The sequence below is a fragment of the Macaca mulatta genome, chromosome 8 (genome assembly GCF_049350105.2).
Source record: "Macaca mulatta isolate MMU2019108-1 chromosome 8, T2T-MMU8v2.0, whole genome shotgun sequence".
Classification (NCBI taxonomy): Eukaryota; Metazoa; Chordata; class Mammalia; order Primates; family Cercopithecidae; genus Macaca; species Macaca mulatta.
Genome location: NC_133413.1, coordinates 92038430 through 92182608, shown reverse-complemented (window position 1 = coordinate 92182608; position 144179 = coordinate 92038430). Strand labels below are relative to the sequence as shown.

Here is a 144179-nt window from a genome sequence, read left to right as displayed (position 1 = left end):
AAGAGAGATCCACCATAAAACCCATTCCTGCACCGAGTAATTTTTCCTGCTTGTTCCAGCACTGGAAGTTGATCCTGTATTTTTACCTGGTGATTTCCTGGGTAGAGCTACAACCTGAACAAACATTTATTCTAGCCAGAAAACACTTCAAATGGCAAGATGACTCTTTCAATATTTACTAATCTGCTATTAGCTTAAGCCAGTACACCCCTAATGACTTTCAAACATAGAAAGAAAAGTTAATAAATCTGAATGATAGCTATCATACTCTTAAGTCACTAGGTTACTGGCAAATAATGGTATAGAGCATATAATGATTGAGGAAATAACTACTATAAAATACATAACAAAACATTACCATGGAAATGAACCCATTTATACTGGCCTGAGAGTCTACTCACAGCCAGCTTCTCAGCAAGTGAAAGGGAAGCTCAATTCTGTCCCGCTCCACTCTCCAGCCTGAGAGCATGAATGGCCTTTAAGGGGAATACGTTCCTTCATGGGTGAAGGCACTTTGGCTTCTTCCTGTTTTCTCTAGTGGTAAAACTCTGGAGAATTGGCAAAGGAGATTATGCTTAAAGATTTTTCTCTTTTTCTTTTCTTTTTTTTTTTTTTTTTGAGACAGAGTTTCACTCTTGTTGCCCAGGCTGGAGTGCAATGGCGCGATCTTGGCTCACTGCAACCTCTGCCTCCCGGGTTCAAACGATTCTCCTCCCTCATCTTCCCGAGTAGCTGGGATTACAGGCATGCACCCCTACGCCCAGCTAATTTTGTTATTTTTAGTAGAGAAGGAGTTTCTCCATGTTGGTCAGGCTGGTCTCCAACTCCTGACCTCAGGTGATCCGCCCACGAAGTGCTGGGATTATAGGCATGAGCCATTGGGCCTGGCCAAAGATTTTTAAATCTTCTAAAGAACCAGATTTTGCTCATTTTAGACTCATTTTCTTTGCCTACCGACATACAGCTCTGAAATAATTCAATTGAGCCATCCAGTAAGGGGTTGCTTCCTGTTTTCTGGACACTAATGCAGGCAGTAGAGACATTGGTGAGAAGGGTTTTGGTGTCAGTTAATCCAGAGTTCAACTCTCTGCTCATTTATTTCATTATCCTTAAGTCATTTAACCAGGTATTTCTGGAGAACCCAGTGGCAGGCTTCAGGTCCCAGTGTTATGGTGATGAACAAGTAGACACCGTCCCTGCCCTCATAAAGCATACATTTTAGCTGCAGGGGAAAATTTTAAAAATACTATAATAAAAATCAAAACAAGGCCACAAGGCTCAGATTTTCTGTGTGATCTTTGGCAAGTGTCTTAGCCCCTCAGTTTTCTTCCTCTTCTTCCTCCTCCTCTTCCTCCTCCTCCTTCTCCTCCTCCTCCTCTTCTTTTTTTATTTTCTGAGACAGAGTTTTGCTCCTGTGGCCCAGGCTGGAGTGCAATGACACAATCTCAGCTCACTGCAACCTCTGCCTCCTGAGTTCAAGTGATTCTCCCACCTCAGCCTCCCTAGTAGCCAGGATTACAGGCACCCACCACCATGCCCAGCAAATTTTTGTATTTTTAGTAGAGACAGGGTTTCACCATGTTAGCCAGGCTGGTCTCGAACTCCTGACCTCAGATGATCCACCTATCTCAGCCTCCCCAAATGCAGGGATTACAGGCGTGAGCCGCGGTGTCCAGCCTAAGCTCCTCAGTTTTCAAACAGGGTTCTTGGGCATTCAGTTCAATAATAATTGTAAATAACTAAGTATGTGGTCTGGTATGTAGGAACCACACAATGATCATTATCTGATATTGTTTTAAATTTTACGATTACAGGATTTTGAATTGTTTTGTTCACTCACTGCTACATCCCAAGTGCGTAGAGCTATGCCTGACACATGGCAGGCATCCAATAAATATGTGTTGGCTGACTGACTTTAAAGATGAAGAGAACCATGATGGCACAAAAAGACAACAATGGAGATGAAATTAAACCACAAGGAAAATCCATACACTCCTTGATGGAGCCTTTGTAAATTTAACATAACAAAGTGTTTCTTCTTCTTCTTCTTCTTCTTCTTCTTCTTCTTCTTCTTCTTCTTCTTCTTCTTCTTCTTCTTCTTCTTCTTCTCCTCCTCCTCCTCCTCCTCCTCCTCCTCCTCCTCTTTCTCCTTCTCCTTCTCCTTCTTCCTCTTCCTCTTCCTCTTCCTCTTCCTCTCCTTCTCCTTCTTCTTCTTTGAGATTGTGGTCTCACTCTGTAGCCCAGGCTGGAGTGTAGTGAGTGATAGGATCATGGCTCACTGCAGCCTCAACCTTCTGGGCTCAAGCAATCCTCTTGTCTCAGCCTCCCAAGTAGCTGGGACTACTGGCATGTGCCACTACACCTGGCTAATTTTTTAATTTTTGATATAGGTGGGGTCTTGCTATGTTGCGCAGGCTGGTCTGGAACTCCTAACCTCAAGCGATTCTCCTGCCTCAGACTTTCAAAGTACTGAGATTACAGGCATCAGCCACCATGCCTTGCCTCAAAGTGTTACATTTTTTGGGAAACCAAGCTAGAAAACAGAATTAGTGTTCAGAAATTTCACTAGCCCTAAGACGCAAATACTTTCTTCTCCATCTTCATCCACTAGAGGGCATATATTACTTAACAAGTCAGCCTTTCCCAAGCACGGCTGAAGCTGCTTTAAAATGATGATTAATGAAACAACATGCAGACCTAATGACCTATCCTGTACATTTTGATTTAGGCAGATGATTAAATGGTCTCAGATAAAAAGGAAATAGTATCGAAAAGAAATGATCAAAATGTGATTCTTATAGTTCCTCAAACTTTGTAATAGAAGAATAAGCATTAAAGAAATTACATCAATTTCTTTTTCCAACATGTGTCAAAGTCATTTTGTTTATATCCTAACTCAAGATAATTCAGTTAAAATGTACTTAAGAACAAAATCATGAATAATATTAACATATTTGAGGACATTACACCAGTAACGTGCCAGCAAGAGTAGTTTTTCATTTGAAAGAAGCTTAGCAGGTGCCAAAGAATAATCAAAAATTAATTGCATCAAAATGACATTTGTTTTAAGGGGATCGTTATGTGATGATTTTACTTGGATCATATTTGTCAATCTAAACATTTGTGATGTGGCTGAATAAAAAACTCAGAAATAAAAAGTCCAAAATACCTATTTTTAGTTTGAAACTTGTTTCCAGAGATTATTTTTTTCCTCTATTTTGGTAGTGGATCTTTAATCATTTAAACCATAAGATACCTCCTCTTTTTTTTTTTTTTTTTGAGACGGAGTCTCGCTTTGTCGCCCAGGCTGGAGCGCAGTGGCCGGATCTCAGCTCACTGCAACCTCTGCCTCCTGCGTTCAAGTGATTCTCCTGCCTCAGCCTCCCGAGTAGCTGGGACTACAGGCGCCCACCACCTCGCCCAGCTAGTTTTTTTGTATTTTTTGGTAGAGACGGGGTTTCACTGTGTTAGCCAGGGTGGTCTCGATCTCCTGACCTCGTGATCCGCCCGTCTCGGCCTCCCAAAGTGCTGGGATTACAGGCTTGAGCCACGGCGCCCGGCCAAGATACCTACTCTTTAGTCAGGCAGTTGTTTTATTCACTTCTGTGGGAGGAGAAAACAGTAAAATTAAAGGTGTGAATCGACTGAGATAACATTTGTTTCTTTCAAATTTCTTTGGGGAACACTTTAGACTGAAAGGATTCTTCTCCTCTACTAAATATTTTACATCCTTAAAACTGAAATTGTGACTGGTCACCAAAACAGACACTTGAATTGAGTAAGTGTGTCAGAATCTATATTGAATATTAAATAATAATTTTGTCTCAGGCAAATGCTCATTTATATTCTGTGTAAACCGCTGTGACTTGCTATATATTTCCTGTTATTTCCCAAGAACCTGCAAACTACTTGAAATGAGGACTTCAGCCTACTTTTCTATAAGCATGGAATGATTACCATAGGGCTAGAATATAATTCATGCTCAATAATTACTTGTTGAATTATGTTTTTAATACTGTAAGCCAATATTTCCCTAAATATGTTCTGTTGAGAATTAGGCTGTCTAGACAGAAGCTCGTAAAACATTACCTCCATGGTCAAATAAATTTGAGGAACTACCTGGTGTATTCTTTTTTTTTTTTTTTTTTTTTCATTCAACAAACATTTATTTAGCTTTGACAGTGTTGGGTGCTAGATTGGTCTTTGCACAAACAAGAGAGTATGGCAGAGAAACAAAGAAAGGCCATCTGGAAAAGTGACATCTGCTGCTAGTGTAATATTGTGAAAATAACTCATATATTATTATAATAAATTTTTTCTGGATTTATATTTCTCATTTTGAAATGTTTAAATTTTTAAATTTTTAATTTTTATGGGTATATAGTTCATATATACATGTACAGGGTACAGGAAATGTTTTGATGCAGGCATACAATGCATAATAATCACATCAGGGTAAGTGGGACATTTATTACCTCACTTATCATTTCTTTGTGTTAAGAACATTCCAGTGATACACTTTTAGTTATTTGAAAATGTACTATAAATTATTGTTGACTGAAGTAACCCTATTGTGATATCAAATATTAGATCTTATTTACTCTATCAAACTATATTTTTGTACCATCCCCACTCCCCCTGCCTCCCCTCTACCCTTCCCAGCCATCATTCTGCTCTCTATCTCCATGAGTTCAATTATTTTAATTATTAGTGACCGCAAATGAGTAAGAATATGTGAAATTTGTCTTTCTGTGACTGGCTTATTTCACTTAACATAATGTCCTCTAGTTCCATCCATGTCCTCTAGTTCTTACAAATGACAGGATCTTATTCTTTTGTATGGCTGAATCATACTCCATTGTGTATTTGTACTGCATTTTCTTTATCCATTTGTCTGTTGATGTACACATAATTTGCTTCCAAACTTCAATAAATCTAAGAGAGAAGATATTGCTTCAATATGCTGATTTCCTTTCTTTTGGGTATATGCCTAGCAGTCAGATTGCTGGATCATTTGGTAGCTCTATTTTAGTGTTTTGGGGAAGCTCCATACCATTCGCCATAGTGGCTGTATTAATAATTTACATTCCCACCAACACTGTACAGGGTTGCCTTCTCTCCACATCCTTGCCAGCATTTGTTATTGGCTGTCTTTTGGATAAAAGTATACAACTGGGTTAAGATGGTATCCTATTGTAGTTTTGATTTGCATTTGTTTGATAATCAATGATATTGAGCACCTTTTATATACCCGGTTGCCATTTGTATATCTTCTTTTGAAAAATGTCTTTTCAGATCTTTTGGCCATTTAAAAAATAGGATTATTAGATTTTTTTTTTCCTCTTGAGTTGTTTGAACTTCTTATATATTCAGGTTATTAATCCCTTGTCAGGTGAATAGTTTGCAAATATTTTCGCCCATTCTGTGTGCTGTCTCTTCACTTTGTTGATTGCTTCCTTTGCTGGGCAGAAGCTTTCTAACTTGATGTGATCCCATTTGTCAATTTTTGCTTTAGTTGCCTGTGCTTATAGGGTATTACTCAAGAAATCATTGCCCAAACCAATTTCCTAGAGAGTCCTTCCAGTGTTTTCTGTTATCAGTTTCATAGCTTGAGGTCTCAGATTTACATCTTTAATCCACTTTGATTTGATTTTGTTTTTCTTTTTTTAGGCAGAGTCTTGTTCTGTTGCCCAGGCTGGAGGGCATTGGTGTGATCTGGACTCACTGCAGCCTGTGCTTCCTGGGTTCAAGTGATTCTCCTGCCTAAGCCACCCCATCACTGGGATTACAGTGGCACACAAACACACCTGGTTAATTTTTTGTATTTTTAGTTGAGATGGGGTTTCACCATGTTGGCCAGGCTAGTTTCAAACTCCTGGCCTCATGTGATCCGTCCACTTCAGCATCCTGAAGTGTCGGAATTACAGGCATAAGCCACCGTGCCTGGCCTGATTTGATTTTTGTGTGTGGAAAGAGATAGGGATCTAGTTTCATTCTTCTGAATATGGATATAGTTTTCTAGGCACCGTTTATTGACGAGACTGTTCTTTCCCTAATATATATTTTTGGCACCTTTCTCGAAAATGAGTTCTATGTAGATATATGGATTTATTTCTTGGCTCCTTTGTGTTCCATTGCTCTATGTGTGTGTTTTTATGCCAGTACCATGCTGTTTTGGTTACTATAGCTCTGTAAGTAATTTGCAGGTAAAGTGATTCCCTAGTTTTGTTATTTTTGCAAAGGATTGCTTTGGCTATTCTGGGTCTTTTGTGGTTCCGTACTAATTTTAGAGGATTTTTTCCTATTTCTGTGAAGAATGTTTTTGATATTTTGATAGGGATTGCACTGAATTTGTAGATTGTTCTGTGTAGCCTGGACGTTTTAATAATATCGTTTCTTCCAATTCATGAACATGGAATATTTTTCCATTTTTTGTATCCTCTTCAATTTCTTTCATTGATAGTTTTCATGGAGAGATTGTCCTCATCTTTGATTATATTTGTCCTCATCTTTGATAATATTTATTCCTAGGTATTTTATTTTATTTGTAGCTATTATACATGGAATCACTTTCTTGATTTCCTTTTCAGATTGTTTGCTATTGTCATATAGGAATGCTACTGATTATTGTATATTGATTTTGTATCCTCAAACTTTACTGAATTTGCCTATCAGTTCGAGTAGTTTTTTGGTGGAGTCTTTAGGTTTTTCCAAATATAAGTTCATATCATCTGCAAATAAAGATAATTTCACATCTTTCTTTCCAATTTGGATACCCTTTATTTATTTCTCTTATCTGATTGGTCTAGCTAGGACTTCCAGTGCTATATTGAATAATAGTGGTGAAAGTGGGCATCCTTGTTTCAGATCTCCTCATTCAGACTGATACTAGCTGTGGGTCTGTTGTATATGACTTTTCTTGTGTTGAGGTATGTTCCTTGTGTACCCAGTTTTTGAGGGTTTTTATCATGAACTAGCTTTTCTACTTTAGGATACATTGTTAGGTTGTTTATTGGAAGTTTTTTCACTTTTTTGATGTAGGTGCCTATTGTTGAGTTTTATCAAATGCCTTTCAGCATCAATTAAAATGATCATATGATTTTTGTCCTTCATTGTGTTGATACGATTTATCACATTGAATGATGTGTGTATACTGAACCATCCTTGCATCCTTATGATAAATCCTACTTGGTCGTGATGAATAATCCTTTTAATGTGTTGTTGAATTCAGTTTGCTAGTATTTTGTTGAGGATTTTTGCATCAATATTAATCAGAGATATTGACCTATTGTTTTCTTTTTCTGATGTGTCTTTGTCTGGTTTTGATATAATGGTTAATATTGGCCATTTTTGGAGTAGTTTGAGTAGGATTGGTATTAGTTCTTCTTTAAAGGTTTGGTAACATTTAGCAGTGAAGCCATCAGGTCCTGGGGCTTTTCTTTGATGGGAGACTTTTTATTATGACTTCAATCTCATTACTTGTCATAGGTCTTATTCAGGTTTTGGATTTCTTCATGGTTTAATCTTGGTAGGTTATATGCATCTAGGAATTTATCAATTTCTTCCAGGTTTTCCAATTTATTGGCATATATTTGCTTGTAGTAGTCTCTAACAATCCTTTGAATTTCTGCAGTATCTGTTGTAATGTCCCCTTTTACATCTGGGATTTTATTTATTTGGGTTTTCTCTCTTTTTATTCTTAGTGTGGCTGAAGATTTGTTGATTTTGTTGCCAAAAAGCAACTTTTAGATTAATTAATCTTTTGTATTGCTTTCTTCATTTTAATTTCATTTATTTCTGCTCTGATCTTTATTATTTCTTTTCTTCTACTAATTTTGGGTTTGGTTTACACTTGCTTTTCTAGTTTTTAAGATGGGTTAGGTTGTGGTTTTTTTTTTTTTTTAAGTTCTTCTACTTTCTGATGTAGGCACTTATAGTTCTAAACTTTCCTCTTTTAGTGCTTTTACTGTATCCCACAAGGTTTGGTATGTTGTGCTTTCATTAACATTTGTGTCAGGAAATTTTTAAATTTCCTTCTTAATCTCTTTGTTGACCCACTGGTCATCCGGGAGCATATTGTTTCATTTCTGTGTGTTTCTATAGTTTCCAAAATTCTTCTTGTTATTGATTTCTAGTTTTATTCCATTGTGGTCAGAGCAGATACTTGACATAATTTCAATTAAAAAAAATTTTAAGCTTCTTTTGTTAGCTAACATATGATCTAACCTTGAGAATGATCCATGTGCTGAGGGGAAGAATGTGTATTCTGCAGCTGTTTAATGAAACGTCCTGTAAATATCTATTAGTTCTATTGGTTCTATAGTACAGATTAAGTCCAATGTTTCTTTGCTGATTTTCTCTCAGGAAGATATGTCCAGTGCTGCTAGTGGGGTGTTGAAATCTCCAGCTATTATTGTTGGAGTCTATCCCTATAAATCTAGTTATATATATATATAAATATATACCCTCGGTGTGTGGTGCATATATGTTTAGAATTGTTATATCCTCTTGCTAAACTGATCCCTTTATCATTATATAATGACCTTCCTTATCTCTCTGTTTTTTTTTTTTTTTTTTAGAAATCTATTTTTTCTAAGTATGGGTACTCCCGTTCCTTTTTTGGTTTCCATTTGGATGGAATATTTTTTTCCATCTTTTCATTTTCAGTGTATTTATGTCTTTATAGGTGAAGTGTGCTTCTTACGTGCAATAGACTACTGAGGCTTTTTTTTTTTTTTTTTTTTGAGATGGAATTTTGCTCTTGTTGCCTAGACTGGAGTGCAATGGTGTGCTCTCAGCTCACTGCAACCTCTGCCTCCCGTGTTCAAGCTATTCTCCTGCCTCAGCCTCCCGAGTAGCTGGGATTATAGGCATGTGCCACCATGCCTGGCAAATTTTGTATTTTTAGTAGAGACAGGATTTCTCCATGTTGGTTAGGCTGGTCTCAAACTCCCGACCTCAGCTGATCTGCCTGACTTGGCCTCCCAAAGTGCTGGGATTATAGGCATGAGCCACCGCACCTGGTCAAGGCCTCTTTTTTAAATCCATTTAGCCAGTCTCTGTGTTTTGGTTGGAGAATTTAGTCCATTTATATTCCATGTTATTATTGATAGGTAAGGATTTAATACTGTCAGTTTCTTATTTATTTTCTGGTTGTTTTGTGGTCTTCTCTTGATTACTTCCTTCTTTTCTGTCTTCCTTTTTATGAAAGTGATTTTCTTTGGTGGATATTTTAATTTGTTGCTTTTTATTTTTCGTGTAACTGTTGTAGTTTTTTGTTTTAATTTAAATACCATGAGACTTGCAAATAACATCTTTTTTTTTTTTGAGATGGAGTTTCTCTCTTGTTGCCCTAGTTGGAGTGCAGTGGTGCGATCTTAGATAACTGCAACCTCTGTCTCCCAGGTTCAAGCAATTCTCCTGCCTCAGCCTCCCGAGTAGCTGGGATTACAGGCACCCACCATCAGACCTGGCTAATTTTTTGTATTTTTAGTAGAGACAGGGTTTCACTATGTTGGCCAGGCTGGTCTTGAACTCCTGACCTCAGGTGATCCACCCCCCTCGCCCTCCCAACCGGGATTACAGACGTGAGCCACTGCACCTGGCCTCAAATGACATCTTATAACCCATTATCTTAAGCTGATGACAACATAACTCCAATTGCAAAAACAATCAAACTAACAAGCAAAGAGAAAACTAATAAAAACTCTATACTTTATCTCCCCACTTTTTTTTAATTTTCCATTTCTATTATACTGTATATGTCTTGAGAAGTTTCTGTACTTACTATTTTTGATAGGTTCATGTCTTAGTCTTCCTGCTCATCATATGAGTAGTTTGTACACAATAATTAGTGTTATGATATCCTGTAGTTGTCTGTGTATTTACTATTACCATTGAGTTAGGTACCTTCAATGATTTATTTCTCGTTAATATCCTTCTCTTTCATATTGAAGAGCTCTCTTTAGCATTTCTTGTAGGACAGGTCTGGTATTGGTGAAATCCCTAGCCTTCTCTTGTCTGATAAAGTCTTTATTTCTTTTTTAGGTTTGAATGATACTTTTGTTGGATATAATTTTCTAGGACAAAAGTTTTTTTCCTTCAGCACTTTACACATGTCATGGTTCTCTCTCCTGGACTGTAAGTTTTTCACTGAGAAGTCTATTACCAGATGTATTGGAGCTGCATTGTATGTTATTTGTCTCTTTCCTCTTACCACTTTTTGGATCCTTTTGTTATCGTTCACCATTGGGAATCTGATTATTAAATGCCTTCAGGTAGTCTTACTTAGGTTAAATCTGCTTGGTGTTCTAAAACTTTATTGTACTTGAATATTGATACTGCTCTCTAGGTTTAAAAAGTTCTCTGTTATTATCTCTTTGAGTAAACTTTCTACCCTGATCTCTCTACCTCCTCTTTAAGCCTAATAACTCTTAGTTTTGCACTTTTGAGGGCATTTTCTAGATCTTGCAGGTATGCTTCTTTCTTTTTTATTCTTTTTTCTGTCTCTTCTGCCTGCATATTTTCAAATAGCCAGTCTTCAAGCTCACTAATTCTTCCTTCTGCTTGATCCATTTTGCTGTTGAGAGACTATAATGCATTCTTCAATTTGTCATTTGATTTTTCAGCTCCAGAATTTCTACTTGATTTTTAAAAAATTATTTGAATCTCTGTTAAATTTATCTGATAGGATTTTGAATTCCTTCTCTGTGTTATCTTGAATTTCACTGAGCTTCCTCAAAACAGCTATTTTGAATTCTTTGTCTGAAAGGTCAGAGGACATATTTGTGTCACTCTGGGATTGGTCATGGTGACTTTTTTGTTTCATTTGGTAAAGTCATGCTTTCCTGGATGGTCTTGATGCTTGTGGATGTTTGTCAATGTCTGAGCATTGGAGAGTTAGGTATTTATTCGTATCTTCAGAGTCTGAGTTTGTTTATACTCATCCTTCTCAAGAAAGTTTTCCAAGTATTCAAAGAGAATTGTGCTTTGATTTAAGTCTTTCGTCACTGTCACCAATCTGCATGAGGGGTCACCCCAAATCCCGTAATACTGTGACTCTTGTAGACTCATCAAAGTACCACCTTGGTGGCCTTCAGTAAGATCAGGTAGAATTTCCTGGATTATACCAGGCAGAGTCTCTTGTTCTCTTCCCTTGATTTCCTCCAAACAAATGGAGTCTCTCTTTCTATGCTCTAAAATTTGGAGAGTGGTGATTCATGCACTCCCATTGGCCAGCACCACTGGGACTGTGCTGGGTCACAACTGAAGCTAGCACAGTACTGGGTCTTGCCAGAAGCCCATGGTGACTACTGCCCAGCTATGGCTGATGTTTATTCAAGGCCCAAGAAGGGCTTTTTAGTCAGCAGATGGTGAATCCTGCCAGTCCTGTGTCTTCCTCGTATGGGCAACAGGTTCCCTTCTGACCCAGGATGGCTCTAGAAATGTCATCTGAGAGCCAGGGCCTGAAAGAGGGGATTCAAGATTCTGATTGGTGCTTAATTTTACTGTGGCTGAGCTGGTATCCAAGTTGCCAAAGTTCTCTTTACTTTCCCATCTCTTCTCCTCAAGCAGAAAGAGTCTCTCCTCGCTCTGTGAGCTGTGCTGCCTGAGGTTGGGGGATAGGTGGCACAAGCACTCCTTTAGACACCCTAGCTGGTATCTCACTGGGTCACCTGCACCCCAAGTCTACTGGCTCCAAGCCCAACACAGCACCAAGACCTCCCAGGAATTGCAGTCCTTGTGGCCTAGACTGCCTTTCAGGTTTATTTAGGACCTGGAGCACTTTAGCCTGCAGTGATGGGACTTGTTGGAACTCAGGTTCTGACCATTTGGGGTGAACTATTCCCCGCTGGCTGGGGCTGGTCTAAATCCTCCCTGTTTGGATGCTGGTTGAATTCTTCCCCATGTTGCTTTTCACTATGTGCAGCATTGACTTGAAATGCAAAACCCCACGGTCATTTCACTCTCCCTTCCCCAAGCACACAGATTTTCTCTCCATGCCACGCAGGGCTACCGGGGAAGGGAGAGGGGTGACATTGGCAATTCAAGACTGCCTTTCTTATCCTCCTCAGTGCCTTTTTCTTTGATATGATGTTAAAATCAGGTACTGGGATTGCTCACCTGATTTTTGCTTCTTTTGAAGGTACTTACTAGTGTGGATATTTGCTCAATTTTATGTTCCTGTTGGGGGGACAATTTGGAGGCTTCTCTTTGGCCATCTTGCTCCATCCTCCTCCCCCGTTACAAATTTCCAGTTTTGGCACTCATATTATGAGGCTGTGAAAAGTTCTGTGGTTAAAAATCCACTTTGATTAACCTGATATTTTCAAATTAATGTGATCATAGAATCATATTTTAATATGACACAACTTCCCGTGGGCCTACTGGGAAATCTACTAAAAATAAATAATTAGAGGATTCCATCTTCTAATCCTGGCATTTGGTGCAACATCCAGAACTATAATTCTGACTTGACTGAAATTAAATAGTTGATGAGAATACTTGGACTAAGAATTAAAACATAAAATATTGTAGCCATACCTGTTTCCTATTCTAGCTCAGAGAATGTAGCTGTAGTCAATTGTATCTCTGAAAGATTTCTAAAAAATATCACCTGCCACCCCCAAAATGGAAACATTGTAATAATCTATGTTCATTGTATGTCAAGTGTGGATAAACTGAATCCCTGGGGTGCTCCATGCCACAGGTGGACTTCTTTTATTTTTTAGGGGGGCAGGGTGGTATAAATTGTAATTTTTTGTTTTTTGAGACAGAGTCTTGCTCTGTTGCCTAGACTGGAGTGCAGTGGTGCAATCTCGGCTCACTGCAACCTCCACCTCCCAGGTTCAAGCGATTCTCCTGCCTTAGCCTCCTGAGTAGCTGGGATTACAGGCATGCACCACCATGCCCACCTAAGTTTTTTTGTATTTTTAGTAGAGATGGGATTTCACCATGTTGGTCAGGCTGGTCTTGAACGCCTGACCTTGTGATCTGCCCGCCTCAGCCTCCCAAATATACAACTTGGAAAGGATTTGAGGCAAATTGTGCCATAAGCAGATTGTCTTTAAGTGGCTAAACAAAGTTTTAAAAGCAAGTAAAGAAATGGTTCTGGTACAGTACCAGCAGTACAAAAAAAGGGTGTACAAGTACCTGGATAATACACCCACTTTGCAATAGTGCAGCTTTTAAGTACATATTGTTGACTACCCATAGTTCACACAGCGTTACAACTCCACACTTCAACAACAACATGCTGACAGTTCCTAAAGAAGACTACTTTAAAAAAAGGCATAACTCAGATGTTCCCTCATTTGACCAACTCCATGTAAGTTTAGATGTGCAGAAGGGTTTAGATATATCCAGAGTAAGCCACATGTAACGTGTTACTTGATCAATTTTCTAAAAGAAGGTTTCAGGACAATGACAGTAAGATAAGGGAAGAAAACATGGAGGAATGAAGTCCTAATTACTATACATGCATTTTTTTTTACAGTAGGGAGAAACCTTTTACAGATAAGTTACAATCAAGGAAAAGGCAAATAAACAATTCTGTACAAGAAATTTAACACATTTGTACAAGGTCTTCACTTTGCTTTCATCATTTGTACAAACTCTTTATAGTTTACTTGACCATTGCCATCAATATCTGCTTCCCTGATCATTTCATCAACTTCTTCATCTGTTAACTTCTCTCCAAGGTTTGTCATCACATGAGAAAGTTCTGCAGCACTAATATAGCCATTGCCAACCTTATCAAACACATGGAATGCTTCTCTGATTTCTTCTTCACTGTCTGTGTCTTTCATTTTTCTTGCCATCTTTGTCAGAAATTCAGGGAAGTCAATTGTGCCATTACCATCAGCATCTACTTCATTAATCACGTCCTGTAACTCTGCTTCTGTGGGATTCTGTACAAGGGACCTCACTACAGCTCCCAATTCCTTTGTTGTTATAGTTCCATCACTGTCTTTGTCAAGTAGTGAAAAAGCTTCTTTGAATTCTGCAGTCTGCTCTTCAGTCAGTTGGTCAGCCATGCTACAAGTGCTACCGGTTTCGGAGACTCAACCACACGGACACTCGGCTCGCTCATTCCACTGGGACTAATTCTCCACAGGTGGACTTCTAAAGATACATGCAAAACTCTACTTCTAGGAATATATCCTATAGATATATTCACATGTAAAAAATGATATGTGCACTTTTATTATAGTGCTTATTTGTAGTAAAGAATGAAAACAAAGGATCATCAGTAGAAAGCCAATTTTTAAAGTATGATATATCCTCTGGTTGTTATTAGAGATGTTCAAATATTTTCAGCATTTCCTGGTTCCATTTTGGTTATAGGTGGCCATGTGACCTCTTTGTCCAATGTTGTAAACAAAAATGACATCTGCCACTTTTAGACTAAATTATTTCATTTCAGTGATTCTTTCTACAGTTCTCTTTCCTACTGCCAAAGTGACCAGATAGAGCCAGATACATTTGTCTGGGTTCCCTAGTAGTGTAGACATGAAATAGAACTTCTGGTCAACTCATGATAAACATGTAGCAGGAGCTAGAAATAAAACTTTGTGGGTTGGGCACAGTGGCTCACGTCTGTAATCCCCACACTTTGGGAGGCCAAGGCGGGCGGATCATGAGGTCAGGAGATAGAGACCATCCTGGCTAACACAGTGAAACCCCGTCTCTACTAAAATATAAAAAATTAGCGGGGCGTGGTGGTGGGCGCCTGTAGTCCCAGCTACTCGGGAGGCTGAGGCAGGAGAATGGCGTGAACCCGGGAGGCGGAGCTTGCAGTGAGCTGAGATCGTGCCACTTCTCTCCAGCCTGGGCGACAGAGCGAGACTCCGTCTCAAAAAAAACAAAACAAAAAAACAACTTTGTGGTTTTAAGCCACTGAGATTTGAGGATTGTTTGTGACTAGAACATATCCTAGGCTATGCTAACATTTAGTTGAATATGAAGCAAGTTTTTTAAAAAAAGTAAACTGTTTATTATGGAGGGATGTCCAATATATATTTTCAAATACCTATTTTTAAGTGGAAAAGTAAAGGTCCAGAACAGTATATATAGTATAAAATATTTGTGTGTGGGGGTGTGTGTGTGTGCTGTGTCTGTTATATATAACATAGAACATCTCTGGAAATATACCCAAGACCCTGGAAATTTTGTCTGTAAGGAAAAGTACTTGATGGAAAACAAACATTGGAGAAGACCTTTTATTGTATACTTACCTGCATTTTTAATTGTGCGAAAATATGTATTAAAAATTATATTTAGGGAAATATATGTAAAGATTTTATATGAATCCTTCATTAGAAAAACCAAGTTTTACGGCCCCCTCTAAATGCCAGTTTGGCAAAGGTGACATTGAAGTGGGATTTTTTTGTGCCTCTGATTTGAAATTTTATCACTATTGTTATATTACTCAGGTCAAATCATAAGTAAAGACTAGGAATTAAAAGGAAAGAAAGGCATTAGCTATCTTTTTGGAAAGAAAGTCTGCAAGTACTAATTGATTCAAAATTGCTATTTAAATGTAAATACATGTGTTCTCTGTCCATTATAAAGATGTTATAAAGTTGTTCAAGTTATTCTCTTATATTCCCAAATCTCTATTGTATCTTTAGCCATTCCATTTCATTTTTAACAATTTTCATTTGTACTTTTCTTTATTTCCCTTTAAACAGTATAGTTAGAGGTTTATCTTTATTTTTTGTTTGTCTTTTCAAAGAAACATATATCACTTTTATTCGCCTATTGTTTCATTGTTTCTGTTTCATTAATTTCTACCTTTTTTTTTCTTTTTTCTTTTTCTTTTCTTTTCTTTTTTTTTTTTTTTTTTGAGATGGAGTCTTACTCTGTCATCCAGGCTGGACTACAGTGGCGCAATCTCGGCTCACTGCAACCTCTACCTCCCGAGTTCAAGCGATTCTCCCACCTCGGTCTCCTGAGCAGCTGGGATTACACACACTTGCTATCATGATCAGCTAATTTTTCTATTTTTTGTAGAGACAGGGTTTCACCGTGTGGGCCGGGCTGGTCTTGAACTCCTGACCTCAGGTGATCCACCCGCCTTGGCCTCCCGAAGTGTTGGGATTACAGGCATGAACTACTGTGCCTGGTCAATTTCTGCCCTTGTATTATCTCCTTCTCTCTGCTTTTAAAAAAGATTTTCTCTGATGTTCTTTTTCCAATTCCTCACAAAGGATGGGAACTTACTGTTTTTAATTTACTTATTTGGATGTGATTTTTTATGATCTTTATTTTGACACAATTTAAAACACAGGCAAGTTCCAAACATAGTATATATAACTTTTCCATAGACTTTACCCAAATGCACCAATTATTTACTTTTGCCCTGTTTGCTTTATCATTTGCAGTCCCCCTCTGTCCACATATATGCACATATTTATGTGTGTGTGCTTGCTTGTGTGTGTGTGTACTTAACTAATTTTTGGTCAGCTTGATCTATCAGTTTTTGAGACAGATGTGTTAAAATTTCACACTATTGTGTGGTTTTATTCATTTTTTTCTTATAATTCTAATGGTTTTGCAGAGTAGTATATTATCAGGTGCATAGAATTTCTGTATTGTTACATGCTTTTTATGAATGTTGCCTTAAATCCTATTTTGAATTATAATAATATCATTTCACTAGGTTTTTTGGTGACTATTTCACTATTATGTCTTGTTTTTATCCCTTTATATTCAACTTTTCTATGTTGTTTTGTTTTAGGATGTCACTTATAAGCAGCATACAGCTAGACTTTGTTTTTTAAATCCAGTTTTGTACTCTCTTTTATAGATGTGCTAAACCCTTTATTTGACCAAGAAAATATCATATGTTATAAACTTTACCATAAATCTGGTGACAGATGAAGAAGGAGAAACAAATGTGACTATTCAACTCTGGGATACTGAAGGTAGGCAAGAAAGACTCATTGAAGAAATCAAGAATGGGAAAGTCAAAGTGCTCAAACAAAAGGACAGTCTTCTCCAGGCATCAATGCCTATTGATAGGAATATCCTAATGCTTATATTACCACTAATACTATTGAACAAATCTATATTTAGTTGTAAGATTGAATTACAGGTGTTTCAAACAGCATGGAAGAGAGCTTTGCCAGTAATTCTTGGGAAAGTTAACACAGTTTTTTGTTGTTGTTGTTTGTTTGTTTAACGCCATTTTGTGGATTTCTTTTGTCTCAGATTGTGGCATTGCCTGAGGCACAAGCTTTTGGATTTGTAATGAACTGCACGTGCCCAGGAGGTGTGGGGGCTATCTCTTTGCTCTACTTCTACATGGAACTTTCATGCTGGCCATTTTGATGACTTACACACTAACATTATTGCCCCTGATCACGATGCCTGTCAATTTTATATATACAGTAATATATTAGGGTTGTCAGGTACATTTCATATCCCTGTTTCTAAAATTGTGTCAACACTCCTTTTCATACTTTATCAGTATCAGTTGAAATAGTCATCAAGCGTAGAATACCTGAAAGAGCAAACTTCTTAGAATAATTAGACCTCTGAGTTTTCTTTTAATGTTCATAGGGATTTATTTGACTTTCAGAGTTCGATTAATGTTTCTAAAAACAGATAACCTAGAAGTGCTTTTGTTGAGTCTCTTAGTTCCTGCTTCACATTTCTCATTTGGGCACATTTTTGCTAAAGTTTGTATGCTGTGTCTTCTTGACTGTTGCTATTGACAGTTGGTTGTTAAATAGTTTCTTAGCCCTTGCCATTATTCAGCTGTCTTTTCCAAGTCCAAGGCAAACTTAGCCTCTGTGGCTCCTTTTACAGGAGCCATGTGTTCTGGATGTGAAATGTTACTGTTCCTTTTGGTCTTACAAGGCTAAGAAAAGCTGTACCCTTATCTTAGAAGATAAGAGAAAAAGAAATTGCCAAGCCTAACAATTAAAGCATTGCTGAATTCCTACTCATGCACTGTGGGAGAGTCAAAGAATAACTAAAATGATGTCCATTCATAATCCACTTATGATCTAATAAAAACGTTGACATGGGGTGAGGAAGAATACATGTGTGTATATACTCAACACCATAAATGTTAAGCATCCAATGAGTGCTTCCAACAGTAGAATGCTACACAGGGGATCAGAGGAAGGAGGTAACTTTTCAGTTCTGTTGGTTTGAGAATGTTTTATGGAGTACAATGTGAATATGATATTATTTTGGTAGCAAAATGTAAGATCTTATTAGCTATCCTGGACACTCCACCCCTGACCAGCTGCCATGGTGTATATATAATTATATTAGGTGAGAGTCCACTTAAATCATTAACTATTAACTGAGAATATCTTGGCATGTAGAAACAAAAACTTGTTTTAATGAAGAGAGAGGTCATTTAAAAGAAGTCAACTCCAAAGACTAAGTGCAGTTGGCAAGATGCCTGTGATTTCCGGGGAGGGAAATTGCCCACTCATTTCTGTGGTGGACTCTCTTTATTATGCAAATACAGGGCAAGTAAGCACTGTCATCCTTGCCTTTGGGAAAGGATAACAGACCTTCTTGTGGCTTCACAAAGGCCACCCTTCCCTAGAACTCTCTTGTGTACACTCAGCTGTCTGGGGAGGTGTCAGGGGCATTGGATCTCACCTGCCTTTCATTCTGAGGTTCAGCGTAATTACAACCTCTCTCATAGATGGGAGTCAGCTGACAAGAAAGGATACCAAAGGCCTCCAAGAGAGAACTTCCCTTAGGGAAGGTCGGAAGAGTGAGGAGCTGGACAGCATGCCAGGAAGCAGAGTTTGTGCTGCTGGTCCCTGCCCCCGATGACACCTGGGCATAGCAGATGTTCTTAGGGTTAGGAACAGTGGCTGCAGATTGGACCAGAGTTTTAAACATTGCCCCTTTGGGAACTCAGGTGTAACGCATCCTGTACTGAGGTCTCTGCAGCTTTCTGAACTACTTTCACAACATTGGACCAAAGATCCCTTGGATTTGTGAGACCAGTTTGCAGCTTTGCCACAATTGAATCTGAACACTGAGACTTCCCTGTGTACCGGCAGATTTTGCATTTCACTTTCTTTCTTTTTTTTTGTTTTTGTTTTTGAGACGGAGTCTCGCTCTGTCGCCCAGGCTGGAGTGCAGTGGCTGGATCTCGGCTCACTGGAAGCTCCGCCTCCCGGGTTCACGCCATTCTCCTGCCTCAGCCTCCCGAGTAGCTGGGACTACAGGTGCTGCCACCACACCTGGCTAATTTTTTGTATTTTTAGTAGAGACGGGGTTTCACCATGTTAGCCAGGATGGTCTCGATCTCCTGACCTCGTGATCCGCCGGTCTCGGCCTCCCAAAATGCTAGGATTGCAGGCTTGAGCCACCGCGCCCGGCCTCATTTCACTTTCAGCAGGCATTTGGAAGCAGAATGGCCTCTTTGGACTGAAAAAAATCTAGGTTACTTTAGAACAATTGTGAGGCAGATGCTAAGGTCTCTAGAAAAAAAACTAGGCTTCTTGCTCACCTGACACAGGTAGCTTGAGATGTTATCATTCGAAGGAATAAGATAGGTAATATTTAATCTCTCTTGCTTCAAATTGGTTATACTGATTATAGCAGCTTTGCCAAATCAGTGGGACCACATTCATTTAAAAAGGTTAAAAGATGATGGATGACATTTCTGCAAAAGCCTGGAAAATTTTATTTAGTTATGAATTAACACTTGTCATCATGCAGTTGGCAAGATTTTTAAGATGATTGACAATGAAGAACGAAATAGCTAGTTTCTGAAGGCTTGTCTTTAAAAAATAAAAAAAATCATTTAATAGGCAAATAGAGATATCCAAACCAGATACCTAAGGCATCATTCTTTAGACAATTAAGACAAGTTTCTTGCTCTTTGTGGGGTGTGGGAATTGGGTCCACAGTTCACATCATTCATCTCTGGGAAGTGTTTCATTGGCAACATGATTGTGACAACATCTTGTTCTTTGATTAAATGCAGAAAAACAATCACTTCCTAAGTAAGGAGCCAAATAGCTCACTTTTCTGGTCCTGCTGTGGCTGGGACATATTATATCTGTGCAACAGTTTTTGCGTGATGATGATGTATGTACCATGATGCTGCCCCTTCAAGAAGAGGAAACATTTTAAGGACCATAAACTAGTCCTTGTACCTCATATAATGCTACCTCCTTGTGCCGTACATTTGCTGCATGCAGACTTTTGTAGGACCAAAGGGAAAATTTCCCCTTTGTTCTCTGAATGTTTGCTGAAAATCAACTGACAAAAGAAAGATTAATTGGAGAGAAGGATACAAATTTATTTGATCATAGTTTTAAGTGACATGGGAGCCTTCAGAATGAAGACCCAAGATACAGGGGAACAGTCCATTTTTATGTTTAGGTTCAAGCAAAATATACCCAGCTGCGCAGAAACAGGATTGGACCAAAACTATATAATGTAATGCTAATAGACTGAGTGGGGAAACCCAGCAAAGCCTGTCTGTCCAGATTTTGTTTGGCCTCTCCCTGGTGCATTCCTTCCTTCTGTGCATTGGGCAAGACCCTCTCTGGAATGAGGGTCTTGAGACCTACAATCAGAAGAAGTGGGTTGGATAATTTCTTTATGGTCTGTTTTTACACAAAAAGTTGTGGGGATTAGAATAATATTTTTGAGTTTCTAGGACCTGCCTTGGGGAAGAAGAATTCCAGTTTCTAAGGCAAGCCTTGAGGGAGAATGTGGGGCCAGAGACAGGAAAGCAAGAGTGGTCAAATCACTTTTTTTCTGTGAGGCTGCTTCTGAGGCCTTCATTTTGGGGTGTCGTTTTCTGAGCCCCAACACTTTGGAGTCAGTGTGTTTCACTGCTCTGCTTTTGCTGTGTGACCGGTGACCTGTGGAGGAAAAATCATTTACCTTCTCTGAGCCTCAGTTTCTTCATCTGTGTGATGAAGGTAATTATACATACCTCAGGCAATATTTAACAAAAATAATGCATATAAAAACACAATTGCTGAAAGCATAGTAAGTCCTCGATAGGTGGTATCTAAATACATCATTGAGGAAAAGGGCAGTTAGTTCTGGCAACTGATTTTTTTTTTTTTTTTTTAAGTACTATAAGTTTACCACGTATTGCTTTGGCAAATAAAAGCTGCTCAACCGAAGTTATATCTCCAATTTGTGTTTTGTCAAAATGTTATTATGGAAAAATGAGAGAAAGGGTAAAGAAAGAGAAATGGGAAAAGGTGTGTGAATGGAAGAGTAAAGAAGAAAAGAGAAAAAGAAAGAGGAATTGAATTTTAAAAAGATTTAGAGAAGAAAGGACAAGCAGAAGAAAAGAAGTTAGAAGAACCAGAACTGAGAAAGAAAAGGCCGGATCTGAGTCTCCTGAGCTGGTGAAGACCTGGGCCAGGCCTGGCAGAGCCTCGCAGGGCGCAGCTCGGGGCGGGGCCCAGCAAAGCAACCATGCCCCCTCATTGATGGGCTTACGAAGCGGGGACCTTTTGGTCCCGGGCAGCCCCTCTGCCTCCCAAAGCACTGAGGCACCCAGCTAGCAGGACGCCCTTCGACTCGAAGTGAGACCCCTGTTTTCCCCGCCCCACTCGCCACCCTCTCCGGGTTCGGCTGGTGCTTCCCCCTGCAGGGCCCGGGACGAGCGCGGTCTGCGGTGCGCAGTCAGCCCCTGGGGCGGAGGCTGCATTTGGGTGACCCCTGCCTGCCACGTTATCTGGAACTGCCCTGGGGTGACCAGAAACAGTCCTGACGTTGGGGTAGCGGTTCGCAGACACCGCACTTAACCCGTATGGCAGCTTCTGTGGAATCATTGCCTGTTTTCATTTTCCCTACTCTGAAAAGTTGAGAGAAACTTGGTGCATCCCAGGCTCAGGTAGTCACCGTAAGTGGTGGGGCAGCGCCCGGATGACTGGCAGCGCCAGTCGCGCTGCTAAGGACAGGTGGCCCACAGATGGCAGAGAGATCACTTACAGGTAGTCACCGTCAGAGATGGGGCAGCGCCAGTCGCACTGCTGGGGACAGGTGGCGAGAGGAAGATGTCCTGGCTCCCATGCTGGGAAGGGTGTGACCAGGACAGAAACAGCAAGAAACAGTTCAGGTGTCTATGGATTTGGGAATATGAAAGTGAGTAAATACGGCCCCTTTACATCAAGAAATGTACTTGTGATATGATATATATGTGTATATCAGAATAAATGTATTACATATATGTATACACATATACATATATGTTTTCACCAACCATTACTGGCTCATAACTCCCATAAGCCCTTGTTACAGTCTTTTGTTATAATGTGGGGCACTGCAGCCCCCAGAAAAATGAATTTCTTTCTTTGACCTTCTTCTGCCCTCCTTTCATCTGCTGCTTTTTCTCCCCAAGGTAGGGATCTTCCCCTACCTTTCTGTCTTGTAGCTGGCTATAAATAAATTCTCTGGCCTATCTTGTCTGATTGTAAGTCATAAGACTCCCATTTCGGACAGGGCCCTGCTCCATACCCAGGAGGAAGGAATGCTGCAAAGGGGAACCGAGAAGAATCTGAACAGACAGGTCTCAGTGGGTTTCTCCAGTCTATTACTGTTAGATCATGCTGATTTTGTGGGATGATATTCCTACACAATTATCTATCAATCATGCTTATCCAATGAAGTCCAGACTCAGGCCCTCAGTTGCTGTCTACTCAAGTAACTTACATGTTTATATCTGTAGGTCAAACCTCTCTTCTGAGCTCAGGATCCGTCTATTCAGCTGCATAATTGACATCTTTTGATTTCATGAAGGCCTCATATCTCTGCTACTTGAACTCTTAATTTTCCAACCTCTTTCCCACATCCCAAACTTGACTCTTTTTTTGTTACTCCCTGTTCAGTAGATGTGACTGTGATGCATTCACTTGCCAGACTGGAAAATTTGGGCATCCTTGAACTCTGCCTCACCCTCATACTCCATAACCAGTCTGTTACTGAGTCTCCCCAGTTTTATGTTCCCAAACAGATATCTCTTGACTCCCTTAGCTTCTCCACCAACAAAACTTCCCTCCTGAGGTTTCAGCCAATTACCAGCCAATTATCCTCCACACTACTGCATGCTGAATGTAAATAGTTTAACTGTCTACCCATACCCACTTTCTGCCTGTCTGTTCAATAGCCACAGTGAAGTGATTCCTCAAGTGTCTCCCATCAAATTCTTATCCCTGAGGTCCTATAAGGGATGAACCCTACTACCTCCCCAGCTTTATCCCTCCTGATTCTCTTGACCTCTGAGCTGTCACACTTAGGTCCTTCAGTTAGTCTTCATGTACTAGGCATCCTGCAGTTGAGTGAGTTCATGCGTGTTCACTTGTTCTTCTCACCTTAGTTTAATCTTGTCTTCAGGGAAACCTGATCTGATGCCTAAGTCCAGGTGAAAGCTCCCGTTAGATGCTTCTCATTGCACTTGTCCTCCTTAGCCTTTATTATTACCGTTGTGATTTTGCATGTGGTCTGTGCATTTTTGATTAGTATCTGAGTCCCCTCCTAGAGAGTAAGTGTGAATGGGACCTGGTTTTCCTCCCCATGGTGCAGTGTACAGCATATAATAGGTATTCAGCAAACATCTATTGAAGGGTGAAGGACATAGTGACTTCTGGGTGGAGAATCCCTAGAAGAGCGGGTAGCTTTTGAAATGGGCCCTGAAGGATTGGTCGGAGTGACATTAGTGCTGTTAGAAGGTGGAGGTGTGAGTGGCGTGAGTCATTTCTGGCAGGAAAGTGGGTGCAGCTTGAAAACGTCTAGTTCTGTCAAGACTAGTGGAGCAGAATGGGTGTCAGAATGAAAAAAAAGTTTGGTAACAATTTTTTTTTTTTTTTGAGATGGATTCTCGATCTGTCACCAACAATTCTTGAAGATCTCTAAGGAGTTACTCATATAACTCAGAGAGTGGCCTCCTTTTTAATATTTTTTTAATTCCTTTATCAGGAAGAAAAAGCAACAGGCAGAAACTCACTGTATCGGTCCTTTCCCCTCCTTTCCTCTCCTGTCTCTTTTCCTATAAATAATGTGAGTCCCAAGATAGGGATTTCTGAGTATCTTCAAGATGCAGCTCTGTGTTAGCTATTCTCAATTGCAAAGGAGACAAAACTAGGGTTGCTTTATATTGAGGCCACATTTTTGGAATCTGACAGCTTAAAAAGCTTCACTGTGCTAGATACAGTCTTCAGAGTATGGTCAAGCCATCGACAAGTTATTCTAGTCTTCGGAAGTCAGTGGAGAGTTGGACACTTCAGAACACAAATATGTGTTGTTGTTTTTTCTCCTCTCTAATCTCAGAGAAATACATTTCATTTTTTTCTTTTTTATTATTCTTTTGGTCCCGGAATTTTCTTTCCTCAGAATGTCATAATAGAAAGAACAATGGAATTTAAAATCAGTTCAAATTCTTACTGTGTTCTTTCTCTCTATTATCTTGCGTACAGAAGTTCTCATCTCTAACCCTTAAATTCTTGATCTTTATAACCTTATTAAAAAATACGTCTCCTATGTAGAGCACCTGCCTGCCTGGCATTTAGTTAGTACATGTGCCTTTTGCTCCTTCCTTTGAAAGCTTCTTTTATTTCAGTATTCCTAGTGTTCTTTCTTTTATCTTCACTTTATCCTTCACTCAGACATTTACTTATCTATTAAAATGTTTCTTGTGTCCTTTTTCTCTATTTCCTAAACTAGTGTTTTGTTGATTTTTTTTTTTTTTTTTTTTTTTTGCCTAAACTCCCTTTATTTCACCCAGTTATGCAAATTGCGAGGCCAGGGACATGACCACAAACAGTTAAGGTTTAATTCACATGAATAAGCTTTCTTTCTCATGAAAATACTGTGTGTCACTTCTCACTTGGTCTAACACCCACCCTATCTAGCACAGATACACTCAACATGCAATATTAAGTACAATTTTTATTTGATTTTTCTCCAGAGAATAGTCCGTCTTCAGTCTTTAAGGACTCAGCTCCTTACATGGGCTTTGGTGGGGGCCGTGGGGCAGCACCCGCAGGTCTAAATCGGGGTGGGGGTGTTCGATCCTTGAGGGCTTCACGAGATCAATTCCTGACTACTTTGCTGTGAATTGCACAACTCACACAGTAACGTAGCTTCACATATGGTTCGGGAAGCACATAGGCTTTGAAGACGCTCACTTCAGAAATGTCTCTGACTGCTGTGGCCTCCACTATGTCCTGAATGATAAATTTCTTAATGGCCTTGTCCTTGGGCATGCATCGGGCACAGTTTGTGCCGGGAATAGGCCGCACGTGGCTGCAGCCCTTTTTTGGTACAACCGTTGTTCCCTCTTTTCTTTGTCATCTTGGAGGAACGCACCGGAGATTGTGTTTTGTTTTTTAACGTGTTATGGTATGAACACATTTGGAGACAATTTAATAGAAATTTTTTAAAACATTTCTGCATTAGTAGTGAAGTAATCCAGGTAGAAAGTGTTCTTTAATTGGTCTAGGAGTAAATCTTGGAAAAAAAATTGAACTCTGGAATAGGGCAGGGGGTAAATACGAAATGAAAGTCTGTTGCTAATTAAGATTTTTTTTGTGTGAAGAAAACTATTCTATAATTAAGACTTTTAGAGAATTCTAACTACTTTGTGCTGACATGTGTTAAATATTTTCGGAAGATGGCTGATCCTTGGCAGGAAGGCATAGATTAGGCAGTAACCCCAGCAAGACAAGCTGAAGAGGTATGAATTAAAACTTTGTCAGCCATAATGTGACGGGTGTGAAGCGTGTGGTTGCCTTATTAAATAAAACATGTACTTTGTTCAGTCTGCATTTGTTTTCCTTTTACTAAACACTTTACAGTGAGTACTTCAATTTTATTTTATTTTATTTTATTTATTTTATTTTTTTTTGAGACGGAGTCTCGCTCTGTCGCCCAGGCTGGAGTGCAGTGGCCGGATCTCAGCTCACTGCAAGCTCCGCCTCCCGGGTTCACGCCATTCTCCTGCCTCAGCCTCCCGAGTAGCCGGGATTACAGGCGCCCGCCAACTCACCCGGCTAGTTTTTTGTATTTTTAGTAGAGACGGGGTTTCACCGTATTAACCAGGATGGTCTCGATCTCCTGACCTCGTGATCCACCCTTCTCGGCCTCCCAAAGTGCTGGGATTACAGGCTTGAGCCACCGCGCCCGGCGTACTTCAATTTTATATCATTAAACGTCTTGTGATGACAGTTGTGCAGCTAAAATAGGATGTTAGATTATATAATTCCATACCTAAAAGGTCATAATTATTGAAGCCTTATATTATAAACATTTTTATGAGAAATTCTTAAGAATATCTTTTTTTTTTTTTTTTTTTTTGAGATGGAGTTTCACTCTTGTTGCCTAGGCTGGAGTGCAGTGGCATGACCTCGGCTCACTGCAACCTCCGTCTCCCAGGTTCAAGCGATTCTCCTGCCTCAGCCTCCCGAGTAGCTGGGATTACAGGCACATGCCACAACACCTGGCTAATTTTGTATTTTTAGTAGAGATGGGGTTTCTCCATGCTGGTCAGGCTGGCCTTAAACTCCGGACCTCAGGTGATCTGCCTGCCTTGGCCTCCCAAAGTGCTGGGATTACAGGCGTGAGCCACCGCGCCCAGCCAAGAATATCTTTAAGGAATGTTATTTAAAGTCAGATTGAATGTTTTAAATCATTTTTGTGTTTTATCTTTTTGTTTGATTTAAAATTACTTACGCTTTTTTATTTGCCTGCCAAAAACCCTTTTTACGTGGTTCGTGATACTCTTAAAAATGAAGTGAATATTATCCTGAAAAGTTCTCCAGTTGATTTGGTAACTGCTACTGACCAAAAAGTTGAAAAAATGCTTATCTCTTCCATAAAGGAAAAGTATCCATCTCACAGGTATTTCTTATTTCCATTTCAAATGACAAAATGAAATCTAAGTTGGAGTCACTTATACTAGGCAAGCATTTTGATTTTAGACACAGAAATTGACTTCAGTTAGCTTAAGCTGAAAAGGGATTTATGTTGTGGGTGTGGGCTCCTTGGGCCAGAACCATGGGAGGGAGGAGGAGTATCTAAGGGGACACAGGAGCTATGGCTGAGGCAGCCACTGGTACCCTCACTCCTGACTCTGATGGTTTGAATACTTTCTAACTAACCTTTTATCTTTACCTCATTAGTTTAAGATTACAAATTCTGGGCAGGGATATGCGGTTTCTGAGCTTAGGTGCTTTGCATATGCTCAAGCTGACAGGGAGTAGGAAAGAGGAATATTTGGATTCCTTCATAGTAAAAGGAATGAATGGTTGGGTGCTGGGAAGCTAACATGACAAACGTCTGCTGTTGGCATGATTTAAAAGTTCAATTTCATTCTCTGTATCGTAAACTTCTTTATATGGTAAAGTGGCAGTAGCTCTAGAGAGTCTGAGAGAAAATCCTGAAATTTGGGCTCTTTTACAGGCACAGAAATTTAACAGAAACATTATCATGCTAAACTGTTAGCACTGTGATTCTGGACTTCTTCCTAGTCATGTCATCGGCCATTCCTGGTGTTTTTAGCCATTGAGAAGAAAAAATGTTTTAAGCCGTGGCTAAGTATATTTCTTCTGAATAAAAAGATTTATAGCTAAGAGAAAAAGAGATAAATGGAGATGATGATAGTAGTTATTAAGACAGTTCAGTTTTAAATGAAAGAAAATAACTAGAAAAGAAAATAGGAAAGAAGAAAACCAGTGAACTCTAGTATCATTTATGGGATTTCCATAAGATTTAGTTAGAAACAAGTTACCAAGTGTAGGCTCTGCCTCTTGATGGGAGTATTAGAGAGTGTCTGGACCCATTTTTTAAATCATGGCATTTCCTTAATGATTTCTCATCTCCAAAATATGCTCGTCTGGTGTGTGTGTGCGCGCGCAGGAACATGCATGTGCCATTACTTATTCTGGTATTACATTTTATAATTTTTCTTTTTTTTTTTTTTTGAGACAGAGTCTTGCTCTGTCACCCAAGCTGGAGTGTAATGGTGCAATCTCGGTTCACTGCAACCTCCACCTCACGGATTCAACCAATTTTCCTGACTCAGCCTCCTGAGTAGCTGGGACTACAGGTGCATGCTACCACGCCCAGCTAATTTTTGTATTTTCAGTAGAGAGGGGTTTTACCATATTGGTCAGGCTGGTCTTGAACTCCTGACCTCAGGCGATCCACCTGCCTTCGCCTTCTAAAGTGCATGGGCTCAGGCGTGAGCCACCATGCCCAGCCACATTTAAAAATTTTGAATTCTGTAATTTTTCTCATGACTTTGCTCTCAGTAAAATAAAATAAAGCTTCCCCCCCACTGTTATCAGTCTTTATAGGGACAAAGAAGCAACAATAGAAAAGTAGGGTGCAGACTTTTATATTTTATACAAGACTGTGCAGCTAAGGAAATATCATGGTTTGGACATTGTTAATAGGAGTGTATCCTTCTTGCTTTTAGTTTCATTGGTGAGGAATCTGTGGCAGCCGGGGAAAAAGTGTCTTAACTGACAACCCCACATGGATCATTGACCCTATTGATGGAACGACTAACTTTGTACACAGATATGTTTAAAAAAGTTTAATATAATTGCTCTTTGTATATTACCTGGATAGCCCTTTAGAGTACTCTGTGCAGGAACATATACATTTTAGAGAATCGCATACTTTGTTTATGCATCTTTATTCTAAGAAAGGGTACCTAAAGTGAATAGAGCAAATTGTATTATGCAGACTTCTCATTGGATATGGAGGTGAAGAAATATTAATGGTGTGATCTTTTTATGTGGAGTAGCATGCCCTGGTCACCATTCTTTTCTCACTCTTGGAGCCATATAAAAATTGAAGCAAACAACCTTGCTTTTTGAGATCGACAAAGAAACTAATGAGATCACTATTGGAGTGCTGTCAATATAGAATGAGTTCAGTCCAGAAGAGAAAACAGGGTTAAAAATTGGAGGGGTGTTATGTTCAACAGGCTTAGGCTTGAATTCTGGTGTTTTTTAATTGACTTTGTGACTTTGGGCAAGTTAATCTTTTTGAGCCTCAGTTTTTAAAAAGACCATATTAATGTCACCTAATAGAATTGTTTAATGATGGGACTGTATGAGTGGTCCATTTATCTTAGAACTTAGTATAATGCCTGGCACAGAATTTAAGTATATTATATCACCAGAAGAAAGCCCGATGGAATTGCGCATGTGAGTTAAAATGAGTAGCCAACTATGGTGGGATTCCACATAGATGTTACTTTTTTCTTTCCTTTTAATTTTTTTTTTTTTTTTTTTTTTTTTTGAGACGGAGTCTCACGCTGTTGCCCAGGCTGGAGTGCAGTGGCGCGATCCCTTTTTATTTTTTTAAGACAGGGTCACACTCTGTCACCCAGGCTGGAGTGCAGTGGCAAGATCATGGCTCACTGCAGCCTCGAATTCCTGGACTCAAATTATGCTCCCATCTCAGCCTCCTAAGCAGCTGGGACTACGGGTGCAAGCCACCACACCAAGTTAGTTTATTTATTTATTTATTTATTTTTGTAGAGATGCGGTCTCACTATGTTGCCCAGGCTGGTCTCAAACTCCTGGCCTCAAAAGCAATCCTCCCACCTTGGCCTCCCAAAGTGCTGGGATTATAGGCTTGGGCCACCACCCCTGGCCCATCAGTGTTACTTCTGAAGTTGCCATGTAGTTGTACATGTCTGTACTATGTACAGAATTGTTAAAATCTATAAAGTTTTATAGACTTTATATACATGATGGTGTTGTATCTTTTAAATGTGGAAAGATGCTTATGGTGTAATGTAAGAGTAGAAGATTGTATGATACAGTGTGTATAGTTTGATCCTATTTTTGTTAAAATAAAAACTCATATATTTAGAGGTTTTTATTTGTAGTAGTTATGCTGACCCTATTTTGCCTTGATCTTGACTCTCTTGTGGGTCAGAAATTTCAAAGTATTTGTTTAAACTGTCATGCAACCGTAAAAATAATGGTGAATAGTCTACTTTTCACATGTGAAGTTACAGGTTTGGTGTTGGTATAGAGACAAGTAACAGCAGTTCTATACAAGGCAGTACCTGTGTCTACCAGGCTGCAGGAAAAATGATGAAAATAGACTATTTTCTTTTTAAAAATTCACTTTAATTTTCTTAAAATTTACTTTTATTTTTTGAAAAGGTATTTTCACATAGTCATTAGATTATGGCATTTGATATTCAAAAGACAGGAAATGGCATACAGTAGAAGGTACCCTTGCCACTTCTCTCCCCAGTTTCTCAGGACCCATCTCTCAGGTGACCATTGCTATCCGTTTCTTATGAATCCTTTCAGAGATGTTTCATGCCTGTTGTGTGAATACATGTATTTATATATGTCCCCTTCCCTCCTATTTACTCAACGAGCTGTACACAATACACACTGTTCTGCATCTTAGATATTGTGGGGAGGAGGGATAAGACTGTTTATAGAAAAAAATTGTGAGTACTTATATTATGAAAAGATTAATTTTAGTAACTATATTAACAATAAGTTTTATCTTGGTAAATTTGTGTTTTGTCTTTTTTTAAGATTTCCTTTTGTAGCTGTTTCAATTGGCTTTGTTGTAAATAAGAAGGTATGTTGTTTTAAATGTACAGTTGATTAAATGCCTTGCTTTCATTTTCTGGGAAAGAGTAAATGTATCTTCATAATAAATTCAGATGTCTCTTTTTCAAGTCATATAACTGCATTATTTTGAATATAAGCTACAGGACTGTTAAAATGTTCATGATACATTTCCATTGAAGAAAATGTAATGTTTTCTGAGAATCAGGGGTTGTAAGCAGAAAATACACACAAGTAAACGAAAGTTCAGTATTTAGCCACCATTATATGTGTGAGAGAGTGAAATGGGATAGGAGTTTGTGTGTGATCTAAAATGCTACATGGAAAAATTGGGATTTAAGCTTGGGATGCTTTAATAGGTATCAGTGAAAAGAGCCCTTTAAAGACCGAGAATTAGCAAGGGCCAATGCATGGTGTGAAAATAGCAAGTGTATTGTGGGATCGACACATTATTGAATACTTGTGTCAAAAGTCCAGTAGGGAAAAATCCATAGCTATTGCATTTTCTTGCTGTTTGGCTGTTTGGTTAAGTAGTGAATATGTTTGCTACTATCTTACATCCCTGTTGTTAGGGAATTTTTGATATGTTTGATCAACCTGTACACAAAAACTTTAAAGAAATTTCTGAAAATAAAACACAAATTAGTACAAATGGAAGCTTAGCCCTAGGGTTGTATTAATCCTGAGAACGTCCAAAAGGAGATAAGTGAGCATTCAGTTTATAATCAGCCCCGGGCTGTGCGCTGGCCCTGCCACTGAACTCACAGCCCAGCACAAAGCTGGATGTGTGAACAGGTAAAGATGATATGTGGTGGAACTGTGAAAAAAAATACTGTGGGAACACAGGATGTCACTGATTCTGCCAAAAGTGGGTTGGGAAAATCTTTATAACAGAAGAGGTCTTAGAAGTTGGTCATGTGAGTTGATCCTTAGAAAATTAGGGCTTTGCCAGATGGGGGGAAGAAAAGAAAAGAAAAAAGGAAAGCATTTTAATACAAAAAACAGCTTGGAGAAGTCGAAGACCATGATATGTGTGGGGAACGGTGAGATGTTCATGGAGAGGGAAGTGCTGGAAGTGGCCAGGCAGAGGTTAGTTTGGCCTTACTGTAAGGCACAGTGGCCAGTCTATGCGACAAAATTTAGTTTTTTGTTTCTAGGTAGTTGGGAAACAGAAGAGGTTTTGGAGTGGAAAGTGACAAATAATTCTAGCAATGTAGAGATTATACTGGGGTTTGGGTGACTCTGAACTAAGTAGAGGCAGTGAGAATAGCCAAGGAAATGCCAAAATTGGGAAGTGTTTTTAAGATTCAATTTGAAGGAGGAGATTTATGGGGAAGCAATGGGAGGTGACCAGGTAATGAATGATTTTGACCTCTTTGATAGAGATTCTGTAAGACTAGGTTCCAAAGTGTATATATTTTTATTTTTATTATTATTATTATTATTATTATTATTATTATTATTATTATTATTTTGAGACGGAGTCTCACTGTCACCCAGGCTGGAGTGCAGTGGCACGGTCTTGGCTCACTGCAAGCTCCGCCTCCTGGGTTCACGCCATTCTCCTGCCTCAGCCTCCCGAGTAGCTGGGACTACAGGTGCTGCCACCACACCTGGCTAATTTTTTGTATTTTTAGTAGAGACGGGGTTTCACCATGTTAGCCAGGATGGTCTCGATCTCCTGACCTCGTGATCCACCCGCCTCGGCCTCCCAAAGTGCTGGGATTACAGATGTGAGCCACTGTGCCCGGCTGTATATGTTTTTATCTATGATTATGGGGTTGACGGGAGCAAAATTATTAAGAAGTTGAATTTGTGGACTGGAAAGGCCAATCTGTATGAATATGGAGAGCTACAAGGGAAATGGAAGCAATAGAAGAAGGAAGAAAAGCCTGAGGTACCTAACTTTTAAGGCTGAGGCAGAGAAGGAGGTTCTAAGATAGTGACTCTGAGATGGATTGGTGAGTAAGGTAGAACTGAAAGAGTAATTCTGGAAACATGGAGGTACTGAATTAAGTATTAAATAAGGGTTGATGGTGGCCAGCAGTCTCCAATTCTTCAGACAATACATTTGGCCAGGAAAGTTCATTGATATTCTCTGCGGGACTTTCAGAAGAATAAGTGATCAGGGCAGAAGCCAAATTGTAATGTATTAAGAGGAGCATAGGAGATGCAAAGTGTAGACTACTCATTGGCAGTAAACGGAAAAGGAGGGAATAACATTTTGAAGCTTTTGTAAGGGAGGGAAAAACTTGGTGAGAAGGTATGAAAAGAAAAATCCAAGAGAAGAGATATCAGTTGATGGAGCAGTTTTTCAGAGAATATAGGAGAGGGTAGAAAATAGAAAAGCTCTGTCTTCTGGAGCAGGAGGGAGAAAGGTAAGGTGAGTGCTATTAAGTCTGCACATAGATAAGATGAGAATAAGAAGGATTCCAGATCTTATTACCTTTTTCTCTGATTAGGCTGGAAAGCATCCTACAGTATAGCCATTTCAATCTGTTATTAGTAATATGTGATATTTTCTTATTAGTGTCTTAGAACAATTAATTGATTTAATGGTGAAAAATACTCAGGTTTGGTAAAGGAAACTTGTTTTTCTTCTGCAGATAGAATTTGGAGTTGTGTGGAGTTGTGTGGAAGACAAGATGTACACTACCAGGAAAGGAAAAGGTATGTTTTGTAATGGTCAAAAACTACAGGTTTTACAACAAGAAGGTGGGTTTATTCTCCAAGTTTTAGTGCAATTGATACTGTGTACTCATATTTTATTCTTTTAATGTTTATCTATGGAATTCCCCAGTTGTTAAGTGTTTCATAAACTGTGTTTATTTTCTCTTTGTTCTGTGATTTCAACTTCAGTTTTGAATGTGGAGTGGAAATAGGGAAAGCAAATGTAATTGAGCAAACACTTCAGGCTCAGCACTAGATTTGGTGATGGAGCTAGGAAGATGATTAAGACTGGCTTCCTACCCTCGTTTGAGTTCATGGTTTATGTGTTAGCCATTGTAGCTAAAATTCCTTATGGAATTCCTCTGATCTGATGCAAATGTGACAGATTACTAGAAAGTAATTTTGGGGAAAAAAAGTCAATTAAAGCTGGAATCACTTAAAATGATACACATACATTTTATATGAACTGGATGATTGGCATTTGAAGTCTTCTTCCTCTGTGACAGCTGTCGACCTAAAAGGAGAAAACTCAGGCAAAATTAATATAGAGAGTTTATTCAGGCCAAAGTTGAGGTCTGCAGCCCAGGACGCACTTCCAGATTGTCTTGGAGAGTGCTCCGGAGAACTAAAGAGAGGCTCAAGTTTTTAAAGAAAAAAGGATGAATCAGAAGAGGTAATTTCTAATGTTTTTCAGGAATTCTCTTTGGTTTACCAGTATCACATTAATTACTGATTGACTATACATTGTTGCACTATAGCACATATGGCATTTTATGGTTACTTGGCATCAGTTAGTCTACAGCCTGCATAGCAAGTGGCTTCAAGAGGCAATTATTTAGCTCAGTGGGGAGTGAGACTGACTGCTGGTGTACTTTAAATGCCTCTCTTGGCCTGATAATTTAAAGGGGCTGACATTCCACAGATAAAAAGTGGTTTTTTTCCTTCTTTCTGACAACCGATTGAAGTTTTGAGTTACCTTTCTTCCGTAAACTCCATCCAACATTTTTCACAAATTGCACTTTGAGATTCTTTTAAGTGCAGCAAGAACTTAAAGATACTTGCAAAGGAATTTGAGTTCAGAATCTTCCTAGACTTTAATTTTTCTCCTCAATCACTTAATTTGAGAGCAGATTTTTAGGTCATTTTCTTTTTATTGAATTCTAAGGCCCCAAAGATTGGATGAGGCAACCTAGTTTTTGAGATGTTAACGTGAAAAAATATGCATCTTAGAACTGAAGGAGGTGGGGCCGGAGGTCCTGGGGCAGATTCTCCTTGGCACTCCTGCATGGAGGAAGCTGCACAAGGATGCCACCAGGAATTCTCGCATCTCCTACTGGGATGGCCTGCGCAGGACGGGGTGGTCTCTGTGCGGGTGTGCGGGTGTGAGCCATGGTACCCAGGGCCAGATCAGAAGGGAAGCTGGGAGGCTGGCCTGAAGACTGGGGTGAGGTCGCCACTCCTTCCTTTCAGGCTGGAGCTACTCTGCTAGGGTTTAAAACTTGAAATGGGACTAAAGGGTAGTATTTATGAGAAAAAGAGAGTAAATCATATCTCACCTCCTCCAGCATTTTTTTTTTTCCATAAGAGACCAAATTAAACTTATGCACTCTCCTCGCTGTTATTGACCTTCAGTTAGGCAGAGTGAGAGCAGAGCGAGACCAGGTCGGAGATGGCGAAGCAACCCATTCCTTTAATGACATTCACACTGATGTCCTATTTTCAAACTATTTGAAAATTGCATCGTTCTGCCTCCAGTACTGGCAGTTTCTCTGTTCTGTGATCAATCTGATTCACAGGAACATTTTGTTAAATGAGCCAAGGGTGTGGAAAATATGACTTTTGTATTGGTCTGGGATTAGCTATGAGCTCCAGCATTTTCACTGGAGGAAGTTTCACTTGGGGTGGGAAAAAAAGGCTTTCTACGACTTGCCAGAAAAGGTTCTATGAGAGCAGGTCAAGGTGGCCACGCATATCCTAAAGAATGGTTGTGGTAGGCCAGACTGCTGTCAACGGAAGCTGGCGAGGTGGCCGACTTAGCGGCATATGGGTTTGCACTGGCCACACTGGTGACTCCACTAGGAGCTCTCAGCGTCCTAGTAAGTGCCATTCTTTCTTCATTCTTTCTAAATGAAAGATTTAATCCTTATGGGAAATTTGGATGTTTGCTAAGTGTTTGAGGATCTACAGTTACGATCACTCATCCTCCAAAAGAAGAGGATATTGAAACTAAATAAAATACCTCACAAGGTAGGTGATCCAGGTTTTGTGGTCTTTGCAACTCTTGTGGTCATTATGGCCATGATAAGAATCTTCCTGGTGGGTCCCTACCATGGACAACGATCTTGTGTATGTAACAATCTGCTCTGTAATTGGCACATTTTCAGTCTCCTGGGTTAAGAGCCTAGGCAGTGCTATCAGAGAGCTGTTTGCTGGAAAGCCTGCACTGCCACATCCCCTGGCCTGTATTCTGCTGCTAAGCCTCATTGTCTGTGTGAACACATAGATTAATTACCTAAATTGGGCCCTGGATATGTTTAACACTTCCATCATGACTCCAATATATTACATATTCTTTACAACATCAGTTTTTAAACTTGTTCAGCTGTTGTTTTTAAGGAGTGGCAAGATATGCCCATTGATGATGTCATTGGTACTTTTGAGTGACTTTACAATAATCATGGAGATATTCTTGTTGCATGCTTTTAAAGGTGTCAGTTTTAGTCTAGCAAGTCTGCCTGTGTCTCTTCAAAAAGACAAAAAAAAAAAAGCAATGAATGGCAATCTCTCTAATATGTAAGAAGTTCTTAATAATAATGAAGAAAGCAAAAGTTTAACCTGTGGAATCAAACAACACACCAATGATAATATCTCCTGAAGAAATGGAATTCTGATGGCTTTTTAACAAAGATGTAATTAAAAAGTTAATCTATAATTCTGTTATAAAGTGAATTTGAATATCAGAATATGTCTGAAAAAGCACTGTTCTCAAATAATGATCTTTAAAGACATCTTCTTAAAGGTTTCACTAATTTGAAGAAATTATTTTTCTGATTTATTTATTTATTTATTTATTTATTTATTTATTTATTTTGGAGACAGAGTCTTGCTCTGTAGCCCAGGCTGGAGTGCAGTGGAATGATCTGGGCTCACTGCAATCTCCGCCTCCAGAGTTCAAGCGATTCTCCTGCTCAGCCGCCTGAGTAGCTGGGACTATAGGCTCATGCCACCATGCCCGGCTAATTTTTTGTATATTTAGTAGAGATGGGGTTTCACTATGTCAGCCAGGATGGTCTCGATCTCCTGACCTTGTGATCTGCCCACCCTGACCTCCCAAAGTGTTGGGTTCACAGGCATAAGCCGCCACTCCCGGACCTACTTCTCTGATATTTAAATGATGGTAGCTCACTAAAATGAACTCAGTGCATGACTAATTTCTATTCACATTGTATTATTGTAGATATATTTTACATTTTGAATCCTTCTCCAAAATCTAAAACTCCTTAAAATGACAGTTTTAAGTCTATAAAAAGTTTTATTTTTTTCATTGGTGATGAAAGTCTGAAATGTACATTTATTTGTCATCCTCACTTCACTAATTCCTAACCATATAGACTTTTTTATTTTAATAAAGAACAAAATTATCCCAAAATTATCCTGTGATTTACCTTATCTATTATAACAAAATACATATATTTTATATAAAAATTGTAATAAAATGTAATACATATATTTTATATAAAATTATAATTATATAAATATATAAAATAGGTAAAGTAAATCAGAGGATAATTAATCTATATAAAATAGGTAAGGTAAATCATAGGATAATAGAAATATATATGAACCAAAGAAATGTGGTAGCTTTCACAGAAACAACTCTTTTCCTTTTCATAATTATTCTTCACTTTACAAAGTATTAAATTATTTAACTATTAAAAGTAGTACAACAAAAAGAATAAAATGCCTAGGAATATAGCTGTCAAGGGAAGTGAAGCAAGGAGAACTACAAACCACTGCTTAAGGAAATCAGAGAGGATGCAAACAAATGGAAGAACATCCCATGCTCCTGGAGAGGAAGAATCAATATCATTAAAATGGCCATTCTGCCCAAAGTAATTTATAGATTCAGTGCTATTCCCATTAAACTACCAGTAACATTCTTCACATATTTAGAAGAAAGTATTTTAAAATTCACATGAAATAAAAAAAGAACTCATATAGCCAAGAAAATCCTAAGCAAAAAGAACAAAGCTAGAGGCATCATGCTATCAGACTTCAAACTATACTACAACGCTACAGTAACTGAAACAGTATGGTACTGGTACAAAAACAGACACATAGACCAATAGAACAGAATAGAGAACTCATAAATAAGACTGCACATCTACAACCATTGATCTTCAACAAATCTGTCAAAAACAAGCAATGGGGAAAGAATTCCCTATTTAATAAAAGGTGCTGGGAGAACTGGCTAGCCATATGCAGAAAATTGAAACTGGACACCTTACACCTGATACAAAAATTAACTCCAGATGGGTTGAACCCAAAACTATAAAAAACCTAGAAGAAAATCTAGGCAATACTACTCAGGACATAGGCACGGGCATGACAAAATCACCAAAAGCAATTGCAACAAAAGCAAAAATTGACAAATGGAATCTAATTAAACTAAAGAGCTGCTGCACAGCAAAAGAAACTATCATCAGAGAGAACAGGCAACCTACAGAGTGGGAGAAACATTTTGCAATCTATCCATTGACAAAGGTCTAATATTCAGCATCTACAAGGAACTTAAATTTACAAGAAAAAACACAACCCCGTGAAAAAGTGGGCAAAGGACATGAATAGACACTTCTCAAAAGAAGACATTCATGATGCCAAAAAACATGTGAAAGCAATCTCAACATCACTAATCATTAAAGAATGCAAATCAAAACCACAACGAGATACCATCTTACACCAGTCAGAATGGCAATTATTAAAAAGTCACATTAACAGATGCTGGCAAGGTTGTGGAGAAATAGGAACACTTTTACATTGTTTGTGGGAATGTAAATTAGTTCAACCATTGTGGAAGACAGTGTGGCGATTCCTCAAAGATCTAGAACCAGAAATACCATTTGACCCAGCAATCCCATTGCTGGATATAGACACAAAGGAATATAAATTATTCCGTTACAAAGATACATGCACACGTATGTTCACTGCAACACTATTCACAATAGCAAAGACATGGAATCAACCCAAATGGCCATCAGTGATAGACTGGATAAAGAAAATGTGGTACATATACACTATGGAATACTATGCAACAATAAAAAGGAATAAGATCATGCCCTTTGCAGGGACATGGTTGGAGTTGGAAGCCATTATCCTCAGCAAACTAATGCAGGAACAGAAAACCAAACATTTCATGTTTTCACTTACACGTGGGAGCTGAACAATGAGAATGCATGGACACAGGGAGGGAGATACACACTGGGGCCTGTCCAGGGATGGGGGCTGAGTTGGGGGTGGGAGAGCACCAAGAAAAGTAGCTAATGCATGCTGGGCTTAATATCTAGGTGATGGGTTGATAGGTGCAGCAAACTACCATGGCACACGTTTACCTATGTAAAAAACCTTCACATCCTGCACATGTACTCTGGAACTTAATTTTAAAAAGTAGTACAACAATTACAAAAATGCTCAGGACAAACACACCTGGTGAACATACATCTTGTTGGATGGGAGGTGGTGAAGTGTGGGATGTCAAGTGTGTCCTGAGTTTCAGTCAGGATGTTTCAGAGGAAAATGTAAAGCCTTGGATAATTTGCCAGCTTTGTAAATGGAAGTCGAAGAGCTACCATGTAATTTCAACTTCTGTTTTCTTTCAAATCTGTATATAAATTCCCTATTGAATTTAGTTTTTAACTTCTACTTTTTTGTGCTTAAGATATTTGCTCATTTCTCACTACACATATCATGCCTGCAGGCAAATTGGTTATATTCTGTACCTTTTGGGGAATGGTCTAAGGAGCTGGATTCTTTTTGATGCTTATAAAAAGCTGACTTGGAAATAATAACTTTATCAGTTTTAATATGTAAAAGCTTAGAATTAACTTGATAAAACTAGGAAGAGAGATAAAAATGTTATATTTTCTTCTGAATAAAAGTGTCATTTTTTAAGAATTCCAATTATTAAAATCTAGTGATTATTTAAAATATTTCCTTTTTAGATATTACCAAATCACTCTTGGTGACCGAGCTGGGCTATTGCAGAACATCAGAAATTGTAAGAACTATTATTTCCAATATGGAAAAGCTTTTTTGCATTCCTATCCATGGGTAAGCTCTTTTCATTTTCCACCTAAAGTTCTAGATCATTTAACATCTTAAAATAATATATTTTCCTTTAGAAATTAAGCATTTGTTTATAGGAATGGGATTGGTACCATAATTCTAATGCTCTCCCTCCCCTTACCCCCCAGTCTCCGACAGGCCCCAGTGTGTGATATTCCCCTCCCTGTGTCCATGTGTTCTCACTGTTCACAATGTTGGTTTTTTGGAGAGACTTCAGAACAAAAAGACACCCATTTTTATTAGCAGTGTCTGATGTTCTGCAGTAGGTTTGTGTGGATGTGTTCTACTTTTTTCTATTTTGATTCATTTTGTTATTGGGGCTCCTTGGTTCAGAGCTCTGTATTTTGTCAGTTCTGCCCTTCTGTGCAGTTTCCTTTGTAATATCTGTTGAGTGGTTGTGGTAGGCAGGGTTGGCTTGTCTTGCTTATCATTGATTTCTGCAGGATCCTTAATTTTTCACTCTTAGTTCCAACTTTTCCTTGACTTCTTGGTCTCCAAGAGGTACTACCTCTTCTGTCTTATCTGATTCTCCTCTAGAATCACAGTTTCCCCGCAGTAGCTGGACTGTGAATTACCAAGTGCTGATCTGTGCTCAGTGTTTTTGTATTTATTGTCTCACTTACACTCTTTTCTGAGGGTGGTTTTTTCTGTGTTCCCTGTGGGTCCTTGGCTCCTCCCTGCTGTCCCTTACAAAGTCTTTTCTGCCTCTTCTCCTCCACTCTGTGTGTCCACAGGCTAGGAATGCTCCATTAGAATTAATTTGTTTGTTTGCTCTTTCTTCTGCTTACAGGTAGTTTGAGATTTGTATTTTCCGATTCCTAGAAATGCTGAAGGAATAGGTCTTATGGGTTTTATTTGTCCTCCTTGTTGATTTTATTTCATTTTATTTTTCAGATGGGTAATGGGGAGTTTCAAAATTAGCAGGCCACTATTCCTCTCTAAACCTCAGAGTCCTTCTGTAATCATTTTCATAAATGAAGAAATTAAAAGCAAACATCTATCCGTCTGTTTACATTTTCAAGAAAAGCTAAAGTTTTGAGGTCTTTAACTTTAATATAGTTATGCTATATTAAATATAATTGCTGCCCTTTATTATAGTTGTTTGCATTAAAAATAATAAATTTTGCTGTTATTCAACAAAATCTGTAAGTTTTGAATAACATATTTTACTGCCTACTGTTTCTACCTTTTTTCCTTTTGAAAATATCATCACTGAGTTATAAGAGTCTTAGACCTGATCAAAGATCATCTAATAATCCAGCCTTATTTTATAGGTGAGTCAACTGAGGTTCAGAGAGGTGATGTGGTTGCCTTAGATCAAAGAGCTGAGTGGAAATATGACTAGAATCCTGGCTCCCAGATCATTTCTCTTTCTCCAATATTGTACTTCTCTTAGGAGTCGGGACCTTAAAAATATAGTTTGGCCATGTACAAACTAATTTGTTACTATACATTTTTGTTCTACACAGTAATGAGTAAAGTAAAAGAGAGAGATCTTCTGTCAAGTAGCTACAGAACCACACAGAATGATGCCCTTGAGGGAAGGGCAATAAACTTGCTGCTACACTGTGCTGTCCTGAAGCAAGGACTGTAACCACGGGCTATAAAATGGTTATGTTAGTCATAAAAGAGCTGCAAGAGATTTACAACTTTAACCTTTAATTTTGCTGTTGGATAAAGTAAAAACTAATTTTTACTTCAGGATTTTTTCAGAAGTATAACCAGGGAAATATTACCAAGGAGAAGTTCTGATATTGATTTAAGATTTTTTGCATTCAGCTGCTTCTTTAGTTTAGCAACATGACTTCAGAGTTACTTACACAAAACAATGAAACTAAAGGGAGTCATAATCTGAATGAATGCTTTAAACAAGCAGAAACAGTCTAATAGGTTCCTAACTAGGGACAAATATTTTTGAGACAACAATTACTGTGGCTCAATTTCCTTTAATTTTTCAAAATTTAATTAGATGAAATGTACCTGGTATATATTTTCTGGCATCATCGTTTGAGAATAATTTTATCATAAACATAGGTACTTTTATTATGGATCTTTTATATGCCAGTCACTCTTTTGGTGCTTTACAAATATTGTTTGAAGTTATTGTAACAGTGATCTAAGGTAAATTGGTATCCCTATTTGATGACAAGAAAGCTAAAACTCAAAGAAGAAACTTGGTCCAAATTAGTTTTTTGGTTTTTGTGATGGAGTTTCACTCTTGTTGCTCAGGCTGAAGTGCAGTGGCTTGATCTCGGCTCACTGCAACCTCCACCTCCTGGGTTCAAGCAATTCTCTGGCCTCAGCCTCCCAAGTAGCTGGGATTACAGGCATGTGCCACCACACTGGGCTAATTTTGTATTTTTAGTAGAGACAAAGTTTCACCATGTTGGCCAGGCTGGTCTCAAACTCCTGACCTCAGGTGATCAACCCTCCTTGGCCTCCCAAAGTGCTGGGATTGCAGATATAAGCCACTATGCCTGGCCCAGATTAGGGCATGGTTTTTAGGCAGCTGAGCATGGAACAAACTCAACTCTTTGTGACCCCAAACAGTGTTTTTTATGATATACCCCGTTAGTTGTATAGGAGGATCAGACTAAGATAGGATTCAGAAGGCACAGTGTAGAATCTATACCATAGCCTTAATTACCTGGTAGTATAAGTAATCTCTTTGGTAATATTTGCTCACAAAAAGTATACTCTAGCTTACTACAAGACTCCTTGCTTGAGATCCCATGGTGTTCATTAGAAGCGATGGAAGCACCACTAGATGCTATCACTGTTGTTCTGCTAACCTAGGATTCTCTCTGAATAGAATACTAAGGGATTACTTATAAAAGATCTTGGTCTTTGCTTTCTATAATATGAGATATCAACTATCACATATCTCATATGAAAAGGGGAGAAACACATCTTTCTTTATAACTGAAATAATGCCACGAAAGCTAATTTGATTTCATTCATTTGGGAAACAAACATCTTGGAAATTTATTGTACCCACTAGTTCTTTCTTCAATTTGATGTGCAGCAAAAACATAGGCAGAAAAACATTCCAAATCAAAGACTTTATGTCATTCTAATCCTTTTTTAAAAAAATCACTTTGAGATGAAGGATGTACTTAGGTGCAATATTTTTTATAGATACAAAATAAATACCACATTTGTAATCAATTTATCATTACTTTTAAAAAAAAATAAACTTGGAAAGATCTTGGTAAATAGAACCCACTGCTTTATTTCCAGAGCTTTAAACAGTCACAAAAGGAGTTTGACTAAAAACCATTTGCAATTAACATGCAGACATAATGAACTTTTTCTTCTAAAAACACATTTCAGTGTGTATTTCTTTAATAAAAAGGAACATTGTCTCATACAGCCACAGTACAATTATAAAAGTCAGGAAATTAACATTGATACATAAACTATAAAGACTTCATTCAAATTTTGAAAAAAATTTTAACCCAAGGTCCAATCCAGATTCATACATTGCATTTAGTTCTCATTTCGCATCAGTTTCCTTTAATTTAGAACTTGCTTGGTCCTTATTTTTTATGACCTTGACATTTTTCAAAAGTATAGGCCAATTATTTTGTAGTCTAGCTCCTGATTTGAATTTGTCTAGTTTCTTTATGATTGTATTTGGATTATGCTTTTCTGGCAGGAATGTTACAGCAGTAATGTATTGTCCTTCTCAGTGAGTGCATCATCTCAGGAGGCACATGGTATCTTTCTGTCCTATTATGGGTGATATTAACTTTGATTACTTGGTAATGGTAGACCATTGTAAAAATGCTATTTTTTTCTCACTGTACTCATTATATATCTTGTGGAGAGATACTTTGATACTGAAAATACCAAATTTTACCCATTAATTTTAAAATTTATTGATGATTCTTTACTGAATAAGTTATTACTATAATTGCTATCAAGTAGTATCTTACTTATTCTTACTTATATCTTACATATTCATCTTACCTTGCTGTATTTTCAAGGAAGAGGTGCTGTGAGAGGAAAAACCTGTAGTAATCGTTCAAAAGAGGCCTAGGTTTATGCAGAACCCAGGTGGGTTGCAATCCCTGTAGGTCTAGATATGATGCACATCCAGTAGGGAATGATCAATATCATGATACTTTATGCTCCCTAGAGATTATTGTGCATTGTGTGTGTGTGTGTGTGTGTGTGTGTATCTGTGTAAAATAAGCTGTAGTTACCTTGGGTTTAGAAAAATATGAATATGAATATATTTGCATGCTGTTATAGTAGAATTATAGCATTATTTTTAGGGCTTTTTTCTGCAAAAGTATTGTTTTCATGTTTATTTTATTAAGTTATTGCTTTGTGAGTATTCATTTTGGGATTTATATAGTACATCACGATAACTGGATTTTATGTATTTTTATTTTAAAATTAAATACCATCTTTTTTTACATGTATTCTCTAGATTGGTTCAACTTATCTCAATCAACATTCAAACTGAAGTTAGGAGGAATACCTTATTTGAAAGGTTATATTTTCAATCTACCATTTTTGAATACTATTTTTTAGGATCCGGAGTGTTGGAACAGCAGCTACTAATGTGCATTGTGGCAAGTGGAGGAGCAGAAGCATTTTATGAAATGGGAATTCACTGCTGGGATATTGCAGGAGCTGCCATTATTGTTACTGAAGTTGGTGGTGTGCTAATGGATGTTACTGGTAAAATTATGAGATAATGGATCATTTTTCTCTTTACATCTCTTGGACTTTCCTCTGTATGTGGGGTTAAAAAACAGTTTGATACATATGATAACTTGGCTTTTAAGACAAACAGGCTATATAATTTTGTGCAAAATCAAAATAAACATTAGGAGATAGAGGCAAGGATGAGAACTAATGGCAATGTGGGACTGATAGTGATGAATGGCTAAGTCTTTTCAAATGTGAGTAATAGGAACTCCTGAAAGGCTGTAGAGAAAGCCTAGACAGTCACTGAGTCTGAGGCTTGTGTTCAGAGTTCTTTGAATGCTGACCACTGTGATAGTTGATGGTGGACTTCAGTCCTCCACCATCACCTTCTTTGTTGGGACTAGAGAAGTTAAATATTTGCTTTGAGCTGATGGTGAAATTTTTGAAGTGAAGAGTGAACCTGGGTTCAAAGAATTCACCAGTGATCTGAGAGAAGGGCAACAAAGAAATAAGGCAATGGGAAGGACAGTGGTATGAAAATTAATTGGAGTCACATTTTCTGTCCATAGATTCTTAAACAGTAAAGAGGTAATAAGAGTGCATACACACACGCACACACACAAAGAAACAGAGAATAGATGACATTTTTTCAGACTATCATGACTTGAGACTCCCTCTCTCCCCCGTCAACTTTGCCAGTAAATACCAAACAAGTGGTATTTTAAAAAACATATACTTAGAAACTCAGCTATGCATTGCCAAAGCTTAAACATTGTAGTTATGTGACAGTATAGTAGATTTTTAAAAGAAAACTGAAAGTATTGAAATGTCATGATTGACCATAGTGCACAATGCTGTACTTGCTTGATGTAAATTATTTTTGTAACAGATATAACTATTTACCATACTTGATTTGTTTTAGGTAGACCGTTCAATTTAACGTCATGAAGAATAATTGCTGCAAAACGTACAGCCATTATCAGAAGGGAAAGCCAAAGAAATTCAGGTAGTACCTTTTCAACGAGATGATGAAGATTAATTACAGCAGCCTCATAGTCAATCACAGTTGCTTTTCCCCAGATTTGCTGACTCACTGATGGATATGGGTTTCAGATGTATGATATGCTTGGTTTCAATTGTCTTTGTCCAGATGAAAAATTTTGAACTTGTTTCATATTTTACTATGGCTAGGTTTGCAAGAATAGACATAATGTTTACTTCATTGTTTAAAAAATGGCATGTGAGAGCTTTAGGAAAAATACACAAAAAGTACAATTGATGAAATAAGTATAACATCAACTGAAATAGTTAGCAATTTTGCATTTCTGAGTATCAATGGTCTGAAATTTTGTCTTGCTATATACATGTATGCCTAGACACTTGCTTAGAAAGTTACCTATTTGGAAAAAAAATTGTTTGGTTTCAAAAGCCATATTTAAATTTGTAAGGATATATTGAGTACTTCCTAGACCAAGGTTTTTTTCTTTAAAGAGAACTTTTTTTGTTTCATTCAGTGTTCATATAACACCTAGCACTATGCCTGTCAGTTGGCAACCAAAATTAAACATTGTAAGAATTAATATTTTGAAGTCATTGATTCCTAGTTATTATACAGAGTGGATACATAATGAGCTCACCATTCTGTACTTTTGCTGTATTTTTTCATGATGTGAATTTTGAAGTAAAAACGGTAGTTATCTTTTGTATATTTCACATTACCATACTGCCAGATACAGTTGATTGTTGTGGGCATTTCTGCAATAAATATATTTTCCAAAGCACTTAGTTAAGGTATGTATTTTAATTTCTTTAAAGTCCCTGAATAAGAGAGAAGAAACTGTTCCTAAAAAGCACTCTCATCAGATATCTAATATATTTTGATGCAGTGTAACATTTTACTAATTTCAATAGTCACATTTCAAAGATGTTGGTGCTGATTTGGTTGTGTTGGCAAATTATGTGTTATTGTTAATATTCAACTATTTGGTTTCCTCCCAAATCCTTATATAATTTCATCATTACTGGATTCCATTCAGCCTTTAAGTAAGAGAATAGATGACATTTTTCAGACCAGTATGACTTGCAATTCCCTCTCTCACACCAACCTGGCCAGTAAATACCAATAAATATCTCTTTTCTTTTTTTCTTTTCTTTTCTTTTTTTTTTTTTTTTTTGAGACAGTCTCACTCTGTTGCCCAGGCTGGAGTGTGGTGGCACGATCTCAGCTCACCACAACCTCCGCCTCCTGGGTTCAAGTGATTCTCCTGCCTCAGCCTCCCTAGCTAATTGTTGTAGTTTTAGTAGAGGTGAGGTTTTACTATGTTGGCCAGGTTGGTCTCAAACTCCTGACCTCGTGATCCACCTGCCTTGGTCTCCCAAAGTGCTGGGATTACATGTGTGAGCCACCACGCCCAGGCACCAATAAATATCTTATTCATCCTTGGCCGAACAAACAAAAAAAGAAAATTGTACTGGTTCATAGATATTTTTAAAAGATTAATTTATTGTTTAGCCCTTGGCACGTGAAAAGGCTACTAAGTTTTATTGTAGATTTCTAAATGCCTTGTATTTGATACAATGAAAAGTGCTGCTATAAAGTGTTCAAAGTAGGCATTGCTTTATTATGTGTACATCTAAATATATATGATACTAGGATTTGAGTACTGTAATTAATTTATTAATACTATTGATCACATGCAGTTAAAACATCTGATATTTTATTATTCTAGGGTTGTTTTTGCAATTTATTTTAATATAAGAAGAGTATTATAAATAACATTTTAAATATTTCAATAAAATTGTAATGAAAATATAATTGATATTTACATTATTAATGTTTACAGTTTAATCTACTTTTAAGGGTTTTATGTTAAGTTACAACACAAACTTTGCCATTATAATTGAATATAGATTCTTATTTTTTTGCCTACAGTTTTTTGAATTTTAAAAAAGCTAAAAATGTTTATTTTAAAATAGGTCACTTTTACATATTTTTATTCTAAATGCAATTGGATATTCTGTAGCTAAAGTTTCTTTAGATAATGAAAAAGGATGATTGAGAAATGAATTATCAAATATTATTTGAAATTATTTGAGTAACAAGACTTCTTTGACTTAACATGTATATGCTATAGTCAGATATATTATCTTTTTGTATGTGTATACACACAGAGATACATGCAGAAATATTTGTAGTTGAATGCCCTTCCTCTGCTTTTTAAACAAAAAATTTTGGGGGATGCAGGGAAAGCATTTTGCCTAGGGAAATCTGGAGCTTTAATGCAAGGCAAGGAAACAAAGTAGAAGGGTGTATTGCTTGAAATAAAAGTGATCAATAGTCTATGGGATTGTCCACTTAGAAAATCCAAAAGAATCTACAAACAAATCATTAGTATTCGTGTCTTTGGTGATGTCACCGGGGAGACACTCAGTGTATGGAAATCAACCTCATTTGTTTTTTGTTTTTTTTTTTTTTTTTTTTTTTTTTTTTTTTTTTGAGACGGAGTCTTGCTCTGTCGCCCAGGCTGGAGTGCAGTGGCGCAATCTCGGCTCACTGCAAGCTCCGCCTCCCGGGTTCACGCCATTCTCCTGCCTCAGCCTCCCGAGTAGCTGGGACTACGGGCGCCCGCCACTGCGCCCGGCTAATTTTTTTTCTATTTTTAGTAGAGACGGGGTTTCACCATGGTCTCGATCTCCTGACCTTGTGATCCGCCGCCTCGGCCTCCCAAAGTGCTGGGATTACAGGCGTAAGCCACCGCGCCCGGCCAACCTCATTTGTTTAAGCTAGCAACCCATAAGATAGCATTTAATGAAGATACTATTTACGCTGGTATTTTTAAGAAGCCATCAGATAACTAAAAATTATTCTAAGGACAGATGTGCAAAAACTCCATGAGTGGCCAGGCGCGGTGGCTCACGCCTGTAATCCCAGCACTTTGGGAGGCTGAGGCAGGTGGATCACCAGAGGTCAGGAGTTCAAGGCCAGCCTGGGAAACATGATGAAACCCCGTCTCTACTAAAAACACAAAAATTAGCCAAGCACGGTGTTGCACACCTGTAGTCCTGGCTGCTCAGGAGGCTGAGGCAGGAGAATCACTTGAACCCGGGAGGCAGTGGTTGCAGTGAGCTGAGGTCACGCCACTGCACTCCAGCCTGGGTGACAGAGTGAGACTCCATCTCAAACAAAACAAAACAAAACAAATAAAAAACAACTCCATGAGGAAAAATTACAAAACATTACTGAGAAACATTTGAAAATATCATAATAAATGGAGTAATATACATGCTTATGGTTTGGAACACTCAGTATTGCTCAGATGGCAATCCTTGCCAAATTATCTATAGATTTAAAAGAATCGCAATCCAAATCCCAATAATGTTTGGGAATATCAAGACTTTTAAAAGAGCTCTATGATTAAAACAGTGATATTAGCACAAGACTAGACAAATAAACCAATGGAACAGAATGTCCAGAAATAAACCCAAACTTATAGAACTACCTAGTTTATGATAATGATGTCATTGCAATGCAGTAAGGAAAGGGGTGTTTTCAATTAAGAGTGTGGAATCATTTGGATATCAGTAATGAAGAGGAAAAAAAGAATATTTATCCCCTCATACCATATGCAAAAATCAATTCCAGATAGATCCTAATCCTAAAAATGAAAGCTAAGAGAAAAGATAGCATATCTTCCTGACCTTGGTAGGCAAAGACTTAATGAACAGGACACACAAAAACGCACTAACTCTAAAGGAAGGTTGATAAATTGGGCTACATTATTATGTCTATCATCAAAATACACGATTAAGAGAGTCAGCAGGGCAGCCCATAGAGTCTGCAATACATCTATCTGACCAATTATACTGAGGATATAAATAACTCCTATGTAACAATAAAATAAGCAAAAAATTTAAATACATATTCCACAAAATAATATATTCAAACACTAAGTGAATGTAAAAGTGCTCAGTATTGTTAGTCATCAAAGAAATGCAAATTAAATCAATAATTTTACTCCACTACATATACCAGAATCATTAAAGTAAACCATGAATCTAACAACGATAAAAGCCAGATCAACCCCCAACAATACCAAGGATTGGTAAGCATGTGAAACACCTTGCCTTCTCATATGCTATTGTCAGGGGTGTACATTGGTGTAACTACTTTGGGAAATTCTGGTGGTGTCTACTAAAGCCAATTTTCAGCTTGCCCTAGGACACAGCAACTCCATTCCTCTGCACCTATCCACAATAAATGCACAAAAAAAGGCTTGGACAAGTATGTTCATAGCAGCATCCTGTTATAATAGCCCTGGACAGTAAACAATGCAAAACTCTACCAACAGAATGGATTTTTTTTAAAAAGTGTGGTCTAATCACATGAAGAATGTTCTATAGCAATGAAAAGAACAGACTCCAGTTACACACAATAATGTGGATAATTGCAACCTGGCTGAAGCTCTGACTTCCAATGGTTCTGCACATTTTGATATCACCAATGATATCCTAATAATTTACAGAAGCCAAATTGTTTCTGCTTTGAACTTAACCTCTCTTCAGTTCTTCCCCCTTGCTTGTTCTGTTTTTTTAAAAATCCCATTTTGAAATGTTCTTTGTTCCTTTCTTGTTTCCCTTGCTGACTTTTCTTCTCTGGTGATAACACAGCTCTGTAGACTGCTCTCCTTGGTGGTCTACCTTCTGACTGTCAAGTCACTCTGAGGAAACCCATGCATGCCCCATGATTTCAACCATCACTTCCTTTCTACTGACTCCCCAGTCTTGACCTACAGCCCATATTTCTCATCTGAATTCTCCCCCTGCATCTCCTGCCCATACTTGATCTGCTCAATATATTTCTAACTATTTTTGGCTCACGCTTTTCTGCTACTCTACTGCAGCATTCTCCTCTGTGCTTTCAAATTAGCACCTAATATATTTGCGTTTTCTCTTTCCCTAGTCTTCATATCCAATTTGTCATAAGTCATGTTTGAATTCTCCAACCAAACTGGAACACTAACTCTTCACTGGCCTCCTCTGAGCCTTTTCAGACGACAGTCATTCTGCCCAGAACAGTCTACGCTAATAATAGATTACTTTTTTATGATTGTGAAGTTAACTATAAATTACAGTGATTTTCTTTTCTCTGGGAGTTGTCCCCAACAAACAGGACTGTGCCCACTGTCACCACATCTGTAGATGGTGTGGCTCCATTCCCTGTTTAATCCAGGAAAGGATATCTGACCCAAAAGGACTTTAAATTTGCTAGGGCATTTGATATTTTGACCCCAAAGACAGAGATGAGGAAAAATTGGGAATAATTCAATGTGTTATAAAGCACTTTAGGTAAGCACTGGAAAAGAAGTAGCAAGCTTCCCAGATGGAGCTGGGTATCAGTATTCAATCTCACCAGGCTACCTGTTTAAGAGGAATGGAAATAGGCCATAGGTAATATGTTCTTATTTCCAGTATGTCCTATATAATACCTTCATATCCCTTAGGTACTTTATTTAAGTAATTCATGAAATATTTTCCTTGATAAAATGTTATTAATAATATTAGCATTTGCTGAGCACAATGTACCAGGCATTACGCTAAACACTTGATACTCATGATCATACTTAAACCTCATAATAACCCCAGCAAACATTATTATCCTCCTTGTACTGAGGCACATAGATGTTAATTAGCCCAATTTCCCTGCTCAGGGTGACATAGCTAAGCAATGACACTTCCGCAGAGACACGGCGGGGGCGCAGTCTTAACCCCCTGCCTGGTGGTCCCTCTGCTGGCTGTACGTTAGAACCACCTGGGGAGCTTATAGATAAGCCGTTGCTGGCGTCCCACCTGAGTGTCTAACCAGGTCTGGAGGGTCACCTGGCTATCTGTATTTTTTAAGTTTCCCAGGTGATACCAAGCAGCCAGAATTGAGAACCATTTTGTTTCCTAGATGTAACTCTTTTTTGTCTTTCAGACAGGGTCTTGTCCTGTCTTCCAGGCTGGAATGCAGCAACCCAAGCATGGCTCACTGCAGCTTGACCTCCCAGGCTCAAGCAATCCTCCCACTTCAGCTTCCTGCCGAGCTGGGACTACAGGTGTGAGCCACCACAACTGGCTTTTTTGTTTTTGTTTACTTTTTATAGAGATGTAGTCTCTGTGTTGCCCAGGCTGGTCTCAAACTCCTGCGCCCAAGCAATCCTCCTGCCTTAGCCTCCCAAAGTGCTGGGATTACAGGCAAGGACCACCGTGTTTGGCTTGATTTCTTAAAAGTAGCCAATTCACATGCCCGCCTACTCATCCACCTCCAGGAACCTTAGAGGGTCTTAGGACACAACTTGATACCTTAAAATGAAAATGTTGCTTTGCCACCTGATAAGCCTCTTTGGATACTATTGTACCTGCCTTTTTTAATTCCCACAAATTAACACTAGATGACAAACTACACGTAAGGAATCATCTTATATTAGGTATTTCCATTTCTGAAACATTATTTTTTCTTCAAATAACCTCTTTAGCCAATATTTGAGTTTAGTAAAATAGTATTAAAACCAAGGGAATCCTTTGTAAATTGAATGACTCTGGGTCATGGGCTTACTCACATTCCCTTCAGCAGAGCCATAGGTGGCCTGTACTCACTATGGCCTGGATTTCAGTTGCCTTCCCGGTTCAGCTCTTAAAAGATGTTCATTGGCCAGGCGCGGTGGCTCAAGCCTGTAATCCCAGCACTTTGGGAGGCCGAGACGGGCGGATCACGAGGTCAGGAGATCGAGACCATCCTGGCTAACACGGTGAAACCCCGTCTCTACTAAAAAATACAAAAAACTAGCCGGGCGAGGTGGCGGGCGCCTGTAGTCCCAGCTACTCGGGAGGCTGAGGCAGGAGAATGGCGTAAACCCGGGAGGCGGAGCTTGCAGTGAGCTGAAATCCGGCCACTGCACTCCAGCCTGGGCGGCAGAGCGAGACTCCGTCTCAAAAAAAAAAAAAAAAAGATGTTCATTAATCACAAACATATAGAAAATAAAATACTTTTCTTTTGTTATCACATCTGAGACTACTTTCCCACCAATATATTTCAATATCCCTGTTAAATAATTGACTCACTAATAAAAACATTTGGGAGCTTGTATCTCCAGGGGTACAAGGCAGGGGGTGCTTAGACAGTACTATATGTCCACTTTCCTTTTCTTTTTTCTTAGAGATTGTGTTTGCTTGCATGACGGAGTAATGGAGGTGGGGTTTGTGAGGAACAATATAAGAGAAGTATAAGGTTACTATTTATGTTATGTTGAGGAACAATGTAATAACATTATCATTGATTTAGTCTCGTAACTGGCAACATACCTTCATATCCCTGACGTCAAAGTGATAGCAGCTTGTCTGGCCCCTTCAGAGTTGGCAGACTCAGGGCAGTGAGGACTGTGTGCACGGTGCTTGGGTTTTCCCAACACAGTGTTCTCCATTCTGAATTTCTTTTACTACTTTAGAGTTTCAAGTGTTAACCCCTTAACATCATTCATCTGACTTTACACATGATGGAAGGTGAGGTGTGAGGGCTGTAGATATTCGAAAAGTCTTTGTAAATGCAAATCAGTGATCACCAGCTTAATGGCTCCTCCGTTTTGGGATGAAGTCTAAATTCCTTAATAAGGATTACAAGGTCATTAGGCTTGATCCCCCTCTCCTCATCTCAGGGTTTTCACCTCCAGCTTCATGCACTGACATAAAGTTCAGACTGGATTTCTTTCAGCTGCAGCAGCATTCGTTCTTCTGTTGTGAACCTTCACAACAAGCTGAGAATTTTTTTTTTTTTTCGTTTTTGAGGGGTAAGAGTTAACACAATCCTCCCTTGGTGTCTTTGAGGGTTAGTTCCAGGACCTCTAGCGGATATCTAAATTCGCAGATGCTCAAATGACCAATATAAAATGGTGTAGTATTTGCATATAGTCCATAGGTATCCTCCTTTATAGTTTAAATCATCTCTAGATTATTTATAATACCTGTATTAGTCCGTTCTCACACTGCTATGAAGAAATACCCAAGACTGGGTAATTTATAAAGGAAAGAGGTTTAATTGACTCACAGCTCTGCATTGCTGGGGAGGCCTCAGGAAACTGATAATCATGGCGGAAGGCAAGGGAGGCTGACTAATTTAATGGGGAAATATCCTTTAGTGCTCCATCAGTCAGCAAAGTGTCTGTCAAACGGCTTCTAAATTCTGAGATAAGTATTAAGCAAAGGGACCCACCTAAAGACAAGGTCCTTCAGTTCAACCAAGCTTCGGAGCACCTGTTTTCTGAAGGTGTGGGCAAGGGCACTGCAGGGGTCTGGAGATGGGAAGGCTGAGTGCTCCCCCTTTGGATAATTATAGTTAGTAAGAGGAGCATTTAGCGAGTAGCTGGTAGTTAATATACATGATTTAATTTAATTTGAAAAAGTTGAGCGTTATTCCCTTCTCACAAATGAGAAAAAAATAAGTCTAGAATGGATAAGGAAACTGCCCCTGACTATGCAGATGGGTGTTAGAATTAGGATTCAAAGCACCTGCTTTTTCTTGTGTAAACCAAAAGGTATCTGAGATATGTCCCAATCAATTTAGAAGTTTATTTTGCCAAGGTTAGGGACAGGCACCTGGGTGACAGGTCTGTGACTTTCTCCAAAGATGATTTTCAGAGCTTCAATATTTAAAGGGGGAAGGGTAGATAGTGGGGAATAGGGAAAAAGAATTTAAAGGTGTGAGTAGATAAGAGGCAAATGGTTGCATTCTTTTGAATCTTTGATCAGCCATTCACATGTGAGAGGTGGGCAGAAGAATAGTCACTTTTTTTTTTTTTTTTTTTTTTTTGAGACGGAGTCTCGCTCTGCCACCCAGGCTGGAGTGCAGTGGCACAATCTTGGCTCCCTGCAAGCTCCGCCTCCCAGGTTCACAACATTCTCCTGCCTCAGCCTCCTGAGTAGCTAGGATTACAGGGACATGCCACCACCATTGGCTAATTTTGTTTTGTATTTTTAGCAGAGGTGGGGATTTACCATGTTAGCCAGGATGGTCTCGATCTCCTGACCTCGTGATCTGCGCCCCCTTGGCCTCCCAAAGTGCTGGGATTACAGGCGTGAGCCACTGCGCCGCGCCAGAATAGTTACTTTTGCATTCATCTGGCTTGGTGAATCTGCATTTTTACATAAGATAAAATAAACATAGGGCAAAGGAAGCAATCAGATATGCATTTGTCTCAGGTGAGCTGAGGGATGACTTTGAGTTCTATCCTTTCTCCAGTACCTATCAATTTACATTATGAGTGTGAAATTCAACAGAACTGTTTTAGGGTAAAGATCTTGGGGACCACAAGGAATCTCCTAGTGAGAAAATTGTGAGAGGTATGTAGCTTTTAAAAATCCTTGTAGCTATCTTATTTAGGAATTAAATGGGAGGCAGCTTTACCTGTTATGCAGTTCCCAGCTTGACTTTTCCCTTTGGCTTAGCGATTTGGTGGTCCTGAGACTTATTTTGTTTTCACACCTGATTGCTGTACCACATCCAGCATGGGGGTGTGGGGGGTATAGGGGGAATAAGACACATAAATTAATGTGTCTTATTAACAAATATGACACATTTTAAATTAATAGAAACTATACTAATAACTCTAATACCAAGAACAAAAATAAGGAAAGTTTGATGAAATGAGACCACAAGGTGTGATAAAGATTTGGAGGGAAAACTCCCAGGAGGAATTGGAGATACTTTGTGGGAACGCTGGCTTTTGAACTGGAAGGCCTTAAAGAATGGATGAAATCCAGACAGACAGAGATGTGACTGGCATATCATGAAGAAGAAATAGTGTAAGAAAACCCTGGGAGTCAGGGAAGGACTGGTTAGTTTAGGGAAGGGCGAGAACTCCGGTTTAGGGAGCACGCACTTAGGTTTAAGAACATATCGGGAGACACCCTGTTGTGCAGGGTCCTAGATGCCAGGCTGGGCTGCTCAAGGCTGTTGAACAGCAGAGAGATTAATGGCAACTTGCACACAGGATTCAGAGATTGATGAATGGCAGCATGCAGACAGAAGTGTATTTGGAAATAATAGAAGCCAGTTAAAAGGCTTTTATTATAGTCCAAGAAATAATGAATGAAGGCAGTTTGACTGTGGGCAGCAGGAACTCACAGGAAGGGGACCGATCCAAAATCCTTGGTAAAGATATCATCTATGCGATTTTGGCAATTATTAGGGAGATGGTGATGCAGGAGCAGATTTGGGGTGAGTTCTTTTTGGCACATGTTGAGCTTCAAGTAAAGTAGGAAATTAAGGTAGAGATATCCAGAGGGCAGCTGGAATCACCAACTGAGTGTGGGAAGGAGAATTAGGAAGACTGAGAGTTGTCTGCTGAGAGGTGATAGCTAACACTGTAGGACAAGAGGTGTTTGCACTAAAGCAGAAAGATGAAATCAGAGACAAAAGATCCTCAGAGAATCTACTTAGTGTGGATCTAGCCTCTTGAAGAAAGGTTTATCAAGGAAGTTGTTACATATAAAATAAAAATAGTGACTCTAAGAGCATTTTAACCCACCAGAAACTGATATCTTGACCTCTCTAATTAAGATGTCGGTTGTCAGTTATCACCATAATTTGACTGTGGAGAAAACAATCAGGGTGAAATGAAGAAAGAACTGCAGAGCATCAACTGGCAAGCTTATCTTTCAAAACTCCGTGTACAGAAAAAGCTTAACAAGGAGGAAGGAACCACTTCTGTGAATTTCATGAGGTTTGGATGACAGGCTGGGCCTCTTGATTTGCAATATTCAGGATCACCCTGTTTCTGTTTTGGTTTTGTTTTGTTTTGTTTTTTAAAACTGTTGTTCTAAAATAACCCCTTTTTCATTTACTCTTTTTGGTTTGTTTTACTATGCCTTGTGTAATGTGAGCACACAATGATAATTCCCCTTTAAAATTCAAACTTAAAGAGTAGGTTAAGAGACATCCACCATACAACTTTTCCTGCACCTAGTAATTTTTCCTGCTTGTTCTAGCACTGGAAGTTGATCCTGCCTTTTTACCTAGTGATTGCCCAGGCAGTGTTACAACCTGAACAAATATTTATTGTAGCCAGAAACCACTTCAAATGGTAAGATAACTCTTTCAATATTTACTATTCTGCAATTGGCCAGAACGCTAATGACTTTTAAACACACAAAGAAAGGTTAACAGAGTTGAATGATAGCTATCACACTCTTAAGTTACTTGGCTAGTGGCAAGTAATGGTATAGAGTATATAATGACTGATGAAATAACTACTATAAAATAACAAAACAGTTCCATGCAAACGAGCTCCTTTATACTGGCATTAGATTCTACTCACAGCAGGTTTTTCTGCACATGCAAGGGCAGCTCACTTCTGTCCAGCTCACATAGCAACTTCCTTGATAAATCTCTCTCCAACAGGATGGATCCACACTAAGAAGATCCTCTAAGGAGAATTGTTTCTAAATCATCGTATCCTCCTGCCTTTCTGCAGTCACCTCTTCTACAATGTCAACTATCACCTCTCAGCAGACTACTCTCAATCTTCCTAATTCTTCCTTCCCAAACTCAGGTGGCTCTTCCAGCTGCCCTCTGGGCGTCTCTACCTGGACTTCCTACACTTGCTTAAAGTTCATCATGTCCCCAGAAGAACTCATTCCCACATCTTCTGCATCACCATCTCTTTAATCATTGCCAAATTCCTATGGATGATATCTCTAGCGGGTTTTGAATCTGTTCCTCTCTGGTAAGTTCCTGCTGCCCACAGCAGACTAGGCCCTTTTAGGGGAATACGTTCCTCCAAAAGTTGAAGGCACCTTTGACTTCTCTCTTATTCTTCTAGTGGTATCACACCAGGAGAGCTGGCAAATGAGAACCTGTTTAACCCTTTCCCATTCTCCCCCCTAGTACTTGCCAGTGGCGCTGGCAGCTGCAGCGTTTACTCCGAGATAACTTCCACCAAGTATCTCACGTTTATTATTATTTTTACATCTCTCTAGTATAGCGACTTTGGAAACAAAATCCATCATTCTCTTCATAGCATTCTGTTTTTAGAGGTGGTATTTCCATTTACAAAATACAGCAATTCTCATTCACTGAGAATGTCACCCTAAAAAACGTGGTATTCCTACCATTGTTCTCGAACAGTTGTTGGCCAAAGATTCATTTGATGAATATGATTTTTCCAAAATAGACAATTCCAATGATTCAGACAGTTCTCATGTTAGTTCTGTTTAGAAAGAATTCGAAGAACAATTTTTACATTTTATTTTCATGTTGAAAGTCAGTGAGATTTTCTTCAGCCTCAAAGAGCAAGTTTATGTAAAATTAAATGAGCACTGGCAGCGAGCTGCACTTATTTTTTTTCTAAAGAGGAAAAGGGCTAAAGATTTAAAAATCTTCCACGGAATCAGATCTCATTCACATTAGACTCATTTTACTCAACTACTCTTTAAGAGAATGGAGCCGACATACAGCTCTGAAATAATTCAGCTGAGCCGTCCAGGAAGGGGTTGCTTTCTATTTTCTGGACACTCATGCAGGCAGTAGAGACATCGGTGAGAAGGGCTTTGCTGTCAAATAGTCCAGAGTTTGACTCTCTGCCTATTTATTTCATTATCCTTAAGTCATTTAACCAGGTGTTTCTGGAGAACGCAGTGGCAGGTGTCAGGTGCTAGGGTTATAATGATGTTAGTTGGAGAAGACAGACAATTAAAAAAAGTAAAACACAATTAAAATCAAGACAGGGCCACTCAGAATTACTGGGTTGTCTGTAACTGACCAGATGGTCAGAGACGTTCCTGAGGTGTTCTGGTCCGTCAGTTTCTGTGTGATCTCGGGCAAGTTTCTTAGCTTCTCAGTCTTCAAACATGGTTGTTGGGAAGACTCAATTTAATAATAATTGCAAACCACTAAGTACGTGGTCTGGCATGTAGAAAGCACATGATGATAATAATCTGATATTGTTTTAAGTTTCCCGAAGACAGGATTTCAAATTGTTTTGTTCACTCACTGCTGTATCTCCAGTGCACAGAGCCGGGCCTGACACATCGCAGGCATCCAACATTTATTGGCTGAATGACTTCAAGGATGAAGAGAACCATGATGGAAATAAAATACAACAATGCAGATGAAATTAAACTACAAAGACGTTCATACACTGCTTGCTGGAGACTTGATAAATTGAACTTAACAAAGTCTAGCTTTTGGGGAATCCAAAACAAAAACCAAAAAAAACTCAGTCTGCTCCTCCCATCTTTATCCACTAGAGGGAGTCTATTACTTAACATAAGTCAGTTTTCTCCAAGCGCAGATGAAGCTGCTTTAAAATGAGTTAATGGAACAATGATTAGATCTAATGACCTGTCCTGCATATTTTATTTTAAGTAGATGGTTAAAACAAATAGTCTCAGGCTGGGTGTGTTGGCTCACGTTCGTAATCCCAGCACTTTGGGAGGCCGAGGTGGGCGGATCACCTGAGGTCAGGCGTTCGAGCCCAGTCTGGCAAATAAGGTGAAACCTCCTCTCTACTAAAAATACAAAAATTAGCCGGTTATGGTGGCGGGCGCCTATAGTCCCAGCTACTTGGGAGGCTGAGGCAGGAGAATCGTTTGAACCCAGGAGGCTGAGATTGCAGTGGGATGAGATCGTACCACTGCACTGCAGCCTGGGCAACAGAACAAGACTTCATCTCAAAATAAAATAAATAAATAAATAAATAAATAATCTCAGGACAAATAAAGTAGTAATCAAAAGAAATTATCAAAATGTAATTCCTACAGTTATTCAAACTTTGTAAAGGCCGGGCGCGGTGGCTCAAGCCTGTAATCCCAGCACTTTGGGAGGCTGAGACGGGCGGATCACGAGGTCAGGAGATCGAGACCATCCTGGCTAACACAGTGAAACCCCGTCTCTACTAAAAAATACAAAAAAATAGCCGGGCGAGGTGGCGGGCGCCTGTAGTCCCAGCTACTCGGGAGGCTGAGGCAGGAGAATGGCGCAAACCCGGGAGGCGGAGCTTGCAGTGAGCTGAGATCCAGCCACTGCACTCCAGCCTGGGCGACAGAGCCAGACTCCGTATCAAAAAAAAAAAAAAAAAAAAAAAAACTTTGTAAAAGAAGAATAAACATTAAATAAATCATTTGTATTTTATTAGCAGAAGCAAAATAGGTAAAGCTGAATATTTTTTTAAAAAAATCTTTGGGTATTCAAATTATGATGCTTTAAAAATGTTATCACTTGATTGCTTTAGGAATGAAAGTTAGCCAATATTCCTTTTTTGCATGTTTTCTTGAAGGTTCAATTCAAACAATTTGAGAATCATAGTATTTTGCATTTCATTACAACTCCTTTCTGTCTCTTATTCTTGGATGTAGTTTGTAAAGTATAAATGGTCCCTGGAAAACCAATGCTGACCATATGTTGAAATGGTGAGACAGGAAGCATAAATAGAACAGTAATCCTCTAACACAGCCTGGAAATCCTCTAACCTCAGGGGACCCATTGGTAAGTGCTGCCTCTGCATAACGGGCAGGTGGAAGTCCCATGGTCCTTCCTCAGGTTCACCTGAATTCTCTTCTTGGAATTCTCAGGTAGGACACTCTGTTGCTTAAATGGAGATTATGTTATCACAATTAGAACAGTTTTAGAAATGTCTTTCGAACTTATTATGTATGTGTAAATAATAGAACGTTGTCTGGAATTTTTCGTGTTGGAATTTCAGTGTCTCAAAGCTATGAACAAAAGTCATTATACAGTTCAAATTTTAAATTCAAGAAAGCATCTATGTTTAAGACCAACTATTTCCCGAAAGGCTAACTAGAAAGAGACCACTCAGAGCCAGCTGTCTTCTGTGGGTGCTTGATGTCTGCCTGCAGAGAGGGGAAAAGCAGCCTGTTTTAGAAGGTGCAGTTTGCAGGCAGAGAGAGATGCTTTGCTCCCAGAAACCCAAAGAACTGGAGGTGCCAAAACAATCTTCATAAGGCGTGGTGCTGTCTAAAAAACAGGAAAATAGATACTTCTTTTTTAAATGTCTGCTTAAGCAGGGGCTTGTCAACCTTTCTTACTCTCCTTAAACAGGGGGAAAGTGAATTGGGTGACCTGCTATCTCAGACACTGCCAGGTTAGGAGTGGGGTCAGAGGAAGGTCAGGGCTCTTTGTGGTTTCTGGGGGTGAAGGTGATGGATTCCCTGTGTTTTTGCCAGCTAGAGAGATTGTTGCAGACAGGAGAAGGGTAATTTGTTTTATTTTTTGTAGAGACTAGGTCTCACTATGTTGCCCAGGTTGGTCTCAAACTCCTAGGCTCAAGCAATCCTGAATCCTTGGCCTCCCAAAGTGCTGGGATTGTAGGCATGAATGACTCTGCCAAGGCTTGTTTTGTTTTAAAGGATTCATTTCTGTTCATTTTTTTAAATTAACTCAAAAATTTAATTTGAAGATTTCCCCCATCACTCCAGCATTGGCAAGATCCAACTATCCAGTCCCAGTCTTTTTCCTTCAGGAAAGGGGTAGGATTTGCTCTTTACAGAGCTTTCCTTTTCCCCTCTTCTAGTTGCTGGTTCCTTCAGCATCTTGAAAGGCATAAATATATCCCACTTATGCAACCTAGTGAGGTCGCAGTCACCTCGTCTGTAGTTGCTGATCTGGAGTGCTGTGCTTAGGGATGGGCTGTGGCTCCAACATGCCCTGTTGAAGTGGGTTCAAGCCTTTAAAGCTCTCCTGATTCACTTCTAAGTTTGGACATATCCACTGCCAGCCCCCAGTTGGGATCTTCATATGACTTTCCTCTAATGTCTGCACCTCTTTGCTTCTCTTCCCGTTGTGTTCCCAGCAAACCTGTATCTCCTAATCCTTTCTCCTTAAAGAGTCTGTTGTTGTTCTGAGTGGGGAAACATTTAAGGCCTTTCTTATAAGATTTAAAATAATACTAGAATGCCTACTTTTGCCAGTTTTATTCAACATAATACTGAAGTCCTGGCCAGACAAATTAGGCAAGAGAAAGTAATAAAGGGGCATCCAAACTATAAAGGAAAAAGTCAAATTAGCCTTATTCACAGACAGCATGATCTTATACTTAGAAGGACATAAAGACTTCGCAAAAAACGGTTATAACTAATAAATTCGGTAAAGTTGCCGTATACAAAATTAACACACAAAAATCAGTAGCATTTATATGTACCAACAGTGAACAATATGAAAAAGAAATCAAGTAAGCAATCCCACTTGTAATAGCTACAATTTACAAAGAATATAAAATACTAGAAGTCCTAACCAGAGCAATCAGTCAAGAGAAAGAAATAACAGACATCCAAATAGGAAGGGAGGAAGTCAAACTTTCTTTTCATAGACAATATGATTCTATATCTAGAAAACCCCACAGTCTCTGCCCAAAGGCTCTGTGATGGTTAATATTAAATGTCAATTTGATTGGATTGAAGGATGCAAAGTATTGTTCCTGGGTGTGTCTGTGAGAGTGTTACCAAAAGAGATTAACATTTGAGTCAGTGGACTGGGAGAGGCAGACACACTCTCAAACTGGGTGGGGATCATCTAATTAGCTGCCAGTGTGGCTACGATAAAAGCAGGCAGAGGAACGTGGAAAAACTAGACTGGCTTAGTCTTCCAGTCTACATCTTTCTCTCATGTTGGATGCTTCCTGACCTCGAACATCACACTCCAAGTTCTTCAGCTCTTGGACTCTTGGACCTTTGACCACTGACTGAAGGTTGCACTGTCAGCTTCCCTACTTTTGAAGTTTTGGGACTTGGACTGGCTTCCTTGCTCCTCAGCTAAGAGATGGCCTATTGTGGGACTTCACCTTGTGATTGCGTGAGTCAACACACTTTAATAAACTCCCCTTTATTTATATATGCATCTATCCTATTAGTTCTGTCCCTCTAGAGAACCCTGACTAATACAGGTTCCTAGATCTGATAAAGCCAAATCAAGTTATTGGCTCTCAGTTTGGACATTATTCGTGTACAGAAATGCTACTAATGTTTTTTTGGCTTCAAAATAGCCAAAAGAATAAAATACCTACAAATACAGCTAACCAGGGAGGTGAAATATCTGTACAATGAGAATTACAAAATGCTGTTCAGAGAAATCAGAGATGACACAAACAAATGGAAAAACATTCCATGCTCATAGATAGGAAGAATCAATATGGTTAAAATGGCCATACTGCCCAAAGACATTTACAGATTCAATGCTATTTCTATCAAACTATCAATGAGATTTTTCACAAAATTGAAAAAATATTCTTAAATCCGTTTGGAACTAAAAAAGAATCTGAATAGCCAAAGCAATCTTAAAGAAAAAGAAAGAAGCTGGGAGCATTACATTACCCAATTTCAAACTATACTATAAGGTTACAGTTACTAAAACAGCATGGTACTGGTCCAAAAACAGACACATAGACCAATGAGACAGGTCAGAGAACCAGGAAATAAAGCTGCACACCTACAACCATCTGATCTTCAATAAAGCCAACAATAACAAGCAGTGGGGAAAGGACTCCCTGTTCAATAAATGGTGCTGTTATAACTGGCTAGCCATATGCAGAGGATTGAAACTGGACCCCAACTTTTCACCATATACAAAAATTAACTCAAGAGAGATTAAAGACTTAAATGTCAAACCCAAAATGATAAAAATCCAAGAAGGAAACCTAGGAAATACTATTCTGAACATCAGCCCTGCCAAAGACTTCATGACAAGGACTCCAAAAGCAATTACAACAAAAACAAAAATTGATAAGTGGGACTTAATTAAACTAAAAAGCATCTGTACATCAAAAGAAACTATCAACAGAGTAAACACACAACCTACACAATGGGGAAAATGTTTGCAAACAAATCAATAACCAAAAACCGAACAGCCCCATTAAAAAAGTGGGCAAAAGACATGAACAGACACTTCTCAAAAGAAAACATACAAGTGGGCAACAAGGACAGGAATAAATGCTCAATATCACTAATCATTAGGGAAATGCAAATCACAACCACAGTGAGATACTATCTCACATCAGTCAGAATGGCTATTATTAAAAAGTGGAAAATAGTAGATTCTTGTGAGGTTGTGGAGGAAAGGGAACATGTATAAACTGCTGGTTGGAACATAAATTCGTTCAGCCATTGTGGAAAGCAGTCTGAAGATTTCTCAAAGAACTTAAAATAGAACTACCATTTGACTCAGCAATCCCATAACTGGGTATACACCTAAAGGAATATAAATTGTTCTATCATAAAGACACAGGCATGCATATGTTCATCACAGCACTATTCCTAATAACGAAGACCTGGAATTAACCTAGGATGAATAAAGAAATAATATATATGTGGTACATATATATTATGGAGTACTACACAGCTATAAAAATAATGGGATCATGTCCTTTGCAGCCAAATGGATAGAACTGGAGGCCATTATCCTAAGCAAATTAACACAGGAATAGAAAACCAAATACTGCAGGTTCTCACTTACAAATGTGAGCTAAACATTGAGTACACATAGACACAAAGAAGGGAACAATAGACACCGGGGCCTACTTGAGGGTGGAGGGTGGGAGGAGGGTGAGAAATGAAAAACTACCTATTGAATATTATGCTGATTATCTGGGTGACAAATTTATTTGTACATCAAACACCCACAACATGTAATTTACCCATGTAACAAATCTGCACATGTACCCTTTGACCCTAAAATAAAAGTTGGAAAGAAGAAAAAGAAAGAACATAAAGTATGTAGGAATCAATTTAATCAATGAAGTTAATGATCTATTAAAAAAACAATAAAACAGTGATGAAAGAAATTGAAGAGCACACACAAAAAATGGGAAGTTATTCCATACTCATGGATTAGAAGACTTAATATTGTGAAAATGATAATACCCAAAGCAATTTACAGATTCATTGAAATTCGTACCAAAATGCCAATGATATTTTTCACAGAAATAGATAAAAAATCCTAAAATTTATATGGAACCACAAAAGACCCTTCATAGGTAAAGCAATTTTGAGCCAAAAGAACAAAGCTGGAAGCATCACACTACCTGACTTCAAATTGTAACATAACTCTATAGTAGCCAAATGCATGAGACTGGCATAAAAACAGATACATACCAATAGAACAGAATAGAGAATTCAGATATAAATTCAGATATTTACAGCCAACTCATTTTCAAAGAAGATGCTAAAAACATATAATAGGGAAAGGACAGTATTTTTAATAAATGATGCTGGTAAAACTGGGTAACTATATGCAGAAGAACAAAAATAGAACCCTATCTCTCACTATACACAAAAAAAGACAAATCACAGTGAATTAAAGACTTGTGTCTAAGACCTGAATCTATGAAACGACTAGAAGAAAACATTGAAGGTATGATCCAAGACATTGGTCTTGGCAGATTTTTGGGGTATTACCTTAAAAACACAGGAAACAAAACCTGAAACTGACAAATGTGTAACATCAAACTGAAAAGCTTCTGCACAACAAAAGAAACAATCAACAACGTGAAGAGACAATCCACGGAATGGAAGAAAATATTTGCTAACTATCCTTCTGACGAGGGACTTATAACCAAAAGATCTGACTAGATACTTCTCAAAAGAAGACAAACAAATGGCCAACAGGTATATGAAAAGGTGCTCAACACCACTAACCATCAGAGAAATGCAAATCAAAACCATAATAGATATCATCTCACATGAGTTAAAATGACCTTCATCAAAAAGATTATTATCTAATAAATGCTGGTGAGGAAATGGATAAAGAGGAGCCCTTGTACACTGTGGGTGGGAATGTAAATTAGAATATCCACTATGAAGAACAGTACGGAGGTTCCTCAGAAACACTAAAAATAAAATCACCACATGATCCAGCAATTCCACTTCTGAGTACATATCCAAAAGAAAGGAAATCAATATATTATATTAAATATATCTGGCAGCTGTACCTAATGACTGAAAAAACAGTTGCATCCATGTAAATGGATCTTTGCATAGTGTCTTCCTCTTTGGATTGCTTTTCAATGTAAATGCATTGTGTATATTTGTAGAAAATACATAAATCTACTAGTTCATAAATGTGTATTATTAGTGTTTTACCTTCAAGTGCATTTTTCCTATTCTACTGGTTTTTCACACTGTAAATTTTACCAAAAAATAAAATTTTTCCTACTTGTAAAAAAAAAAAAAAAAAAAAAAGAAAGGAAATCAATATATCAAAGAGATATCTGCAGCATCTTGGCTCACAGCGGATTAATCAGGGTGGGAAGTCACACCTTGTGTTCCTAATCTAGGGCAATGCAGCTGTATGAATTCCTAGTAGCTCTTCAAATTGGGCTCAGAAATTGTGAGGACTGTGGGATTTGCCTGTTGGAAAAACTGTAGGTATCTTCAGTGGCAATGGGGGCTGGTAAGAATCTTTTGCTTACTTGCCTTTTACCTACAATGGGAAGTCCCTTCTGAGTCCAGGCCAATCTGATCTGGGTGGGGAAGATGGAGCTGCAGAGGCCGGTGCCTCCATGCTTCTCTCCTGGACTTCCAATCACCACAGGTACATCTCCACTCACCTCCTGCACTCTAACACTTTAACACCATGTCTTTGACACTCTAGTCAAAACTTAGCTGTTTATTCCTTGACTTGTTCCTTTCTTGTTGGGGGAAGAATTCTAGGCTTCTTTAGTGAGCCAACTTGCTGATGTCACTTTCCAGGATGTTGAATTTTATCAAATGCTTTTTCTTTGTCCATTGAGATGATCATATGGTTTTTGTCCTTCAGCCTATTGATATGATGTATCACACTGACTGATTTGTGTAGCTGAACCATCTTTGCATCCCTGGAATAAGTCCGCTTGATTATGGTGTATTATTTTTTGATGGGGTTTTGCACACAGTTTGATAATATTTCGTGGAGGATTTTTGCAAGTACATTCATCAGTGATATTGGCCTGTAGGTTTTTTGTTTTTGTTGTGTCCTTGTCTGCTTATGGTGTCAGGGTAATGCTGGCCTTATATAATGAATCAGGGAGAATTTCCTCCTCTTCAATTTTGGAAGAGTTTGAAGAAAATTGGTGTTAGTTTTTCTTTAAATATTTGGTAGAATTCAGCTGTGAAGCTATCAATTCCTGGCTGTTTTGTTTTTGAGAGACTTTTTATTATTACCTTGATATTATTACTTGTTGGTCTGTTCAAGTTTTCTATTTATTCCTGACTCAATCATGGTAGGTTGTATGTGTCCAGGAATTTATTCATTTCCCCCAGGCTTTCCAGTTTTTTAGTGTGTAGTCATTCATAATAATCTCTGATGCTCTTTTGTATTTCTGTGATATTGGTTGTAATGTCTCCTTTTTCATTTTTGATTATGTTTATTTGGGCATTCTTTCTTTTATTCTTGATTGGTCTAACAAATGTTTTATCAATTTTGTTTATCTTTTTAAATAAACAAACTTTTGTTTTGTTGATTCTTTGTCTCTACTTTGTTCAGTTCTGCTCTGATCTTTGTTTTTCTTTCCTTCTATGAATTTTGAGTTTGGTTTCTTCTTGCTTTTCTAGTTCCTTGAGGTGCATTGTTAGATTGTTTATTTAAAATATTTCTACTTTTTTTATGTAGGTGCTTATCGCTATTATAAACTTCCCTCTTCCCTGCTTTTGTTGTATCTCATAGGTTCTGACGTGTTGTGTTCTGATTTTCATTTGATTCACGAGACTTTTGATTTCTTCATTAACTTCTTCCTTAACCCAGTGGTCTTTCAGGAGTCTGCTGTTTAATTTTCACATATTTGTATAGTTTCAATGTTTCTCTTTTTATGGATTTCTAGTTTTATTCCATTGTGGTCTGAGAAGATACTTGATATAATTTTGATTTTTAAAAATTTGCTGAGACTTATTTTGTGTCCTAACATGTGGTCTATCTTGGAGAATCTTTCATGTACTGAGAAGAATATGTATTCTGTAATTGCTAAATGAAATGTTCTGTCAATGTCTGTTAGGTTAATTTGATCTAATATTCAGTTTAAATCCAATATTTCTTTGTTAAGTTTCTTTCTAGATAATCTGTTTAATGCTGAGAATGGAGTATCAAAGTCCCCAACTATTATTGTGTTACAGTCTCCCTCTCCCTTTAAATCTAGTAATATTTGCTATATATATCTGGATCCTCAGTGCATGGTGCATTTATGTTTAGAATTGTCATAATCTCTTGCTGAATTGATATCTTTATTATTACATCATGACCTTCTTTGTCTTTTTACTATTTTTGACTTAAAGTCTATTTTATTTGACATAATTATAGCTATTTCTGCTTGCTTGTGGTTTGTTTCAATAGAATATCTTTTTCAGTTGTTTACTTTTAGTCTACATGTGTCTTTACATGTGAGATGAGTTTCTTGTAGGTAGCTTATAGTTGGATCATTAAAAAAATCCAGGGCTGGGCACAGTGGTTTACGCCTATAATCACAGCACTTTGGAAGGCCAAGGTGGGTGGATCACAAGGTCAGGAATTCGAGACCAGCCTGGCCAACATAGTGAAACCTTGTCTCTACTAAAAATACAAAAATTAGGCAGGTGTGGTGGTGCATACCTGTAGTCCCAGCTACTCAGGAGGCTGAGGCAAGATAATCACTTGAACCTGGGAGGTGGAGGTTGAAGTGAGCCAAGATTATGCCACTGCACTCCATCCTGGGCCACAGAGCGAGACTCCATCTGAAAAAAAAAAAAAAAAATCCAGTTAGTCAATGTATTTCTTTTAAGTGGAAATTTAATCTGTTAACATTCAAGGTTATTATTGACATATTAGTGCTATTTCATTCTATTAATTGATTTATGGGATTTTTTTTTCTCTCTCTCTCTTCTTGTTTATCAGTGTTGTTTTGTGGTTTTCTGTATTGGTAACATTTGAGCTTTTCCTCTTCCTTGTTTGTGTGTTTGCTCTACCAGTTGTTTTTATGTTTTTGTGAATTTTCATAATGGTAGATATTGTTCTTTCACTTCTAAGTGTAGGACCCCATGAGCATTTCTTATAGAGTCAGTCTAATTGTGATGAATTCTCTCAGTTTTTGCTTGCTTAGGAAAGACTTTATTTCTCCTTTATTTATGAAAAATAACTTTGCTGGGTATGGAATCTGTGGTTCTTTTTCTTTCAGAACTTTGAATATACTATCTCATTCTCTCCAATCTTGTAAAGTTTCTGCTCAGAAACCCACTGCTAATCTGATGGGGGTTCTTTTATAAGTGACTAGATGCTCTTCTCTTGCTGTTTTTAGAATTCTCTCTGTCTTTGACGTTCAAAAATTTGACTATAATGTTATATGGAGAAGAACTTTTTGGCACTGTATCTGTTTAGGGATGTAGAAATGTTACATTCCTTATTTGTTCAAAATGAAGTTAAATCTGGTTCTGAGATTTATCCCCCAAGGATGCTAAGAAATTCAATCTTAGCCATGTGATAGGGGACTCCTTCCCCTTCCTCAGGGTCAAACCAGACTTTTGGAGCAGGAGAGTGTTTCCACAGGTAAAAATATTAGGGAAGAGACATTTGTTATCACAAAGTCCTCCCTTTTCAAGCCTTGTGATCAGGTAGCATTGACCCCTATGGGTTGAGCAAAGTCATAAGAGCCTTTAAGAGTGGGCTCTGCCTTCATTCCAGCTTTCATTGTATCTTTGTTGGCACTCTGATTAGAGTTCAGCATTTCTACCCAGCAACAGACTCTTCTCAATCCTTTCCCCATCCTGTTGATTTTCTCTTGCCCTGTCTTAGAGACTTGCTCCAGGCCATGCTTTTAGGCTATGCAGTCAAAAGCAAAGTCCTACTGTTTCTCCCCTGAGAGTAAGAGAAACCTCCAGGATAAAACAGCTTGGATCAAAAATATTAGACAAGCAGGAAAAGTTCTCAGACTATCCCGAATCTTAAACAATAGGAAGAATAAAATTGAATTTACTATATTTATAAAGTATTCTGTTGTATATTTTACTCAAGACTCTTACTTCACCATAGCTTCCCTTTCTGGATGAACAAAAAAATGGGCAGAAAGGCCTGTTTTAAGGAGACAGTTGGGCAGGGTGGGTGGGCATAAGCTTGACTTGTGCCTAGGGTCCAGTTGAGAGGCGTTGACAGAACTTTGCCTTTGGGGGGACAATGGAAAACTCCAAGGGACTAGATTGTCGTCAACATCTGGATTCTCATGCAGAAAGTACATGCTTTGTCCATAGAATGTGTCTTTAAACAACTAAAGAAGACTAGATGCTAGTTCTTCTTTTATTTATTTTTTTGGTGATAAGTCTATATTTTAACCAACATATTGAATGTCTGTTTATCCTGTGTAGAGAATGATAAAGCAGTTACTTGAGCAGACCACTGGCCTTTTTAATTAATAGAAGAGTTTTATTTAATGAACTCATTTTGTTGACAAAATATTCAAAGCAAGGATGTTATGGCTTAGAGGTAGGCGGATCACAAGGTCAAGAGATCAAGACTATCCTGGCCAACATGGTGAAACCCCATGTCTACTAAAACTACAAAAATTAGCTGGGCGTGGTGGCATGTGCCTATAGTCCCAGCTACTCTAGAGACTGAGGCAGGAAAATTACTTGAACCTGGGAGGTGGAGGTTGCGGTGAGCTGAGATTGTGCCATTTCTCTCCAGCCTTCCAGCCTGTGTGACAGAGCAAGACTACGTCTCAAAAAAAAAAAAAAAAAAAAAAGAAAAGAAAGTTAAATAATTCTTTTGCCTCAGGCAAATTCTCATTTATATTATGTATGCATAGCAGTGACTTGTATTTTTTGTGTTATTATTTCCCACAAGCCTGCAGACTACTTGAAACAAGGACTTTGGCCTACTTTTATGTAATCGCAGAATGATTACGTAGGACTAAAATATAGTTCATGCTCAATTGCTACTTGCTGAATTATGATTTTAGTACTATAAACCAATATAAAAGAATTCAGCAAAGTTTCCGGATACAAGATTAATGTACACAAGTCAGTAGCTGTTCTATTATACCAACAGCAACCAAGCAGAGAATCAAATCAAGAAGTTGACCCTTTTTACAATAGCTGCAAAAAAAAAAAAAAAAAAAGAAAAAACTTAGGAATATACCCAAGGAATCAAAAGGCCTCTACAAGGGAAACTACAAAACACTACTGAAAGAATTCATAGCTGACACAAACAAATGGAAACACATCCTATGCTCATGGATGGGTAGAATCAATATTGTGAAAATGACCATACTGCCAAAAGCAATCAACAAACTACAAATTCAATGCAATCCCCATCAAAGTACCACCATCATTCTTCACAGAATTAGAAGAAACAATTTTAAACTTCATATGGAATCAAAAAAGAGCCTGCATAGCCAAAAGCAAGACTAAGCAAAAATAACAAATCTGGAGGCATCACGCTGCCTGATTTCAAACTATACCATAAGGCCATAGTCACCAAAATGGCATGGTACTAGTATAAAAATAGGCACAAAGACCAATAGAACAGAATAGAGAGCCCAGAAACCCAACTACTTACAGCCAACTGATCTTCAATAAAGCAAATAAAAGTGTAAAGTGGGGAAAGGACACCCTATTCAACAAATGGTGCTGGGATAATTGGCTAGCCACATGTACAAGAATGAAACTGGATCCTCATCTCTCACCTTATACAAAAACAAATTCAAGATGGATTAAGGACCTGAAACTACAAAAATTCTAGGAGATAACATTGGGAGAAACCCTCTAGACATTGGCTTAGGCAATGATTTCATGACCAAGAACCCAAAAACAAATGCAATAAATAAAAACCATAAATAGTTGAGACCTAATTAAACTAAGGAGCTTTTGCAGAGCAAAAGGAACAGTTAGCAGTAAACATACAACCCACAGAGTGGGAGAAAATCTTCACAATCTATACATCTGACAAAGGACTAATATCCAGAATCTACAATGAACTCAAAAAATCAGTAAGAAAAAAACAAACAATCACATCAAAAAGTGGGCTAAGGACATGAATAGACAATCCTCAAAAGAAGATATACAAATGGCCAACAATCATATGAAAAAATGCTCAGCATCACTAATGATAAGGGAAATGCAAATCAATATCACAACACAATACCACCTCAACCTGCAAGAATGGCCATAATCAAAAAATCAAAAAACAGTAGATGTTGGCGTGGATGCAGTGATCAGGGAACACTACTACACTGCTGGTGGGAATGTAAACTAGTACAGCCGCTCTGGAAAACAGTGTGGAGATTTCTTAAAGAACTAAAAGTAAAACTACCATTTGATCCAGCAATCCTATTACTGGATATCTACCTATAGAGAAAAAAGTCATTATTCGCAAAAGATACTTGCACATGCATATTTATAGCAGCACAATTCACAATTGCAAAATCGGGGAACAAACACAAATGCCCATCAATCAACGAGTGGATAAAGAAACTATGGCATATTTATATGATGGAATACTACTCAGCCATAAAAAGGAATGAATTAACAGCATTTGCAGTGACCTGGATGAGACTGGAAACTATTATTCTAAGTGAAGTAACTCAGGAATGGAAAAACAAACATGGTGTATTCTCATTGATACGTGGGAGCTAAGCTCTGTAGATGCAAAGGCATAAGAATGATACAATGGACTTTGGGGACATGGGGGGAAGAGTGGGAGGGAGCAAGGGATAAAAGACTGCAAATATGGTGCAGTGTATACTGCTCGGGTGATGGGTGCGCCAAAATCTCACAAATCACCACTAAGGAATTTACTCATGTAACCAAATACCACTTGTACCTCAATAACTTATGGAAAAATAATAAAAAGAAAAACATGTTATAATCATATAGAATATTTTAAAAATCATAATAGTAAGCATATTTCTGGAAGTATGTTATAATAGGTTCAAGAGTTGGAGGAAGTCAAGTTTCAATTTGGGTTATTTCACAAAATCAAGAATAAATGATTTCTGTAAATGTACCATGTTTCCTTGTGGTTGTTAGTTGTTTCCCTGAATGCAAAGCAGCAGGTTTAAATGACCCCAACATTTCGCCGATGAAGTTTGAAAACTGGAGCACAGGAAAACATTGATGATGTTTTGAAAAAGTTGGTTTGGGTTCAGGTTTAACTCTGTCAGTTACTGGCCATGTGACTTAGTCTCCATGAAATTTAGTTTCTTCATCTATAAAAAGGGAATAATCCTTCGTCACATAAAATAAGTTAGGGCATTTGAAAGTACTTGCTAATAATAGCAGCAGCAGGCCATCCACAGTGGGGGAGGTGTGGGCGGTGGCAGCAGGAGAGGCTGAGGGAGCAGCAGTAGCAGCAGTGCATCCCCTGTGCCCCAAGTCCTTAAGGCAGCCGACTGCGCCGCCGCCATCCTCATATGGCCAGGCGAACCCAGTCCCAAGCCCAGAGCCTTCATGGCTCCCAACCGTGGCCCTGCATTCCCACTCTCGCCCACTGGTGCTGCAGGGAGGGCTTGGGGAGAAGGTGGAATTGGAGCCGCATTTCGAGGGCCTAGGGTGGAAAGTGGGAGCGGCACCCGCTTTGGGACTGACCAGCGGTGCAGTTGCCGTGCCCACCCCGCCGAAGGCTCCGGGTTTCTGCGCCTCAGGAAGAGACTCTGTCTGGGGCTGCCTGGGCTGCATCCCCAGGGTCCACCCCACATTGAGATGACCAGGTGCAGCTGCAGCTACTCAAGGCCCAAGTTGGGGCTATGGACCTGGGCCTCTCTGCACTCCTGGGGGCCTGAGAAGGTCCCCCACTTGCCCTTGCAGGCTCAAAGGTGCCTGCTCTGGCTGCCTGGCCTCTCCCCGGCTCCCAGCACCAGCTTTGATCTCAGAGCTGGGTTGAGGCCGAGCCCAATACTATCACAGCGTGGCCTAGTGTGTTCACGCTGGGATCCTGCCACTTTGGCCTCCTCCAGACCTTGACCACCCACAAGTGTGGGTGGGGTTGGGGGACTGAGTGGGGACCTGAGGGTGGCTCGGCGCTGGCCTGCAGTTGCCCCTTGGAGGGAGCAGTCTGGGCGCCATGGACGGTGGCAGGAGGCATACGGGCTCCTGGGCAAAAGGGGGTGGGTCCCTATGAGGTCCCACCTTCGGGCCAGAGAGGACCTGAAGGCTGGGGGCAGGGCTTTCAGTCCTGCGGACCAGAGTGGGGACCTGTGGTACCTTTTCTAGGCCCACTCATGGCCACCCATAAACCAATTGGTGTGCACTTCCTCCCCTTTAAGGCCCATAAAAGCCCCGGGTTTAGCCAGAGGAGAGCAGAGGACCGAGAGATGACGGGACGACTAGCTGCAGAGAGAAACTACCCTCTCTGCTGAGAGCTGCAGACGATGGGACAAGCTGCCTGCAGAAAGGAGCCGCCCACTCTGGAGCCTCCTCTCTGCTGAGAGCTAGAGACAACGGGACTGCCAGCTGCAGAGAGGAGGCTCCCTCTCTGCTGAGAACTGAAAACCTGTCAGGACGACCTGCCTGCAGAGAGGAGCTGCCCTCTCTGCTAGGAGCTGAACACTAGTCAGGGCACCCTGGCTACGAAGAGGAGCTGCCCACTGAGGTCTCCTCTAAACTGTTTTATTACTCAATAAAACTCCTCTTTGTCTTGCTCACCCTTCAAGTGTCTGCATGCCTCATTCTTCCTGGTAGCAGAACAAGAACTTGGGACCTGTGGAATGGTGAGGCTAAAAGAGCTGCTATAACACAAACGGGGCTGAAACATGCCCCTCGCTTGCCATGTTTTGAGCAAAGAGAAGGATAGAAGAGCTGCAGCCCTTTGGGAATCCCAGACCTGGGAGCTCCCTCAGCCAGGGCTGTGATTCCCTCTTTGGGTCCCTGTGGGTCTTGGCATCTCCAAGCTTCCGGGCACCACCACATTCCCTGGTGCCAGCTGGGGAAGCTGTTTGCAATGCACCTGGTCCAGTTGCAGCCTTGCAGAAAGCTGGCACCAATGCTGGCACGGGGAGCTGCCCACCACGTGGCAGCAGCTGGCGTGCCCAGTGGCCAGACCCCATGTTCCTTGCAGCTCCATGCCTGACTCCAGTCTACCTTGGAGGCTTGGGATTCAGGCCAGTAGCATGAATTGAGTGCAGCCTGCCAGGCCGAGCAGGCAGAATGAGCCCAGCAGGCCTGAGCAAAACTTGGGCAAAGGTGCCACCAGCCACAGGTTTCTGGCCAGAAAAGCAACCCCCCAAAGATCCCGTAACAATAATATTAAAGAAAATGGTAGTTATTACCTGGAGGGAATGTTTTTATGACTAAGAGTCTGCTGGTTTGTTTAAAAACAAGGGTAAAGAACGCATTTCATTCCCAAAACTTTTTGGAATAAATTGGGCCCTCTCCGTGGGCTGCTCATAGTTTAAAACTGCTTACTCAATCTTGGAGTGAGCATGTACTATGTTTGCAGTCTCTTCAGTTTGTTCTTTTTGTTTTGATGAGAGATACAGATTAAAGGAAACTTAACCTTAGGCTTTGCTCTCTTTTTGTGCTCAGCTCACCACAGAGAAACTGAAGACAGAACTGCTAAGTCACCGGCTCCCTTCAGAACTCTGTAGAATCAGTCTGTTTCTTCTAGATGCTAGCCCTTGGAGCCAGTGTTGAAAGCCTGTATGTTTCCATTTGACCTCATCATTGTTTAATCTGGCTACAATACAGAACCATACAGTAAACCACAATGTGAAAAACCAGTCTGATGGCAATCTTGGTTTCTAAGACAAACCTATCTGATTAAGTCAACATTTTAAACACCAATACTTTTTGAAACTTTTTTGTGGGTATATATCAAGTGTATATATTTATGAGGTACATGAGATTTTTGATTCAGGTGTACAATGTATAATTATTACATCAGGGTTAATGGGGTATCCATCACCTGAAACATTTATTTTTGTGTGTGTTATAAATAATCCAATTATATTCTTTTATTATTTTAAAATTTACAATAAATTATTGTTCACTGTAGTCACCCTGTTGTACTATCAAATACTAGATCTTATTTATTCTATCTAACTGTATTTTTGTACCCATAACCATCCCCACTCCCCCACCCATCCACCACCACCCTTCCTAGCCTTTGGGAACCATCATACTACTCTCAATCTCCATGAGTTAAGTTGCTTTAATTTTTAGCTCCCAAGAATAAGTGAGAAAATGCAAAATTTGTCTTTCTGTGCCTGACTTATTTCACTTAACATAATGTACTCCACTTCCATCCATGTTGCTACAAATGACAGGATCTTATTCTTTTATATGGCCGAATAGTATTCCATTGTGTATGTGTACCACATTTTCTTTATCCATTTGTGCATTGATGGACACTTAGGTTGCTTCCAAATTTTGCAATTGTGGATAGTGCTGCAATAAACATGGGAGTGTAGATATGTCTGCTATACTGATTTCCTCTGTTTTGGGCATTTACCTAGCAGTGGTGTTGCTGCATCATATGGTAGTTCTATTTTTCGTTTCTCTGAGGAATCTCTATATTTTTCTCCATAGTGACTGTACTAATTTACATTCCCACCAGCAGCGTTCAAGAGTTCTCTTTTCTCCACTTCCTCACCAGCATTTGTTATTGCCTGTCTTTTGGATAAAATCCATTTTTAACTGAGGTGAGGTGATATCTCATTGTAGTTTGATTTCTACTTATCTGATGATCAGTGATGTTGAGCACCTTTTTTATATGTCTGTTTTCCATTTGTGTGTCTTCTTTTGAGAAATATCTATTCAGATCTTTTGCCCATTTTTAAATCAGATTATTAGTTTTTTTTCCTATTGAGTTGTTTGAGCTTCTTTTATATTCTGGTTATTAATCTCTTATCAGATGGATAGTTTGCAAATATATTCTCCCGTTCTGTGGGTTGTCTCTTCACTTTGTTGATGGTTTTCTTTGCTGTGTGGAAACTTTTTAACTCGACCTGATCCCATTTGTCCACTTTTGCTTTTATTGCCTGTCCTTGTGGAGTATTACTCAAGAGATCTTTGCTCAGTCCAACGTCCTGAAGAGTTTCCCCAATATTTTATTTTAATAGTTTCATAGTTTGTGGATTTAGATTTAAATCTTTAATCCATTTTGATTTGAATTTTGTATATGGCAAGAGAAAGGGGTCTAGTTTCATTCTTCTGCATATGGATATCCAGTTTCTCCAGCAGCATTTACTGAAGAGATTGTATTTTCTCCAATGTATGTTCTTGGCACCTTTGTCAAATATGAGTTTACTCTAGATTTATGGATTTATTTCTGGGCTCTCTTGTGTTCCATTGGTCTATGTGTCTGTTTTTATGCCAGTGCCATCCTGTTTTGGTTACCATAGCTCTGCAGTGTAATTTGAAGTGAGGTAATATGATTCCTTCAGTTTTGTTCTTTTTGCTCAGGATTGCTTTGCCTATTCTGAGAAATTTATGGTTCTATATAAATTTTAGGATTATTTTTTTCTATTTCTGTGAAGATCATTGGTATTTTGATAGGGATTGCATTGAATCCCTACCAATGTTTTGATTACTTTGAGTAGTATGGACATTTTAACAATCTTGATTCTCCCAATCCATGAACATGGAATATCTTTCCATTTTTTGTGTGTGTCCTCTTCAATTTCTTTCATCAATGGTTTATAGTTTTCACTGAAGATCTTTTACTTCTTTGGTTAAATTAATTTCTTGGTATTTAATTTTATTTGTAGCTATTGTAAATGGGATTACTTTATTTCTTTTTCAGATCGTTTGCCATTGGCATGTAGAAATGCTACTGGTTTTTGGATGTTGATTTTGTATACTGTGACTTTTCTAAATTTGTTTATTGACTCTAGTAGTTTTTTGATAGAGTCTTTAGGTTTTTCTAAATATAAGATTATATCATCTGCAAACAAGGATAATTTGACTTCTTCCTTTCCAATTTGGATGCCCTTTATTTCTTTCTCTTGTCTGACTGCTGTAGCTAGGACTTCCAGTACTATGCTGAATAATAATGGGAACAGTGGGCATCCTTGTCACTTTCCAAATCTTAGAGTAGAAGCTTTCAGCTTTTTCTCATACAGTATGATACTAGCGTGGGTCTGTCTTATATGGCTTTTAGTGTGTTGAGATATTTTCCTTCTATATATGGTTTTTTTGAGGGCTTTTTTGGTCATGATGGGACTTTGATTTTTATTAAATGATTTTTTAGCATCAATTGAAATGTTCATATGGTTTTTGTCCTTCATTCTATTGATAGGATGTGCTACATTGATTGATTTGCATATGTTGAGCCATTTTTGGATCCCTAGGATAAATCTCACTTGGTTATGATGAATGATCTTTTTAATGTATTGTTAAGTTTGGTTTGACAGTATTTTGTTGAGAACTTTTGCATGAATATTCATCACAGATATTAGCTTGTAGTTTTCTTTTTTTGATATGTCTTTGTGTGATTTTGGTATCAGGGTAATACTGGCCTCGTAGAATGAGTTTGAAAGTATTCCCTTCTCCTCTATTTTTTGGAATAGTTCGAGTAGAATTGGTATTAGTTCTTCTTTAAATGTTTGGTAGAAATCACAGTGACGCCATCAGTGGCATTTTGATGGAAGACTTTTTATTATGACTTCTATCTTGTTACCTGGTTAGACTGTTATTGGTCTATTCAGGTTTTGGATTTCCTTATGGTTCCATCTTGGTAGGTTGTATGTGTCTGGGAATGTATTCATATCCTCTATATTTTCCAATTTATTGGCACATAATTGCTTATAGTAGCCATTAATGATCCTTTGAGTTTTTATGGTATTGGTTATAATGTTTCCTTTTTATCTCTGATTTTATTTATTGGGTCTTCTCCCATTTTTTCTTAGTCTGACTAAAGGTTTGTTGATTTGATTAATGTTTTCAGAAAACCAATTTTCCTTTTATTGATCTTTTGTATTGTTTTCTTTGTTTCAATGTCATTTATTTGTGCTCTGATCTTTATTATTTTCTTCTACTAATTTTAGAGTTGGTTTGCTCTTGATTTTCCAGTTAAGATGCAACATTAGGTTGTATATTTAAAGTTTTTCTTCTGTTTTGATGTAGGTGCTTATACTGATAAACTTTCCTCTTAGTAATGCTTTTGCTGTATCCCAAAGGTTTTGGTATCTTGTGCTTCCATTATAATTTGTTTGAAGAAATTTTATTATTATTATTTTTTTTTGAGACAAAGTCTGGCTCTGTTGCCCAGACTGGAGTGCAGTGGCACGATCTCGGCTCACTGCAACCTCTGCCTCCCAGGTTCACACCATTCTCCTGCCTCAGCCTCTCGAGTAGCTGGGACTATAGGTGCCCGCCACCATGCCTGGCTAATTTTTTGTATTTTTAGTAGAAACAGGGTTTCACTGTGTTCCCCAGGATGGTCTCAATCTCCTGACCTTGTGATCTACCCGCCTCGGCCTCCCAAAGTGCTGGGATTACAGGCGTGAGCCACCACGCCCAGCCTGTTTGAAGAAATTTTTAAATTTTTTTCTTAATTTCTTCATTGACCCACTGGTCATTCAACAACATATTGTTTAATTTCTACATGTTTGTGTAGTTCTCCAAATTCCTCCTGTTATTCCATTGTGGTCAGAGAAGATACATGATACAATTTCAATTTTTTTTTTTTTGAATTTTTAGGGCCTTGTTTTATGACCTAACTTATGGTCTATTCTTGAGAATGATCCATGCTGAGGAATAATGTGTATTCTGCAGCCATTGGATGAAAAGTCCTGCAAATAACTACTAGGTGCATTTGGTCTATAATGCAGATTAAGTCCAATGTTTCTTTGCTGATTTTTCTGTCTGGATGGTCTGTCTAGTGCTGAATATGGGGCATTGAATTCTCCAGCTATTATTGTATTGGACTGTATTTCTCTCTTTAACTCTAAACATATTTGCTCTGTATATCTGGGTGTTTCGGTGTGGGGTGCATATATATTTAAAATGTTATATCTTCTTGCATGGCCCCTTTATCATTATACAGTGATCTTCTTTGTCTCTTGTTATAGTTTTTTTTCTTGAAATCTATTTTGTCTGATATGATTATAGCTTTTCCTGCTCTGTTTTGGTTTCCATTGGTACGATTTTTTTTTTTTTTAAACATCCCTTTATTTTCACCTTGTATGTGTCATTATGGGTGAAATGTGTCTCTTATAGGCAACAGATCATTGGGCCCTGTTTTTGTTTTGTTTTGTTTGAGACACAGTCTCGCTCTGTCGCGCAGGCTGGAGTGCAGTGGTGCGATGTCGGCTCACTGCAAGCTCCTCCTCCTGAGTTCTCGCCATTCTCCTGCCTCAGCCTCCCAAGTAGCTGGGACTATAGGCAGCCACCACCATGCCCAGCTAATTTTTTTGTGTTTCAGTAGAGACAGGGTTTCACCATGTTAGCCAGGATGGTCTTGATCTCCTGACCTCATGATCCGCCCACCTCAGCATCCCAAAGTGTTGGGATTACAGGCGTGAGCCACCGCGTCCATCCAGGTCCTGTTTTTTAATCCACTCAGTCAGTCTGTTTCTTTTGACTGGAGAGCTTAGTCCATTTACATTCAACACTATTATTCATGAGTAAAGACTTACTCCTGCCAGTTTATTTGTTTTCTGGTTATTTTGCAGTTTTGTCTTTCCTTTTCTTTCTGTCTTCCTTTCAGTAAAGGTGATTTTCTATGGTTGTATGTTTTAATTGCTTTTTATTTTTTGTGCATCTGTTGTTACATTTTTTGATTTGAGGTTACCGTTAGGCTTGCAAATAACACCTTATAACCCATTATTTTAAACTGATGACAACTTAGCACTGATTGCATAAACAAAGTGACAAACAGAGAGAAAACTGATACAAACTACACTTTACATTTGTCTTTGTACTTTTGAACTTTTTGTTGCTTTTATTTGTATCTTATTGTATTGTCTGTGTCTTGAAATGCTGTTGTAGTTATTTTTGTTGGTTTATCTTTCAGTTTTTCTACTCAAGATATGAGAAGTTTACACTCCACAATTATATTTTATAATATTCTGTGTTTTTCTGTATACTTTCTATTACCAGTGAGTTTTGTACCTTCAGATGATTTCTTATTGCTCATTAATTTCCTTTTCTTTCAGATTAAAGAACTCCCTTCAGCATTTCTTGTAGAGCAGGTATGGTCAATGAATTCCCTTAGCCTTTGTTTGTCTAGCAAAGTCTTTATTTCTCCTTCATGTTTGAAGGATATTTTTGCTAGATATACTATTCTTGGATAAAAGTTGTTTTTTTTTTTTCTTTTTTCTTTCAGTACTTTACATATTTCATGCCACTCTCTCTTGGCCTTGCAAGGTTTCTACTGAGAACTCTTCTGCCAGACATATTGGAGCTCCATTATATGTTATTTGTTTCTTTTCTCTTTCTGCTTTTAAGATCCTGTATTTATCCTTGACCTTTTGGAGTTTGATTATTAAATGTTTTGAGGTAGTCATATTTGGGTTAAATCTGCTTAGTGTCCTATAACCTTCTTGTACTTAAATATTGATATCTTTCTCTAAGTTTGGGAAGTTCTCTGTCATCCTTTTGAATAAACTTTCTACCCTCTACTTTTTAAACCCTCTACTCTTTAAGGCCAATAACTCTTAGATTTGCCATTTTGAGGGTATTTACTAGACCTTGTGTGTGTATTTCTTTCTTTATTATTATTCTTTCTTTTTTCTCTGCTGACTGTGTGTTTTCAAATAGTCTATCTTCAAGACCACTAATTCTTCTGCTTTATGAGACTTTTATGCATTCTTCAGTATGTCAGTTGCATTTTTCAACTTCAGAATTTCTGCTTGATTTTTTTTAATGATTTCAATCTCCTTATTAAATTTATCTGATCGGATTCTGAATTTCTTCTCTGTGTTATCTTGAATTTCATTGTTTCCTCAAAATTACTTATTTTCTGTCTGAAAGGTTATGTATTTCTGTCTCTCCAGGACTGGTCACTGGTGCCTTATTTAGTTCATTTGGTGAGTCATATTTTCCTGGATGGTCTTGTTGTTTGTGGATGTTTGTCAGCGTCTGGGCATTGGAGAATTAGATATTTATTATAGTCTTTGCAATCTGGGCTTGTTTGTACCCATCTTTCTTGGGAAGGCTTTCTAGGTATTTGAAGGGACTTGCATGCTGTGATCTAAGTGTTTGGTCACTGTAGCTGTATCTGTTTAGGAGCATCACAAGCCCAGTAATGCTGTGGTTATTGCAGACTCACAGAGGTACCACCTTGGTGGACTTGGATAAGATACAGAAGAATTATCTGGATTAACAGGCAGAGACTGGTCTTCTCTCCTTAATTTCTCTCAAAGTATCTCTTTGTGTGCTGAGTTGCCTGGAGCTGGGGGAGGGGTGGCACAAGCACCCCTGTGGCCACCCCCACTGGGTCTGTGCTGGGTCTGACCTAAAGCTTGCAAAGCACTGGGTCCCACGCAAGTCCTGCTATAATCATTGCCTGGCTACCACTTACATTTGCTCAAGGCTCAAGGCCCCAGGGCTCTATGATCAGAGGTTGTGAAGCCAACCAGGCTTGTATCCTCTCCTCAGGTAAGTAAGTTCCCCTGGATCCTGTGCAGGTCCAGAGATGCCATCTAGAATCCAGGGCCTAGAGTCAGAAACCTTAGGAATCTACCTGGTGCTCTATTCTACTGCAGCTAAGCTGGCACCCAAGCCACAAGATGAAGTTCTTCTCACTCTTTCCCTTTCCACAAGCAGGGGAGTCTCTTCTTGTGGCCACTACTGCCCCAGGCCCACAGTGAGTACTGTCTGGCTACCACCAATGTTCATTCAAGGCCCAAGGGCTCTTCAGGCAGGCTGTGGTAAATGCCAGATGTGGAACTCTCCCTTCAGGGCAGTGAGCTCCTGACTGGTCCAGGGCAGGTCCAGAAATGACATCCAAGAGCCAAGGCCTAGAATTGGGAACCCCAAGATGACACTTGGTGTTCTACCCTACTGTGGCCAAGCTGGTAAGTAAGCTCCAAGACAAAGTCCCTTTACTTTTCCCTCTCTTTTTCTCAAGCAGAAGGGGTCCCTCCCCACAGCCACCCAAGGTGGGAAAAGACTGGGTCACCCGTGAAGCCAGCACATCTCTGAGTCTCACCCAAAGGGCAATGGTGATACTGCCTGGGTACCACTGCTGATTATTCAGGGCTCTTTAGTCAGCAGGTGATGAATCCTGCCAGAACCGGGTCCTTCCCTTCAAGAAAGCAGGTTCCCTTCTAGCCCAGGGTGTATCTGGGAGCTGGCACCTGGGATAGGGGCCTCAGGACTTTGCCTCATGCCCTATCCTACTGTGACTGAGCCGGTATCCAAGCTGCAAGAAAAAGTTTTCTTTATTCTCCCCTCTCCTCAAGTGGAAAGAATCTCTTTTGGGGCTAGGAGCTGTACTGCCTAGTGTTGGAAGAAGCATGACACAAGCACTTCTCTGGGTGCCCTGGCTAGTATCTCACTAGGTACCGTGTATCCCAAGTTCACTGGCTCCAATCCTAGCACTGCACCAGGACTTTCCTGGGAATTGCAGTCTTTGTGGCCTAGACTGGCCTCTAAGTTTATTTAGGACCCCAGAGCACTTTGCCCCACAGTGATGAGGCTAGCTGGAACTCAGGTTCCAAACACTGGGATGGATAATTCACCTCTGTCTAGGGCTGGCCTCAATTCTCCCTCTGTGGGCACCGGCTGAGTTCTTCCAGTGTTGCTTTCTGCTTTGACAGGGCAGCACTGAGTTCCAATGTGAAGTCCCACAATCACTGTGCTCTCCCTCCCCCATGCACACAGATTCTATCTCTGTGCCATTGGTGGTTCAAGACTGTCTTCCCTACCCTCTTCAGTGCCTCTCTCAGTGATATGAAGTTAAAACCAGGTACTGTAATCACTCACCTGATTTTTGCTTCTTATAAAGGTGATTTATGTGTGGATAGTTGTTTAATTTAGTGTTTCTGCAGGGAGAACAATGGGTGAAGGCTTCTATTTGGCCATTTTGCTCTACCTTCCATATCACCAACATGTTTTAGGACCTTAGGTATAGTACTAGAAGAGAAAAAAATGAGTTTATGCCACTTTATTTTTTGCTAGTGGGTTCTCAACTTTTCAAACTTAAGCTTGGACCAATCTATTATATAGATTATTTTCCCATTTATGAAATACTTTCATATATACTGTTATCATTTTATTCTTTCAAAACGAGTAGAAAGGAATTACTCTGTTTTAGAGATTTGGAACTGAGAACAATTAGGACTTGTCTGAGCTCTCACAATGATCAAAAATAGACTAGACTAGGAAGAAAAAATTCTGCCAGTTTTCCACCAAATCCTGTTGCTTCTAGGGGCTGGAAAAAGAGAGTGAGAGGTTCTTAGAAAAGACAAGTGATACAAACATAGAGTGGGAAGAGAAGTTGTGTGCAGGGAAGGGTAGCCAGGTCCCCTTCCCTCCTTTGCCCCGTAGCATTGTGGCTCCTCAGGCCACAGTAACACCCTGAAGATACAGCAGCCAAATGTCAGTTCAACAAGGAGGTTACTTTTGCTTTCCTCACTTACTACCTAGAAGCAGCATAGCCTAAGGATTAAGAGCATGGACTTTAATGTCACAGAGTCCTTGCCTAGCTCTACCACCTACCAGCTTGTATGCTCTTGGGGGAACTCAATCTCTCTGCAGTCTGTGCTCCTGTAAAATGGAGATACTATTTCTCTTATTTGTTGCTGAGGAGACTAAATGGGATAATGATGCTAATGAAACCTGGTTCAGGATCTCCTACAGCATTCTTGAGGAACTTGGAATAAATAAAAGATGAGATTTTTAAAAATCTGCAGTAAATTGCATGTATGGTCTAGACTGTCAAAGTTGTGTTCCTCTGACTGACTACAATCCACTAATGTGTTTTGTCTGGCTGACAGAAGGATGGCCCTTCCAGTATTTAGAATGTAAAACAACTTTTTTGAGGCCAATAAAGCAAGGCTATTTGTTCACAAAAAGCAAAAAAAAAAAAAAAAAAAGGAAAATAAGATGAGAAATGCCTTGACTATAATTTAAAGATGGTGTTGCATTTAAATTTTTCCTTCAATTTGTGAATTAGAGCTTTGTTCCAGCATCTTCTCTTGAGTTTAGAGGTAGGGTAAGTCTCTCCAAATCCTGTCACCTCAGCATAAAAAGGTATGAGGACATTAGAGAATAGAAGTGATTATCTGCCAAGGGGGAGGACAGTGGGGAGCAGTTATACCTGGTTAGTTATTTCTTCATTTCCTTCAGCTGATATTCTTTATTGTAAGTCTTTGTCTCATTGTGCCCGGAGACCATTGCAGCAGCCATATGTAAATATAGCTGAGGGAATGGTGAGAAACTATTTTGTTGGGAAAATATTTTTAATTACTTTTTTCTCAAAATGAATTTATAATAAAAGATTGTGGTTTGGCTGGGGATGACGATGGAAGGACAGAAAGAACAAATAAATAAACAGAACACATTATTTTCCCATATAGTGCTATGTGAACATTGCTTTCCTACAAAGAATGGTTTGAATTATGTGGGAATCTTTTCCGCTTGTGAATTATGGTTCAGTAGTTCAGAAATGAAATTGCTTCCTCCTGAACTAGACTCTAGAGGTTGATCACTTCATCCTACAGACAAATTATAAGCTTTTATTGTATCCAATGGCTTGAACCTCTCCCCAGTCTAGGGAGCAGTAGTGTTGCAATGCTCACCCAGGTCTTTCTTAAACTCTTAGGAACAGAGCCTCAGACATGGAAATTTCTGCAAAGAGATAGTCAGTGTTACTGGGGAAGACTCATCCTTTGAAGTCTTAGAAAAGTGTAGATCAAGGATCTGCCATTCCAGATTTATTATAGTTGCAGACAACTAGACTCATGGCAAGGAAAAGAAGCTACATGGCAAGGCAGAAAGAGCTCATTCCTATCACATCACTGTTGGCTCCATTTGGACCAGCCCCCGATCATCCTGGCCTAGAAAAGGAAGTGGGGCCTAGATCCCTAACTAAAAAGAGCATAAGATCTAGCCTTGGACAATCCCATATTTGAGCAGTTGGCCAGCAGGGCATTTTCCAAGGTACCACTCTTAAATAGCCTTGTTTTATTTGCCTCAGAAAAGCTGTTTTACATCCTAACAACTCTAGGGGGAGCGTAAAACGTCACTGGGAATGCTACTCTGCAGCCAACTGCATGTTGGTCTAGACTTGCCAAGTCACGTCCCTCTTTGGAATGGAGAAAATTTTATCACTGGAACTCCCCTCAGGGAGAGAACTGTTAGGGGTTTAAAGGAATACATTGATAAGTGGCTTGAAATGGGTGAAATTTGGGATAAGACTCCAAAGGGGAATGCTCAGAGAACAAGCTATGGTAGCTAACCTCTCTTCTAAGGAGAAAGAGTCTTCTCAGATCAAGTTTGTGTTTGGCTGAGTATAGTGTGTAAGTTTGGAGGTGGAGTGGAATTGTCAGGACCTTAGAAAGATTCCCCTGTCACTAGTAGGTCCTCCTTCTCTGTCCTTCCCCTGGAAGTACTCATCCAACTTCTTTTTTTTTTTTTTTTTTTGACGGAGCCTCACTTTGTCCCCCAGGCTGGAGTGCAATGACGTGATCTTGGCTCACTACAACTGCTGCTTCCCGGGTTCAAGCGATTCTCCTGCCTCAGCCTCCTAAGTAGCTGGGATTACAGGCGCGTGCCACCATGCCCAGATAATTTTTGTATTTTTAGTAGAGACGGGGTTTCACTATGGTGGCCAGGCTGGTCTCGAACTTCTGACCTCGCAATCCGCCCCCGTCGGCCTCCCAAAGTGCTGGAATTACAGGCATGAGCCACTGTGCTCTGCCCTCATCCAACTTCTATGCACTAAAATGCCAAGAGTATCTCGGCTATGTGACCCCTGAGGGCAGACAGGTTTTGCTTGGCCATGGCTGCCTTCACATGGAGCAGGCTCAGGGCCTGCAGCAGCCCGGAAGAGAGAGTGGGTAGGCAGGGCTGGCTAACTGTGGTGCAGGAAAGGTGGAGGAGGGGGCTCCTGCAAGTAGAGACTGGGTCTTCCTCACATCTGCTGTTACCTTTCCTAGACCTGCAAATTGCTCAGAATCCATTACCTAAGGATGAATGAACAGAATTCTTACTCGAATTGCAATGCACCCTCTTAGGTCCATACGGAAGAGACTCCCCTCTGACTCATATTCATTCCAGCCTCAGTACGTGGGGAGGACTGGGAGGAATGTGTCCTGATGTGCTTTTTTTGTCTGTTTACTCTTTTCTCCCTTCCAGGGAAAAACTTTAGCATTCTTCCTCCTTTCAGAGCACGCGGTAGAGAAGCAAGGTTCCCAATTTGCCAATCATAATGCTCGTGCAATCTTCATGTCTGTTTGACCTAGAGGGAAACTTGGGCAATCTGCCTCTGCTATGCTCCAGTGGCCTCTTCCCTAGCTGGCCTCCTGCATCTCCCTCACCGAGTGCCCATGCCGACCTAGGGCCTCTGCAGGCTTCCTGCCTAGGGAGAGCCAAGGCCATGAGTACCAGGGTGTTGCTTTCGAAGCTCAGGACTGAACACAGAGAAAAATGAGTGTTATCTGATAGGCCTGTATGAGATGTTAAAACCAAATTTAAATGATTTTACAGGAAAAAAAAGCTTTTTCTTATAATAAATGCTTCATTTTTATCCTACTACTAAGAAAATAAGAAACTAAAAGACTTGCTATAAGAAACAAAACTAAAGTATAATTTTACTTTGGAAAAAAGTTAACATGTTTAACTCAGATGTCAGCTAGGAGTTCCCTGTAGTTTAAGAAAACACTTAAAGATTTTGATTGATTTCAGACTGAAATAATTACTGCTTATATAGCTGTCTATGACAGCTAATATCTTAACAATAATGTGCTGTGGTGTTCAGATCAACTTTCATCTGAAAAGTTCTTTAGTTCAGGGCACCACATTTTAAGAAAATCTTTGAAAATCTGACACACATTCAGAGGAAAATGACAAGAATGATGAAGGGATAGGAAACCATATTATATGAAGAAGGTTCAGGAATTAGTTAACTTCCACCTGGAAAAAATAACAAATACTTAAAGGGAAAATGTCAACTGTCTTAAAATATTTGGAAGACAGCTGGATTTACTTTGTCCATATCAGGAAAGCATAATTGTGTCTTATAAGTAAAGAGTTACAGAAAAATGGGTTTGACTCAGTATGAGGAAGACTATTTCAAAAATTAGTAGCTTCTAGAAATGAAATGTGGTACTTAAGAGAGGTGTGAGCTTGACCAGGTGTGGTGGCTCACACCTGTAATCCCAGCACTTTGGGAGGCCGAGGTGGGTGGATCACCTGAGGTCAGGAATTTGAGACCAGCCTGACCAACATGGTGAAACTCCATCTCTACTGAAAATACAAAAATTAGCTGGAAATGGTGGTAAATGCCTATAATCCCAGCTACCCAGGAGGCTGAGGCAGGAGCTTGAACCTGGGAGGCAGAGGTTGCAGTGAGCCAAGATCGGACCACTGCACTCCAGCCTGGGCGACAGAGCAAGACTCCATCTCAAAAAAAAAAAAAAAAAAAAAAAAAAAGATGTGTACTTCCCTTCCATAAAATCATTCAATCAACAAATATTTTTAGAGTAATTAAGTTCTAGGCACGGTTTTAAGCATTATATATATAAAATAATTTATATATATATAATTTTTATATAAATATATTTAAAATAAAACAATAATTTATATGTAAATATATAAAAATATATTTATATAGATATTTATATCTATATAAATAAGATTTGATAGCCACATATGTGTGATGTTATAAAAGATCTTTGTATTGAAAGACAAAAGTTAAATTACATTATTTCTATGGGATATTTCCCTACTTTAATATTTTATATTTTTATTCGTTTGAAGAAAATGATGACAAAAAAGGCCTATTTTTACCGTTAAAGTTAGTCCTTTCTGGACAATGACTATTGTATTATTATTATTCCCCAATGTTAATGAATTGCAATATATGCTATAAAAACAGGCACTCAATGAGTTCTGGATTCTGGCCCTAGCAAACCCAATGAAAAGGCCACCATGGTAATGAGTTTTCTGTCCCTGTAGCCAGACAAGTATGTCCTTCCAATCGTTCCAGTCAATGAAGATATTTTTAATATAACCTCTGTTTTCAAACACATTAACTTTTACCTTACACTTTGTGCATCTACACATTCAATAACATGCCTTCCATATCTTCACCAAATCACTTGTAGAAATGTTAAACAGGAACAGACACAACGCATTCCTGCTGGCTTTCCATCCAACCACTAATCAGTGTTATTGTGGAACCAGGAATGAAACTTGCCAACTATAGTGTTATACATACAATTTTAAAAATCCTGTTTATATAGATATTGTGAAAAATTTTCAAAAATGATTTACAAAACCAAGGCACTGTGTTTGTGGCACATTTTGTTCCGCTTATTAAGAAAGCACGATTTGTTACCAAGATACCCACGATCCCCTAAAAATCACCATTTCATTTCCTACATGCTCACAAACTATATTCAAGAATTCATCCTAGCAGTTTTCCACAAATTAAATTTGTCTAATTTCTAAAAAGAAAAAAAAATACTGGAACATCTAAAGTCTTTGGTCACTCTTGAGTTAACCCTCTTCTCTATGTCTCTAGGTATAAAATTATTTTCCTGAATACTTTTAATTTTGTTCCATGTTCTCTTCTTTAAAATTTTTTATTAAGAATGCACTTTAAAATGTATTCCAAGCTGGAGTTTAACAGAATAGCTATATTTTCACTATGGAATAGGATATTGCCTTAATTGAATTGATACAAAGTAACAAAGAATACTGATTTTTAAACTGCAGTACATTTTCTAACATATCTAAGACTTTAAATAACCATCAAAAGATGGCAACTATCCTTTGTGATGGTATTCTTTCCACTGTTCCCATGGAAATTTCATTAGTCACTGAATACATTTTCACTTTAAAACCAGGTTTCCATTTTCAAAGTATCTTATTGTAAATTTTTTTAAAATCAAAAAGAAAAATTGGAACCATTTTTCTAGTATTAGGACTTTGGATTTTAAAATTTTCTAAAAATAATTAAAGTTAGATTTTCTAAACTCTAGGATAAATGTTGAAATCTTAATGTTTATTTGTCTATTTTTCTCTGTACATAGAAATGTCAGCAGTCTGAGGCTCTGGGCCTTTGTCTTTTTCTCTCCTGTGCTTAGAACAATGTTTGGCACAGAATAGTCAAATACATTTTGACTAACTAATCCATGGTTTTATTATCTGGCTAATTAAACGAAGATCATATGTTTGTTTCTTTCCCAAGGAACATGTGACTGCCTTTAGCTCACAATTTTCTCTTCTTGGTCAGAATTAAGGGTGAAGTAGCTGTTTTCCTCTTCACTTTTTTAGTATTTTGAGAGGGAAATTTCTCATCCAAGTAATTTGTAGCAAGAAAACATGAAAGTGTGTGCCCTGACCTCATTCCATCTCAAACACTAGTGAGGAATTTAGGCTGAAGGTCAGAACCACTTTATCTTAGATCAAGTTTGTTCAACCTGTGGCCTGGGGGCCACACGCGACCTAGCGTGGCTTTGAATGCCGCCCAACACAAATTTGTAAACTTTCTTAGAACCTTATGAGATTTGTGTGTTTGTGATTTTGTTTTAAGCTCATCAGTTATCGTTAGTGTTGGTGTATTTTATGTGTAGCCCAAGACAATTCTTTCAATGTGGCCCAGGGAAGCCGAAAGAATGTTCCCTGTCTTAGATCATAGTTCAAGGTTGGTTCTTGATCTTCCCCTCAGCCAGTGACTAGGCTGATTGTAGTCAATGCCTAAAGATGCTCTACTGTGAGTAAGGCAGGATGAGTTGGTTACTGTTGCAGTTCCCACACAAGTAAGATGTGGTTCCTATAGAATAAAAATAATATTCTTCATTATGATTGAGCGATAAACAGAAGGTTGAATTTCAGTTATTTCAATGTATCATAATGAGAAGGGAATGGGTTTTGGAATCAGATCTGAGTTCAAATCCTGACTTTGCCATTTAGGGACTGTATATCCTTGAGAAAATCCTCCACAATCTCTGATTCTTGGTTTCTGCACCTTACAGTTTTTGAGGGGATTGAAATAAGTTTATGTATGCAAGGTATCTAGTACAGAGCTTTGCATAGTAGGCCTTCCAATGTGGCTTCTATTGTTATTTTAATATCCAGTCGGAAAATACAGATGGTATTGTGTGTATAACCCAACACTCCCTTGCCATTATCTTTGGTGTCCTTGATAAATTTAGGTGCCTTGCACAACTGAGCAAAGAGAATGACACCCTCACGATAGCTGCATCATAAACTGGCATTACATGCATATATTACTGATTTTTAAAATAATACTTGATTTTGATACACTGTGTGGTTGCAGGTGGAAGCAGGTGGATTTAGCCTACAGGATAGGTCAGTTAAGAAGTCTTCTGGAGCCGAAGGAATGGGACACCTTAATGAAGTACTTAGATTCTCTGCATGCTGCATCTTTGACACCAAGGTTACATGAGTGAAAGAAACTCTTGCTATGTTGCAAGGAAATTGTCTGATCATTTTGAACAGTGACCCTGTAGCATCCAGAACATCAGCCCCAGGGCTCCTTTTCCCCTTCCCTACATCTGAGCACTGTACTACGTACGTCGAGGATGAAGAAACACTACAAAAGTAACATGGTCTTTGCCTTCAAGGGATTTTAACCTATATAAGCACAGAAACTAAAACTTATGAAAGTATGAGACACAAGGTGGAATAGTGGAATAAACCTGAACTGCGAGCTAGAAAATCTGTGTTCGAATCTCCATTTTGCTGCCAAATAATCTTGAATAAGTACAAATTCCTGTGTAAAATAAAAGCCTGACACTAGATGCTTTCTCTAGGTTCTCCCATTTCTGAATTTGATAATTCTGCTCTGCTGGAAAAAAAAAATGATAATAACTACAATTAAATTGGATGTCTGTGACTATGACTTTACCAAATCAAGTGAAAATATAGTATAAATTGGTACAATAGCACTGTGAAAATATAGTGTAAATTAATACAATAGCACTGTGTCCAAAATCTTTGTTAGGTTGAAAACAAGATTTAAGGTAGAAAATGAAGAAGTGATCACCTAGCCATAAATTTTAGAACACCAAGGAATTTTGAGAAATTGTAGATATTAAGGTTCTCTCTTCTTGAGTCAAGGTTAATAGATAAGAGCTTCTGGAAGAGATAGGTCTAGCGGCATATTATGAAGAAGGTGGAAAATAGGTATCTGGAGAAAGAGAGGAAATCTCTTCTTCTCTAGGTCACTTTAATGTTAGAGTTCCTTGGGGTGCATGTTAGATACTCCTCTGTTTTTCCTCTGCATACCTTACATAGCCATCTCCACCATGGTCACATTAAATGTTCCATTGATGAAATAAAAATTGCATTAAAGATTCACAAATCCCCAGCCCAGAACTTTCTCCTGAGTTCTCACTCCCTACTTCACATTTCCATGTTTCCAAGTTTTGTCAAACAAAACATATCTAAAACATGACTGGTCCCATTGTTCCCCCTGGACATCCCCTTTTTTCCTTCCTCGCTCAGTAAATGGAACTACTAGCTTCTCAGTTTCCCAAGCCCAAAACCTGGATAATATTCTTAATCCATTCTTCTAAATTACCTACTATATCCAATTAATTCTTCAAATATTCATCATCTTCTGCTGTGTGCCAGGGCCTGGTCAAAGCTTTTGAGATTTATCAGTGAACAAAATAGACCAAAAAAAAAGTTACTTTCCTCTGTGGTTGGTGCCCCCGATTCTTCTTAAATTCCTCACAAATTCATCCAGTGTTATTTACCTCACTGTCATTACTACCCTACTTCCAAGCATTTTCCACTCCTACTTCCTCTGACAGTCAAACAAGTCTCCTTTCATCTCGCCTCCAACTCTCTTGCCATACAGTAGCCTGAGTGAACATGTTAAAATCCAAATCTGATCAAATCACTCCCCAGTGTAAATCTCTTCAACAGCTTCCAACACCCTAGGGTATCATTTAATCTCTTTTAAGTATTTGTGACCTGACCCTTCTTCCCTTCTGGTTTCCTGTTGTAACACTTCCCACTTTGGCACTACCTGCTCCTACTATACTGAACTTCTTCCAACTGCCCTAAAGGACCTTGCTCTCTTTCTCACACCCTGTGCATTTGTAATTGTTGTTATCTCTGCTTGGAATGTGCTTCCCCACTTTCTATTTTTTCTTACTGTTCCTGTTCATTCTTCAAGCTATTGCCTAAATGTCACTTTCTCAGGGAAGCCCTTTCTGCTTCCCATAGTTTGGTGAGCTGCCCCTGTGTTGAGTTTCCCTCGCACCCAATGTCAGACCTCTGCTTGCATTAGTCACAGATTCCTGTTGTTGCTTGTTTGCTAGTCTGTGGTCCAAATTAGATGACAAGCATTGTATTACAAGGACCTCGTTTGCCTTGTTCTCTGCTACATCCTAGAAGCTAGCACAGTATGTGACCCAGACTAGATACTTAAATATTTATTACATGAATGAATGATTAATACATGAATGAATGAATGAGATGAACACTTGGAGCAGCAGACACCCAGAACTATTAGGCCTCTCTAACATAGTGTCATCCCTATTGAAGTCACTAGGGGTCCAGCATGACACACACATCACTGTCTAGCCTTAAGAATCATTACTATAGTTTAAGTCTAGTTGAATTTGGATAGAAATTTTTCTCAGCATTCCAGTTACTGTAATTTATGGTTACTATAACTGCACATTTTTGTTTTGGTTTAAGTGTCTCTTGAGCTAAATATACTTCAATGTACATCCCCACTAGACTTTGTGTCACAAGGTTCAGTCTTTAGATGGATTTCCAAACCCACACATAGTTTTTCATATTGTACCCCAAACATTCCCTGCCTTAAGACTTTGTGTAAAACAAGTATTTCATCTCTGAAATGTATTAAGCAATAATGATCAATAACATGTGATTGGCACAAAATACTTCTTCAATTCTGAGAATGCTGGGACCTCTCTTCCCGGAGTCAAAACACGGGTAGAGTGCAAAACTTTGAGAATAATAGGCAAGACTGTTCCAAACACCAGAGAATATAGGTCATATTTAGAATAACAGTGACCTGAGGTTTGAGATCACTGTTGCCTGATGGTTTTAAATCATAGCTTCACATTAGAATAACTTAGCTTCTAAAAGCACAGTTAAATCAAACCCATCAACATGTCTAGGGATGGACCTCAGGAGTCAGTATTTCAGCTCTCCAGGTGATCCTAAAGAGAACCATTTCTGTATCCCATAAGACAAATATATATATAATGATGAAATAACAGCCGCTTGGACTTGTACATCCAGAAGGGAAGTTTAATGTTATTATAGCAGAGAGTGCTCTGGTTGTCTCTATTTTTGCCCTATGGGGGAATCCATTTTCAGCTCAGATACTATTTACCGACTCAGAAGGAAAATTAACCATCCTCACAATTATGTAATAGACTTGTCTGGCCATACAAATAAGAAAAGTAACCTCTTCTGGGATATTTAATAGCAGACATTTTATAAAGCATTTCAGAGAAAAGAATCATGTTATTCCTGGCACTGATCGAGACTAAGTGAACTGAGCAATTGCATGAGTAGTACTTGATAATTTTCTGTAAATAGAAATAAAGGTACCTATGTTTGGTAATTTTTCTGATTCTCCAGAGTAAGTGAGCTCCCTCTGTCATTTCTATATGTGCCTTTCAATAATCATACTTTTAATAGAGCTTACATTGATTTGTATGATTTAAAAAAAAAAATTCCTACCTATTCCCCTACTTTACTGTAAACTCTAGGAGTGGAAAGACTGTGTTTTCACTCACCGTATCCTTACCCAACCTTGTTCTTAGTAGAGATTCGAACATACTCATTAAATGAAAGAGAGGAGAGGTTGGAGAAGCGAGGAAGGAAGAAAGCTTTAAACTACTTCACATCACATGTCTCCTGGAAAAGTATTTTCTGTCTATTAGAATCTCTACTCATGAGAGTTCTGCTCCATGAAGTTTCTAGAAATCATGCACCAACAAAGAAAACCTCAACATGTTTGCAAAGCCAATGCAGCTTCATCAGGTCACTGGGTCAGCATCATTTGGAACATTTCACCTTATTTACCTTTTCATTTTGAGACATCATTTAAAAGTATTATAAGACTATAATGAGAACAAGGTTGTATCTTTTGTTTTGATCAATATTGTATCCCCAGTAGTTGGCACTGTGTGGTATTTAAGGTAGGTACTCAATACATATTTCTTTAATAAATGCTGAATAGGATAAGTGGGTATATGAATGAATGAAGTAGCATTTCAACACAGCCTAGTATATACTGGAAAGAAAATGGACAGATTTTAGACAAATTCAGAAGAAAATCTTTACAGGTCTAGAACGAGAAAATGTGCTTAACTACATAGCTATAACAGAGTATAATAAGCATAGATAATTTCAGCAACATTTTAAAACAAATTCATATTCAGCAGCTCTTCCTATCTTTCTAGTGGCACTGGGGACACAAGTGAGCAAAAAGTTTTGAAAATAAAGTTAAGAATGTAGTTATAAAATTTCTAGTGTTGTTTAAATCATTTGAACTCTAACCTGATTTATTTTTTAAAAACACTATGCAATTTTTCATGGTTACTGCATCAAAAAGTACAGATTTAACATCTCACAAAATGACAGCAGAACATGAGGTTGGTACCTGTGTGAAGGATTTGAAATCTACAGCCTCATTCTTCAGCACCCTATTTCACTTCCATTGCACTTTATCCCTGTGAATGTCTTACTGGTTCCTTAGAACACCAATTAAGAAAACTCACAGTTTAGCAAACTTCTTAATCTTGCTCTGTAAATTACATGTTTCTACTTAGCTGCTTCTCTTTCTGTGGTGCCAGTTTTAACAAGAAAACAACAGCCGGGATTGACTGATGCTATAAACTGGTGTTTGCTCTTTCTGTGAGTGCCAAAGGCAACACCTGGACTCTGAAGGCTCCCCTGGTTTATTTGAAAACTTCCAGGGTTCCAATCAGATAAAGACCAAGTTCTTTACTGTGTTCATCAAGACCTTCTGTCAATGTATTCTGTGATTATTCTAATTTCTCCTTTTCTATTAGGGATTTCCAGAGAAACACAACCAACCAGGGTGTGTGTGTGTGCATGTGTGTGTGTGTGTGTGTGTGTGTGTGTGTAGAGGGGAAAGAGAGAGAGACTGAAAGAGATGAACTGGGTCACACGATCATGGAGGGTCAAGTCAAAATCTTCAGGTGAAGCTGGCAGTAGAGACCCAGGAAAGTATTGTAGTCTGAGTCCTATAGGCAGTTTGCTGACAATTCCTTCTTGTTTGGGAGAGGTCAGTGTTTGTTCTATTAAGATCCTCAACTGATTGGATGAGGCTCATCCTCATTTTGAAGGGTAATCTGCTTTAGTCAAAATCTGTCTGTTTAAGTGTTAATCTCATGCAAAAAGTATTTTCACAGAAACATTCAGAACAATATTTGACCAAATATCAAGGCACTGTGGCCCAGCTACAATGACACATAAAATTAATCATCACATCTTCTATCTAAATTATGTAGATTTCCTTAACATTATCAGCCCCACCCCCACTACCTGCTATACTCATTCTAGCCTTTCTTTGTCTCCCAGTAACAACCACTTTCTTATCTGCCAAGAATGTCTTCAAAATTCTTTCCTGATGATTACCAGACTGTAGTGCGTGTTATAATCCTCAGAGCTAGCAAAGAATAGAGAGGCCCAACCTTGTGGGAGTAACACAGGGCCTGGGTATCTGCATTTTGCCAAGTTTCATGAATGATTCTGATACATACCAAAGTTTGAGAAACATTTCTTTACTCAAAAGTAAATCCTATATTCAAGTGGCCCCTCGACATTCCCTTTATTAAAAAGTTATATTTGCATGATCTCATCCCAATCCAAAAGTAATTTTTTCCTTTTGTAAACTCCAACACTTTGAATGTATCTCACACAATTTCAAATTTCCTTTTATGTACCCTTAAAATAGTTTTCTAATGTGTTCTATTTGTATGCATTTCTGTACAGTGTGTTTTGAGGATAGTGACCTCAAAGTGTATACAGCATACAGTGTAATCTAATACATGAAAAGATTCTAAATCCTGAATTCACTTTAGAATCACTTGGTGGATTTTTGAAAATCCTTATGCTCAGGTTTCATTTCCAGAGATTCTGATTTAATTACCAGAGGTGGACATTGGGCACCAGTATGTTTTAGAACTTCTCCAAGTAATTCCAGTGTATTCTCAACCAGGACTGAGAATCACAGTTACTGTGAAAAGAGATGAGAGGAAGGAATCTTTGTCCTTTTGGTATCATGGTATATCCCTGGTACCCAGGGCAGTGCCAGATGTGTAGTAGGTCAAATATTTGATTGAATGGGTCAAATATTTGACCATTTTCTTTTCTGTATGAATTCTGTAAAAGTTCTTTCACTTCTCTAAGCCTCAGTTCACCGTGTTTATAAAATGGGAATAACAATACCTATATCAATAATGATGGTTTTGAAGACTAAATGAGATGACAAGTTATTTGTCACATAGCAGATGCTCATCAATAGTGAACTCCCTTTCCTTCAAAAGTTGGTGTTCTCATCCTATTTCTGACACTGGCAGGAATTCTGTGGGCACAAAACTTACATACATATGAAATGTGTATTGAATGAATGAGTTATGAAAAATTAAATGATAGATACATTATGTGGGACTAAAATGTGATAATGTCTCCTTTTAATTGTTGGCTTTGTGGATTCCACTGTCCCACTCCAGGGAAGAGATAAGACAGTAAATATTAATCACAGGATATGTTGCAATTATTTATGCTATATTTCTGCCAGTACCTGCTAAAAAGAAGAGCAGTTATAGTTTATGTGAAATTTCTCTTATTAAAATAAAGGCATAGTAATTAAGGAACTGGAATGTGATCAAATGAACTCATTTGGTCCCAAACCTTACTTGCAATAACATGCTTAATTTTCATTGACTCTCAGAGACCTTAAAGGTCATTGTGTAATGCTAGGACTACATAGGGAAATGAAGAGAGAAGCACACTTTTCAATTGTCCCTTCATTTGTCTGTGGTATGTATGTGTGAACTCCACATTTGCTGGTGGTGTGCCTGTGTTCACACAAACACACGTAGTTTGGTGAAATGCACTTTGCAATACACAATGTTGAATTAAACTTGGTCTGTGTGTCAGGACTCTGTGAGCTGGTGAAGGGCTACTTTTATTTCTAAATTGTCACTAGCTATTCAACTTCCACTTTTCTTCTTCTCTCTAGCTGTAAGCGTGGGAACTTCTGACTTTTTTCTCTTTTCTCTTTCTTTCTTCCTCATGTTACTCAGAAAATAAACATAAAAGTAACAAGTGAGATTTTGCAAAGAACTCTCAGGAACCTGCTTGAGCAAGTAATAACAGCCTGAGGAAAAACGCTATATGCCAAGGGTCTAGCTTCAAACGAAACCTGGGTGTTCTGTGACTTGAGGTGAGCATGTGAAGACAAGAGGCTCTCCATGTTGGGCTAATTTGATTCAGTAACAGTGAAGACATCGAAACAAAGTATGCAAGGGTTACTGGTTGACATTTTCTCACAGAAGTTTGCTTGGGTGAAAAAAATGACACAGGAAAATGTGTATGTGGGGCTACTATATACATTAAAACTTAAATTATATTTTGAAATGTATTATTTTATTTTATTTTATTTTGAGATGGAGCGTTGGTCTGTCACCCAGGCTGGAGTGCAGTGACGCAATCTCGGCTCACTCCACCTCCCAGGTTGACACCATTCTCCTACCTCAGCCTCCCGAGTAGCTGGAACTACAGGCACCCACCATCACGCCTGGCTAATTTTTTTTTTGTATTTTTAGTGGAGACGGGGTTTCACCGTGTTAGCCAGGATGGTCTCAATCTCCTGATCTCATGATCCACCCGCCTTGGCCTCCCAAAGTGCTGGGATTACAGGTGTGAGCCACCACACCTGGCCATTTTGAAATTTATAACACAATAGTTAAGATTCCTATAATGTCAAGGCAGAAACTAAACTCCAGTGCTGCATTTACTGTACTAGTTTGGTAAAGAAAATAGAAATCACTTGTCATAAACAAAACGTTCAGGTTTTCATCTCTTTTCTGAAATTGATCGACAGGAAACAGATCACGTTGTGACTGGCTTGATAACAGAGACATAAGCAAAAGCATTAGGCTACTTCTAAGAACCACTGTCATTCCAATAAATTATCTATATATACCCCCACTAAGTACAGTAACTTTTTGCAGGGGACAGTGTATGATGAAGTCATTAACTGATGAAGGTGCAAAGCAAGAGCCCTAGGATACTCATGACATTTCAGTCTTCCACTAAATTGTGAGATCTTGGTATCTTACTAATTGTGTATCCAGACTAAAGGAAAAACTCCAGGGATGAGAGTGGGCTGCATTCAGGTAGAGAGTGGGCCTATGACTTTCTTTCTAAAGAAGATTCCCAAGTGGATTGATTCAGCAGCCCATGAACTTGAAGCTAGAGATAAGGAATATGTGGGGAGAATGAGTGACCCTGAATGAATCTCTGGATTGACAACATCCCTATAATATAGTCCTTTAAGTCCAAAAATCTTTTAAAACACTATTTGGAATCTTGTAAAATAGAAGACCAGTTTTTGAAGTAATTAGAAACAACTTTCTAACAATTCAAAAAGAAAAGAGAAATAATCTGGGTCATCTTTTTACATTATGAGAGGTGACTGTTGAATGCATTTGGAGAAAAGTGCATAAAATTAAGCAAGCCCTTATTGAAATAAAAAACAAAATGGCAGGATTATTTATAGCCTTTATCCATTTTCAATGTATTTGAACACAAATCTTTTCAAAAAGCTAGACTAATTCCAGCTGTTTCACTGGACTAATTTTTAATGAATTTATTTTAAAAACACTCATTAATTTAAACTGATTAGTCTTTCAGACTTTAGTTGTCATTTTAATCAGTCATCCACATAATGTAATCTTTCTGAAACAGAAGTCCAATCATGTCCCTCTCTATTTGAAAAAATCCCTTTGCTTCCCAGTGATTCCCTTTAGTTTTCCAGATCTAGATTAGAATGGAGCATGAGGCCCTTTATGTTCCACTGACAGTCCTAGTCTCTGCCACAACTTCTTGTTCACATATGCCCAAGAGTTACCCAACCTCTAGCCGGGCATGGTGGCAGGTGCCTGTAATCCCAGCTACTTGGGAGGCTGAGGCAAGATAATCGCTTGAACCTGGGAGGCGGAGGTTGCAGTGAGCCAAGACTGTGCCATTGTGCTCCAGCCTGGGCAACAAGAATGAAACTCTGTCTCAAAAAAATAGATAAATAAAAAATAAGAGTTATCCAATCTCTCAGTCTCCTAAACACTCTGTATGTACTTCCTGGCCTCTAAGCCATTGGCCATAAAATCTCTTCCTGGAATTACACAATGTCATTTTAAAATCAGGGTTTCCACTCAGTAAACTCTTCTTTGATCCTGAAGAAAATCACATTTACCTCTCACTGGGCTTCCATTATACTTAAGGTATTTTTCTATTTTAGCACTTGAACAGGTCATTGCAGTTATTTTGATTACATACTTCTCTCTCCCACCGGACGGATCCCATGAGATCTGGGATTGGGTCTTATTCATCTTTGTATTTACTCTGGGAGAAAAGAGTGCCAAGTGCATTTGGAGAAAGGTATGTTACCCACAATTAAGCAGGGTTTTTTTTTCTTTTTCTTTTTAACTGCAGACCTTCTCATTGCCTGACTCACACAAAGATATTAAGAGACCTTGTTCCTCATAGTTCTCACAAATTGTCTGATCACTCTCCCTCAGTAATAGATTGAATGGTCACCCTCAAAAAAACATGTCCACATTCTAATGGGAGGAACCTAGGAGTGTGATTTAAGCCCTAAATCTAATGACAAGTTTCCTTATAAGAAATAAAAGAGGAGAAGCAACTTTAAAGATGGAAGCAGAGATTGGAGTGATCCAGTCACAAGTAGGGGAACCTGGAACAACCAGAATCTGGAAGAGGCAAGGACGAATTTTCCGCTAGAAACTTCAAGATGTTGTCCCTACCAACATCTTGTTTTCAGACTTCTACCCTCCAGAACGTCTAGAGTACCCTCCAGAACTTCTAGAGAACATATTTCCGTTGTCGTAAGCCACCCAGTTAATGGTAATTTATTACAACAGCTCTAGGAATCTAATAAACTTCTCCCTTTTTCAGTTGCCCCCATTATTTGTTATTCTGATGCCTCCTTATATGGTAGTTTCCCCCATAGCTCTGTATCTGCTCCTCTTACTTTACACTGTAACCTAGAGTGAACTTACCTACTCCAGACCACCACATATTTTTCTGATCCAGATCTTTATTTTCTGTGCTCTATATCTGTTTAACCAACTTCCTATTAGACACTGTAAATGTACTAACCTGTAGGTTATTCAAAATACACTCATCTCTCTGTCTCTGTCTCTGTCTCTTTCTCTCTCTTTCCTATAAAACTCCTTTTGGATGGCCTATTTTCTGCCTGGTACCATTGGGAGGGCACTTTACAATAATTTCTGATATGAACTCTTAATCCTATCAGCATCAAAAGTCCTTGTTGAACATATTTTTTAAGACAGAATTTATTCCTCTATAGAACAATTTTAGGTAAACTGAAATTATTGAAAAATAGAAACAAAAACAACTTACTCATAACCTCACCTTCTAAGACAATCACCATTAACCACTGAGTACACTTCATTCCAGTCATTTTGTTATACAATTTTTTTCATATTTGCAATCAGGGTATATTTATATACCTATAGACTAATGAGAACATCTCATTTGTTTTCAGAATTGTGTTTGTTTTAGGCATCTCTGAAACATAACTTCTCATCTGTTACCAATGATCTCCTAAATTAATTTTAAAATAGTGCTTGCTCATCATCTTCACTTTGACTTGAACCAGAGCCCAGGCACTAAACTAGTTTTCCACCTTGTGTTCCTTTCCAGTAGAGCCATAATCATTAAAATAGCGTGAGATGACATAGTCTCTTATGAAAGCTACTCTACACTGCCCAAACCTGCTGAAGAATTATCATATGCAATTGTTGCTGGAATGTCTTCATTCAGTTTAGATTTCACAGTTGATGTTAATATGGGAGGGATAAATTACTCACATACTGCCTAGCCTGAAGCTAATTAGTTTCGTAAGCACATGTATGATCACAAAGCCAGAGATGGAAGTGCTCTGCCTTCAATGACAATGTCTTTTACTACTGGATATTTCATTGTAATTTTTAGACTCTGAAGTGTCAAAATGTTAAGCTTAAAGGTCCTAAATTGGATATTATATCAGAATATTTAATAAGGTTTTTGATAGAACAGTGGATTTTCTTCCTACAGTTTTCACTGAAGTCAACCCTTAGAGCACAGGTTGCCTTTTCCACAGCAGCAAGGGGTCAATGCTCTCAGGTAGCCTTTGTCCTCATCACCTCCCACTCCTGTCAGCTGTCATGACTCACCAAATTTTGCAACTGTTTTAATCACTGATGTTGTGAAAGATATTAATCTCATCTCTATTCTGCTCAAAATGTGGGAAAATCTTTTCTCAGTTCATCAGCAATAAGATTAGACCTTTTCAAAAGAGGACATTAAAAATCAGACACATAAAAGTTAGAAATGGGTGCATGCATAAATATGGATTAGTGACCCAATGGCTTGTCTGCAGATCACTGCCACTTGAGTACACTCTGCACTCCCAGAGAGTTGTGTATTGGTTATCCATGACCTATCCCCCACCTGTAGACTCGTGGGAGTATCCAGCCCCATTCAGAGCTCATTCATGACTCAGAGAGATGTGGAATCCCATAAGCTTCTCCCTATGTCCTCTCACCAGGTTGGTTCTAGCTTTCAGGTCATTGTAGGGTTGCCTCAATTACCTCCAACTCACTTGAGTGCTGGTCTTCCTGTTCCCTGAAAAATCCCTGTGCCATGGTCCCATTCAGACAATGTTTCCCAAAGATGATAGTTGCCAAGATGCCCCAAGGTGAGTGTCCAATGTTACCCTATATAAAGCAAGAACCCCCAGGCTCCCTTACAACAGATTGGGCCAGGAACATTTTTAAGGAGTAAGTTCTCCTGATTTTTAAGAGTAAGTTCTCCTGATGTTTAACTGTCAGCATTTCACTTCATTCCCTTTCCCCAAGAAAAGAAGGTCAAGGCCAGCAGCTCCCGGGAAATTTCCATTTTCTCCATTCTGGCTGGGATTTTATAACACTCCATCAGCAAATTGTCTTTACAGAGTCAGTGGGTTCTTGTTTTTGAGACTTCATTGACACAAAAGTAAAGAAAGTCTGGCCCTAGAGGAAATCGTTTACCTTTCTAGTTTTATTCCCAGGCCTCTAGTGTCTCCTAGACATTACTTCTATGCTCAGATCCTATTGAAATATTTTCTTTTTCTTTTCTTTCTTTCTTTCTTTTTTTTTGAAACACTGGGGCTCCCGGAAGTCCAGTCCTATTTGTTGAGATGTTGATTGGGAAGTGTTTTCTACACGCTGTCCTATCTCTGGATACTTCCAAGTCATGGTTGGATGTGGCAAGTAAAGCACAACGTCTGAGGTTATAGTAACAGTAGATAGAAATCCCAATACTAGTCAGCATGGGAGATACATGGAGACTTCTAGAAGGCAGTACTTAAAATACCAGGCAGATTGACCGTCAGCAAGGGAAGTCTGTGGCAGATAGCAGGTCCACAGAGTAAGGGCTCAAAGGCAAAACTCCATTCTGTTAAAAAAGAAAAAGCCTCACAAACACAAGATATGATCTGAGCCTCATCAGGGGTGTTACCATTCAAGGACTGAGGCCAAGGGAATTGCTCAGCAACTTAGCAGTCAGAGTTAGTTTGCAAACTGAGCGTGGGGGTCTCAAAAGTACACAGATGCTCAACAATCAAAACTGATATGTATTTCAGGTCCAGACAAGATTGAGCTAATGTTAATTCCCAGGGTGATGGTAAACAGCAGAACTTCTCAAATTTTTATTGTATGTTTAAACAATTCACCAAAGAAATCTTTTGAAAAATGCACATTTTTGATTCAGTAAATCTGGAGTTGGTTCTGATCATCTGCAATGCTAACAAGCTTCCAGGTGATGCAGATACTGCAGATCTGTGATACACACTTTGTGTGTGTGTCTTTTTATATTTGTTGATTTTTTTTTTTTTTTTTTTTTTTTGAGACAGAGTCTCTCTCTGTCACCCAGGCTGGAGTGCAGTGGCATGATCTCAGCTCACTGCAACCTCCACCTACCGGGTTCAAGCAATTCTCTATCTCAGCCTCCCGAGTAGCTGGGATTACAGACATCCAGGCATCCACCACCAAACCTGGCTAATTTTTTGTATTTTTAGTAGAGATGGGGTTTCACTATCTTGGCCAGGCTGGTCTTGAACTTCTGACCTCGTGATCCACCCACCTTGGCCTCCCAAAGTGCTGGGATTACAGGTGTGAGCCACTGTGCCTGGCCTTGATTTGTTTTTAAATGTTGAAATAATTTTGGCTTTACGGAGAAGTTGCAAATACAGTACAGAGCTCCTACACACCCTTCATCCTGCTTCCCCTAATGTTAACATCTAATGTGTACATTTGTCAAAACCAATAAATGAACATTGCTACAATACTAGCAACTAAACTATAGACTTTATTTGGATTTCTCCATTTGTTCTACTAGTGTTTCTTTCTGTTCCAGGATCCAATTTGGGATCTGTCATGTGCATCCGTGTGAAGAGACCACCAAACAGGCTTTGTGTGAGCAATAAAGCTTTTTAATCACCTGGGTGCAGGCGGGCTGAGTCCAAAAAGAGAGTCAGCAAAGGGAGATGGGGGTGGGGCCATTTTATAGGATTTGGGTAGGTAAAGGAAAATTACAGTCAAAGGGGGGTTGTTCTCTGGTGGGCAGGAGTGGGGATCACAAGGTGCTCAGTGGGGGAGGTTTTTGAGCCAGGATGAGCCAGGAAAAGGACTTTCACAAGGTAATATCATCACTTAAGGCAAGGACCGGCCATTTTCACTCCTTTCGTGGTGGAATATCATCAGTTAAGGCGGGGCAGGGCATTTTCACTTCTTTGGTGATTCTTCAGTTACTTCAGGCCATCTGGGCGTATACGTGCAAGTCACAGGGGATGCGATGGCTTGGCTTGGGCTCAGAGGCCTGATATTCCTGCCTTCTTATATTAATAAGAAAAATACAACAAAATAGTGTTGAAATGTTGGGGTGGCGAAAATTTTGGGGGGATGGTATGGAGAGAGAATGGGCGATGTTTCTCAGGGCTGCTTCAAGTGGGATTAGGGGCGGCGTGGGAACCTAGAGTGGGAGAGATTAAGCTGAAGGGAGATCTTGTTTTAAGAGGAGATATTGTGGGGTTGTTAGAAGGAGCATTTGTTGCATGGAATGATTGGTGATGGTCTGGATGCGGTTTTGTATGAATTGAAAATCTAAATGGAAGACACAAGATCTGAATAAGAGAAGGAGAAAAAACAGGTATCAAAGGACTAAGAATTGGGAGGAGCTAGGACATCTAATCAGAGAGAGCTTAAGGGGGTTCAGGATAATTACTTGCTTGGTTGGTGGTTTTTAGGCTTTAAGTTTTTGAGGTGCAGTCTAAGTTGGGCTGGTGTCTGGAATGAGACTGGGACCTAATAAAAAGGAGTGTCCACACAGGAGCTCAAATGGGGTGGAACCTGTAGCATTTTGAGGACAGGCCTGAATTCTGAGAGGGGAAAGTGGTAAAAGTATTATCTAGTCCTTTTTAAGTTAGTGACTGAGCTTGGTGAGGTGTGTTTTTAAAAGACCATTAGTCTGTTCTGCCTTTCCTGAAGATTGAGGATGGTAAAGGATACAAAGGTTTCACTGAATACCAAGAGCCTAAGAAACTGCTTGGGTGATTTGACTAGTAAAGGCTGGTCCGTTATCAGATTGTATAGAGGTGTGAAGGCCAAACCGAGGAATTATGTCTGACAGAAGGGAAGAAATGACCACGGTGGCCTTCTCAGACCCTGTGGGAAAGGCCTCTACCCATGCAGCGAAAGTGTCTACCCGGACCAAGAGGTATTTTAGTTTTCTAATTAGGGGCATGTGAGTAAAGTCAATTTGCCAGTCCTGGGCAGGGGCAAATCCCCGAGCTTGATGTGTAGGAAAGGGAGGGGGCCTGAACAATCCCTGAGGGGTAGTAGAATAGCAGATGGAACACTGAGAAGTGATCTCCTTGAGGATAGATTTCCATGATGGAAAGGAAATGAGAGGTTCTAAGAGGTGGGCTAGTGGCTTGTAACCTACATGGAAGAGGTTATGAAATGACAACAGAATAGAATGGGCCTGTAAGGCTGGAAGGAGATATTTTCCTTGGTCTAAGAACTATTTTCCTTGTGTGGGAAGAGATTGATAGGTGGAAGTTTCAGCGAGGGAGTAGGTGGGAGTGGGAGATGTGAAGGAGGAAAACTGCTGTGAGGGACAGAAGTTGGAACACTAGTTGCTTTTTTAGCTAATTTATCAGCTTAAGCATTGTCCTGAGCAATGGTTGAGGGAAGAAAATAGATTTGGGAAGTTATGAGAACTGTAGAGAGTTGAGCATAGTTTGTGATTTTTAGGGCCTCTAACAATGTTAAAGCAGCGACAGCTGCTGCGTGCAGACATGAGCGCGAGGCTAAAACAGTAAGGTTAAGTTGTTCGGACAGAAAGGCTACGGGACGCGGTCCCAGCTCTTGTGTAAGAATTCTGTCCACACTAACCATGCCTAGGAGGGAAAGGAGTTGTTGTTTTGTAGAAGGGATTGGGGTTTGGGAGATTAGCTGGACACGATCAGTACAGAGAGTAAGTGTGTATCTATGAGAATTATGCCGAGATAGGTAACAGATGAGGAAGACATTTGGGCTTGACTGAAGTAATGGGGGCTGTCTGTGAAGCCTTGCAGCAGTACAGCCTAGGTGATTTGTTGAGCCTGATGGGTGTCAGGGTCAGTCCAAGTGAAAGCGAAGAGAGGCTGGGACGAAGGGTGCAAAGGAATAGTAAAGAGTGTGTTTGAGATCTAGAACAGAATAATGGGTTGTGGAGGGAGGTATTGAGGATAGGAGAGTATATGGCTTTGGCACCATGGGGTGGATAGGCAAAACATTATGGTTGATTAGGCGCAGATCCTGAACTAACTTGTAAGCCTTGTCTGGTTTTAGGACAGGTAAAATGGGGGAATTGCAAGGGGAGTTTACAGGGTTTAAAAGGCCATGCTGTAGCAGGCGAGTGATAACAGGCTTTAATCCTTTTAAAGCGTGCTGCGGGATGGGATATTGACGTTGAGTGGGGTAAGGGTGATTAGGTTTTAATGAGATGGTAAGGGGTGCATGATCAGTTGCCAAGGAGGGAGTAGAGGTATCCTATACTTGTGGGTTAAGGTGGGAGGATACAAGGGGAGGATGTGAAGGAGGGTTTGAACTGGGGGAAAAGGCAGCAATGAGGTGTGACTGTAGCCTCGGAATAGTCAGGGAAGCAGATAATTTGGTTAAAATGTCTTGGCCTAATAAGGGAACTGGGCAGGTGGGGATAACTAAAAAAGAATGCATGAAAGAATGTTGTCCAAGTTGGCACCAGAGGTGGGAAGTTTTAAGAGGTTTAGAAGCCTGGCTGTCAGTACCCACAACAGTTATGGAGGCAAGGGAAACAGGCCCTTGGAAAGAAGGTAATGTGGAGTGGGTAGCCTCCGTATCGATTAAGAAGGGGACGGACTTACCCTCCACTGTAAGAGTTACCCAAAGCGTCTGTGATGGTCCAAGAGGCTTCCGAGGCAATGGGGTAGCGTCAATCTTCAGCCGCTAAGCGGGGAAGGTGTGGAAAGGAGTCAGTCAGAGAGCCTTGGGCCAGAGCTCCAGGGGCTTTGGGAGTGGCTGCGGGATGAGTTGGACAGTTTGATTTCCAGTGGGGTCCCACACGGCTTAGGAGGAATCCCAGGCTGTGGGCATTCCTTGGCCCAGTGGTCAGATTTCCGGCACTTGTAGCAAGCTCCTGGGGGAGGAGGTTCTGGAGGAACCCCTGGTAGCTGCGGTTCAGGCTTTTGGAGTTGTGTGCCGGAGATGTGGCTGGGTTTTGGCCTGACAGGATCCCACATTGCATTTGCTCATTATGTTTCCTTAGTTTCTACAGATCTGTCACAATTTCCCAGGTTTTCCTTGTTACTCACAAACTTGACAGTTTGAAGAGTATTTTGTAGACTATCCCTCAATTTTGTCTGCACATATTTGAGATTACATGAAGATTAAATTTGGGTTATGAGAGTTTAGGAAGACCACAGAAGTGAAATGCCTTCTCACTGCATCCTAGCAGAGGGTACGTGATGTCAGCATGACTTTACACTGGGGATATTAACTTGATCCCGTGGTTAATGTGATATTTACCAGGTTGCTAAAGCTATTATTTTTCCCTTTTCATACTCTGTTCTTTGGAAGTGAGTCTAAGTGTGGTCTATGGTTCTCAAATTTAAGCCTGCATCAGAATCACTTGGAGGACTTATTAAAACTAGGCTCTTTTTTCATTTCTGATTCAGCAGGCCTGGGGCTGGGGCCCAGAACGTGCATTTCTAAAAAGTTATTTGGTGATGGTGATGCTGCCTAGTCCAAAGGCCACACTTGGAGAACTACTGGTCTAGAACATTTGTCCTTAGTTGCTGAGCCTTAGACTTGAATCAGAATTGCCTGGGAATAATTTTAGAAATATATATTCCCAGGCTTTGTCCTTGGCAGTTCTGACCTATGCCGGCTCATAGGAGTTGGCATTTTTACAAATGCAAGTCAGGCTTGAGAACCATGAGGTTACTGCTACTCTGCAATAATCTGATTAAAGTGTAATTGGCCGAGAGCCTGGGGGCAAGTGCTCAGGCAGCAGGTGGGGTCCCAACAGCTCCAGCTGTAGGAAACAAAGGGTGGGAGAGCCTGGGAACCCAGCAGGGTCTGAATCATAGGCCTTCAGGCTGCCTGGGTTTGACCTTGCTGTCTTTATTCATCGCTCCAGGAAGTCTCTCTATTGTTTTGATTTGTCTGAATCACATGATTGCTCAGAAGCAGACAGCACCAGCGAGCCAGCACTCAACCCTAAGACCAGCCTTCAGTGAGCAGTCTGCTGAAATTCTGAAACAGAGTAAGGTGTTAGCATGGTACTGTTTACCAGCATCAACTAGTTTATTTTATTGCCTAAATCTTAAGTTCTTCAATATTCACGCAAAAGATGTTGTATGATTACAAAGATTCCAAAAGAAAATTGGCAGGAGGGGGTGATAAAGGAGGGAGAGATTTAAAAAAACAAACAAACAAACAAAAAAAAAAAACACTAAAGAAGTAAGGAAAATGTTTTGCTTACATAAACTTCAGAAAAAATTTAATTTATATAATTTTATCATATGTTTAGTCATTATTATTCAGCCTTTATCATAATAACTTACTATTACTTATAAAAATTACCTTTATCCTTGGTGAATATGATGAAAAGTATTATCATTTTTAAATGACAAAAAAAATTCCGTGTAATAAAGACAATTTCAAAAAAGTTTAAATGGTATTTTACTAATAAATAAACTTTTTATTTAAAACATAAAGGTGGCCAGGCTTGGTGGCTCACCCCTGTAATCTCAGCACTTTGGGAGGCTGAGGTGGGCGGATAACTTGAGGTCAGAAATTCAAGACCAGCCTGGCAAACATGGCAAAATCCCGTCTCTATCAAAAATATAAAAATTAGCTGGGTGTGGTGGTGCACACCTGTAATCCCAGCTACTCGGGAGGCTGAGGTATGAGAATCTCTTGAACCCAGGAGGTGGAGGTTGTAGTGAGCCGATATTGCACACTGCACTCCTACCTGAGTGACAGAGAGAGACCCCATCTCAAAAACAATAAAAAAATTAAAAGTTAAAATAAAACATAAAGGTCCCTAAGATTCTTTAAAATGAGGTTTTTCTCTGTATTACTTTCCTGGGGCTGCCACAACAAATTGCCACAAACTGAGAGGCTTAAAACAACAGAAATGTGTTCTCCTACAGATTTGGAGGCCAGAGATGGAAACTAAGGTGTTGGTAGCTTCTAGAAGGCTCTGGGGGAGAATCTTTTTTGTGCCTCCCTTCCAGCTTCTGGTGACTGCTGGCAATTCATGGTGTCCCTAGGCTTACGGCAACTCTTCAAATGCTATCTTCATGTGACCTTTTACTTTGTCTCCATATGTCTTAAATCTCCCTCTCCTTTCTCTTGTAAGAACATATGTCACTGAATTTAGAGTTTGCCTAAATCCAATACAGTCTCATCCTGAGATCCTTAATTAACATCTGCAAAGATCCCATTTCTAAAGAAGGTCACACTTACAAGTGTACTGGGGGTTAAGGCTTGAATATATCTTTTGTGGGGGACACAGTTCAACCCACTACAATTTCAGATATAGTTTAGGTGCTTACACCCTCCAAATCTCATGTTGAGATGTCATAATCCCCAGTGTTGGAGGTGAGGCCCACTGGGAGGCATTTAGGTCATGGGGGCAGATCCTTCATGAATGGCTTGGTGCTGCCCTTGTAATAATGAGTAAGTTCTCGCTCTGAGCTCACACAAGATCTGGTTGTTTAAAATAATGTGGCACCTCCCCATCTCTGTCCCTTGCTCTAGCTCTTGCCATGCGATACACCGGCTCCCCATTTGCCTTTTGCCATGATTGTAAGCTTCCTGAGGCCCTCACCAGAAGCAAATGCTGGCACCATGCTTCCTGTACAGTCTGCAGAATCATGAACCAATTAAACCTCTTTTCTTTATAAGTTACCAGTCTCAGGTATTCCTTTATAGCAATGCAAAAATGGTCTAACACAATTCCCAGCCCTATTAAGAAATGTTGGTTAAGTGTGTGAAGAACATTGGCATCGAGCAGTGCCACGTTACTGGTTGCTTGGAAGACCATGTGCCTCATCCCAGCCATTTAGCTCAGCTTCCTGTCTGCTGCCCACCTCCAGGTGTGCATTTGAGTAGTAGCACCAAGGCAGAAACACCCTGAGCCTCATGAATGGCCAAGTTTCCTGATGTTCTTAGCCAGAAAATACTAAGAGATGACCTGGTTCCCTTAATGCCCTGCCTACAAAGTCCACCCAATATAAGAAGAGAATCATGCAGATATTTAGGTTGCTATTTTTTGTTTGCCACAGCACTGAAATTTTTCTAGTGAACTTTCTCCATTTTCAATAAATTTTACTTTAAAAAGCCACTGTAAATTTTCTTTCCTTACAGAATGGTTTTAATCCAAGTGCATTAGAACAGCATGGAAAATTTGAAGGCTTAACATTGCTAAAGTGATGAAAAAAGTAGAATTTTATGGATACTGAGGGCTATTTCTGAAGAAACTTTATAATTTAGCAGGCTCATTAACCACTTGAGTTTAGACTCAGGAAGAAGCAGAGAGCAGGATAGCTTTTTAAACTAGGTTTTTTTCCTCGATTTCCTTACACAACTAAAGTTTGATTCTTGTATCGTTCTGCCTACGGCATGTAGAGTGATTTTTTAAAGATTCCATGTATATTTGACTAATAACCATCTCATGTTACTATTATAAAATGCCAGAGTTTGGCTCCTTATATTAATTTTTCTGTTGGCATTATCCATGACACAATTATAAAAATGTCTTTTGATGAAAAATCTGTTAAATTAAAAATGGTATCCACCATTCTTCTATCCCAAAAAAAGAAAGCCTATGGTAGTTGTTAAGTTATGATGCCCAGTTTTAAAAATTCAAACTTGAGACTCTAAAACAGGGGTTGACAAACATTTTTTCTGTGAAGAGCCAGAAAAAATATTTGCTGGTCATACGTTTTTTATAACTACTCAACCTCACTATTGCAGCACAAAAGCAACCATAGATAATATGTAAAGGAATAAGTGTGGTTGTCTTCTAATAAAACTTTATCTACATGTGGCAGCTGGATTTAGTATATGGGTCATAGTTTGCCAACCCCTGACCTAAAATATCAACTTGTTCTCCAGGTGTCTACTGTATCGCTAGATATCCACATGGAAACATTAAGGAATTTACTATAGTTTCAGATTCTCTTTCACAGAGTTGGAAATATTTTGGATGTCTCTTTCAATCCCCATTACATACTCAGTGGTAGGAAAGACCTATCCTAGGGATCTTTCCTTTAGTAGGCACTCAAGTGTTTATTGAATGAGTAAGGCCTGAGTTCTCCTGCATGCCAATATCTACAGAGTGCCCACTATGTCTTGTCCAGCTCCAAGACACTTCAAATTGCTTCAAATTGCTTCAAGTTTAATATGCCAAAAGGCTGGAAAATCTTGCATGGTGGGGCTTTCCTCTCCTGCTTCGTAGGAAAGTTATGAGATCTGTACTTCTGTTATGGATAAATATAGTCACAATACTTTTCTATAGAAAGAAAAAGTGTGTGTGTGCATATATATGTGTACATATGTCGGAAAAGCAATCAGATAATTATGTTCCGTAAGAGAATCCAGAAGATTCTTTCATGTTTACTGGGCCATCAGGAATGCACTGGTGAGAGGGGCCACAGCGTCATTAAGAGTTTCAGTAGTTGCTCTTGTTGGGTTGTCAGAGTTCAGCTTATTGGTAGCGATGGGAACGAGGAGAATTTGATGCAATCTGGGCCAGATGGCAGCACTTTTACTGCCAGAAACCAGGGGATTGATTGCACTTCACCATAAAATGGGGCAAGGTTGAAGGCACAGCTAAGGGTGTTTGACCTGGAAGGGGTTATGGAGATTATTAAAATAACACTGAATCCATAGAGGCAAAATAGATGTTTAGCCAACAAGGGTACTGCTTCATATACACAATCAAAAGAAGGCAAGAATGGATGGGCAGCAGACTAAGGACAGGCACCCCAGTAGAAAGTCATGATCCTCTGCCCAGATTCCAGATCTGAGCCAATTTTCAGACCCGGATACCTTTGTCTCAATAGGTGACAAGCCCACAGAAGGAAGAACCCTGAAATATCATAAACTGTTAATCTCCCCCATTTTCCTCAAAGGAGATCTGTTATCATTTACTTGAGAAAATATGCAATGAGGAAAGAGGAATATCCAGATATTCTGATAGACTTTGGTCTGAATTATTGTTGATTCACCAAGTTGCAAATCCTTATGTTAGAGTGAAGGCACACAGCAGCTAGATAATAAACAGAACCCTGGCCAAAGTCTAGGTCTCAGTAGGTCCGGTAGGTCTTTGGATTCCTCCAAAAGTAATTTTCCTAGGGCCTGAATGCTAATTGGGATTGACTCTTTGGCTGTTGGAGTAAGCTCCCCCTTTCTCATTTTCTAATTCAAACAAGAATTATCATAGTCTGGAAGGAAAAATGGAAGCTTCTGAAACTGCACCCCCACACTCCTACCTTCTTCACTGCTATCCTCTCTCCAGCCCTAGATAAGATGGTGAATAAAAAATATTGTATTTGGTGGCAGGGGAGGAGTAAGGAATGACAGAAATCGGGGCTACTCAAAATGACTTTAAGACTGCAGAAGGTGGTGGTTCATATCAAAGCACCATTTGATTCATGAGTCTGATCACTGCAAAATCCAAATGAATCTTAAGAGTATTTCTAGCCTAGTGAAAAATCATCTAATAACCCCAATGGTGGCTACTGCACTTGATGTGTTATCTTTGTTAGTACAGATTAATACACTGTCAGGTACATGGTGTTCAGTCAGACCATATTTCACATTCTTTCCTACCTCAATTGGGAAAGATCAGAAACTATTTGCATTTGCATGGAACAGACAATGATATACGTTTACACTTTTTTTTTTTTTTTTTGAGTTAGAGTCCCACTCTGTTGCCCAGGCTGGAGTGCAGTGGCGTGATCTCGGCTCACTGCAACCTCCACCTCCCGGGTTCAAGTGATTATCCTGCCTCAGCCTCCCGAGTACCTTGGATTACAGGTGCCCACCACCACACCCAGCTAATTTTTGTAATTTTTAGTAGAGATGGGGTTTCGCCATGTTGGCTAAGATGGTCTCAAACTCCTGACCTCAGGTGATCCGCACACCTTGGGCTCTCAAAGTACTGGGATTACAGCTGTGAGCCACCGATTTTGTCCTGTGGCTATGTTAACTCCTACTCTTTATTGTAATATAATCAGATGAGATCTAGGCTGTCTGGATATTTGGCACAATATCATGTTATCAGGCAGGATGAACAAGAAGTGGCCAGTATACTGGAGGCCTTGGTAAGACACATTTGACACAGAATATGGGAGTTAAAGTTGGTGATGATTGAGGCAACTCCTACTTTTGTAAAGTTCTTAGGGGTCCAGCTTGGCCAAGGGCATGTAAGGATATATTTTCCAAAAGATAAATTGCTACATTTTGCCTCTTCTATCAAAATTCTTGTGGGACTCTTTGGCTTATGGTGGCAACATACTGCGCATTTAGGAATGTGCTGCAGTCCATGTACTGGCTGGCATGACAGGCTCTCTGCTTTGAGTGGAGCCTAGAGCAGGAAATGGTCTGCAGGAAGGAAGGGCACTGATATGAGCTGCCCTGATTCTTGGGTCATGTGATTGGTAAACTCCACAATGCTGGAGGTATTGGTGAGAGGAAAATATGCAGTATAATGTGTATGGTGTGTGTGTGTGAGAGAGAGAGAGAGAGAGAGTGTGTGTGTGTGTGTATGTGTGTGTGTGTGCATCATAGCACCAATGTCTGGGGTTGTAAAGAAAGATCATGCCATCTGTAACAGAGACTTATACACCTATTAAAACAGAGTGCCTAATGTGTTACTGGGGCCCCATAGAGACAGAATTCTTGACTATAGAATATCAAGTAACAATGTATCTGGAACTATCCATTATGAGCCAGGTTCTGTCAGACCCACAGAGTCATCAAGTCAGGTATGTCCAGCAGAAGTCCATCATAAGATCAAACTGCATATCTGGATTAAAGCCTAAACAAGACCAGAAGTCCTAAGGTAACTGCATGAGCAGGTGGTGCAGATCCCCATGTCACCCACCACCACAGCACGAGCACCCCTCCTTCAGATCATGCTCCAGACAGTATGTGGGTCCCATGTGACCAACTAAAGGAGGAGAAAAAGCCTGAGCATGTTTAATGTACTAGTCAGCTCAGGGTGTGGAGGCAAGTTAAAAATGGGCAGTGGTTTCATGACACTTGGGGTGTGGGGGGACTTGAGGAACTCGTAAGGAAAATCATATCAATGGACAAAGCTCAGAGTTGTACACCTGTTCCCTATGCCATGTGGAGGACACAATGGCTTGGGATGGGAATATATACATACTTATGGGTGGAGGCGAATCATCTGAAAAGCTGGTCAGGGACCTGGAAGGACAAGGACTGAAAAATTGCAGACAAGAATGTTTGGTGGAGGGGAATGTGTGTGAACTTATAGGAGTGGGCAAAATATGTGAAGATTTTTGGCTCTCATATTAATGAACACTAGAAAGCATCAATCACAGAAGAGGCACTGAACAACAGAGTAGACAAAATGACTAGGCCAGTTGACATTAGGCAGTCTTTGAGCTGATGTGATAGACACATGAATGGTGGAGCCACAGTTGAGAGATAGAAGCCATACATGGGTTCTGTCTCACATCTCAGTACTGACACTTCTGCAAGTCTAACCTGTCAGCAACGGGGAAAAACACCGCTCCCAATACATCTTCTTCCAGGAGGTGATCTTCAATCATAATTTTCCTTGTGGGAGGGGAATCAATGTGCATCCAACATATGTGGCAGCACATTTGACATTTTCTTGAAAAATCCTGGGAATTTTAGTGCCTTCAGTGCCTACTCTTAGTACCCAAATTACCCTCAATGTTGGGTCATTTCCTGGCTTCAGCCTTATACCTGTTAAGTTGAATGAGCATAGTCACACAAATTACTCAGGAAAACCAACCAATGAACTTGGTTTATTTGTTTTGTTTTGTTTTGCTTTTTTGACACAGAGTCTTGCTCTGTCACCCAGGCTGGAGTGCAGTGGAGTGCAGTGGCACGATCTCAGCTCACTGCAACCTCTGCCTCCCGGGTTCAAGCGATTCTTTTGCCTCAGCCTCCCAAGTAGCTGGGACTACAGGTGCACCCCACCATGCCCAGCTAATTTTTGTATTTTTAGTAGAGACAGGGTTTCACCATATTGGCCAGCCTGGTCTCGAACTGACCTCGTGATCTGCCTGCCTGGGCCTCCCAAAGTGCTGGGATTACAGGCGTGAGCCACCGCACCCAGCCAAACAATGGTATCTTTACCAACCATATCTGGAACATTAAATCAATAGTGTAGCAAAATTTTTAGCCTCATATTAGGCATACAATGCTAGTTGCTTTACAAATGTTGAATAATTATCAATAAGACTATTGGCCTGGATAATATATTAGAAGTTGGAAATTTAACATTTTAATGGGAATTATAAAATGCCATGTCCCCATTCCTGTCTTAAAATAATTTTATAACTTCAGTATTTCTTAATAACTTTGTGTCAACCGATGGACATCAAGCTCTGCCTAGAATTAGCAATGATGTCCGCAGGGGCTGATGGAATGTATAAGGGCATGTTTGTCCTTTCCTTAGCATTTGGAGTCCCCTCTTCTTTAGCTGATGGATTTGCTATTATATTCGTTGACCCCTCTTCTGACTTACAGATATCAGTGGACACTGAGATGTTACAGTCAGGGTTGAAAGGAACAGAAACTAGCCTAAATTAAAGAGGATTTAGAAGATATTTGGTGTTCTCATGGCAATGACGGCTCTCTAAGCTTTTGGGAAGTTGAGCTGGCACCTGGAAAAGTGTCAGTAACAGGGCTGTGTGTGTGTGTGTGTGCATGTGTTGTGTGTGTAACATGATCTCTGTTTTCTCTGTCCCATTCTCTTTTTTCATTGTGCACATGACTTAAGATGGTTGTTCTAGCCCTTACTAAACTTAACTTTTTACTTCAAATGTCAAGTACCATCTATGAAGTCTCTCTGGTGTTTAGTTCAAACTATCAAGAATGAGAATGATCTTCAAACAGCCAATAAATTGGCTTTTTCTGAATCATATTCGGACAGAGAAAGAGAGAGACCTGGTCACAAAAGTTCCATGGCATAAACACAGCTGTCCAGACCCAGCCCTTACACCTTGCTTTGTGCCTGGCAGGTCCTAGGGAAGGGGAGTAACATTTAGTTTTGATTCTAAATTAGTGTTGGAAAAGGTATATCTAGTTCTGCTAAACACTCTACCATGTTTCCATTTTCATCCTGATTTATTTACATTTAAGAACGCTTTTCTACTTTAGATGATATTCAAGGAACATTGCAAGGGTTAGAGTTCCTTATTTTATTTCCTGACTTTTCTCATTTCATTCTCTACCCAGAATTGTATTAAAAATAAGTTCCCATACTACTTCAGGGTATACCAACATACACCTGAAACTACTTTTCTCTGAGATCAACTTATCTCAGACAGAATGGTTGACCAGCTCCAAGGAACATGGAAGTCCGTTTCTTGTGAAAATTTCGAAGAATACTTGAAGGAGCTGGGTGAGCTATGTTTACTTGCATATCATATCCAGTAAAAATGGGCATTTTGGTAGCACAGAACTTGCTCTGTATAAAATAATATTAATCTTGGACTCCCTAATTTTTCACATAGGAAAAAATAAATATTGATTCAGTACCAAGATATAGTTCTGTGCAAAACTACGTTGGAGGTGACAATCATCCCTCATATAAGTTACCATGAATTTACAGAAACAAAGCAAGCATGTATCATATACTAAACAGCAAGTGATTTTGATAAATATTTTAAAGCAAAAAAATACAACTATTTTTAAAAATGATTATTTTGTAAACATTTGCTCTAAGCTTTAAGGGATCTTCAGAATAGAGTTCAGAATAGATCTTGTTTTTCAGCCTCTGGTGGCTGCTGGCTTTCCTTAGTGTGTGACTGCAATGCTCCAAACTTTGCTCCCATTTTCACTCTGCTCTCTCTTCTTCTATAGTTTAGCATCCCTCTTCCTCCCTCTTAAAAGGGAACTTATGATTATGTTTGAGGTCTGCTCTGATAATCCAGGATAAACTCCCCATCTCAAGATCCTTAAATTAACCACATCTGCAAAGTCCCCTAACATGTAAAGGTAACATTCACAGGTTCGAGGGATTAGGATGTGACTATCTTCAGGAACCACATCCAATCTGTCACATCCTGTGATCGTGTTTTATAATATGAATCCTATGAACTGCATTGTAGTATTTTCCCAATATATCTTCCCTTAGAATTTTAACTTAGGTATTGCAGCATATGTAATGCTATTTCTACTGAAAATACTCCTACATGTGCTGCACAGAACTGTATATACAAGGATGTTCACTGCATAGTTATTTATAATAACAAAAACTGAAACAAATGAATTTCTCATCAACAGGGAGACAGACAAAATAAGTTTTGGTCTCTGCACACTGTGGAATGTTATGTACTATGAAAAAGTATATATCTATAAGTAGTGGCATGGAAAATTTTCAAGACATACAGATAAGGGGGAAAAGCAAGTTGAAAAACAATAGATACAACATTTATCTTTTTTAAAATCCTATAAATAATGGTGATGGTTGCACAACATTGTGATGTACTCAATGCCACTGAACTGTAACTTCAAACGGTAAATTTATGTTATGAATATTTTACCACAATAAAAACATACATCATTGAGGAAAAAAACCCATATATGTATACATGTAAGAATATAAGTGAAGAGCTAAATATCTGGCAAAATCTGTACCAAAGTATTTTGTTCGTATGTGAGTGGATATAATTAAAAGTAGGGAGATGGTTGATAGCTTTAATCAGATTTTCAAAGAGGTCCCAAAATCAACAAGATTAATAACTACTGGACTAGTGAAAAAAGAATAATCACTAAACAAAAACTAGAGACAGATTTTTTTTCTGCAAAAATAGTCTATTTTAATATGTAATGGTGGAGCTGCTAGCTTGGGATATGTGAACTCATGCAGCATTAAATGGGTTCAACTCACAGATCTCCTAGTTTAGTTAGCAAAGAATTATACAGAGAATGTTGAGTTTTTGGAGTCAACAACAGATTTAAGTATTGTATTGTAATGTAATGCATTTGTAATTCTTTATATGAAAAGATAATACTCCTTTTATCTGGTTTCCAGGTATAGGAAGAGCCAGCAGGAAACTGGGCTGTTTGGCAAAACCCACTGTGACCATCAGTACAGATGGAGATGTCATCACAATAAAAACCAAAAGCATCTTTAAAAATAGTGAGATCTCCTTTAAGCTGGGAGAAGAGTTTGAGGAAATCACACCAGGCGGCCACAAAACAAAGGTGAGGCCTCCAACAGTCTTTCAGACACATTTCATAAGAATATTAGATACCATCCTAGGTAAGTAAGCAATTCTAACAAACATATCTAAAGTCCTTAAGAGAAACTTTTGTCTAAAACATAGGTCTAAGGATGTCATATGTGAAGACAGAAATCTTCTGGGATGCTTGTGAAAAATGCCTCCTTCTCACTGCCATCCCCAGAGGCCCTGAAAATTGCACTCTTAATGAATCTGATGCAGATGCTTAGCAGACCACATTTTGAGAATAATTTCCCTAGATTACTGTTTAGTCCTCTCAGAAACAAAAGTTTTCCTTACCCATTTTGTAGCAGTTTTCCACACATAGAATTGCAGTGAATAAACCTCATATTAGCTGGTATAGGTAAGGTTATGCCACTATAACAACGAACCACAAGCCTGGAGTGAGTTAACACAATGGGGATTTATTTCTAACTTACAGTATATACATAGTGTTGGGTGGCGTTGGGGAAGTTTGTGTGTGTGTAGTGGAGTAATCAGGAAATCTGCTCCTCCTAATCTCTCAGGGATCCAGGCCAAAAGAGGTTCAACTACCTTGTAGCTACACCTGTGGACATTGTGGTCTTCTCCAACACCAAGGTAGACAAAGAGACATGGGCTTTTCATTGTCTCACCCTGAAAGTGCCACACAGAGTTTTCATTCATATCTCAGGGGCACATATCTCAGGAATATATTATTTATTTATAATATTTAATTTACTTCTATACTTATCGTTTACAGTCTTTTTCCCTACATCAGAAGGTAAGCTCATCCAAAACAGGATTTCCTGTCTGTTTCACAGAACCCCGTGCTTGGTCATGACAGTTGTTCAATAAATATTTATTATTTGAATGAATTAACTCAATAGAGGATTGTTAAACTATATGGAGGGTAATATCCTGATAAAAGGAACTATCATGCCACTGTAATAGTCGGTTACTAAATGAATATGAGTTTAAATTCTTATACCATATAAAATGGAAGAAAATTTTTGACTTAAATGCCTAATATGGATTTCTATGCTAAATTCTTAGCAATATACTAGAATAAAAAAGCTAGGTTGGGTGCAGTAGCTCATGCCTATAATCCCAGCACTTTGGGAGGCCAAAGCAGGAGGACTGCTTGATGCCAGGAGTCTGAGACCAGCCTGAGCAACATAGTGAGATCCCGCCTCTACAAAAAACACAAAGATTAGCTACTGTGGTGGTGCATGCCTATAGCTCCAGCTACTCAGGAGGCTAAGGTGGGAGGATTGCTGGAGCACAGGAGGTTGAAGCTGCAGTTAGCCATGATTGCACCACCGCATTCCAGCCTGGATGACACAGTGATACCCTATCTCCAAAAATAACAACAGCAACAACAACAAAAAACTAGAAAATATTATTGGGATAAGAAGAGGAAAGAGGCCTTCTTTCTTTTAAGTAAGCTCATATAATGGGAGTTTGAATTCATTTCCCATGTATTATTATTAGTATTATTTTTTATTGAGACAGGGTCTCTGTTGCCCAGGCTGGAGTGCTGTGGTACAATCTTGGCTCACTCTAACCTCAACTACCCTGGCTCAAGTGACTCTCCCACTTCAACCTCACGAGTAGCTGGGACTACAGGAATGTGGCACCACACCTGGCTAATTTTTTATTTTTTATAGACATGGGAGTCTCACTGGGTTGTCCAGGCTGAAGTTTCACACTTATTTTGAAAGTTAAAATGTATTTGTAATTCTTTATGCAGAAAGATAATACTCTGCTTACTCAGTCAAAGATAAAACAAACATTTCACGGCCAGGTGCAGTGGCTCATGCCTGTGATCCCAGCGCTTTTGGAGGCCAATGTGGGTAGATCACAAAGTCAGGAGATTGAGACCATCCTGGCCAACATGGTGAAACACCGTCTTTACTAAAAATACAAAAATTAGCTGGGCGTGGTGGTACGTGCCTGTAATCCCAGCTATTTGGGAGGCTGAGGCAGGAGAATTGCTCGAACCAGGGAGTCAGAGGTTGCAGTGAGCCGAGATCTCGCCATTGCACTCTAGCCTAGGTGATGACAGCGAAACTCTGTCTCAAAAAAAAAAAAACGAAAGAAAGAAAGAAAGAACATTTTACTTGTTCTTCAAGATAATATTACAGTTTTACTATTGTAAAACCTGTTTTCTTCAGCAGAATCAGCCAACAAATTTACTGCTGACAAAGTCTTAAAATAAATAGGGTTGTCCCAAATGTCCATCAGTGACAAACTGGATTAAGAAAATGTGGCACATATACACCATGGAATACTATGCAGCCATAAAAAAGGATGAGTTTGTGTCCTTTGTAGGGACATGGATGCAGCTGGAAACCATCATTCTCAGCAAACTATTGCAGGAACAGAAAACCAAACACCGCATGTTCTCACTCATAGGTGGAAACTGACCAATGAGATCACTTGGACTCGGGAAGGGGAACATCATACACCGGGGCCTATTATGGGGGGGGGATTGCATTGGGAGTTATACCTGATGTAAATGACGAATCGATGGGTGCTGACGAGTTGATGGGTGCAGCACAACAACATGGCACAAGTATACATATGTAACAAACCTGCACGTTATGCACACGTACCCTAGAACTTAAAGTATAATTAAAAAAAATAAATTAATTAAAAATAAATTAAAAATAAATAAATAAATAAATAAATAAATAGGGTTGTCAACACCATTCTAAAAGTACCTGAGAGTATTACAACAGCTAAAAAGAATTTGCCACCTGATAAAATTTTAGGGTTGAAATACGACAAGCTGATCTGAATTTAGTTTTTTCTGTTTTTCAGAGTAAAGTAACCTTAGATAAGGAGTCCCTGATTCAAGTTCAGAACTGGGATGGCAAAGAAACCACCATAACGAGAAAGCTGGTGGATGGGAAAATGGTGGTGGTGAGTGAGCTGGTCCTCTCTATCTTCCCACCTTCTGCACAACTAATATAAAATCACCCAGATAACTTGTTCTAAAACAATGAAAATGAATGCCATTTTCCTTGTTCTCATAGTTTAAAAGAATGAGAAAAAAATTATGAGATAAATGTATCATCACAAGTATTATATAAAATGTGTGTGGATTGAGGAACTAAAAAACTAAAGAGAAAGAAAATACTATGCAGCCTAATCCTTTGACTCTACAGGTAAACCAAAGCAAGCATGTATTTGTGCAATGAAGATATTAGCAGGGGTTGAGGGTTGTTGCCATTACTCCACTCCAGGATTAACTTCTCACTGTTTTTCCATCTCAACACCAAACAAAAACATGAAAAGGAAATCTAGACCGGGGATAAGAAGCTGAAGTGGTGTTTTTTTGGTGTATGAATGAGTTACATGTCACTACCATGTCCCTATGTTTTCATATATTAATATTATTTCCCCAACTTCCACAATCATCCTGTAAGGTAAGGCTTATTATCCCATTTACCAGTGAGGAAACTGAAATTCAGACATTGACTTACCTAAGGATATGCAGCTAGAAAAATGTGGTGGGACTGGGATGAGCAGTCAGGTTGTTTTCATTGGACAATCTATATTTTGTGGAATCCATCCTGCTCCCTTTCAGATGGTTTCCCAGGTCACCTTCCCCACTCTCCAGAGTAGAAGGATGTGTGTTCATGATTTTCCTCCTCCCAAACCCCCACCTCTACCAAAAGGAATAAAAAGGTGACTTTCTACATAATATAAAATAGTTCTAAGGGAATATGCAAGATTCGTGTGTAGGTTACAAAAATCTAAACTCATTTCTTAATACAGTGATTTTTTTTCTTTCTACAATGAAGGGTACATTTTATTCCTTATAAAGTCACAAGGGGAAGACCAAGGATGATTGATTTTATTGCTGTTTATAATGACATAAGCCAATAAACAGAAAGCTTTTAGAGTTCATTAGGAAGAACACTACACTCAGAATCCAAGGATGTGGATTTCCACCCCTGCCATCCAGTACTTATGTGGCTTTGGACAATTCATTAAATCTCTTCAAGATTCAGATTCCTTGCCTTCAAGATGTAGGCAGTGTCTTTGTCAAAGGTTTTCTGAGAGAATTCAGGATTGTCATGTGTATATTAGTGCCCTAAAACCATAAAATACTACATCAATGTAAGCTAGTATTATCATTTACAAAATGTAGAGTATGTAAAAATAGCAAAATGCATCAATGTTGGCATTTAAAATATTTAAATAAAAACTTCAAATTCCAAATTGTATACCTAGCTTTATACATATATAAACGTTATATATACTCTAAATATATCACATATATGTGATTTGCTACATATAGGTTATATAGAACATGGCAAAACCAGCTAACAGATAGGTCCTATCTATAGTCTATATAGATCTCATATATATTATATATATATATTTTTTTTTTTTGAGACAGAGTCTTGCTTTGTCACCCTGGCTGGAGTGCAGTGGTGCAATCTTGGCTCACTGCAACATCCACCTCCCGGGTTCAGGTGTTTCTCCTGCCTCAGCCTTCTGAGTAGCTGGGACTACAGGTGCGTGCCACCATCCCCGGCTAATTTTTGTATTTTTAGTAGAGACAGGGTTTCACCATGTTGTCCAAGCTAGTCTTAAACTCCTGACCTCAGGTGATGCACCCACCTTGGCCTCCCAAAGTGCTGGGATTATAGGTGTGAGCCACCGCGCCCAGCCTCTCTTTCAATATTTTTAAGGAATGTATGTGTAGATAGTACTTAGTTCGCACTTTTCCAAATGTTAGTTTCTCCAACTATACTGAAATACCTCATCTTTCTTTTGTCTTGTAGGAAAGCGCTGTGAACGGTGTTATCTGTACACGAACATATGAGAAAGTATCATCAAATTCAGTCTCAAACTCTTAAGGCTTTCTCAAGCTGTCCTCCAAACTACTGAGGTTGTTTAAATAAAACTCCAAAGTAAAATATTAAAACTGTTAATATGAGAGAACCTTTCTTTGCACAAGCATCAATAATTTTGCTTACCAAGTTGCACATGCCTGTATCATGTAGTACTTTGGCATTGACAGCCATGAGAATCCAGGATGATATATCCTGTTCAATTCAAGGCTGGGATAATATTTTCAGAGAGGCACTTCATGTTGATTTTTTTTCTTATTATGCATTTTATGTCCACCCTCTAAATTCAACATAATCTGTACTTTATTGGGAAAATAATATTTTTTAATAAATAGAATACAGCACACCTCGTAGGTACACCTCAGTTATATATGAAAAGATAAGAAACATATCTAGAACTAAGGCAGTAATTGACATTCTAATGTAATACCAAACTGTTATGACAGAGAACACCATATCCACTACCAACATCACTGAAAGCCACTACAAATAATATTCTGTTTTATTAGCACAAAATCTCACGTACTATTAGGCTTAAGAGGGATTTTAGAAACTGTGTGGACTGAACACCTTTTTTGTGGATGGGGGAACAGGCCCAAGTCAGTTAACTGTACACTTTACTATCACTCAGATGGTTTCAGGAAGAATTAGAACCAGAATCTATGTTGCCCAGTTATTAACCTTACAACCATAACAAAGTGACCTTAGATTACAACGGTTAGGTAGAAAGAGGTTCATGGTGTACAATTATGAACCAAGTGTAATACTACATTATACTAATGAATAAACAAGCTTCCATTTGTCTTAAAATGTGTAGCAGGATGCCATAGCTGAGTCTAGATGAGGATATAGAGTTTTACCATTTGAACGTGAGGCCTGTCATTGCTTATTTGTCCAAATTGACATATGGGGGATCTCAGTCATCTGGTAGATGCAGGAGAAGTGCTTGTTTATTTTTTGGTGTACTGAAGTGACAAAGAGGACAGTGGAAGGCATAGAAAGATATCTGTACCCCGAGATACTAGGACTGGACAGAGAGAGGATTTGAGACAGATGCTGAAGGAGCTGTTTTCCTGAGGCCTTGTGCATGGCTGTGGATGTGAGCAGCCCTACTGCAGGCCTAGGTAACAGCTTGCTGCGAAGACAGAGGAGAAGCAGTCCCCTATTGGAAAGGAGCCCAGCACTGCTCTGATACCTCCAGAGTCAGTAGCTATGGGAACTTTGAAAAACAGTGCTCCTGGCTTTGGCATTAGGGTTTCTTACCTGCTGTGGTCATGAAGATACTCTTGTAGGCAATAAGAACCAATGCAAGAAGGCTTGTGATGAAGGGATAGTTAGAAGATACCAGGAGAACCCAGGAAAGACATCCCTGATGACTCTCAGGAACACCTGGGGTCCAGGGGCTGGGAGAAGAATGGACTTTGCAAGGGCTGGAGTTTTTCATGAATAGGAGCATGACATTGGATGTAGATGTTAATATGATTTCATTTGTCAACAATCTGATAAAATCTAGGGACATTTGAGTACTCAACTGAAAAAACAACCCATAAAAATACAACAGCAACTGCACATTCCCAGGAGAGATGAGCAGCATGCCTTCTGTCTTCTCATTTCCTTTCTGCAGTTGAGAATCATTAAAGTAGAAAGTCATTCACTATGGTTGATCGAAGTGCATGTCTCTCAGGGATGGTTGGAAAACTGATCTAAATAAACCAAATCAAACAAGACATACCACGGCTCCAAAGTGATGTTGTAATTCAGGGTTTGCTGCACATCTACTGTGCACCAGGCACTGCATGAGAGCTGGGGATAGACGGAGAATTAAGTCATACTTGCTGCTCTTGATCAACTCCACAGAGAAGTGATATATTGGAAAGATATCACATGGGCGCACTAATCTCCAGGAATGTATAAGCAACAGATTATAAAACAAATGTTTCTTTTCTTTTCTTTTTCTTTTTTTTTTTTTTTAGATGGAATCTTGCTCTGTTGTCCAGGCTGGAGCGCAGTGGTGCAATCTTGGCTTTCTGCAACCTCCGCCTCCCAGGTTCAAGCGATTCTCCTGCCTCAGCCTCCCGAGTAGCTGGGATTACAGGTACACACCACCATGCCTGGCTATTTTTGTATTTTTAGTAGAGATGGGATTTTGCCATGTTGGCCAGGCTGGTCTGGAACTCCTGACCTCAAGCAATCCACCCACCACGGCCTCCCAAAGTGCTGGGATTATAGGCATGAGCCATACACCCGGCCATAAAACAGATGTTTCTACTTGGAGAGAAAGATCTAATACCACTTTCTTGGTGAATAATTGCCTTGCCCAGGATGAAAGACAACTAGCAATAGGGCAGCAGACATATCAGCACAAATGGACTCCTATCACTCCTTTTCATGACCTCTCTCTTTCTGGGCCACAGCCTCAATGCAGTTTGCATTAATTCAGCTCAAGTCAGTAATCATCAGTCAAGATATTTAAGGAATATGGAGTTATTCCTAGTGAGGCATAACCTGTTCTTTTTAAGCTGGGAAAAGTTTGGAGTTTTAAACAAAATCATATTATTTGATTCAGATGTAGCCAAAATATTGCTAGAACAGAAATTTTAAAAACACCGAATAAAGAAAGAGAAGGCATTTAGGTTTATTTAAACAGTAGAGTTAATGTTGAGTATTTCCTGTCTATAAGTTTGGGAAAATAATGTTTTATTTGAATAAGTCAATTGACAACCTGAGATGGAAAATGAAATAATAACAATGATAACAGCTGTTTGTTGAGTCTTGCTAAGTGCCAGGCATTATGTTTAAATTTTCTAGGTATAACTTCATTTTCTCTTTGAGATTAAACTGAGACTCAGGTAGGTTAAATGGTTTCCTTAAAGTTCCTCAGCTAATTAATACCAAGGCCAGACTTCAAAATAGGTCTTAATTTCTGGAGAAGCATGCCAGAATACAGAATACAGAATACGCCCTGAACTGATCAGAAAGATTACTTTTTGGAGCTGAAGATTTAAGAAGCAGAAAACGGCTGGGTGCAGTGGCTCATGCCTGTAATCCTAGCACTTTAGGAGGCCAAGGTGGGCAGATCATTGGAGGTCAGGAGTTCGACACCAGCCTGACCAACATGGTGAAACTCTGTCTCTGCTGAAAATTCAAAAATTAGCAGGGCATGGTGACACACGCCTGTAATCCCAGCTACTTGGGAGGTTGAGACAGGAGAATCGCTTGAACTTGGGAGGCGGAGGATACGGTGAGCCGAGATTGCGCCATTGCACTCCAGCCTAGGTGACAAAAGCAGAACTCTGTCTCTCTCTCTCTCACACACACACACACGCAAAAGAAGAAGAAGAAAAAGAAGACAACCAAATGTTGAATAATTGTGTTGCAGTGGCACCTCCCACCATGGTATCCCATCTACATAACAGTTACCACAGAACTCCTTAAAGACTCTCATGCTCCTCTCACTTATTTCTCATACTTTAGTGAAGGAAGTATCTTGTGGGCCTAGCATATGATAGACTATTCCCAAATTCTAATTTCCTGAAATTAGAATTTCCTTCTCTGTGTCAGACCAAGGAAATTCTAGAATCTCAGTCTCATTAAATATCAGTCTGCTGTTGAGCCCAAGTTTCAATTAACCAAATCAATTAACCAAGTAAATTGTTAGAGATAAATTGTTAGAATAAATTGCTAGCTGCACAAGCTAACAATTAAATGAAGAGTGTCTGCTAAATGAAGTCATATGAATAAAGTTGGACTGATCAAGTGTTGTAGTTCGTTCTCCTTGGTTTAATATCCTTAGAATCCACTCCTCTCAGTCCCCTCGCAATGTGATGCCCTGCACTGCCTCAGAACTCTGCAGAGAGTACCTACCAGCAAGAAGGCTCTTGCCATATGTGATCCCATAACCCTGGACTTCCCAGACTCCACAATTGTAAGAACCACAGAAGACCCTGAATAACCAAAGCAATCTTGAGCAAAAAGAAAAGGGCAAAGCTAGAGTCATCACACTATTTGACTTCAAAATATGCTACAAGGTTATAGTAACTCAAAAACAGACACATAAACCAATGGAACAGAATGGAGAACCCAGAAATAAATCCATGTATTTATAGTCAACTGACTTTTGATAATGGCATCAAGAATATTCAGTGCAGAAAGGATAGTATTTTTCAATAAATGGTGCTGAGAAAACTGTATATCCATATGCCAGGTCTCTGTCAATATAAATGAACATCTTTAAATTCTTTTAGAGTATAATGTTTCCTCCAGGGTCAAACCTCACCCTTGTCCTCCTGGAACATGGGGAGATCTTATCTAATTTTGGTTGTAGTGGCAACCATGCGTGGGAGAGAGGCACCTTCTTGCAAGGCAACTGCTCCAGATAACGCCATCAAGCAAAAAGAGTGAGTCTTTTCAGACACTGAAAGGTAGTTTGCTTCTACTGTCAAGAGAGACTCAGAGTGATTCTAGAGCTCCAAATTTTCAGCTTCTTCTATGATCACCCAGATGTCCCCATTTCAAGCATCATTATTTCCCAATGAAAGCCCTAGTTTTCAAGTGAGAAACTTAGTAAAGACGTGAATTCAACTTACATTGTAACTCTACCCCACACAACTAAATTTTGCATCTCATTGTCAGCAAAGTCAGCTCTGCCATTATAAAAATACTAATTTTAGGCCCTTGCAGATGCTTTTTAGTTCTCTGAACGTGACTTAAACTGAGAGTATAATGATATGAGTTTGTCATTTTCTTTGGATAAACACTCCACAGCATTCAAAAGAAGTTATTCCACTACATTCTTGCCTTCATGGACAAGTGCTACAGCCATCAAGATACACACTTAATCAAAATCAATACAGATGATAATTAGGCTAACTGTGATGCCATTACCACTTCATTTTCTATTAGCAAGGAGCTCAACCCTAGTTTGAAGACCAAGGGTGCAACCAACTTAAACCATAAATCTCATCTGCTATGGTTTGAAAGTTTGTCCCCACTAACACTCATGTTAAAACTTAATCCCCAATGTGGCAGTATTCAGAGGTGAGACATTTAAGAGGAGATTAGGCCATGAAGGTTCTGCCCTAAAGAATAGATTAGTCCATTTATGGATCAATGAATTAATGAATGACTGAATTACGGTGCTTTGTAAGAAGAGTATGAGAGACCTGAGTGAGCATGCTCAGTCCCCTCACAATGTGATGCCCTGCACTGCCTCAGAACTCTGCAGAGGGTACCTACCAGCAAGAAGGCTCTTGCCATATGTGATCCCATAACCCTGGACTTCCCAGACTCCACAACTGTAAGAACCACAGAAGACCCTGAATAACCAAAGCAATCTTGAGCAAAAAGAAAAGGACAAAGCTAGAGTTGTCACACTATTTGACTTCAAAACATGCTACAAGGTTATAGTAACTCAAAAACAGACACATAAACCAATGGAACAGAATGGAAAACCCAGAAATAAATCCATGTATTTATAGTCAACTGACTTTTGATAATGGCATCAAGGATATTCAGTGGGGAAAGGATAGTATTTTCAATAAATGATACTGAGAAAACCGTATATCCATATGTAGAAATCAAAAACAAGACCCTTTTCTTTCACCAAATACAAAAATCAAATCAAAATGGATTAAAGCCTTAAATGTAAGGCCTGACACTACAAAACTACTAGAAGAAAGTATTAGAGAAATGAATTGGCCTGGGCAAAGATTTTTTGGGTAAGACCATAAAAGCACATGCAACAAATACAAAATTAGACAAATGAAATCACATCAAGCCAAAAAGCTTCTGCGTAGCAAAGGAAGCAATCAACAGAGTGAAGAGACAACCTACAGAATAGGAGAAAATATTTGCAAACTGTTCATCCATCAAGGGATTAATAAACAACATATCTATGGAACTCAAACAGCTCTACAGAAAAAAGCAAATAATCTGATTAAAAATGGGCAAACCATCTGAATAGATATCTCTCAAAAGAAGACATACAAATGGCCAACAGGCACATGCAAAAATGCTCAGCATCACTAGTTATTATGGAATGCAAATCTAAACCACAATGAGATATAATTTTATCCCAGTTAAAATGTATGTTATCAAAAAGACAAAAAATAGCAAGTACTGGTGAGGATGTAGAGAAAGGGGAATGCTAACGCACCGCTGGTGGGAATGGAAATTAGTACAGCAACAGTGAAAAATAATATGGAGGTTCCTAAAAATTAGATCTAAAAATAGATCTACTACATATTTCAGCAATCTCACTGCTGAGTATATATTCAATAAAAAAGAAGTCAATATATCAAAAAGATATCTGGATGCCCATGTTTATTGCAGCACTATTCAAAATAGTCAAGATATGGAATCAGCCTAAGTGTCCATCAATGGATGAGTGGATAAAGAAAATGCGGTATAGATGCACATTGGAATACTGTTCAGCTATATAAAAAAATAAAATCTGGTCATTTGCAGCAACATGGATGGAACTGGAAGTCATTATGTAGGTTGAAATAAGCCAGGCACAGAAAGACAAATATCACATGTTCTCATATGTGGGAGATAAAAACGTTTATCTCATGGAGGTGGAGAGTAGAATGATAGTTACTAGAGGCTGAGAAGCGGGTAGGGGTGATGAAGAGAGATTGGTTAATGGGTATAAAAATGCAGTTATATAGAAGAAATAACTTCTAGTGTTTGATAGCACAGTACAGTGACAATAGTTAACAATCATTTATTGTGTATTTCAAAATAGCTAGAAAAGAAGAATTTGAATGTTCTCAACACAAAGACACGGTAAAGTATTTGAGGTGACAGATATCCTAAATACCTTGATTTGATCATTACACATTATATATATGCATGGATCAAAATATCACATGTACCCCATAAATATGTATAGTTATGTATCAATTAAAAAAACTGAAAACAAAAAATTCCTTTTCCTTATAAATTACCCAGTTTCAGGTGTTTTGTTATAAGCAACAGAGAACGCACTCAGACATTATCTTTAAAAACTTACTCCTAGTACTAATTTCTTTATCGCTCTGGGTTCAGTCAGGACTTAGAAACCACACTAGTTATATTATGTAATAACAGGGAGAATTTAATGTGAAGATTTGTTAACAGGTATAAAAAGCTTAAATGGCATAAAAAGAACACTAAGATTTCACACAAGTAGCAACTTCAGGAAGCAGGTGACACTTAAGAGAGAGAGAGAGAGAGAGAGTGTGTGTGTGTGTGTGTGTGTGTGTGTGTGTGTGTGTGTGTGGAGACAGGGTCTCTCTATGTTGCCCAGGCTGTTCTTGATCACCTGGCTTTCAAATGATCTTCCCACCTCAGCCTCCCAAAGTGCTGGGATTATAGGCACAAGCCACTGCGACCAGTGAGAGCTGAAATTCAGACCTGACACTGCTCCTATGGTACTGAAGGGAACCCATGTGGTTGGGTCTGAGATGTATGAGAAGAGGGAGAAGGTTCCAGATGGTCTGTGCTGGTTTCTCTGAGGTAGTGCCATGAGGTTGGCTCAGAGACAATAAAAAATTGTGAACTGAAATTAATTGCAGCAACTATAACCTACTGCTGCTGGCAGCCTAAAGAAAGATTGTTGAGGTCATGCTGATGGAAGCAGAAAATATGACACTTGAGTAAAACTATGAAGGCAGATAGGAAATGAGTTAGGCATATAACTCAGGGAAGGACACTCTAGGCAGAGGGAAGAGACTGTATAAATGCCCTAAGGTAGCAGCATGCTGTGATTGAAGACAAGCAAGACAGTAAGTGTGGCAGGAGTAGACAGAGCAAGGGAGAAAGTAGCATGAGATGAATGCAGAGAGATAATGGTAGAAACGGATTATGTTGTGCCTCATAGGCCACTGCAAGAACTTTGACTTTTACTCTGAGAGAAATGGGAGCTACTGGAAGGAGGAGTGACACAATTTGATGTACAGTTTAAAGGAATCATGGTTGTTGGGTTCAAAAACTCAGAAGGAAGTCAATTAGGAATTCTTAACAATATTCTAGGCATGTGCTGATGGTGCCTTGCAGTGGGGATGAGAGTGGGGAGAATGAGAAGTAGTAAGACTTTCTAAGTTAGAGCTACAGAACGTATTGAAGGATTGGATTTGAAAGCAGGAGAGAGTTGAGAGTGATTTAAAAGGTTTTGGTCTTAGATCCTAGAAAGCTGCATGTCATTAAGGGGCATTATATCTAAACAATGCCAAAGCAATTGCCTGATTTTATAAGTGCACTGAAAAACTAAACAACACGAGACAGAACCTATTGAACTCATCCTTAAAAAGTGGCTAACCTGTTAGAAAAAATGCGACTTCCCTTTCTAGCCCACCTGGAGTAAAAGGGGCCAGATTTATTCTTCCACCTGAAACAACAACAAAAAAATGGACAAATTGTATGAAAATTGTTTTCAAGACAAAGGATATCACCCAAAAAGAACAGTGATTCCTGAGAGAAGAGAAATGAATGAAATCAGCTCTTGGTGTACCTTTAGGAGTACCTGCACCAGCTCAGCCACCTGCTCTTTCCTCCGAAGTCTGAGTCCCAGCTTTATGGGACCCCTCCTCCAAACTTTTACCTTCTAAAACTCCATCCCTTTCTTTTGCTCCTGCTGCCATGTGGGTAGTAGTTGAGTCCTGCTATTACTCCGTGTTACCTCTGTGTTATTTTTTTAGTTCTCCAATACCAGCTTCAACACTTCCTTGTTTTAAAATCTCTGATGTGTGATTTTTACTTTTCTGACTGGTATAAAATGCCTAAAATGTGTCAAACAATGTACTAGGTCACTTATGATATTTTTAAAATTTTCAGTAAAACACAATTTGGTAGATAAAAACCATGGTTATTTCATAATTAAGAAATTTATGTCTCAGAGAAGTTAAATAATGGTGCTTCTAGTACTTCCAGGATTGCAGTCTGTCTCACTGTAAAGGCTTTGCTCCCTGTCACTAAGGAACACTGTAGTTGGACAAAGGGCTTTGGAAAAAAACAAATTATTTCTAGGATTATGGCTAAAGCCAGGATTATTTCTATTAGCTTTAAAAATTTCATTTGAATGAGTTTGTAACTAGAAAGCAACTCTTCTTATAAAAATGCATTCCAAAGCTAAGCTCTTGTAGCAATCTCCTCCATGATTGGACGATTTACTCTATTTGGGTAACTTCCTAATCATTTACCTCTTGTAGATATTGAAGGCTGGGGAGGGGATAAAATATAAGTTGACCTCAAGAATTCTATAAATATTATTTCAATGCCTAAAATGAAATATTACGCCTCCTTTTTTGCTTGATTTTTGGTAGTGGTGGTTTGGTGACCTTTGAACACCAAGCACAAGTTTGTCAAATGTGGAACACAGAAGTTCTTACATGCAAGGTACTACATCTAACACTTGGCAACCTTTGTCTGTTCTCTTGAGAGGAGTCTAAAATGTGTTTCAAAATAATAAAGTCCTAGAAGGCCACTACTTGGAAACATTTGCCTAACTTAGAACAGTTCAAGCCTGCATCATTTTGAGTCTAAATTCTAGCTACTTTCTTCCCTTGTGATACTGCTCTTTGTTTTGTTTTTGTTGTTGTTTTCTCTCCTAGACAGTTACTGACCTAAGATTTCCAAATCCTATACAAATATAGAAATGTAGAGAGTTGGCATATTGTGGCATTGAGGGTTATAGCCATACCCATTTTCAATTCTCTAGAGGTTCTAGCACCTGCTTCCTTTCCCACTACTTTAGGACTGACCAGGGGAAAAAGCTCTGTTCTTTATGACCTCCCCACATTAGAACCTCAAGGACATTTTCTTAAAGAACAATGTTATAAAATGGAAGATGTGCATTACTGAAATGAGCTTGTATTAATGCTACACTGCATGCATAGATGAGATAAAGAGGAATGTTGGAACTGGATTGTAACCATGATACAGTCACAAGGATTCAACTTACCCTCATCCCCTAAGTGGCTAGAATACTGAACAAGATATATGAAGAAGCTATTTTCAGATATTGGAGAACAGGAAATGCAGGAATATCATGATGCCTTAGGAAAGTGTAACATTGGAGGTGAACCTCCACCATCCTCCCGGCTTTCTGCCTTGGGGCATATCCCCAATGACCATGCAGGGAGCAGGGTCACAAGAAGAGCATGGTGGCCTCACTGAGGTGAGGAGAGATATTGAAAGAAGAGATTCTGGAGAAAAAGAGAAAATCTGTGGAATAAAGACCTCTAGAAATAAGTGTAGAGAGTCTTCTTTATTCTTGGTGAAATCCTTAGTTGTGCATGCATAGAGTAAAACTTCAATGAAGTCACGGAAAGAATGACCAGAGGGCTGTCAACGGAGCAATTCCTGGGGCTTATACAGGGCAGAGAGTTGTTGAATCTGTGGCTAGAATGGAGATGGTCAGTACTCAACAGGGGCATTCAGAAGAGACCCCAGAAATGTACTGTCTTGGTACTAGGACTGAACTATCTTTGAGTAAAAGCTACACTAGACCCATCTTAACAAAGCTTAAAACAAGCATTGGAAAGATAAGCTTATCTGCAAATAACTTAGATTCCTGTCAGCACAAAGACCAATGCTATTTAAAGGAAGACAACAAAATTCAGGCACTCAATAATATTACAGTCACAATATCCAGGCATCCAGTCAAAAATTATTATACAGGACAAGAAGCAGGAAAATGAGATCTATAATCAGAAATAAAAATCTCTTAAGAGAAATAGACCCAGAAATGACAGAGATGATGAAATTAGCAGACACAGACTAAAACATATAAATATGCTCAAATGCTGAGGGATTTAATGAATTTGAACATAATGAAAAGACAAATGAAAGATAAAAGTCCTAGAAATAAAAATATACTATAACTGAAATGAACATTTGCTGGATAGGATTAAGAACAGATTAGAAACTAGAGAAGAAAAGATTAGTGAACTTGAAAAGACAGCAATAGTATCTATCCAGGCTGAAGCACAGACAGAAATGAAGACTGAGAAATCCTTTGGCTAAAAAGAGCGCTCCCTTGCTCTTTTTAAATACATTCCCGGAGGGAGGGGCAACCACGACCCAATGGCTGTGTGATATGAGGGTATAATCATTCCAGGATGTGGGCACAACTGTCAGCCTTATGAAGACTGCACTCCTGGCAGCTGGGCTTATGTGTGCCTCATCTTGGCCAGGGGATAAAGGAGCACATGGTGGCATCCACTACATTGTTTTTGTTTGTTTGTTTTTGTTTTTTGAGAAACCTTGGAGTTGACTATGGAGTGTTACAAATAAACTCTGATTTATGCAAACCCTTTCTATGAAAACTCATTTAAAAAGAAAAATCACAATAGTCTTTTTTGTTTGTGATACAAAAGTCTTCCTTTAAATTCTTACTGCATTTTTTTAAATAGTTTGTAAAATGAATTTACAGACAACCATAAACTATTTAAAAACAAAGCTGCTTTTCGTGACAAGTAAGCTCTAAGAGGGCAGGAATTTTTGGTTGTTGCTTTCATTTATGCTTTCTTGTTGTCTCAAGCATACAGAACTGTTATACCTAGAAATGCTAAGTTTTAATAAATACTGAATGAATAAATCAGTGAATCAAACAGGCTCTGTTAAACAAGAAATAGTATTTTCTATTGTTTTCCTCAAGGTGGTGCTGTGTAGCACAGTTTAAGGGCCACCTTTAAAACTGATTCTTTTTTCCTAATATAGCTTTGATATCTGATCAATTTTCTTTTATTACATAATTTTTAAATCTTCCCATCTCTCTGATTTTCCGATTTTTTAGATTTATGTTCTTTGTGGGCAGAGGCTTACTAGATTGTCAGAGGCATTGGTTTTCTTGCCTTTTCCTCCCCTTGTTTATCTCTACCTAGTTGTACAAGTAGACTTGCCTTTGAACACTTCCTGAAAGATACTACATCTACTGCTTTATTTCTACTTACTATCTCTATCATTTATTATAGAAAGATTTATCTAAAGGCTTTCATACATTTAATGTTCAAGGTTTCATTTCTCTGTCTCTTCTTTTATCTAGATATCTATTGTCCCATATTTTTCTCAGTCGAATTTTAAATTGACCAGTTTCTTTGTTAAATAACTTTATTGAGATATATTTGACATAGAACAAACTACACATATTTAAATTATACACTTTGATATTGTGATCTATGCATACACCTGTGAAACTATCACCACGATTAAGATAATGAGCATATCCATTACTCCCAAAAGTTTCCTCCTGCCCTCCTGCCCCTTGGTGTCACTCTCCATTCCATTCCCCCTGTCTTTGCCCCACCCCATCTGAAGGTAATCACTGATGATCTCCTCCCTTTCACTATAGATTAGTTTTCATTTTCTAGAGTTTCATGTAAATGGAATCATACACTGTTTTCTCTTTTTTTTCTGGGTTTTTAAACTCATCATAATTATGTGTATCAATCTTCATTTATTTCTGTGTAGTATTTCTTTGTATAGATATACCATAATTTGTTTATCTATTCACTTATTGGTATATTTTAGGGTTATTTTATGTTTCTGGCTATTGCAGATAAAGCAGTTATAACCACTCATACATAGACCTTTCCCTGGACGCTTATTTCTCTTGGATAAATACCTAGGGATGGAATGCCTAGATCATATGGTAAGTGCATGCTTAATTGCAAAGAAATTTTCAAACAATATTCCAAATTTTCCAAATATTCCAAATTTTCAAACAATATTCCAAATGTTATACCATTTAACATTCTCACCAGCAGTGTATGAAAGTTTCAGTTTCTTCACATCCTTGCCAACATTTGGGTCAGTCTTTTTCATTTTAGCTATTCTAACATACATATAGTAGTGACTGTCCTCTTTTTATTATCGATTTGTTTGTGTTTAGATAGATGCATTTTCAGATTTTCATAAATTCTATGAAATCTTATATATACTGACTTTAATTATTAGACATAAAGGTGAAATATATGAATGAAGAAAGTCTTTGAAGAAGTAGGGGAGTAAAATTATGGTGAGTTATTCTCAAAAAGATTGACTCTAGAGACAATAAGGTCCATGTCTTAAGTATTAGCCTCACATATAGGAGAAACTAGTACAAATCCAGGAGGAATAATTTGAGAGATACCATGAAACCTTTTCTTTATTCCCCTTCTCCTCTGAGATCTCCTATCAGGAGAACTCCAATGACATATTTTCCCTTTGGCTCTTCAAAATGTTTCTATCTTCAAGAGTTTCCATTTGAAACCAAATACTACTAGGAAAAGGACTACCTAAGGCCCATTTGTCACCTAACACTGGATGAGTTTAAGTTTTGTAAGGTCTTATGGGCAAGTAGCCTTATGGTCTACAGGCTATTGACGTAACTGCACCATCAGGGCAGTATCTCTCCTCTTTACCCTCCTACAAAACTCTAAAGATTTCAGGCTATTCATAAATGCAAATACCTGACTGAGCTCTGTGGAGCTAAAAGTGTGCTATGCCCATTCCATTGCTGCAGATACTCTGTTTTACCATAGATAATGTGCATTCTTTCACACTGTTCATGAAAAAATAACAATCTAAGCACAGGTGAATGCAAATATAAAACAATTAAAGTTATCATAACAAATATGTCAATATTTGTCAACTCTGTGAGCACAGATAATCTCTTTTTTTAATTAAAATAAAGCATCTTTAATTGATTGCTCAGATAATTTCTTTTCCACTTTGTTCTTATGTTTTCTTTTCGGCTGATATTCAAATTCAGGAGATACACAAATTCAGATTCAAGAGATACACAAATAAAATACAGTACATACACAAATGAAATGCTAATAAAATCATCTCTATGAAACAAAGGCAGGATAGTCTACCAGAGGAATAAAAGCAAATGTGAATAAGAGATTTTTACTCTCCAAAACAATAGGCTTCATTTGGCCTCGAGAGAGCCACTGAGCAAGGCATCTTGTGACAGAAGTCATAGGGATGTTGGTAGAGCTATGAGATAGGAGCAGTATACAGAGTCCTCACCTAGAACGAATGGGCAGAGCTCAGAAAGAGACATGCCATTGACAATGCTTCTCCTAGCCAAGGTTTTCTATGCAGCCTCCCATGGATCAACATACGTTAATCAACCCACACATCAGTATTTTCATCCTTTAGAAGCAATGATGGTATTTGCACTGGGAACTGTGATCTATGTATTAATGGGGCAGCATGAGTCAACTGTAGTAAATTTTCTAAATAATTATTTATTTACTTTTAAAATAAACTCTATTTTTAAAGCAGCTTTAAGTTCACAGCAAAATTGAGTTGAAGATACCGTGATTTCTTATCTACCCCGTCTCTACATATGCATAGCCTCTCCCATTATCAACATCCCCCACTACAGCGACGCAGTTGTTACAGCTGATCAACCTACTCTGACACATCGCTATCACCCAAAGCCCCTGGTAATGTTAGAGCTCACTGTTGGTGTTGTACATTATATGGGTTTGGACAAATGTATAATGATAACTATCTACCATTATAGTATCATACAGAATCGTTTCACTGCCCTAAACATCCTCTGTGCTCAGCCTTTTCATTCCTCTCTTCCCCCTAACTCTCAGCAACCACTGATCTTTTTAATTTGTTCCAGGATATTATGTAGTTGGAATTGTGCAGTATGTAGCCTTTCATATTGATTTCTTTTACTTAGAAATGCATTTTAAGTTTCCTATATGATTTTTCATAGCTAGATAACACATTTCCTTTTATCACTGAATAATATTCCATTGTCTGCATGTACCATGGGTTATCCATTTACCTACTAAAGGACATCTTGGTTGCTGCCAAATTAGAACAAAATTATTAATGAAGCTGCTAAAACATCTATGTGCAGGTTTTATTGTGGACATACATTTTCAATTCTTTTGAGTAAATAACAAGGGGTGCAGTTGCTTGATATGGCGATGACTGGGAGAGTAAGTTCAGTTTTGAAGTAAGCTGCCAAACTGCCTTCCAAAGTGGCTGTACCATTTTGTACCCACTGGCAATGAATGAGAGTTCCTATTGATCCCCACATCCTCACTAGCATTTGGTGTTGTAGTGTTCTGAATGTTGTTCACTCTAATAGGCATGTAGTGGTACCTTGTTTTATTTGGAATTCTCTGATAACATATGATATGGAGCATCTTTTCATATGCTTGTCACCTGTTTATCTTCTTTTGTGAGGTATCTGTTCAGGTGTTTTGCCCATGTTTAAATCAAGTTGTTCATCTTCCCATTGTTGAGTTTTAGGAGTTATTTGTACATTTTGAATAGCAGTGTTTTATCAGATACACTGTTTGCAAATATTTTCTCCCAGTCTATGGCTTGTCTTCTCATTCTCTGGAGAGTGTCTTCTGCAAAGCAGGCAGTTTTTAATTTTAATGAAATCCAGCTTATCAATTATTTCTTTCACGGATTGTGCCTTTGGATTCATATCTAAAAAGTCATCACCATACCAAAGATCAGCTAGATTTTTCTCCTATGTTTTCTTCTAGGAGTTTTATAGTTTTTGCATTTTACATTTAGGTCTGTAATCCACTTTGACTTAATTTTTGTGAAGGGTATGAGGTTCTTTTTTTGCATGTAGATGTCCAGTTTTTTCAGCACCATTTGCTGAAAAGACTCTGTTCTACTGTGTTGCCTTTGCTCCTTTGTAAACGGTCAGCTGACTGTATTTATGTGGGTCTATTTCTGAGCTTTCTATTATGTTCTATTGATCTATTTGCCCTTTCTTTCACCAGTACTGCACTGCTTTGATTATTGTACTTTATAGTATGTCTTGATGTCAATCCTCCAACTTTTTCTCCTCCAATATTGTGTTGGGTATTCTGAGTCTTTTGTATCACCATATAAACTTTAGAATCAGGTTGTCAATATTTACAAAATTACTTGCTGGCATTTTGATTGAAATTTCATTGAATCTAAAAATCAAGATTGGATGAACTGACATCTTAAAAATATTGAGTTTCCTATTATGAGCATGAAATATCTCTTTATTTATTTAGTTTTCCCTTGATTTCTTTCATCAGAGTTTTATAGTTCCCCTCATATAGTTCTTATAGATATTTTGTTAGATTTCTGTCTAAGTGTTTCATTTTTAGGGGTGGTGATGTAAATGGTATTGCAGAGACTAATTTAGACTCCACTTGTTAATTGTTGGTAAATAGAAAAGCAATTGACTTTTGTGTATTAACCTTGCATCCTGCAACCCTTCTATAATTACTTTTTAGTTCCAGAAGGTTTTTTTTTTGTTAATTCTTTTAGATTTTCTACATAGATGATTGTATCATCAGCAAACAGAAACAGTTTTATTTCTTCCTTCTCAATCTATATACCTTTTATTCCTTTTCTTGTCTTATTGCATTAGCAGGTAACATATTTTAATGTATATTTGTTATCCCCCTTCCTTGCCTTCTCCCTTTTCTTGATGCCTGGCACATGCTGGTGATGGTAGGATTATACCAAAAAGCTATTTAAAATGAATTACATAGTATTTTGAAGTTAACAAGATGATAATTAAGACTTTGATAGAGTTTAGCAAGTATTCAGAGTAGGGGAAAGAATAATTGAGTGCTGATATTATTATGTAACCCTCACTGGAAATACTCAATGACTTGGTCTATACTTAACTTGGGCTTATGTGTAAAGACTCTGGTGCTATACCACCTTTGTCACTTTGATCAATTTACCAAACATTTCTGTGCCTTAGTCTGTCCTACTGTAAAACTGGGATAATGATTGTGCCTACTTCATGAGGTTGTTGTGAGGATTAAATTATTTAGTCTACACAAAGCTCTTAGTGAATTCCCTGGTACATAGTAAGCATGATTTAAGTATTACCTATAATTATTATGATGGTGGTACAATGTCAAAAATATTGCCTCTCAACACTAAAGAAAATATAAGAGGTACAGAGGAATGGAGAGTTAGATATTCCAAACTCAAACCATTTGATGAAATTAACATCTTTCCTATCTCAAAATTAATTTTTAAAGACAATTTTGAGACAGGAAAGATTTAATATTTTTTCAGAAATCTTCTTATTTCTGACTCTGTTGATCTGTAATTGACTTTAGCATTTATATTCTATTTCTGAAAAGCAGTTTTATGCCCAGGTATTGTGACTTTATTGTTTCACTTTATTCATGCCTTTAGCCCTTTGCATTGTTGCTATAGTTAAGTACCTTGCTTTCCTCCTGGCCTTGTAATGCAACTAATTCCTTCAACATGATCTTTGTAAATTAAAACACAGTCCAGAATTATTGCAAAATAGAAACATTTATACATTTTGTAATATTTAATTTGTGTTTTCCAACTCAAGGGTGCCTGTTAAAAAACCAGAACCTCTGAAGACATGGATTACAGCCTAGGCACCAGGATTTTCAAAAAAGTTTGCAATCCAGATAGATATGTATAAGTGCAATGGTGAAATAAATACTTTTATTAATTAGGGATAATCCTTTCACATTTTTTACACAATTTTAGCATCAGAAGAGGCCTTCAGAATTCTCCCATCCATCTCAATTTCCTTAATCCAGAAAAGGCATGTCATTTACCAAATACAGTTTAAGTGGCAGAAGAAAGGCCAAAACCTATAGATTTCCAGTGCTCTTTATATCATATTCTTCTTGACATTTTAATTCAATTTTATTATTGTTAAGTCAATGTATTTTGAAATTTAAAAAAAAATATTTTCTTTTTCGTTCTTTGGGAGATAGAAATAACACTATTAAACAACAAGCAGAGTCAGGTATATTGATCTAGAGGAGAAAATAACTAAAATTCACGCACTTGTATTCTTTTCTTGAATGAATAAACATGCATTTTAAAAATCACGATGAGTATAGTCTTCATCGCGGTCATCACCATCATTACCTTCAATCAATCCTTACTTTAGTCATTCAATTTGACTAGTTAATGACAATCTTTGAAAATGTTAACAGGTCTCTAATACCAGTGAGTAATATAATTGTTGGTCAAATATCACAAGAACATCACACAAGCTAGCTGAGTCAGCAGACATTGGAAAACAGTCTTAGTCTAGTGCTATAAATACAATTTCCCAGTTCAGGTCATTACTTGAAAGCCAAAAAATAAATCTGGGATTTTCTGTCAGTTAGGAAGACTAATCCTGTAAGAGATGCAGGTTTATAGAGAAGATATTATTCCAAATTTCTCTTGATTTTAACTGTACCACTGAGCATCTAGCCTGGAGGTGCTTTTGGTACCAGGTATCATCTGACAAAATAAGAGTTCAGAATGGAAAAGACTTATTTTACCTCAAACCAATTATGGTCTCTACTTCATTGATGCAGGACCAACTTATCCACTAGGCACAGTAGCACAGGGCACATGGCCAGTGACACTTTTAAGAACCCATGAAAATCTTTCTTTCTTTCAAAACCAAAAGAAAAAAAATAAACTTTTAGGGTCAAATAATGTTTTAATTTTTTTTTATATCAAAAAACACAATGTTTTAGGGCCCACACAAGTTTAACAGAGAAACAAGATTTTAAATATTTAAAGTTACATACAAAATAATTTTTAATATTGGTATTATTATGGTGAGAAGGATCTATGAAGGCAAAAATTGCAAGTGTCCATGAAAGTCACAATGTTGCCCTGCATTGATTCATTATCTTTAAATACATTTGCTATTTTCTGATGGATTAACCATCACCACACTTTTGGTTTCAATACTTTTATGATGGTGAATTCTAGTAATCTCCCTAGGAGAACAATGCTGCTGCATATAACCTTTTGATTGTTTTCTAGTTATCTGTTAAATCATAGCCAAGAGAATATTTTTCGTATCAATTGCTTTCTTAGCTCCTTATTTGTTCCCTAGTCCCCACCCTTTCCTGCTTTCCTTTCCTACAGAGCACACTCTAGAATACCCAAATAGTATCAGGTAACTGATCAAGAAAATCTATTATAGGATCAAATAATAATTTGTAGTTTCAAATTTAATTAATATTCAGCCATTTGAGCAATCATGGAAAAGGGTCAGGTTAAGGTAATGATGGACCACTGAAAAGCAATTAACCTTGAGAAAGATTTATGGGATTTCTTTCTGTTTGCCATATTTGTTTTCCCTGAATGCACAGAGAAATTCCAGAGAAACACCAGAGCTCACTTTGAAAATGCTGGTCCTCCAATCTGGGCAACCACTTGACATTACTCAAATTCTCCAGTGGATTTCTCTATGTAATTATCTATTCAGGAGATTACTTTTCTTCTTCCAATTCCAAATCTTAATGCCTCCAGGTCCAAGAGTTTGAATTTAAAATAAGAGAACAACAGATTACTTTAAAAAACAAAACAAAACAAAACAAACCTAAAGACATTAAAGCTGATATTTAAGCATCTTCTCATACCATCTTTGTTAAGACTAAGGGCTGTTTCTTGCAATCCTACATCAAGGGAACTCATGACCAGAGACTCCCGATGTAATTTAATTAATAGACCTGATGTAAATACAGGTGTTGTTTTTGGGGGTAAATTGAATGCTGTCTGTTTCAATGTCAAAAATAAAATCTACTCCATTCTCATCCATTTTCAGGGCACCTTGAGAAGGTCTGTCTTGCTGGCTATCTCCTTCTTTTCATGCTTGACATTATATCTTTCAAACATATTTGTTTCCCTAGTAAGCAAAGACTGGTTATTTCAACTTAGTATTTTTTTATTTTAATTAAAATTTCTTTGTAACCAGGAAATAATTTATACTTTTTTTTTTTTTTTTTTTTTTGACACAGTCTTACCCTGTCCCCCAGGCTGAAGGAGTTTAGTGTCTTGATCTTGGCTCACTGCGACCTCTGCCTCCTGAGTTCAAGCGATTATTGTTGCTCAGCCTCCTGAGTAGCTGGGATTGTAGGCATGCACCACCACATCTGGCTAATTTTTTAATTTTATTTATTTTATTTTTTTATTTTTAATAGAGTCAGGGTTTCATCATATTGGCCAGGCTGGTCTTGAACTCCTGACCTCAAGTGATCTGCCTGCCTTGGCATCCCAACGTGCTGGGATTATAGGCATGAGCCACTGCACCTGGCCTATACATTTTTTTTTTTTAATTAAAGAGTATAGAGAGCTAGACACTGGAGATTAAACTGCATGTAGCTAATGAAAGCCAAACTCCTATGAGTTGAAAATCTATCAGAAACTAAGCTTGAAGTCTGTGCATATTAGGCTTTTCAGAGGATCTGATTCACATTGATTGACCATACACATTAAAATGATCACAAAATTGTTTGCAATGATAGTTTACCTAGTATGGTCAACATCACAGTCATCAACAAAGACAGTCCTTGCTCTCACGATGGCAGTCATAACACGGACTTAACAAAGATTGTCACCACAAAGCAATTGCTGCCTTGGACCAAATCAGTGTTGGGATCAAAAATGCTTCAAGGTTTGGGGAAGCGAGAGTTTACTCTCTGAGTAAACTCACTTGAAGACAATTACACAGAGGGGATGGATCTTACATGAGAGAAGAGATTTTACAGGGGAATTTGGGTGAAGGGGATGGTGTAAACACAGAAACAGAAATGAACCATCAGTAATGACTGATGAGAAAAATAAATAATTGAATGGCAGGTTTTAGAACCTTGAGATACAGGAAGAGATCATCAGATCTAGCCTCTTGATTCTAAGGAGGTAAGGTTTTATTATCTCATTTTGCAGATT

General features: G+C 38.7%; 1 protein-coding gene and 5 pseudogenes across 4 annotated transcripts; 4 read left to right on the top strand and 2 right to left on the bottom strand.

Moving 5' to 3' along the window:
• Positions 1 to 13261: 13261 nt before the first annotated feature.
• On the bottom strand, positions 13262 to 14036 carry LOC706351 (calmodulin pseudogene; annotated as a pseudogene).
• A 1269-nt stretch (positions 14037 to 15305) lies between these two features.
• On the top strand, positions 15306 to 18046 carry LOC100425268 (sodium/bile acid cotransporter 5-like; annotated as a pseudogene).
• Positions 18047 to 21989: 3943 nt separating this feature from the next.
• Positions 21990 to 47001, top strand: LOC706134 (inositol monophosphatase 1-like; annotated as a pseudogene). Its single transcript, XR_013396920.1, has 9 exons — positions 21990 to 22108; positions 25581 to 25690; positions 26720 to 26853; positions 28433 to 28534; positions 30532 to 30579; positions 33176 to 33284; positions 39458 to 39566; positions 44124 to 44273; positions 45166 to 47001. The product of XR_013396920.1 is annotated as an inositol monophosphatase 1-like (transcript).
• On the bottom strand, positions 24619 to 25308 carry LOC701849 (small ribosomal subunit protein eS26 pseudogene; annotated as a pseudogene).
• LOC106999830 (magnesium transporter NIPA2 pseudogene) lies at positions 35050 to 36141 on the top strand (annotated as a pseudogene).
• An 18606-nt stretch (positions 47002 to 65607) lies between the features above and the next one.
• FABP12 (fatty acid binding protein 12) lies at positions 65608 to 123577 on the top strand. 3 transcript variants are annotated; one of them, NM_001194902.2, is given in 5 exon segments: positions 114162 to 114260; positions 116657 to 116822; positions 118458 to 118630; positions 121453 to 121554; positions 123429 to 123577. In NM_001194902.2, coding segments are annotated over 4 exon segments (423 nt in total). In that variant the 5' UTR covers positions 114162 to 114260; positions 116657 to 116749; the 3' UTR covers positions 123504 to 123577.
• The last annotated feature ends 20602 nt before the right edge of the window (positions 123578 to 144179 follow it).

What these genes read in the sequence shown, in the direction of transcription:
- FABP12 (XM_077942236.1), top strand. Translation starts at nt 116,750, where the DNA reads ATGGTTGACCAGCTCCAAGGAACATGGAAGTCCGTTTCTTGTGAAAAT. An exon ending in AGAATACTTGAAGGAGCTGG is followed by an intron (nt 116,823 to 118,457) that starts GTGAGCTATGTT and finishes TCTGGTTTCCAG; the next exon opens with GTATAGGAAGAGCCAGCAGG. An exon ending in CAGGCGGCCACAAAACAAAG is followed by an intron (nt 118,631 to 121,452) that starts GTGAGGCCTCCA and finishes TCTGTTTTTCAG; the next exon opens with AGTAAAGTAACCTTAGATAA.